The 126129-nt window shown below is 38.1% G+C and overlaps 1 long non-coding RNA gene across 1 annotated transcript; it reads left to right on the top strand.

Annotated features, from left to right (window-relative positions):
* Nucleotides 1-25283: 25283 nt before the first annotated feature.
* On the top strand, nucleotides 25284-72898 carry LOC131827405 (uncharacterized). The gene is made up of 4 exons (XR_009352005.1): nucleotides 25284-25418; nucleotides 25795-25915; nucleotides 36552-36673; nucleotides 68829-72898. It is a non-coding gene; the product is annotated as an uncharacterized LOC131827405 (long non-coding RNA).
* The last annotated feature ends 53231 nt before the right edge of the window (nucleotides 72899-126129 follow it).

The following is a 126129-nucleotide window of genomic DNA, read 5'->3' as shown; positions in this document are numbered from 1 at the left end:
TATTACTTGCTCTTTAATCACATTTGTAGGGCAAATAGGTACTCAGGATGACCATCTTCTATTCAGCTACCCATATTTTTGGAGGTTTGCCAAGTCACACTCCTTTGCAGGGTGATCACCCTTGGAATCACCCCCCTTTCCAGCCAGCTGAATGCAGAAGAGAACATGGCGAAGAGCTCTATGGGAGATGTTCATGAGCCAGACTTAAATAGTGGCACTAGCCCTTCTGTCTCTATTTCATTGGCCAGCATTCACTCACATGGCCATACCTGACCACAAGAGAGTCTGGGAAATGGAGTGCCTGTCAGGGCAGCCATTTCACAGTCACATGAATGCAAAGAAAGAGGGACAAAAACATCTGGCACACTGTGAACTATCTTTGCCACACCTTTTAAGGAGGCAGTATTTCTGGGAAAGGTAGGTTAGTGTAAGTTAGTTTGTCCCTGCCAGAGGAAGGAGATCCTCAGTTTAAAGTCTTTCTCCCCCAAAAATGTTGAGAAAGGTTTGGGGCTATCAAAGTGAGGCTATGGGGGACTAACTGGGGCAGACCTGGGTCCTAGAGTCCTAGTCTGGGGGGTGGGGGAAGTGAGGCCTCAGAAAGGGACAGGAGAAATATAAGATAAAGACCCAAATTCTCTGAAGTCCCAGTTTTGTAGAGGATAAGAAAGAGCTCCCTTATAGAGAGGGAAGCAAAATGGTACCATGGGCACCTTTGCGTAAAGCAATTACAAGCCACTTGTGGACGGCATTCAGGTGCCATGAACTGTGCAGGGAGGTATGCTTCCCTCCTCACTGCTTTTCCTCTTCCAAGGAGAGTCAGGCTTATTACATCTCTAGGTGGATTTTATAGTTCTGGATTTGAGCCTAAAAGTTGCATGTGGTTTTCAAATACTTATTTTATCACACACTCCACGATTACTTCCATTATGTGTGGCTAACATTTGAGTCTTTTCAGATTTAGTAGGGATATAAAAGGTTTAAATAAGCCCAATATCAGATGTGTCTGGGATTCCATTTCTTGCATGCAGACTGTAAATAAATGCTGATGAAAAATATTTTAGTTCCAAATTCTGCCACCCCAAATCCTACAAATATGCACATTAAAGCCCCATAATCCCATAAAAGCCTTTTTACTTGTAAATAACACTATCTTATTTTCCATCTCAAATTTCTTCTCCTGTAATTACACAATATTTGGTTTCCCCTTTTTAGGCAATTCAAATTAAAACTTATTTCATTTCATAATTACAAACATTCATTTTGAGTAAAGACTAATCTGACGGGAATTTGGTTCCAGTGATATTGTAACCTAGACTTGTAATAGCAAAGCAATCCATCTCCTTACTAATGTCTTAGAATCTTTTAAGACTCTACCCCAGCTAAACATTTGCATTTGGAAAGTTTTATCCTTTTTTCCTGAAATAATAATGCTTTATTAAGAGTACTGTGTAATTTCATTTTTTAAAAATAATGATTTAAATCAAAGACTTCAAGATATAAAGAATTTAAAGGGTGAGCCATTTCACCTTCTTAGTTTTGGGTTATTTTATAATTCCCATGAGTTCTGGAGTAGAATGTTGCTTGGAAAATGTTCATTATTAATTTCATTTTCAACCGTTTCCTGGAAAAGGAGAAAGAAAATATTCTTTGTCTGGGTGTCATGATAGGTGGTAATTTTGAAATGTTAGATAAAGTGTATGTTGTTACTATTCTGAATATGGATAGAGGAGAAAAAGAACATGCTGACTGGACATTTTTATGGATGGGTAGTTAATATCTAGGAAAACATAGTGTCTATTAACCAAAAAAAACCCAACCAAAAAAACCAAAAAACAAAAAAATAACATTGAAAAAATGCCAAATGGAGTGCTTGCAAGGTGTTTATTCAATGCAGTGTAAAACAAAACAAAACAGTCCAAAACACAGTGGTCTACAACAATAAAGTATCATGATCTCACAGTTCGTGGGCTTGATGGGTTCAGGTGGACAATTTTCCTTGTTGGGGATCTTCATGTGTTTGTAGTCAGATGGTGGCTGAGCTGGAAGCACCTGGTACGCTGCCCACGCTGCCAGCTCTCAGGCTGGAACACTTGGTGGGGGCCATTGGGGCATCTCTCCCTCCAGCAACCTTAATCCATGGCTAGCCTGGGTGTCTTCACAGCACAGGGGTCTGACTTCTGATGTGGTTGGTTTCCCACCAGAGCAAGTGCCCCAGGAGCCCAGGACAGAGGTTGTAAGGCTTTTTCTAACTTGCCTTTCAAAGTCCTGTGGATCACTTCTCCTTATTCTGTTAGCTGTGAGTTAGTCTGGGGGAGAGTCCAGGTTATCACTTATGATTATGAGTAGAGGGAGACATGGTCCCTTGGGGGACTGTCTTTACAACTGTCTGCCACAATCACCAAACCATTGATGAACTGCCCACTCAGACCATTTTAATGGGTGAAATGACCACACCACATTGGGTGAGGGCTTGTATTCTGACAGGCCTGAGCTAGTAAGAGCTAGGAGGGAAGGGAATAGATGGAGGCTCTTTCTTGACTCCCTCATGCTGTTTGAATGGTGTGCACATGCATACGCGTGTGTGTGTGTGTGCGCTTTGCATAGTCTTGAATTTCCCTGAGTACAGTTTGATATAAGCTGGGATCAGTAGGAGAGAAATAGCAATTGCCCACTGTGTGCCAGGTTCTATGCTACACATTTTATACATTTAATATTATTTTGGGAGACTGTTAATGGCATGGTCATATTCAAATCCGTGGTGGCTTTGTTATTCAGGAACCATGGGACTCTGAACAAGGGTAAGTTATTTAACTTCTCTGGGGGCTCAGTTTTCTCAAGTGTAATGTCTTTGAAGGACTTTTGTTCATAGAGAGAAATACTCAGTTCCCTTTTCCCCCTTTTAATGCCCATTTTATTAATCTTATGAATTTATCTGTGAGTATTTAAAAGATTTTAAAAGCTATAGATTTCTCTATGTACCGTTTATACAACAAATGAAAAAAAATTATGAATTTAACCAATTACATTTTTGAAAACATGTAAATAGTGATTACTGGTTAAATAAAGGATTTCTAAATATTTAATTAAAATTTTAAGTTTAATTTATCCTGTTCTTGTAAATATTTTAAATACTTTAGAAGGCAGATAACACTCATACAATATTAATTCGTTTACAGTACTAATCAGGATCCTTACACCAAAACCTGGCATAAAAATGGCAATATACTTTGTTTCTTCATTATCTTTATCCCTTTCCTGTTTATTTTCCCCTGGGTGGAATGCTTTGGTGTGTTTACTTGCCTGGAGATTCAGAGTAAAATTTCCAATTTACTGAGGTTCTGGGTAACAGATTAAGATCCTCCCCCCAAGTCTGAGTTCCTAATTTCCTGCTTCTGTTTTATTTTTTTGCATATCACTTTTCTTCACTGGAAGTGTATATTGTACTCGTTTGTTGAGTGTCTCTACATCTATGCAGATATATTTTTGTCAGTTCACTGCTGTATTCTCAGTGTCCAGAATAGTACCTAGAACATAGGAGTTAATCACAAAGATTTATTGAATGAGCAGGTGATATATTCTGGACCAGGATAGTGGTCCATGATCCATGAAATGGATCCATGAAACACATGTACTTTTACATGGAGATTTTGAATTGGCTGCCCTGTGGGGCAGACTCTGATCTGTCAGATGTCATTCACTTTATGATGAACTGTTCAAATCCCGGGCTTTGACCGAGTAATAGTTTTTATTTTTTATTTTTTGATCAAATATTTCTCCTGAATCATACTGATTTGTATCCATCTTTACAGATCCAGGGGAGTACATTTTAGGGTTGCTTGCTCTGCACTGGGGCCTAATCCATGTCAATCATATCAAATCAGTTCAGTGTCCTAAAATGGCAAATTTCTTCCTCATTGACCAGTAGGACCTACAATATTAAAACCTGCATTACGGTATGAAAGGATGAAATGGGGTAATCCACATAAGGTGAAGAGAATAGAGCCTGGCACATATTAAACTCTCAGTATTCTTTTCATCAATTAGGCCATTTTCAGTTATCATCCTTGCTAAAGAAGAGAGCCAGTTTTTCTCTCCATAGGAATTATGAGGAATTCCTTTGTCCCAGTTTGGATGACAGGATTTGCTCATTGTATCTTTGCACCTACAGAACCAAGCGCCGTGTCTCTCACAGCAGGTCTGAGCAAATACAAGAAGATGAATTAGTAATGAATCCCAGAACAGTAAAGAGTGGTCTGCTTCCAGCTTTCCCTTCTTGTCTGCACAGCTCCATGACCTATAGATTGTAGGAACAGAGGGGTCTAGTATTTGTTGAGTGTGTAGTAGGTGCCATGAATTTTGCTGGGTGATATACAGCTATTATTTATTTATTCCAACCAGCAGCCAACTGAGATCTGAGCGTTTTTTTTTTTTTTTTAAGATATTAGTTTCTTTTGTTTTTTCTTTTTAAAGATTTTATTTATTTATTTGAGAGAGGGGGAGAGCACAAGCAGGAGCAATAGCAGAGGGAGAAGGAGAAGCAGACTGCTGGGTGAGCAAAGAGCCTGATGCAGGACTCAATCCTAGGACCCTGGGATCATGACCTGAGCTGAAGGCAGCTGCTTAACAGACTGAGCCAACCAGGTGCCCCAAGATATCAGTTTCTTATACGGATCTTACGCATATGGAAACTGAGGCTTAGAAAGTTAAAGTCAGCTAGCAGGCATCAGAACAAGAAGTAAAACTCATGTATGACCGATTCCAAATTAGGTGTTTTTTTTTTTTTTCCCCATTACATTGTTTTAAGGAGAAGACAGCATTCCTGAAGAACATGATAATAACTTCTTTGAATTTTCTTAGGGCTTTGTCAGTTAGAGTATCTTTTCAATCCTAATCAGTAAGAGGTTATTACTGAGACTTTTGAGCAAAGTTTCCAAATGAAAACTTGTGTCCAGTATGGTCAGGGACCTAATGTCAAAAACATGGGTGCAAATGACATTTATGTGTTGGACTGCATGTAAAATTATTTAAATATAAGTGTATTATGCTGACATATAATTATGCTAGTATTTCAAGAAAATATAGTCTTAGAAAGGGAAGTCGTCAGCACACATTTTAAATTTAAATGGATGTTGTCAAGTTACTCTCTAAAATGCAATAATTGACACCTCACAATGTTTTTGCTTACATAAATGTCCTTAGCTTTAAAAGTTTCTACCCATATTTTTGGTAAATACTGCTTTAGTGTGCATTAAAGTGTTAATGAGGTTGTACCTTTTTGTTGTTATTTATTAGCTGGATAATTTTATGTATTCTGTGAACTCATATTCATATTTCTTGGGTTCATTTTTATATGAATTATTTTTCCTAGTCACTTGGATATTTTTTATACTAGAGATGTTAACTCTGACCATTGTATGAGTTATAAATACTTTTCTCATGTCCTGCCATTTGTCTTTCAACTTTGACCACAGAATCTATTTTCTTAGCAAAATTATTCTGTAAATGTCATTATAAGAGAGAATATAAGCTGTTATAAATGTTGGGTTGATAATAACAGCATTAAATAAATATGTTTAATGAGTAAAATAATATTCACAGAACTAAATTATCCTCTGAAAAAAAGTTACCTAATTTAGTATATGGGAAAGCTAACCCTAGAAGATGTAGTAATATAATTTTTCATCAGTCAACAGTATAATACTGTATTATAAATAACAAAATAATTTCTGGAGAAAGTTGTCTCAAAATAGAATGAAGACAGGACTACTTTAGACTGTACTAGCAAAATATGCTCAGGTTCTAGAACTTACATATAAAAGGAAAAATAGAATACAAAGGGAAATCTTCCCTGAGTGGCTCAAAAAAGCTCATTCTAAGAAAAGTCTTTTCCTTGCTGCCAAGCAAACTTACAGGACAATCTCTTTTTACATGAGCATGGATCTTACCCTTGCCTGTCTTTTGTCACCATTGGCCTGGGAGGGATAATTACTAAGCAATCTAATTGAGACTGATGATGACAACAGGATAGTGGGAGTCTTGGTTCTATCACTTATTATTTGTATAGACTTGAACAGTTTATTTAGCACCCCAGCCTCAGTTTCCCCTTCTGTAGAATGGGAGTAAGAATGCATACTCCACAGGAATGTTGGAAAGATTACATGAGATAAAATACATGAAGCTATTTCAGAACTCATACATTGCTATAAATCATAAGTTCTTGGATATGATAGTTCATTCATCATATCATTTTCAAGTAATGATGACTAAATTAATCAATTCACTTACCTTGTAGTAAAGGAATGAGGTTTGGGAAGAAAAGGAGACACAGGTTCTGCTTTATTAAGACTTCACATCGCTAATTACACTTTGTATGTATCTAATGCCTTAGAATTTACCAAGTAGTTTCCCCTGCCCTGTGATTTTGTCCTTTCATTCATTCATTCATTCATTCATTCAGCCATGGAACTGTAATAGTGACAAACCAAGCAGAGTCCTTGACCTCAAAGTTAGAGAAAAAGCAAGTACTGACAGAAGGGTGAGTGAAATATGTGTAAAATATAATACTTGCCATGGAGAAAAGAAGCATGCATGGGTGGGGTGGAGAATGACAGATATTTTAGGAGGGTGGTTGGGAGAATGTCCCCTTGAGGTAGTCACAGTCAAGATATGCTATTCCTGGAACAGGAAAGGGCTGAGCATGTTCAAAGAGCAGAAAGTGCTGGGAGGTGTGTGTGCAAGGCAGAAAGTGCCTTAGGCCTGAGTTGGAGAGACAGCATTGGGCTGGATCCTGGAAGGCTCTCTCAACCATGCTAAGGAGTTTGGATTTTATTCCAGATACAATGCAAGAACACTGGAGGCTTTTAAGCCAGAGAATTTCTAAATGTTGAGAAGATCACTTTACTGCTCTGAGAATGGATTGAATGGGCTAGGGTTGGAGGGGTGGGTTAACCCTAAGGAGGCTGTTGAAGTAGTCAGGGGAGAAAGACTCTTTATTTAATTGACTGGTAGAATTTATTAGGTACTAGGGAAGACAACATGAGCTCTTTATCCATCTAACTACATCTTGTCCCTGGGGTCTGAGGGCTTTGAAAGAGATGTTATTTCACCCAGTTCTAGGATGGTGCTCTCTGTCTTTCACTGGTTTTGAGAGTTGAATGGAAATGATCATGGGAAGCAAGCAAGTGTGCTTGTAGATTTATTTCAGCTGAACTGTCCTAGATTTATCCCTGTCAAACATCTACAGTTTTGGATTCTGTATTAGTTTGCTGGAGCTGCCATAACAAAGTACCACAGATGAGGTGGCTTAAACAACAGAAATTTATTTTCTCACAATGCTAGAAGCTTGAAATCTGAGATCAAAGTGTCAGTAGGGGGGCACCTGCGTGGCTCAGTGGGTTAAGCGGCTGCCTTTGGCTCAGGTCATGATCCCAGAGTCGTGGGATCGAGTCCCACGTCGGGCTCCTTGCTTGGCAGGGAGCCTGATTCTCCCTCTGCCTCTACCTGCCACTCTGTCCACCTGTGCTTGCTCTCGCTTCTCTCTCTATGACAAATAAATAGATAAAATCTTAAAAAAAAAAAAAAAAGTGTCAGTAGGATTGCTTTTATTGGAGGCCTCTCTCCTTGTCTTATAGATGGCTGTCTTCTCCAAATGTCTTCACATGGTCATCCCTCCCTGCATGTCTATGTCCTAATCCCTTCTTCTTATATGACATTATAATATGACACCAGTTGTATTGGACTAGGGCCCACCCTAATGACCTGATTTTAACTTATTTGCCTCTTTAAAGACCATATGTTGAAATACAGTCCATTCTGAGGTACTGGGGGCTAAGACTTCAACATGTATAAACTTTGGAGGGAACACAATTGAGTTCATAACAGTTTCTAAGACAAAATCTGTGTTTGGGGAATAAGGCATGGTAATGAAAGTCAGGATCTAGTTAACTTATTTCTGGCATGTGCTGAAATGGTTGCATTTCTCCTAAGTCTTAAAAAGAAAAAGACATGGTTTCTTTTTATAATTAGTGCCAACTGCGATGACTTAAATACCTCCTCAAAGGATTGTATAGCACATTCACCAAGCCTTTGTTAGACCACCTGCTTTACCTCTTGTTCATATTCATGTGATTTGTGCCCTTTCTCTTTAAGACTAATATTTTAACTTCTCTCTACTAAGATAAATTTGGGGGAAGAAATAGAATGAAACCAAACATAAGCTATTGTTCATACTCTGTATTTTGTAGTTATGTGCTTTCCGCACCTTTTTTTGTGCTATCTCATCGTGAGAGTCAATTTCCAGGCACTTTTTGTAGCTGTGATGGTTGGAGGCATCACTTCTTCAACTGAAGGGATTTCAGTTGAGGGACCAAGGCACAAGTTGTTCAAGAGGGATTAGCACTTTTCTCCCAGGACATAGCTTGAGCCCATAAAAAGAGGAAGTTGTGGGGAAGAAGGGGTCAATGAGAGAAGTGGCCAGGTTGGTGAAGGATAGAAAAACCTCAGTAATCTTCCCATGGGCACTGCCTGGGCCCGTGAAGACATGCTCACTCACAGGTAGCACTTGAACTTCTCTTTCCCTGCCGGGGAGGGAGATTTATCACTATATGGATTTCAACTGACATTTTGATATTAAAGTGTCTCATGTAAATTTGGATGAGCTAGTTACAAAACTTTGAGACCAACATGCACATTTATGAGTTTATGTGTCTCAACCCATGAAAAAGCCTTCTGTCCCTTATGTGAATTATCATGATCAGAACTAGGACTGGCTATTGGCAGCTTCGGGAATAAAATTATGCACCCAGAGAGTTCTTTTTGGTCCTTGGTGTTGCTCCAAGGCCTGTGGTATTGGGGAGATCCATAGATTATGTGGTTTTGTCATTCCATCAGAGAGTTTCATCTATTTACTTATGAAGTCCCTGGGGCCATGCTAGGTTCAGCAGAAAGAAAACTGGCTTTGGACTCAGACATTGGCTGGACCACTATTAATTTTTTGATCTCTCTGAGCCTGAAAATGGTAACAACTCTTAAACGCTTGAGTCATTGAATTACTCTTGTGAGCTGAATGAATATTTCTTTCCCTTGGATCATTCTACTTCTATCCCACTTCCTTATCCTTTCTATCATTTATCCTTTCTTATCCTTTCTATATATTTATTGAAAGCACTTCTTAGAGGTGGTTTTTAGTATGTTAATACAACCTCAAGTAAATTTAGGACACTGATGCCTTTCTTAGGGCTATATTTAAACTTTGTCTCTAGTTCTGTGTCTTCTTTGGAGAGGTTTTACTTATTATTAAGTAGAAATAGGTGGGAAGGCTTTTTTTTGGTACCACTTAAAGTATGCCCCATAGGTGACTGTGTTCTTTCTGAATGTGAGGTTGGTTTTAGCTTCTGTAGTCACTGGTGTCATCATAATCTTCATCATCATAGTCATGCCATCATCATTTCTTCTTCCTCCTCTTTTTTCTTCTTGTGCATGATCATCATGTGCAATCCCAAGTGTCTAAGTAGTTATTATATTAATGGATTACTTGAAACAATGAATGGTTGTAAGGGTAAATGCCTTTATAACCTCAAAACTGTTGAGCTTAATAGGTTGTCATGGACACCTTCCATATCATACCTATCAGTCTTTCTGTTCCTGTTTCAGCACTGTCACTCAACCTTGAGTAACAACCTGGGTTTTATATTCAGACAAAAACTCTGTTCAAATACTGGCTCTGGAGGGGAGAGGGGTGGGGTAAGGGGTAACTGGATGATGAACATTAAAGAGGGCACATGATATAATGAACACTGGTGTTGTATAATACTAATGAATCACTGACCTCTACCTTTGAAACCAGCAATACATTATATGCTAATTAATTGAATTTAAATTAAAAAATGGTGGCTCTGCTCCTTTGACCTATGTGAACTTGGACAAGATCTTTAACTTCTCTGAGCCTCAGTTTCCTTATCTTCAACATAAAAATAATAAACCAATGGCAAGATTAATTGCAGAGATGTTGCATGATTAAATAAAAAAGATGTGTTTGGAGCATTTGGCACAGTTCTGGACACATATAAATGTTCAATTAATGGTATTATTACTAGTGTTATTAATATTCTAATATAAATAAAACCTCCTAAAATAGTATCTAGCATAGAGTAATGCTCAGTAGGTAGCAGTAATAGTTGTTAACTTTTATTGTTATAAGAACCCTTCAAAACTTGACATAAATCTTCCACCTATCCCTGTACCTTTAAAGGAGCCTGACTTAATGAAGCCTGAGTCACCAACACCCAATGAAAATGAGAAGTAAACCTGCAGCTCCAATGTCAACAGTTGCCTTGGACTTGCTCATTTCCACTCTTTATTTAGCTTCTCCATATCTCCTCTGTTTGTTACCATCTAGCTTTTGATTTCTCAGTTTTGCCTTGCACTTTTAGCTCTATGCTCATTACTAAGATCTGGTAGCCAACCAGTCCTTCTGGGGGACTCTCTGCACATGGCTCATTCCATCTCCTTACTCCCTGTGCCACCCCCCACCCCCGCCTTCTGCTTTCCCTCACTTCTGTCAGGCTTTGGGCTTCCTAAGGGAGCCTTGGATGATATCTAGCCATGGTCTGCGTTTGGTCATTACCAAGTCCTTGATCAATCATAAGAGGTTCTTATTTATTATCACAAAATGTCTATTTGGCATGAAATTCCATCCTGGATCCTAAATTCTCCTTAGATAATGTCATTTCTTCTCTACTAGTTTATAGGCTTGTAAGAGGAGTCTAAGATCAACTCACTTTTTTCCCATGGTGAGTATTGGCAATATTATGTCCATTCTGACTCTATCACTCTCTGGCACCTATTTTTATGAAGATTGCTTTATAGGGCCAGGCCTAATGATGGGAAGGATCATTAGTCCAATGGGTAGAGCACACTGAAACACATTTGGCATAACTGCCCTGGGTCTATGCCAAAACGTCTAGAGAGGAGAGACCACAGTTCTTGCCAAAGCCCTGAGCCCCGGTGCGGGCCCATGAATCCTGCTAGTTAAAGGGTTTAGCCAGCCCTAATTTTAATTAAAATTTTGATTGTACACTTGCTTGATGCCTGTACTATTTCTTACCAGTTTGAATTCAGCAGACTTCCATAACCTATTACCGAGGGCTATTTAATAGATCTACTTCAGCAAATCATTATCAAAATAAGCTCAATTACAGAACAGGCAGATTTAGCTTCCTACACTGGTCTTCCTGTTGTATAGAGGTTTCCAGATAATGGTTAGTAAACTGTGGTCATGCTGTTGTGTCTTTTGGGATCTGAATGGATTTTTATTCCATGCAGAGAAGCTGACAGGTAGAAAGCTTAAAAGGAAAACACATACACATATCAGGAAAAACCACGTAATGTTTATTTCAGGGTTGTTTCATCAAGCAAAAAGGCTGCCTTTTAGCTGCTTCGATGCTTTCTGAAACCTTTCAAGCTACACGGAAAGTGATTCTGGTTTGTGTGGGTAAAATGCTGGAGAGGATGATTGGTTTCATTAGCCAGGGAGGAGTGATAATATGCTGCAATACTTCTCTAGTTATTGGGCACTTTATATTAATAACTCATGATGGCTGGAGTGTTTAGGTGTATATTTCAAACTCAGTGTAAAATACCATGCCATTAAGAATTTAAACACATTCTAATTTAATTATGGCCAAGAGCTGGTTCCAAGTGGCCCTGTGTTTTTGTTGGCTAGTTTCAATATTGCAAATTTCGAATATGGAAAGATTTATTTTCTTTTACTCCTTGCTTCTTTTATTCTGTATTGTTAAAGACCTTAATTATTTAAAAGAATACACATTTAGAAAATGAAGTTCAATTGAAATTATGGAAAATTCTAGTTTTTTCAATACTATTTTGTTTTTCCCTTTGAGATGGGCTAATATTTTTCCAACCCATAATGTATTGATTACTCATCAGTTCTTTTTACCTTCTTTTTGTCTTAAATGACATTTTCTTTCCTCAAACAGTTATACTCTTATCACATAATTTTTCTACCATGGCTTAAATGAGGAAAAAAACAAACAAACAAACTACCACTTGAACAAAAAAGAACACTATCATTTAGTTACCATCCAAGTCAACTTGGGAGATGACAGATATAGATGATTGCCTGGGTCCTATCTTCTGAGGGCCATTGACTTAGCCAGGCAAATATGAGGAAGGGGGAAGGAGTTAGCCTGGGACAACTAGTAATGAATAAAATTGAAGCTCATGTATTCAGCCACATAAGAGTATTGCGCCCCCCTCCAACTGCCCTAGCTCCTTCCACACACTCTTCAAGATAACCCCTTTTGGGAGACTTTGATAATCAATTTAAACAGACCTAGCTTATATAGAAGCATTTTTAAAAAATAAGGAGGAGAGCAGGAGGGTCTTCACTGAGGGATTTTCCTTCATTCTTGAACACTTTGAATTGATTGGTCATGACTCTTTAACATTTAGGAATAAGCTCAATTATCAGTGACATCTGGGGAACTGGTAGATGATGGGAATCTAGTGTTTATGCATAACTTCTATACCTGATGGAATTGTAGAGCTAATTCTCATTAATTCCCCCCATCTTCACCTATGGGGACCTTGGAATCTCCAAATGTAGTAGGCAGTATAAATCCAAGTATAAATCTTGGTTTTCTGAATCCTCAATAACTTTCAGTTGGCAGCGAACAATGAGAGGATGGATGCCAGGATGGGGCAATGTGTTTTATATTGAGAAAACAATATAATTAATACAATAATTTTGCATTAATTAGGAAGACATAAACCATTTAATTTGGAAAAATGAACAACCATACCAATGAAGTTTTCTTATATAAATTATACACTAAGAAAAAAAAATTGATTGATTTGGGATGTGACAATGGAAGTACCCAGAAGATTCAGATATGGGTTTAGGGGGAGAGTGGAATTAGCTTTCTGGATTTTGGATTTATAATTTTAAAGATATGCATGTCAAAAGATGCATGGTTTTGAAAAATGTTTCTTGCTTTGGTGGGTCTGAGTGTCAAGGAATCCTTTTCAGGAGGTATATAACCAAAAAGTCCATTCCTTAGGAAACAAGGAATCCCATATCTATAGTGCTTTGCTGTCCTGTCATTTTAGATGTTCCCTGCTGCTTTGACTGCCATAGGGGTTTTAGAGTTGGCTGCTACACATGCTTCAGGCCACCCAAGACTGCTGAAAAGACCTGTGACATTTTGTCAAATTATTTTTTATACTAAATTTATATTAAACATTTTTTTATTGACATGTCTCCCTACCCCATTAAGCCGTGAGAGCCCTTCAAAGACAGGCATGATGAGCTGGTGCTTGGCTCAGAGCAAGCTCGTGATCAATATTGAATAAATGAATTAATAAACACCTTGGTTTTAAAGGAGTGATACATGAACCAGAAAAAACTGCCCACCCATGGAGCTGCAATGCTGGTGGAGAGAGGTCAGTACCTGTGGGTAATGCAGGGTGGAGTCATGAGCGGACAGAGCTTATTCCTACAAGATGCCACTCATTACTCACCTGCACATTAGTTATTTGTATTGTTAGTGTCTAGGATATTTTATCTTCTGTGTTTGTCTAGTTGGCCAAATATTTTTCCACATGGCTTCAAGTCCCTCATGCTTTTTGTTTGTAGCAGATGAGTACAATTCCACTTTACGTCCTGTGGAGTTATTGGTGTGAGATTGTCAACTAAAGGGAAATGGACTCTTTGTTATTAATAGCCTTGTTATGAAAAAAGGGGTATAAAAAACCAACCTAGCACAAATTTACATGACAATCAGCTTAGAGGAGTGAACCAATTTTCAGTTTGGCTCTACCATCAACACCCCCTTCCAGAAGTCACTTTCAGCATCCTACCTCCCACATTGCACACTCCCCTCACCTCAAACACCCACAACCATTTCCTGAAGCTTGCCTCTACAGGACACTGAAACATTTAGGGGGAAAGAAAAATGCTCCAAATGTCTCCCAGATGTCTGGCTGTGTGGCATAATTTGGCATCGAAAAGACTGGCGTTTTCATTTTTCAACTAGATGTTTTGGCAACATGCAAATACAACCTTAATATAGTAAGTAAATCCCCCCCCCCCCCACAAATATACTTTATACTTAATTTCATACAGTATTTAATGAGCACATGCTACGTGTCAGTTACAGTAGTGAGGATTAGAGAATGTAAGGCTTTAGTAATTTACGGAGTCAATATGAAGAATTTTATGATTTTATGAAGGATAGGTATGCAGTGTGCCTGTTGGGGCAAACATCTTATAGCAAATACTGATACTTTAAACTGAGAAGATTGTATTTCTTACACCCCTCTTGAATTTGCAAATTTAGTTTTATAATTAAATTTTGGACAGTGTGTCGCTAGCCTGCCAGAGTTTTTTCACTAGTCAGAGGAAATGAAATGGAGATGCATCCAGGTTAGAAGGAGCATGTCTTAGCTCACGAGAACAGAACAAGGTTGAAATGTGCTACCCCTTTGTGGGAGCTGATCCAACATTCTTCTGGGCTGTGAGAATAGAGACATTCTTGTCCTGCCTGTGTGGACCCATTTTGGAAAGATACAGAGGAAGATCATACCCACCAAGTCTCCTAATCAGGATTGCTTTTAAGAGGCCTAGTTGTTTCAATTACAGAGTCTTCGTGGTGGAGAAAAAATAGTATAAATTAATCCAGGTATTTTTTTCCATGCTACTACGGATGAGGCATGATTCCAGGTGCTAGAGAATACATATCACATACAATGCTTTAGGTAAGTGACTAACTGCTAAGGTCTATAGGGAACAATCTTATTTGAATATAGGACCTCCAAGGCATGCCTTAAGATGAAATATTCTATTATACTTCTTTTCAGGATGAAAAATCAGAACCTCAAAGGAAAAAAGTGATTGCTTAAAGAGGACACAGCTTGTTGATAACAAGGGAAACACAGTTCTTCCAGCTTTTGTTTTCCTAGACTCTTGTTTTCTTTTTTCACAATGTGAAATTCCATGTTCATTTCCTAGTGAAGAAAAAGCAGTGAATGGAGAAGAAGTATCTGATTGTCTGGAGCTCATTATTTTTTGAGCAACTACTGTTTCCCGGATTCTACTCCTGTCGTAGATTGCAAAAATGGCCACAGTTTTTCATCCCTTCCCGTATTTATACTATTTATCGTGAAAATTTGCAGTTCCTTTTACTGAGAGGTGGAATCCATTTCCATGCCCGTTGAAGTGGGGCTGGTCCCATGACTGGCTTGACTAATACAAGTGGCTGAAGTCTCAGTTGCTTGAATGCTTTTGCTCTTTTTTAGGAAACATCTTGAAAAATAGACCTGGGCTAGTTGGGGATGATGGGAAACTACATGGCCCAGTTACTGCGGTCATCCCAGATGACAGATAGATAGCTCTCAGACCTGTGACTGAGGCTGTCCTACGTTAGCCACCCCCAGCCCACCTGCCACCTGACTGCAGACATGTGAGCAAGCCCAGAAGTCAGCTATGTATGTCCTGGGTCAGCTAAACTGCCCATGTGGGCAATGATAAATGTTCATTTTCCAGCCAGTGAATTTTGGAGTGATTTGCTACTCAACGGATGCAACGCCATTATGGTGTCTCATCACATGATCCTGCCTTTGCTGTGACATTTCAAGCTACATGTTTCCCAAGTCCCTGCCACCTGAATGGTAGAAAGTATCTGGCACATTTTCACCTTGACTCAACCAGGTTGGATTTATGCTGAGCCGAGGCAGGCTCTCATGTACAAGGCCTGTGGCATCAACATCAGCATTGCCCTGATGTAGCCCCCTCAGAGAGAGAGGTGTGAAAGAGGACATGGTTAGCAGCAATGAGGTCCATGGGGGACCCCAGGGCTGAGTAGTCTCAGGTGCTCTGATTCACAGAACTTTAGGGCATCCCTCATGGGCACAGAAGGTCGGGTCTCCTTAATTCTAGAGACGAGTCTTGTTATGGACTGAACTGTGTCTTCTCAAAATTCATCTGTTGAAGCCCTAATCCCGAGTGATGGTATTTGGAGTTAGGGCCTTTAGAAGGTAATTAGACCTTTACATGAAGTCATGAGGGTAGGCCCTAATGATGGGATCAGTGTTCTTACAAAGGGACACCAGAGAGTACTCTCCCTTCTTTCCCTCCCTCCCCAACTACCACCCCCCCCCCCCCCCCCACCACCAGCATGTGAAGACACAGTGCGAGGAAGGCCACTTGGAAGTCAGGAAGATAGTTCTTACTAAACCCAACCATCCTGGCACTCAGATATAGAACTTTCAGCCTCCAGAACGAAGAGATAATAGATTTCTGTTGTTTAAGTTACCCAGCCAATGGTATTTTGTTATGGCATCCCAAAACTAATACACAGCTGTTTTTAGTTAGACAGATGTTTGGCGTTGCTTCAGGGGAAAATAATCTGAACGATTAAATGCATTTTTCACTCCAGATGTTTTGGCAATGTGGAGATGTTGCCAAGATGTGCTCGTGGGATGGCCCCATGGCTGTCCTGGGGAGTAGCTTCTGGACAAAAAGGGAAATTCTGGGAGGGGCCAGAGGAAGCCCCCTTCTTTTCCATGTCAGGAATACACATATTCCTTTTTTTAAAGAGGGTACTAGAACTCCATATGCTTTTGGTCCACGGAGATTTATGAAATACAACCACCTTCTTTTAGTTGCAAACAGACTACACTGAACAAGCTCATCTGCTGGTATGCCATTGTCCTCCTCCAATCTGAGGCTGGGAACCACTATTGAATTTGTGGTTGAAAACTCCAGGGAGGAAATTCTGACCAAGGCCAAATGAGTGAAGAACAGAATGTCCAAAGATGAAAGTGGTGACTCGTACATATTTGTATTGAGAAGTACCAACTGTATAATGATGAAAGTCATATTAACACATAAGTATTAGATATGGATAATTAGAGTCTCATTCTCAACTTCTTTACCCTTCCCCCAACCAATAATTCTACTACTAACTGCTCTGAATTTCTCACAGGTGACTTGGAGAGTCAGGTTTGTTGACCACACAGAGGAGAATTCTCTATTGTAGAGTGGGCTGACTTTCTCAATAAACACTAAATAGTACATATTTTCCATTTCACAGGTTATATGTGTTGCTGTGACTCAACTTTATCATTGTCACGTGAAAGCAACCAGACACAACACTTAAACAAAAGAGTGTGGCTGTGTTCCTACAACACTTTATCAGAAGAGGTGGCAGGCAAGATTTGGGTCATGGGCTGTGCTTTGCCAATGTCTACTCTACTAGGTTAAGTGAATACATGTTTTTAAGGTGAGTTAAACAGTGGCTGGAATGTGGTAATAGCTTTGAAACCATTGGCTGTTGGTTTTCTTTGTGTGATGTGGAGCAAGGCAGCAGGACGTTTGCACTAAGAAGAAGTTGTTTAGTATATGGCAAATTTGAATCAAATGAAAAAAAGGACAGGAAGTCAGTTGAGGGCGAGTACACACAGCTCTGGCACTTGGCACAGAATTGCCTTGAAGAGTGTATGTTTCAGTCAGTTCAGTCTGCTATGGCAAAGTACCATATCCTAGGTGGATTATAAACAACAGAATTTTTTTTTTTAAGAGGGAGAGAGCATACATGTGCACACACATGTGAACAGGGGTGGGGCAGGGAAGGGCAGAGGGAGAAGGGAAGAGAATCTTAAGCAGATTCCACACCCAGTGTGGGAGACCACAGAGGGGCTCATCTCATGATGCTTGATCATGACCTGAACCAAAAAGAAGAGTCGGACACTCAACCAACTGAGCCATCTAGTTTCTTTCTTATGGTTCTGGAGGCTGAAAATCCAAGGTCAGAGTGCCTGTGTGTCAGGTTCTGATGAAGGAACCTCTTCCAGGTGGTGGACTGTCGGGGCCTCTCTGGCAGAAAGAGAGATAGAGGGCTGTCTGGGGTCCCTTTTATAAGGATACTAATTTTATTTGTGAGGACTCCACCTTCATGACCTAGTTACCTCTCAAAGTCTCCACCTCTTAATGCCATCACATTGGGTGTTAGGATGTCAACATATGAATTTTGGGAGCATACCTTCAGACCGCTGGAGTGTAAATCTCTTGCGGTGTCAGGAAATTAACATGCTATATTCCATCTTGGAATAGGCCATCCTCACTTTCTCTTCTATGTCAGTTTTATAAACAGTCTATAGGGATTCTGAATGCATAAGCTATCTTTATATCCAAAACTTCACAGTATCCAGCAGAGTAGGAGGCTATCAGTTTGACAAGACAAGGTAAATAAAACTCTAAACCCCGAGGCACAGTGTCATCGTACATGACCCAGACTAAGCATCCACATACATATTCCTGCATGATTTACAAATCTTCTCTCTTAATCCTGGTTGCATTGGCTTTTCCATGCTGTATTAGCTTAGTGCAGGTGTGTAAAAACATTTGAGCATGATGAATTGTTTCTCCAAGAGCCAAAAGGTAAATGATGAAAGAATTGGATAGAAAACATGTTAACAAGATATTTTATATTAGCTCCAAGGAGCTAGATCAATTACTATGATGTGTTACATGTTCAGGAGTCAGGAAATTCTAAATTATGGTTCCCAGTATGAACGTAACTCAGCCCCTTTGCACATGCAATATTTTATACGACTGTATATGGTGTTAACTTTAATGCTTTAACATCTATGCTTAATGTGGCAACTATAAATTTGAATTTCTTGACTTCAGAGGTTATAACATTTAAGCATACAGCTTTACTGGCATACTTACTGCATTCAAATATTTCTTGATGTAATATTTTGAAAAATAAGTGCTCTATATAGATAGTTCTACTTTTTTTTTTTTTTTTTTTTTGGTTATGATGCAGGAATTAAAAAAAAAAAAAAGACTGTGTCCCTGCCACTGTTAGTTCTGTAGCTCTCTCTAAGTCATTTGAACTAAGTGGGGTGTGACTGAACAATTTTCACTTTCTGGTGATTTCTACACCAAATCAGACCTTGAGGAAGAAAGACTTTCTGAACATTGTTGTGTCATTTATTTCAAAGGGTTTGGTCACCCTACAGATGGTGTGGACAATGTAAGACAAATTCAGAGTTTAGTTTCATTCTGCATTATTCCCATGGTAATAACTGTAAATGGAATTCCCTTGAGTTTAAAATCTAACACAGTGGGGTGCCTGAGTGGTTCAGTGGGTTAAAGCTTCTGCCTTCGGCTTAGGTCATGATCGTAGGGTCCTGGGATTGAGCCCTACATCGGGATCTCTGCTCAGCAGAGAGCCTGCTTCCTCCTCTCTTTCTGCCTGCCTTTCTGCTTACTTGTGATCTCTCTTTCTACATCAAATAAATAAATAAAATCACAAAAATTAAAAAGAAATAAAATCTAACACAAGAGTCTAATAGGTGATTTATAAATAAAAAATTCCTGCATGCCTGGGGTATAAATGCTTTTTCCCATTAAGAATCCGGTATCAGGCCATTTGTTCCTTCTAGACAGATTTCTTTGCTGCTGTGTGCACATTGTTTTAGGTAGACAGGTTTCTCTAGTTTCAGAGAAATTCATCACTCCTTCTCCCCATCTCATACCGTTCAGAGTTACAGCTTTTTCTGGTTTTAGCAATAGGTTGTGAGACAGCTGACCTGGCCACTGCTGGCAAGAAGTGCAAGGAGTCAGAAGGAGTCTGTGCTCTTAACCACTTTGCTATTATAATTGGTCCCAAGTTCCTTGTTCTTGGGCCAGGTACTCACCACACACCCACACCTATGTGTAGGTACTGTGAGTATGGATCTTATTTCATTAGCTCAGGTGTGCAGGAAATGTAGCTGTTTAAAATTTTCTTTAAATCAACTTTTAATTCTTGGCACCCATCCTACTGGGCTATATTATATACTGCCCACAAGAGTTATACCTTAAGTAGACGGACACAGAAAGGTTGAAAGTAGAATAATGGCAGAAGATATACTATACCAACACTAACCAAAAGTAAGCTGGTACATCTATAATAATATCAGACAAAATAGATGTAAAAGTAAGAAGTATTACTACAAATAACTGACAACATTTAGTAACATTTAAGGGAATAATTCAACATACTTATAATACTAACCTAATACTGTAACCTCAAAAAATATAAAGCATAATCTAGTTGAAGTAAAAGGAAATGTTGACAGATCTATAGTCTTAATTGGATTTGTTAAAATAAGTAGCCAAAATGATTAGAAGAAGAGTTATGTGAGTACAACTTATTCTAACACAACTGTTAAATATGTAGATAAAAAATATGTGAGAATATAAAAGAGTTGACCAATATTACTTAACAACTTGACCTAATTGAAATTTATAAAACTCTACACTTAACAACGATATAATACAAATTTCTTTCCAAGATATGTGGAACATTTATTCACCAATATTGACCTATATGTTGAGTCATAAAGCAAGTCTCAAAAATTTCAAGAGATTGGAACCATGTGTAGTATATTTTTTAAACTTAGTGAAACTAATTTCAAAATAAATGCAAAAAGATAACTTGGAAACTCTCAAATGTTTGAAAATGAAGCAAAACATTTCTAAACAACCAGTGGGTCAAAGAAGAAATCACAATAAAAATTAAAACATTTTCACTGAGTGATCACGAAAATACAAAATGCTAAAACTTGAGGGATGAAACTAAAGACGTGTTTTGGTGAAAGTATGTTGCTTCAAATGAACATGTCTGAAAAGAAAGGCTGAGAATCAAAAACCTTATCTTTTTATCTTACTGTATTTTTATTTTTAGAAGTTTTTATTTAAATTCCAGTTAAAGCCCTTATCTTACACTTCAGAAAGATTAAAAAAAAAAGCAAATTAAAAGGAAAGTCAGTAGTAGAAAGGAAATAAGTATAAGATCAGAAGTTCATGAAATACAAAACAAACACACAATGGGCAAACAACAAACTGAAAGTTGGTTCTTTGAATACACTAATGAAATTGAGAAACTCTTAAGAAACAAATAAAAACAGAAAACACAAATTACCAATATCAGGAAGAAAGAATGGAGACATTATAATGATCCTACAGCTATTAAACATGTAATAAGAGGGAATTATTAACAATCTAATCCAGCATACTTGAAAATTTAGAAGAAATGGAAAAATTTCTAGAAAAATTTAGCAACATTGAGAGAAAAAAACCATAATCTGGATTTCCTATTTTAATTTAAAATATTGGATATGTAATTAAAATTCTTCACACACATGCAAAACTCTAGTCTCAGATGACTTCAGAGATCTAAGGAACAATTTACTTATTTATTTATTTATACATTTTTTAGCTGTAAAACAAACTGTTTATTACAGCATAAAATGCGTTATATTAAATTTACACAATGATATATAAAAAAATACTGTTTATATCATACAGTTATATCATACATAATTTAACATCATAGAAATATCAAAACATATACTACTCATGCACAAAACATGCATGTATTGGTATAAAAAACAATTTTACACAATACTGTTTACCAAAACTGTTTTTTTTTTTTTTTAAAGCCCTTCCAGACAGAACCAGTGGTCCAATCTGGACTGGATTGCACTAAAATGTTCAGGCCAATGCTTAGGTGGCACAATGCTTAGTGAGCAATTCTGGGCTTAGAGTCACACCCAAGGGTTATTTCATTAGGACTGAATTTCTCAGTACCCCAGGACCAAAATTCCATCCCAAAGACAAGTCCTTCCAGGAAGAAATGGTTGGATTAGCTGCAAATCAGGGAGGAGGAAAAAGGCATCAAAATGTTGGCTAATCGGCCGTTAAAGGGTTACTGTAACTAGGGCCTAGGCACCAAATTTGGCAAAAGTTTTAGTGAATCCTTTTAAGTTTATTACCAGCCTCCCTATCTAGGTCACCAGCTCTGGATCTAGGGGCTGGTCTTCAAGTTCTGAGTCCAGTAAACGAAACAGTTCTGAGAGGAAAATAGAATGGGGACCCACCTAAGAAAGGGAGACTATATTGAAAATTACAGAAAATAATGACTGTCCATCATACCTACTTCACACAACTGTATCTGATGCCTCTCAACAAGGAAGAATTTATACCAACTTCTTATACACTCTTCAAGAGGATAGAAAAAGAGGCAGCATTCCCAGATTGTTTCATGAGATGGCATAATTATTATGCCAAAATTTGATAAATGCGTATATAGGTACACATTAAAATATACATAATAAATCAATATATAAATAAATAACCCCCCAAATTTGAGATCTACCTTCTCTGTGAACATAGATAAAGAAATCCTAATAAAATATTAAATAACCAAATACAGTGAACATCTACCCACCTATCTATCTACTGTTTATCTATGAAGACACACAACCACTGAGTTGAATTTATTCCAAGAATGTAACTTAGATTGGTTAGAATGTCAACCAATGTGATTATCATATTAATAGAAAAAAGGAAAAGAGCTTATCATCATGCCAATTTTATGAAATGCAACACTCATTTATGATTTAAAGTAAAACTCTTAGCAAGCTAGGAACAGAAGGGAATTTTTTTTTTTTTAAGATTTTATTTATTTATTTGAGAGAGAGACAGTGAGAGAGAGAGCATGAGAGGCGAGAAGGTCAGAGGGAGAAGCAGACTCCCCATGGAGCTGGGAGCCTGATGCGGAACTCAATCCTGGGACTCCGGGACCGTGACCTGAGCCGAAGGCAGTTGCCCAACCAGCTGAGCCACCCAGGCGCCCCAGAAGGGAAATTTTTAAATCAAAATGTATCTGTAGAAATCTCCAGCAAACATACTACAAATATTATCTAATACTACTACTAATAAATGCTTTTTCCCAGAGATAGGAAATGAAATAAGTATAATTCTTACTACTTCTGATCTTCACTGTGCTGGAGGGCTGAGACAGTGTAATAAGGAAAGAAATGAATGAAAAGATAAAAGTATAACAATGGAAGAAATAAAAATGTGTTTATTGAAGATGATCTATTTTGCTTTATAGAATATTTGGAAGAACCTATAGGTAAACTATTAGAATCAATAAATTGTGCAGTCATTAAATATAAGGTCAATATAAAAATTATTTCCACACACTAGCAACAAAGATCAGAATGTCACTTTCAAGTGAAACCATTTTAGCATAAAAAGCATCAAACATGTAAATATACTTAATGCAAGATATATGTGACCTTACTGAAGGAAAATACAGATGAGTATGGAAAGAAATTATAGAAGACCTAAATGAATCAAAGGATATAGCTTTTTCATAGATTGGAAGACTTAGAATTATAATAATTTTAGTTGATTTACAGATTCAAAGTAGGGCCTGTAAAAAACAATAGGTTTTTCTTTTGATGGAAATTGACAAGTAATGTCTAAAATTTATATGGAAATTCCAAAGGACAAAAGAAGACTAATCATCTTGAAGAATAACAACACTGAAAGATTTACAGTGCCAATATCAAATTTTATTAGAAAGCAGAATGAATTAAAATGGTGTGATGTTGGTAGAAGGATAGAGAAAGGACAGAATCCAGAGAATAAAAACTCCCAAGATAGACACTCATATATGTGGTCACCCAATTTATGATATGAGTGTCACTGTACTACAATGGGAAAAGGAAGACCTTTTCAGTAAAATGGTTCAATAGATTAACCATTCTGGGGGGGAAATGAATTTTTACCTTCCACGTCAAACTTTACATAAAAAATCAAGTTCAGAGGATTGCTAACCTAAATGTAGAAGATAAAAAAGAAAGAAAATTTCCAGAAGATACCACTTGAGAATATCTTCATGGTCTTGGGGTAGGCAAAATTTCCTAAACAGAACACAGGAAGTCTTAACTGTAGAATACGATCTATAAAGGTCTTCCACGAAAATTAAGAAGTGCTCATCAAAAACACATTAAAGAAGTGAAAAGGCAAGTCACAGAATAGAAAATATTTGCAGTGCAAATAACCAGGAAAGAACTCACCTCTCCCCAAACTAAACAGCTCTTGTCTTAGTCTACTCAGGCTACTGTAAGAAATACCATAGTCTGGGTGGTATAAACTACAGAAATTTATTTTCTCAAAGTTCTGAAAGCTGGAAAGTTCAACATCAAAGGTCCCACTAAGCCCTCTCTTCCTAGCTTATAGAAAGCCACCTTCTCCAGTGGTCCTCACTGGCAGGGAGAGAGATCTCCAGAGTCTCTTTCTCCCCCCTCCCCTTTCATAGCAGCAGTTCTATAGGATCTTCTACCCTTATGACCTCATTTACTTTAATCACCTCCCAAAAGGCTTTGTCTCCAAAACAGTCACATGGGGATTAGGGTTTCAGCATATAAATTTTGTGGGCACACCATTCAGTCCATTGCAACTCTTAAAAATAAATTTTTTAAAATATGGACACAATTCAAACAGTGACAAAAGATTTGAGCAGCTACTTTACAAAAGAAGGCCAATGTGTATATGAAAATGTGTTCAGCATCATTGGTTGGTCAACATCATCAAGCGAATTAAAATTAAAGCCACATTGAGATACCACTACACACCTGCCAGAATGGCTAAAACCTAAAGAAAAACCTGATGATGGCCCATATCAGTGAAGCTACAGAGCAAAGTTAGTCTCCTATATTACTGTTGGGAGTATAAGTTAGTAAAACCGATTGGTAATGCCTATTAAAACACGACCTCATGTACCCCGGTGCATCAAAAGACGTGTGGCAGAATGTGGCTAGCAACATTTTTTTTTTTTTTAGCAGCGTTATTTTTAATAGTCCCTGTCTATTGACGGTAAGGTGGATACATAAGTTGTGATATAGATATCACATATGTGCACATGTTTACATATAGACATGTATATATCCACCCTCACACAACAGGAGATTATGTAGTGATGAATGAATGAACTACAGTGTCACTACATGACAGACAAAATGTTGAGTAGAAAATGCAACCCAGAGGAGGACACTTGGTATGGCTGTGGTTCTATGTATGTCATGTGCAAAATCAGGCAAAATCAGGTAAAATCTACGGTGCCTGAAGCTACTAGAGCAGTCTTTGGGAAGGGATAATGGCTTAGAAGGGGCACAGGGAGGCTGCTGGGCTCTGCAAATGTTCTACATCTTCGCTTATCATCCCATGAATATGTTTACTTTGAAAATACTCATTGAGCTGTACAGGTAAGGCTTGTGTACTTTATTCATGGATGTTAAACTTCATACAGAAGTTTTCGAGTGTGTACAAAAGCAAATAATTTTTCCTATTCCTTAAGCATTGAGAAGGGCAGGAAAGAAGGAAAACTAACACTTTTACCAAGAGTTTGCTCTGTGCGAGGCACTTTACTTCCTGCAGTATAGGGACCTGTTGTGGTCAGAGAGTGAAAGTCCTCTGATTCTCTTTAACTGGACTGCATTTGATTCTGTGGTTGTCCCTCCAATGGCCGTGCAGGAGGAAAGGCACTGTGCAGGTTAGTTTGTGGTTGTGTGCCTGAGGCGAGGGATGGGCCCTACCCAGAGCACAGAAAATGACCTTAGGGAAGGGGGAACTCCCAGAGGACAATCAGGGCCATTTTGAGAAGGAAAAATTGGTGGTAGAGTTTCAAGTTCTCAGTAGTCACTGTAATTGCACAGAAAATTTCATGATCTCTATGGACATTGGGGAGGGTATATGCTATGGTGAGTGTTGTGAAGTGTGTAAACCTGGCGATTCACAGACCTGTACCTCTGGGGCTAATAATACATTATATGTTTATAAAAAAATAAAAAAAATATATTTAAAAAAATCATGATCTCTTGTTTAATAAGTTAATATATACATTTTTTTCCTGGATCTCGATGTACAAGTTATTCTTTATGCTAAGCCACCAAATAAAAGCTCACTCTTTCATGCCTGTGAGGAGGCACCTGGAGAGAGACAGCAACTTCAAGGCCCTGCAAATAGAGCAAGAAGCAATTTTCTTAGGGGGTAAGTAGTCAATTGATGAATATGCTCTACTTAAGTGAACTTTGAATAACTGTATAAACGAAGGCTGGGTTTTTGTTTTGGCAAGTAGTTGTAAGGTCTTGTAGACAAAACTGGCAGAACTCCAACGCTGGCCTGGGACACAAATGACACAAGTCTAAATGACTTGGGTAAAATTAGAACTTACTATTAGAAACTCATTATTATAGTGGTCAGTGATATTTAATTTGGCTTTATCCTAAATTGCATTTAGTTCATTCCAGTATGTAAATGAAATCAATAAAAATCGTCCTTTTTAAAGATGTTTTTGTTTTCCTTCTTAAAATCCCAAGTTAAGGTTTTCTCTGGATACACGGGGTGTCAATATGTAAATTAGCTAGAGAAAGAATCTGATTCTTTGAAAAGGCAAAGTACGCAGTGACTTAACAATCTCTTAAGGGAAACTAAATTCTTGACCAAAGATCTTAACTTGAAGTGGTTTTTTCCGGATGAGCTTTATAATACACATTCACCACTGTTAGTTCACTGGGGTCATATGATTTGTGCAATTAAATAAGAAAACATATGTACTGCAAAGGGCAGATGAGTGACCTCTCTGATGGTGAGTTTTAGGGCATTTGAAATGGAAGAATTCACTGTGGGTTGAGGAACATTTTGAAAGAGAGGGACCTGGATAAGGACGGGTCCTGATGAGGACGCAAAAGAAAGTACCTTGGTCCATTCATGGCAATGTGGGCTCCTACTGGCATGCACCTTAAAACTCTTCCAGCCTCTACTCATTACCCACTTGCAAAGCTACTCCCACATTTCTAGAAAGTCATTATGACAGCCCCTGACTTCTCAATGCCAATTTGTCTTAGTCCATTCAGCCGGTATAACAAAATACCATAGACCAGGTGGCTCATAAACAATAGAAATTTATTTCTCACAGTTATGGAGGCTGGGAAGTCCAAGATCAAAGTCTTAGAAGATTAGCTGTCTGGTGAGGACCCACCTCCTGGTTGGTAAGCCTCCATCTTATTGTGCCCTCACATAGTGGAAGGGAAAAATCCCTTCTCCTCAGTGCGGTATGAGGGCATGAATCTCATTCATGAGGGTTTCACCCTCATGACCTAATCACTTCTTAAAAGGCTGACCTCCAAACACCATCACATTGGGGATTAGATTTTACTATGTGAGTTTTGAGGGACCAAAAATTCAGTCTGTAGCAGAAGTTAAGCCTTAGTAAAGAGGAGATGGGAGTGGGCACGAGGAGGAGAGGTACCATTATGGAGAGATGCAGGGAAGAGTAGTATGGAGGATCCAGACTGGATATGAGACAACTCTTGAGGTGGCTGGCCAACTCACCCAATTATGTCTTCTTGAATTGCCTATTCGTCCCCAACAATGATGTCTCAGATACATGACCCTGACCCTCTGCGTATGGCTGATGAACCTACTTAGGATCTTAAGAACTTAGAATGGGAAACAGAATCACAGAAATGGGAAATTTTTGAGCTCAGTCTCCATAATGGTAGATGTGCTAGAGCAATGTTTCTCAACCTTTTAAAGAGCCTTTTCAGACATTTTTTTCCTAATGGCTCCCACACCCATGAAATTTTAAAATCACAGATGTACTACATACTTATGTATGTACTATTTATTTATATGTACTTTAAACATAAAAGAGTAAAGGTGTTTTTTTTGCCCCCTCCCTCAGGAATCAATTGTTGCCCCCTTGAGGGCAATATCACTTGAGGGATATTTTTTAGAGAGAACATTTCTGAACTCCTATAGTGGGTCCCTAGAGTGTCACTTTTCCAAACTTTTCTTAGTCTTGTTTGTTCAAGTCTTCCTTGAAATTTCTGAGATGTTGCTTCATCTTCTAAAAATGTTCACTTTCTGTTACTTGCCACCTAAATAACCTAAAAGAAAAGCAAAAATATTTTCTAATAAAAGCTTTAAAGAAATTCAATCATGTTTAGAACACCCAAAGGGCTACCTCAGGGACTTTATGCCATGACGCTCCTTATCAGATATGTTTTCATATCAACACCTGCTTTTTTATATGGAAAAAAGGCAGATACTGTTTTTTAATTCAAACTAAAGACACTCTGAATGCCACATTTAAATCTACATGTTATAGAAAAGGCAACAGGAAATTGTTTTGAATAATGGAAAATACATCTGTGTCTGAATAATTTAAAGATACTGAACCTATTTTCATTTGCATTTTACACATGTATACCAGCCATTCCACAAAATGCTGAACAAGTAGGAGAATCGATAGCTGAATTTAATTTTGCACAGAAAGTTCAAAGCCGGTAGAAATAGAGGATTAGAAGAAGGATCTCATCTCATCTCATGCACTATTATACCATCAAATCAAATCTGAAATAAGTGTGTGATTTGTTGTTTCCTTTAAGAAACTTGTTTTAAAAGTTTATTTTTTATCTAGAAAATTTATTTTAAGTTCTCTTTGGTAGGACTCAAGTATGACTTTTAGATTAGATTTTTATTTCCCACATTTGGTACACATGGTTTTGTTTTTATTTTTACTGATGGTGGAAATTAAAGACCCTATTATTTATAGTCTTCATACTTTGTTAATCTGGTTTGTAACAGTTTATCTCTTGTTCTGTTTATGTTGCCATTCTCCTAGATTTGATGAATCTTTATTACAACTTTTCATTCCTAATCCTTTTCCATATATTTATATATGTATATACATATATATACATGTAAGACATATATATATATAAAACATATAATATATATATCTCCTTTTCTTCACTATTTGTAATGATGCTATCTTGAAGTCTTTATTTTCCCATCGCTTTTGCTTTTAAGTACTATTCTCAGTTTCAAGTGCTTCTTTATGTTACAATTGTATTATTTTCTCTAATATGTAATTATTAAAAAATCATAAAATAGTAGAATCAAACAGCCTTCTTGTGCATACTGGTTTTTTACACAGCTTCTACTGGGGCCTCACAAATATTCTGCCTTCCGTGAAAGAGGAGGATACCAGTCCTTTATTAGCATACTTATTTAAAGGAAATATGGCTGATTCTTTCTTTGCGGGGAAAAGCCAATAAAAAAGTAATGTTTAGTAACGTAGTAGGTTAAAGTCAAAGCCTACATTCAAGTCATGTAGGCTCTTTACATATGATCTAGCTTTATCTCAGGACAATGCTAAGATGTAAAGTTATAATTCCACCACCTCACGTGGTTGCTTAAAGAAATTGAACCTTACAGAGGTTGATACTGAAGCATTTTCACAAGGCTGGAGAAGGGTTGAAGAAAAAAAAAACACTCAAATCAAAATAAACTATAGGCCTATATAATCCTAAGGTCTAATCCCTTTCTACTTGGGTAAACATTTTTAGAAAGTTTAAAAATATTAACTTAAACGGTAAAAGGTCCGTGCAGATTTGTCCACGAACTTGGGGGCGTTCAGGGAATACACATGTGCCTGGAGCATACTAGGTCCTCACTTCTTGTTTGCTTTTGAATGGATGTTTGATGAATGAATTAATAAATCAATGATTTAGAAGATAAACGATTTCTTGGAGTCTTTTCTAAGCCAGGTAGTGAGTTTGTGGTTTCTTTTTCCGATGTACTTTGCGTGTTCGTGCAATCGTACTGCAGGGACATTTCAGATGGGTGAGGAAATCTGTGGTTTATGTAGATGACTGTGACTTGAGTAAAGAAATATTTTGTCTCCTCCTTCTGTGTGTCTTGCTTTGGCTCCCACACAACCTGGGAATGGCCAGGACACCTGCAGTCTGTTGGCTCAGCTGTTGCCTTGGGAGCTGACAGCAGCTGTCAGCTGGGGGCCAAGGACATTTCTCTCTACCAGTGATGAGATGGTCTCATCACAAGGAGGGTGTTGGAACTTTGTCCACTTCCTGGGCAGAGGAGGAGCTCTCTTCTGGTTAGGATGGAATCAGGTACCCTCTTCTAATCAAATTGTGCCTGGATCCTTCCAGCTACTTTAAACTGGTACCTAATTGCATCCATCAGCCTGGTTATAGACCCAAGGGGAAAGGGCCTGTATTTCCCATTGAAGGGGGAAGAATTGGCTTCTATGAGGCCTAGAGACAGTTTTCATTTTTATTTTATAGACCAAATTACAAGATTCTGTAGCAATGGGGGAAGACTGACTAGAGAAATTGGGAGGTAGGTATCAGAACAAGTATGATGGGTCACATAGGCAAGTTCTTATTTATAGAGGAGTTGACGGAACCATACATAGGTGTGTCCTGACTTCCCAGCCAAATCCCTGGAGAAATAGAAGCCTGGCTCTCTTCCTATATCATCCTTTCTGTTCTGTGCTCACTTTATTCAGATCAATGTGTTTATCCAACACCTCCAAGGAACCAGCCCCTGTGTTGGATGATGTGGGCAACACAAAAGAAGGAAAATTAAGGAGCTTAGTGGAATGTATAGGCAGAAAAAAATTTATAGATACAGAATTTATTTGGTAATATAAGATGGCATCCGTGGAAATGGTTGGTCATGATACAGCTGGTCAGTGACAGCTGCAAGCTGCTATGGACTGCAAGTTCCATGAGCAGAGCCACTTTGGATCTTCACTGCTGTATCCCCAGCCACTGGAACAGTGTGGGGCTTACTCATTGTCAAATGAATGAGTGAATCAGAGCCTTAAGGAAGGTGAGACAGTATATATTGCCATTAAGTGACTGAGCTCTAGGCTTTCAACCACTGATCTGTCCCTCACTCCACAACATTGGGCTGGTGTCTTAACTTCTCCAAGCCTCATTGTCCTTACCTATAAAGCAGCATTGTGGTAAATACCTGATTCAAAGTGTTGCTATAAAATTGGAGTGAGAGCACATCTAAAAGAAGGTTAGCACTGTGCAATGGTTCTACTAAGAGAAGAACACCTTTTTGGTATGCATGGCGAGGATGTCAATTGGGATTGATTTCATTTGGAGGTGAAATTGGGAATCTATACCCAGCTCTGGATATAGCTCTGAGTAGTAGTAGCTCTGCCACTAGCAAGATGGGTGATTCTTCCCTATGACTTCCTCTTCCTGAGTCTTCACTTTCTCACTTAAAGAGGATTTCAGAGAAGAGGGTCTTTGATATTGTATCCAGGGTTTTCAAAGTACAGTTGAAAAATTAAATGCTTACAGGGACCTGGCAGGTAACAGTAACAAGTCACGTAAGCTCAGGGTAAGAAGAACTTGACCCTCGCATCTGGGGACAGTTGAGAAGGGTAGAAACTTTATAAACCAAGCACTGCTGCTGAATGCTGCCTTGAGGGGTATGTGCTTATCAGTATCTTATATTCTGAATTTTGCAGAGAAGCTGGGGATCTACATTTTCTATGAATTCTCACAATTTTTGCAAGGAAGCACCTAAATCAGTTCATTTATTTATTTGTTTATTGTTAATTTGTTTTGAATATTGTTCGAACTATTACCTTAGGACTCAAAATCCATCTCTGGGTCACTGATTTGCTGCTCTTGATTTGGGTCCAGGAAAATAAGAAGAAATCAGAGTCTGAAAAATGAGAGTCTTCAGGACAGTTTTTAACAGAAACAGAATCATTCTGAGATATAGTGGCTTGCCCTCTGCTTTGCTTATAAAGGTTTCTAGGGCTGGCTGACCTGGTGCCCACCAGCCCAGACAATTGCCTGCAGGTAGTAAGAGGACTAAAGCAGAATCCTATTCCTAATTAGATAAAAAATACCGAAGTCCTCCCTTTCTCTGGTATTTCCAGCCACTTTCAAGCTCTTTTAGTTGCTTAAGAGTATTGAACACGGCTTAGGATCCTCAGAGGGAACCAGAGATAACATACCACATGACACTTTCCATAGCCACTTTAAAGCCAACTCTAAATGGGGGCTTCTCAATCTGGGAGGGGAGATGACCTCTCAGGATCTCAGTAAGGATGTCTCTGCCTCCAGGGGTTTTGGATAATTCTTTTTCAGGGTGGAAACTGGAGACGTGGGATTTCCCCACACAGCTGAGAATCACAGTTTCAGGGTTTGAAGTCTTGGGAAAGACAAAATCTCACTGAGTCCATCAGTCCACACTGCGTCCATCAAGGATTGTGTGAGAGCTGGGCTGCTGTCCATTAAGAATGTCCTTCTGGATGGGTGGCAGTCAATTTCTACGGTTGGAAAATTCATCTTGATTCAATTGACTGACTTTGTGTAGGTATCAGCGGGAGTCAAACTGAGCATGATGTGGTCTTTAGATCATCCAGCAGCTGACCGAATCAATTGATTTTTTTGTAACTGCAGCTTTTCATTTGGCATCATAAAGGCATACCCTAAATAAAGCATTAGCCTCTAGAATGTGTTTAAATTGAATTTCTGGATACTTTGGCATGCATCCAGTTTTAAATAAGCTCTGATCTAACTGTATCTAATCTCTAATCAAAGGATCCTAGTATATGGAACATTCTCGTTAATAATGATACCTTAGACATCCATTAAGTCTGGACATTAATTTTATGGAAATTCTCCAATACATCTCCATTAGATTTTTTTTCTGGGAAAAATTAGTAATAAAAGCTTTTAATAAATGTCATAAATATCTATGTTCAATCAGACTACTACCCTAATTAAAACCAGACCAAAACAGAAAATAGTTACTTCTGCTAATGGTCATGACCTTCAGAAGACATTTCGGAGAAAGAAATTATGCACTCTCTTATTACTCAAAATTTGTTTGTTACAAAGAATAATTAGCTAGTGGGAACAGATTGCTAGTTATTTGACTACTGGGTGGATTCTCTAGTCTCGTACATCTAATGGCTCATGCACTAAACTCTGTGATCTGTCCATATTGTGAAAAGAAGCTTTGCAGTCAGGAATATCAAAGTTTGAGTCCTATACTCTTCTCTAACTAGTTCTGAGATCCCGAGAAAGTTATGAAATTTCTTGAGTCTTGCTTTCAGCATCTTTAAAATGGGTCAATAATATCTAGTAGCCATATGGTGAAGATCACACAAGATTATGTACGGAGAGCTACTAAGTACTGCACTTGGCCCATAGGTGGTGCTAAGTTTGTAGGCACCACTACTGTTACCAGAGGGAGTTAGGTATATAGATTTTCAGAGGGAAGGAAGGGTAATAAGGAGTGAATGCTGGCTAACCAATATATCTAAGCACAATTTAAACCATTTCTTGCCATTCTTTGGCTTTCTACCTCATGCTCTTGGTAGTTAACTAATTTAGAAGTGGCAATGAAATGAAAATCTGTGTGTGCTCCAGTTTTTTTCTTTCCCTGTAAAGCTTTAAGGGTAGACTACAATTGCAACCTAGGATTTGCCCTATTTGAACAGGCAATCCAGCACTTAGAAATGTGGGTGTTAGGAATATATTTGGAAAAGTGGAAAGGCAGAGCGTTGAACCAGATTCACTGGCTTCCTAGCTGCTCAGTGGGTGCTCACTTGCATTTGGTCTGTATTATATGGCCAACACCTTTAGGCATCTGGTCCCTGCATCCTTTGTTTCTTGACTTTGGTCATCACCTGAAGTCCTTGTAGGTGATGGTTATAATTTGGAAATGCATTAGAAGTCATTTAGTCAATGAATTTTCAAATTGTTTCATGAAGACAGTGGAACACTCTCTTTAAACAAAAATCTTAAGAGGAAATGTAAATGAATCAAAGAGATACAAAATGGTAATTGTTCTGGTTTGAGGCCAGAGTAGAGGGGTTGGGGGGCTTTGCATTCATCCCTTGTTTCATCCCCCTGCTGTTTCTAAGAATAATAGTTAGAAAATCATTAATTCTAGTTTGAACTTCTCTGGAAATAAATTCTGAGAGGATAATTGATCTGCTCAAGGTCACATAGTTAATTAATGGAATAGCAAGTCTGGGACACAGGTGTACTTACTTGAGGAGCTGTACAAGGATCATAGTATTTGTAGGGCTTTTGTTGGATTGTAACATCAGAGAAGTTTGTCCTTTATCCACTGTGTTCCCGCTTCCCGTGGCCCTGTTATATATATAGTCTCTGCTCAATGCTTTTGATGTAGCAGAAGGTACGTATGGTTTACAAGTGTAAATACAGGTGTGGAGGATGAATGCAAGTATCGAATATGGCATGACACGGAGTAGGTCATCAAGACTTTTATTCAGAGACTTCTTTATTTCAGATGCCTCTGTTTATCAGCTCAATGTCTATGTGTACCCAACTTGGGATTTAAAACTGTTTTAGCCTTTTGATTCTCCAGGACCTCTTTAGCCTTTCTATGGTTCCTGCTTGCTTTTATGTCTGCCATAAAGGTGGCTCGTGGACTCCTGACACCTGGGAAGGCTCTATCTTTTGCCGGACTCTTCAGATTCGAGGCCCAACAGGCTCATCTGTGGGGAGGCAAGTTCAGGAGTCTGTGCTAACTGAAAGTGCTCATTCCGTGTTGCAGTGTAAAACCGACAAGCTCCAGACAAAAAAAACGAGACTGGATTGGGCCTCTTACAAAGTAGAAAGTTGTAGACAGTCTAGAACATAAAGCTAAGCGAATGGAAAGAACAATTAAAAATTACCCGCAATTTCTCATAAGTCAACATTGTTATCCTTTTGCTGTTTCTTGTCTTTACTTTGTCTCTTCCTTTTGTTTTTCTTTTTAAAAATGAACACAACTTTAATTTATTCAAAAGATTTCCTACTGTAAACAATTTTATTTTCATGATTTTTACCTTTTATAAACGATGCTGGGAGAGCCCCCGTAGCTGAGCCTTTGCCTACTTCCCATGAATATACTGCTGAGTGTTTGCTCTTTGGCTCATTGGGTATGTGTAATTTTAAGGTTTTTGATATCTATTGTCTATTACGTAATTTTGATCTTTTTTTGAAAGATGTGGTTCATTTAATTCTACTAGACACTCTTTTTAACCAATTACTAATGCTCTAAGTAATCCTTCTGTTTTATGACATAAACTGCTGTTCTGATCATAACTTCAAAAAATCAAGTGACATATTGTTTCAGTATGATCATAAATATGTCTTTCAAACACAGGCAATGGGAAAATTGCAACAATTTGAATTATAAAAGCTTCAGGCCCCCCTGCACCCTTCTTGTTGTTTTATTTTTGTTCCAGTGTTGCAATTACTGAACACTTGCTCTATGAGCTAGAAGCTTTGCTGAGTACTCTATAGTCACTTGATTTAATCCTCAAAATAGCCAAAAATTTCTGTTTGACAGATAAGGAAACTGAGATCCATCATTGTTGCACCTTGCCAAATGTCAAACAACTAAGAAGACTGGCAGAATAGTGGTCCCTGAAGGTGTCTGTGTCCTCATCCTAGGAACCTGTGAATATGTGGCACAGGGAGATTTAGCATATATGATTAAATTAAGGGTTTTGAGATGGAGGAGGTTATTCTAACTCATCTGGGTGGGTTTAATGTAATCACAGAGGTCCTAACGAGTATAAGAGGGAAGCAGAAGGGTCAGAGTCCAAGGAGGTGGTGTGATTTTGGAAACAGAGAACAGAGAGATGGAATTATGGAAAGGGCCATGAGCCAAGGCAGACAGGTGGCACCCTGAAGTAGGAAAGGCAAAGAGGCATTCCCCTTTAGAACCTCCAGAAGGAGAAGTGAAGTCACTTTCCTGGGATCCGGGAGCCACTGCAGGTGATTCCAGAGCCTTTCTCCTTTTCTTTTCAACACGCTGCCTTCCCAGGCCATTACAACGCTTTATGGAGAACCAAGGATGGTTGAAGCTGCTGCTTAAAACAGAGTTCTGAACTGTTGGGTAAAACTAGTTTGGATAGAAAGACTTTGCTACCCGCACCTGTTGAAGTTGATCTATTCCTTAGAAATGGTGTTGTCAGCGGCAGTGGGTACACAACCATCAGGCTAGCTTGTTGGAGTGACAAGTGGATAAGATTGGTTGGCATTCTGTGTCTTCCTGGCTGATTTTAATTGTTCTTTTGGCTGGAGTGAATGCAGCTTTTGTTTCAGAATTGATCATGAGAGACTTCTATTGCCCCTCTTATCTCCATGAGAGATATATCTACATTTTTTTTTATTCCATTACATACACATCTGTGGTTACTCACTATCTTATTTTTCTAAATGTAATTATCCAGCTAGGCTAAATTATGGAAAAGAAATTACAAAAATCTTTTCCTGCCAACAATCTGAATATAGCCAGCACATTCTTGGTGGTTTGAATGTCGGGTATAGTTTCACTTTATTCTCCTTCTCCTTTGGCCCGCCCCCACAAACTTTTAAAACTCCAGCATACACTTCTTTTTAGTGGGACTGACATTTCTTAAGGTGGTTCCTTGAGCAGAGCACTATTGCCAAGTGATACATCCATCCATCGTTGGTAGGAGTAGGCATATTTTAACTTGCATATTAATTTTGAGCCATTGTCATCCAGAAAACAAAGATGCCCACAGTAGCTTTTATATATTATGAGTATATGCACAGAATGAAATCATATTTAAAAATCTTAACTGGGATTCAGAATGTGGTATTCACTGGCCTACGTCATACATAATCAATCTATTTTTAGTAAAAATAATTGAAACAGTTCTTAAGAAAGTTGGCTTAACCGACAAAGGGGTTTAAGGAGCAGCATTGCAATTAAAGAAAAAGAGACGCTAAGTTGTGTTTGGTTATTCAGTTTTGTTTAGTTACAGACCCTGCTCATCCTTCATTGGCAGGCATGTTACCTGGTCTTCTTGAAGAGTAACTGACATCGACTGGTATTCTGTGGGATTACTTTGCACCAGAAATGTTTCTCCCCTGATTAGACAGCCCGGAAACTCTTGCAGAAGTCCACAAGGTAAATACAAGGATGTTTGCTGCTTGCTGTTTGTGGTAGCAAGTGTTGGACGTCGTCTGAATTTCTACTGCTCTAGGAATGGCTTTGTGAAATATGTTCTATGCCAATGTTGGAACATAACAGTCAGAAGCACGGTGCTTGCTATGTTCCCATATAGCATCATGGAGGCCTCAAAAATAATTTTGGGTGGAAAAAACCCAACAAATTGGGAAGTGCGTGGTCTAAAGGAAAGCACACTCAATACCAAGGAAAAGACTTCATTATTCACTCACTCTTCAAAAAGAAGCAGCTGCCGGAGCCAGCTGGCCTGGCGTGGGATCGCAGCTCTTCTAGCTCTGTGCTTTCCTTTTAGCTTGGTGACTGATCAGATCATTCAACCTTTCTCTGCTCTGTGTCCTGAACTCTAGACTGAGCTTCATACTACTACTGTCTTCATAGGGCTTCATGAAGCTTCAGTGAGTTAATATAGGCAATGTGCTTAGAACAGTGCCTGGCCCCTAGTAAGTATCATACTATTAAGAGTTATTGTTATTCATCTAGTTAACTAACATTCGTTAGATATTAAATATAAAGTGTTCTGAGCAGTATGCAGTGTTTCTATCATCCAAACTGGAGGGGAGGAATCAGGAAAACTGAAAGGTAGATAGAGAGCTAGTAACTAAGCGCATGTAAGGTTCTCCAGATTTTGGGATCATTACTAACTAGTGAGGTATTAAATCAAATGCTGTTAGAAACTTTCCTTCGATTACATGGATAAATTTAACACTAAGCACAATATACAGCTTCTGAGTTGAACCTTACTAGCTGGGTGGAGTGTATGGCAGAATATTTCTTTGGGTTTCATAGAAAACTGTATTTTCTAGAAAAGCTGTCCATTGCTGTATTTTCTAGAAAAGTTGTCCAATTCTGTATGGTGGCTGTATACACACACCTGGTTCTCTGAAGCCCAAGCTTATTTGTCACTGCAACTTGGTTTCCAGGGGACTTTGTTACTGGAGGAAGTTGTGCACAGAGAGGCAGAAGTGATTGGTTGAGGAACCCTAGGAAAACTGGAGAGGAGTGTCCTAATCTTGGACTCTGTCTCACACCCCAAAGAAGGTTTTATGGACCTTGATTAGTAGTGGTCTAAAGAGGTTGAAATAATTTTTACTCGGATGCAGGGAACTGCAGAGGGACCCTCTCTTGTATTTTCAGTCTGCATAGTCTCTCTTTTAGGCCTGGTGAGAAAGGTTCACTCTGTCCTGCTCCCCCAGAGGGCCAGCTGTGGCATTCTACACAAGCAAATCTTAGCAGTAAAGGGGACCTCTATTCACACTGCAGAGGGTCCTTCTGTCTCCTTCCCAATTTCTGGGAGTGGCTGGCTTTAAAATGTAACTGGGAGTTAGTTTGGCTCCATTCCAACCAAATCACAATAATTAAATGTTTACTGACCTTAGTATTTTTTTTTTTTCCTTTGCTCTAAACCAGTAGTTTTCAGTATGGCAGCATATTAGAATTATCTGGGGAGCTTTAAAAGGTCCTGAGGCCTGGGTCCATGAAAAGAAATTCTAATTTAGATGGTCTTGGGTGGGGCCTCACATCAAGACTTTTAAACCATCTTCTGGTGATTCTAGCAGCAGAGTGTGAGAACCACTGCCTTAAACAGTGACCTGGGAGGCCCTCTCCCTGAAGGAAACTTACATCCTAATTTAAAAGGGAAAAATGCCCTTGGATAAACACCCCTGAGTGTGGGTATGTAGTATAGAGAACCATCCTCCAAGAGCCCCACGTCAACCCTCTGAAAGCTGCTATGAACGTTGGCAATTTTTACAAAGCTCAGTATTTCCATGCCTTGGGACAGAGGCGACAGGGTGAATGACTATTGGGGTTCTTTTTGAGATACAAACAACAGTAACAAAACCTGAATCCTAGGAAAGTCTAGCCAGCTCCAAATTGCATGATTTGTTCTTTCCACTAAAACTCTGTTCAGAAAAGTTCTTTTTTTAAAGATTTTGTTTTTATTTATTTATTTATTTTTAAATTAAATTAAAATTTTTTCCAGGGTTCCAAGATTCATTGTTTATGCACCACACCCAGTGCTCCATGCAATACGTGCTCTTCATAATACCTACCACCATGCTCACCCCCTCAAAAAAACCTTCAGTTTGTTTCTCAGAATCCACAGTCTCTCATGGTTTTTCTCCCCCTCTGATTTCCTCCAACTCCTCTTCTCCATCTCCCAGTGTCTTCCGTGTTATTCCTAATGCTGCACAAGTAAGCGAAGTCATATGATAATTGACTCTCTCTGCCTGACTTATTTCACTCAGCATAATCTCCTCCAGTCTCATCCATGTTGATACAAAAATTGGGTATTCATCCTTTCTGAGGGAGGCATAACACTCCATTGTATATATGGACCATATCTTCTTTATCCCTTGAAGGGCATCTTGGTTCTTTCCACAGTTTGGTGTATTTACTTGATAGAGAGAGAGGGGGAGAGAGAAAGCACAAGCAGGGGGAGCAGCAGAGGGAGAGGGACAAACAGACTCCCCATTGAGCAGGGAGCCTGATGTGGGGCTCAATCCCAGGACCCTGAGATCATGACCTGAGCTGAAGGCAGATGCCCAACCGACTGAGCCACCCAGATGCCCCCCTTCAGAAAAGTTCTTCAAGAAGTTTTCCCTGAGAGGGAAAAATAGTCTTTTGCTTTTTGTGAGCAGATATAAATTACAATGAGTGTAAAATTATACATAGATGTATATACATATGCATAGAGATCTTCCTCAACTTACAATGTGGTTGCATCCCAATAAACCCACTGTCAGTTGAAAATATTTTAAGTCAAAATGATTTAATACACTTAGATTTCCAAACAGCCTAGCCTAGCCCACCTTAAATATGCTTTGAACACTTATGTTAGCCTATAGTTGGGCAAAACCATTCAACATAAAGCCTGCTTTGCAGTAGTGTTGACTATGTCATGTAATTTCTTGAATTCTGTACTGAAAGGGAAAAAAAACATTGCGGTTGTATGGGTACGGGTTGGTTGTCATTGGTATCTTTGTTTACCGCTGTGATAAGGTGATGTGTGGCTGACTGGGGACTGTGGCTGGCTGCCAGCACTGAGAGGATCCTGTGGTGTATCATTAGCCTGGGAAATGATCAAAATTCAATATTCAAAGTACAGTGTTTACTGAATACATATTGCTTTTTCATTATAGTAAAGTTGAAAAATTTTAAGTCAAGGCGTCATTAAGTCAGGGACCACCTGTATATACACACACACACACATACACACACACACACTCTAAGCAGACACCAGGAACAAGGGCCTGAAATGGGTGGGGAGCAAATATGTTCCTATTTACACCTTGCAATACATATTTTCAAGGGAAGGAAGTGGAAAAAGGGGATTGCTGTATCTGTTGAAGGCGAAGGCATGGAGGTGGTTAAAAACCTGCTGGGGGATCCTCATAGGTTCTGATGAACTGTGGCAAGCAGTTCAGTTGATGTAGATTTCATTTAGCAAATTACCTTCCTTTTATTGTTTTTATTTTCTTGATTTGGCATATTCAGATACGGCTCCATCTGCCAAAGGTCACAGATCTATCCAGGCACCAGCAAGACTTTCCCTTGAGGAGCCAAATTATTGATGTGCTCTGTGGGGGGTGCCCTGCCTCTGATGTTGCAAAGTCAATTAGTGGAACTAACACCAGCATCACTGTTTTGTCATTCTGCAGCCCACGATTACTGCTACAACTTCCAAAGGTTATTTGGGGGGCCTCCCCGGATCCTAGTGGCCCTGTGTGGTGTCTAATACCCGTCTTGCCTAAGTGTACACCCCAGGAAATCCAGATATGTAAGAGAGAGAGTCTTTGTGCCCCAGGACATGCTGTTTAAACACTTCCCAGCATTATCCAGACTTGTAACGTAGAGATGCTTACCAGAATGTGTAACCAAGTAAATATTATGGACTGTAATGTGTAACCAAGTAACTATTATGGACTGTGGATGTTAGCATCACTAAACAGATCTGTACTGACAGGATGATCCTTTTTTGTTATTGTTTATTTTGTTTTTGATATAGGGACGTTTGAAAAAAAAATCAGGGTACATGCTCTGGTGTGAGCATATGTACTGTTTGAGACATGAGACTCACTCTCTGAAGCCAGAAAGGTTTCATGTACTCTGAAATGCATGTTCTTTCCATCTGCATAAACTTATTTCCTCCTAAATATTATGACTATACTTTTGATAGCTTTCAAAAAATAAATGATAATTCCCTGATCCATGCATAGATTATCGATTCAGCATATTATCTAATGGATTAATTTCATTTTTAATGAAACAAATTATTAAAACAGACCAACACTTGTTCTTTCAAACACAGATCGGTTTTGTGTTTAAGATAAAATACCATTTGTTAATCAATAAAGTAGGGTTGAGACTATAAAAAAAAAAAGATAAAATACCATTTGGAGAAAGCTTTCATAAAATGGCTTATTTGGGAAATACTTGAAATATTACTATGTCTGGTCTAGTTCATCTTTTTAAAAAGCTGCCCTAGCAATGACTTCTAGGGGCTTGTGCATGAAAGGACCAGTCTATGGAAGCCCTACATTCTGGGACTTAGTTCCACCACTGTCTTGTGTCACCTGCTCATATGTCTCTTTCTTTCTTTCTTTCTTTTTTCTACGTCAATACCTTTTACTTGTTTTCTGACTCATTTTCCTAGAGCTTTAGCTTTATGGATTGATGCTCTACCTTTCAATAGCTTCCAGCCTGGGGCTTCCCTTTCTGGCTTCTGAGCTAATTACTTCTCCCTAGAGTTAATTATTCTTTGCATGGTGAGAAAGGAAAGTGCAGCCCCTGACTGCTGTCAGCTTGGAGCTGTCTGGCTCTAAGAGCTAGGCCATAGCGTTCTGTTGGGCATAAGCAATTTTGCAGAATATCAGTATCAGACGATACCACTCTCTGACCATGGATGGGGCAAGACAAAACAAAAACCAGTGCTGTAAACATGTCGGTGAACCGACAGAGCCAAGAACACAGCCCAAACCAAAATGGCTGAACATTCCCCTTTCTGGGCTAACATGAGCGATACTTGCTTTACCAATTATAGCTTTCATGTCACTCTGACCCTTCTGTCTACCAGGAAACGTTGAAGATACTTAATGATAGAATTTTTCCTGCTTTCTGACAGCACCCAATTCAAAACAAAACGATGCTTCCTTGAGCCTTCCTTAAAATTATCTATAAATTCATATCTTTTTTTTTTTTTTTTTTTTTTTTTTTTTTTTTTTAAAGATTTTATTTATTTGATAGAGAGAAATCACAAGTAGACGGAGAGGCAGACAGAGAGAGAGAGGGGAAGCAGGCTCCCTGCTGAGCAGAGAGCCCGATGCGGGACTCGACCCCAGGACCCTGAGATCATGACCCGAGCCGAAGGCAGCGGCTTAACCCACTGAGCCACCCAGGTGCCCCTATAAATTCATATCTTAATACAAGCTCATCGCAAAACCCTCTCCTTGAGATAGATGTCCAACCGATGGTTCTCCGTAGCGTGGTGTCTCTCTCTTATTGTCTCTCAGTGAGCCAACAAACCTAACTCGGTTGCATATCGGTGTTTTTCTGCTGGTTTCTGGCTGGAAGGCATCAGCAATGGAGACCCCATTCCTTGAACTAGTCATTTAATGACAACACATTTTTGACATGATCTACACAACCCCCACACAATGAATAGGAGGATGGTTGTGTTCTGTGAGCAGACTGAAGCAATCTAATCAAAGTTCTTCAACTTTCAGACTGAAATGGCAACCATGACAACAAAAAGCCATGTTGTGATTTTTGTGATTTTTTTTTTTCCGTGACACATCAGGCAGTTAGTGGCGGAGCCTTGATCAGCACCCAGCCCAATCTCCGCATGCCTGGTTTTGTGCCTTTTCTGCTCTACCATGCTGTTTAAAGAAGTAAAACTTCCAAGTATAATGCACCTTTGAGCACTAAATTCAATTTACTATCCATCTCTACTTAATTGAATTTGGTTTCCATTCTCTCCTTAGAAAACACTTTAACCTTCAAATGCTGGGCGCTGTCCAATGCATGGCTTCCCACAAGTCACTTTTAGCTTTGATTTTAAAAGCTCCTGTGGGTACTTTTGGTGGGGCATGAATTTCTTAGGTGTGAGAATCTTATTTAGTTGCTAACTTGTCAAAGCTGCAGTGTTCTTTTCTGCCCAGATTTGGCAGTGAGCTCTACAGAACAGCTAACCAAAAGGGGGTTTTTAACTTCTTGTTGTTGTTGCTGTTGTTTTAATCTCTCACCTTCTTCAGTTAAAAGAGAGAAACCTTCAGAAAGCAAAACACTGCAAGAAAATTTAAAAGTTCTCTGATCTGCCTTCCCTGTATCATTTTTCTCCTTGTTGAAGAACTTCCTGGTGAGATAGGCTTCCCCAGACACCATTTCCCATTCCAGTCTTTTTACTCTGCTTAATTTTTTTTTTTAAAGTTTTTATTTAAATTCCAGTTAGTTAACACACAGAATAATATCAGTTTCAGGTACAATATAGTGATTCAGCACTTCCCTATAACACCCGGTGCTCGTTCCCTGTATTTTTTAATTTCTAAATTGTCCACATTAAAAGAGACTTCTTTAAATACACTGTAATTTTGCCATCTGGATTTATATCAGAGCCACATTGCCTCTTGAAAGGACTTCCTTAAAAAACACACATTTGAAGAAACAGAATAGTTTGTTTGTTGAGATCACAAAAATAAAATGAGAGTTTTTAAACTAGAAAAAACTGAACCTGGCTCTCGGATAAAACTATTTTTATTATTTTCGTATTGCAAATGAACATTTTCAACCTATTTGTGACAGAAGGTAGGTAGTACTTAATATTCCATTTTTCCACTTAGCATTATATAATAAAAGTAGTCCCCTATTTTCAGATGGTTTGCATTACATGTGATTTCAAGGAGGCAGAATACATTATTATGTTAATGTATCATAAGCTGATTTTGGACATTTAGTTGCTTCCAGTTTTTGAGTTTTTTGTTTACTTTGGTAGTATAGAGAAGGCCGTAGAAGATATCTCTGTGCACAAGGCTCTTTGCTTTTTCTGAATTCTTTTTTTAGGTTAAGTCTCAGAGCTTGGATAATAGTGTTGCTGTTCACAGTCTGGGATAGCTCTATAACTCTGGTTATATAGCCCTGTTTTGTTTACCAAAAGATTGTAGGCCCCCATCAGTGGGTATACTAGCATCCCTGAAAGTTCATCAGAATAAAGAATTACCACAAAAAACTCTTTTGCCCCTTGATTTCAGAACTGTAAAATAACAACTCTGTTTTACTTACTTTTTTGGGGGCGGGGATTTTTTTTTTTTATTTCTTTTCAGTGTTTTAGAATTCATTGTTTATGCACCACACCCAGTGCTCCATGCAATTATTTTACTTAGTTTTGTATATTTTCCATTATAATGGGAAATATTCTCCCATTATAAGGGAAAATCACCTTTTATCATGTGTTGGCTATTTTTTTATAATGGCAATTTCAGGTTTTTTGTGCTGACCTAAGGCAAATAGATTATTTAAATTTTGGTCCATCCCTAGAATTATGCACTATACTAAAGTAGACTTATTCCCTGTTGGGCAAAAGCCAGAGTTCTCTGGGATTTGGGGAAAAAAAAAATTGAGGAGTGAGAAGCAGAGATTGTGCAATCTTTGCCTAATAAAGGAACAAGGATCTCTAATAGAGTTCTTTGTAACCAGAATTGTCATTTGAGATCTGTTTTGCCCTCTTAACTTCTAGGAGCATTTTATTTTTTGATCCTGTAATAATTTTGTCTTTCTGGCCTTCTTTGGCTATAATATTAATATTGGGCACTTGTCTTTTCTTTATAAGTTGGGAATAGCGTATGTGCAGTACACTATAAAGCAGATTTGGGTTTTTTAATTTGAAAAGATGCCAAAAGAAAAAGATTCTCCTCCAAGCCAGTGGAGGTAACCTTTTGTTGAAAGAGAAGTTTCATTTCCTGTGAGACGCCAACATTATATATTCTACCTATTTAGCAATATTTTGTTTTCATTGAGAAGAGTGTGATGATTATTTTCTTATAAGACTTATCATTTTTGAAATAATATTCTCTGGAAAATGCTCTTTGTTTTCTAAATGAAAACCAAGATTATGTGGACAACGGAAGAGACTATTTAACGGTAATACTGGCTGCCTGAGATACTATTGTCACTACGAACTATAAGCTAACTGCATGTGGTCTTTGAACTTGTTATGTAAAATATGCAACTTTATTTTCCATAGTTGGCCTCATCCTCAGTTTTGTTGATTGTGGAACCGGGAGTTTGATCTCATCAGTTCAGGATAAGATCAGGTAGTTATTTGAAAGTTCAAACGCCTACTAGGAGTCATTTTTCTTTCTTTTGAGAGATCTCCTCTCTCCTCCTTCCCAATGGCACATGGTGCAAGAAGATGTTTGCATGGGGGATGGGGAGTGCGGCATGGGGATGGTGCTGCTGCTAGGTCCTTGCTGGACTTCTCTGAGAGGCCCTCTGATCACTGGTATCCTGTTCTAATGCCTGCTGAATGTGGCTGAATTCACATGGTTTTGGGGCACCATGTTGGCCTGTGTTGCTGAGGACCACGGTCCATGCCATGGCTTAGGTATGCTTGCGATAGACCACGTTGGCTCATCAGTCCTCCCAGATAGGGTTTGCTGAGATCTCTGGGTACCCAGATGCCAGTGCCACAGAGAACTGCCTGGATACCCATTTAACTCCATGCCTGTATCTTATCTTCTCAAAGAAGCCAGTGCTTTCTATGTGTGTGCCCTGAAAAACATGGAGAGGCCCCTTCCCTATGAGGCTTACCCCATCCAGTCTGGGAGCTTCCACCAATTGCTCCCCACTCCAAGGTGGGATACAGAGCAAAACACCTCACCTGGCTCTGACCTCTTGCCTCTGCTCTTCTCTCTCTTCTTAGGAGCCTCTCGTCAGTGTTGGGAGAGCTTTGTTTTTTTTTCCTTCTTATCTGACAGGAATTACCCTTACATCACAGCTTTTACTTTCCCTGCGGGTTTATGCTCTTTCTTTTAGCAATGACAATAAGATAATTATAAGAAGGGAGAATCAGATAACTGAAAAGGGACAGATATCAGAGGACTTGTCCAAAATATCATCTTCCTTTTAAATTTTATTATAAGAAGGAGCATAGAATAGCCAGCTGAAGATCAGAATGGATGGGGATATGAAGTAATGAATTATGTGGTATGCATTTTGGAGAAAACAGAAACTGCCCATAACATTTTAAAAGATGCTCAAAGTCTGCTTTTATAGTTGTCTCTAGGTCTATTTTAAATAGTTGGCTTTCACACATGTACACACAAAAACACACATGCACATACATGCACAGACCGTACACATGTGAAATCTGCCATTCAGTAAAACTACGAGGCATGCTCACATTATTTTTATAAGTAGGAACATTAGCCTCATTTTGACTTTAAAAAAAATTAGAATTGTCCAGCTAATGGCACACTTTCTCTGTGTCTTAAGTTCAGTCAGTTAACTGATTTCCCCATTCTCTCCTTGATTGTAGGTGTGTGAAGCAATTGTAGGACGTATTGGGAGAGACTACAGCATACTATAACTTAACATGATGGTTCCTATGTAGCAAGCAGTTCTAAACTCTGCTTTTACTAACTCATCAGTCCTCCCAACACCCTATGGGGTAGTGCTATGGTCTGCCTGTTTGTGTCCCCTCCAAATTCCTATGTTGAAATCTGAATCCCCAAAGATGATGGTATTAGGTGGGGGCTTTGGGGGGGGGTATTTGGGCACGAAGTTGGAGCTGTCATGAATAGGATCAGTGTCCTTATAAAAGAAACACACCAAGATCCCAGTCTCTTCCACTGAATGAAGATGCAGCAAGAAAGCCCCAGCTCTGAACCAGGAAGAGAGTGTTCACCAGAACACAAAACACCACCATGCTGGTGCCCTGAAGTCGAATTTACCAGCCCCGGAATTGTGAGAAGTAAGTTTCTCTTGCTTATAAGCTACCCAGCCTGTGGTTTTTTTGTTTGTTTGTTTGTTTTGTTTTTTAAATAGCAGCGTTAATGGACTAAGGCAGGGAGGTACACTTGCCCCCAGGTGATTCTCAGTGGCAGTGTTTTAGCTCTTCAGAAGCCTGTGAGTCTGGTACAGGCTGAACACCTGGAACCGTTTCCAGAAAAGGGAGCTGTAGACCCTCAAGTTGGATCCAGCAAGGCATTGGCTCTGAGCTCTCCCTTGCCTGTCCCAGAACACATAATGGGCAGTACAAATCAGGGCTGATGTCATCTCAAATTGGATCACATCTCTGCCCCTGCAGAGATTCTTTCTGTTGTAATGAATATTTCTCTTGATGAATAATACAGGAATTGTTTTTTTTTTTTTCAAGTGATGGATATTTAGGATTGCTTATGGGAAATCCTTTAGAGTTTGAAATAGGACCATATGTCGGTTGGGAGGGCTAGTGAAAATGCTTCATATATTGAGATGTTGATGAATCCCTTAGTGGTCCATCACTGTGGCACCAAATTAGAGCCAGCCTGCAAAAGCACGTTATCCTTTCAGTGCTAGGGTCTCAGGAGGACCAAAATGTTTCCTCTTGATTCTCACTCAGGTAGAATTCTTTCCCAACTTTCAGTACAAGCTGTTTCAAATGAGGACTATGATATAGAAACTGGTGATTCCCAGTGATCACCTGGGCAGCACTCAAAATATTTGTTGAATAAGTGAATGGAAAACCAAACCAACCAAACAAACAAACAAAAAAAACCCAAAACAAAAAACCCTTTTTAAAAAATTTTTTTATTTTTTATAAACATATAATATATTTTTATCCCCGGGGGTACAGGTCTGTGAATCGCTAGGTTTACACACTTCACAGCACTCACCAAAGCACATACCCTCCCCAATGTCCATAACCCCACCCCCCTTCTCCCAAAAAACCCTTCTTTCTAATGCTAGAACTCATTGCTGTTAACTTTTATACAGATTGCTTTTGCAAATGTTTCCACCATGTCCCCCCCCCCCTTTTTTAAGATTTTATTTATTTATTTGACAGACAGAGATCACAAGTAGGCAGAGAGGCAGGCAGAGAGAGGGGGAAGCAGGCTTCCTGCTGAGCAGAGAGCCTGATGCAGGGCTCAATCCCAGGACCCCAAGATCACGACCTGAGCTGAAGGTAGAGGCTTAACCCACTGAGCCACCCAAGCGCCCCTCCACCATGCTTTCTAACAATTTGTTTATGTGTCTGTATTTCCTGAATAACCGAGTTTCCTGAGGACAGGGACTCCTGCCTTATCAGTTTCTGTCTTTATTCATTAAATCCAGCGCTTTGTCAGTGCCAAACACAGAGCAGATACACCTAACGTGAGTCTGTTGATATTAGATAAAACAAGGTGTATATACTGATCTGGGACTTTGGCTGGCTTTCAGAGAAATCATCCAGTAGAGGAAGAGAAAAAAAATAAATAAAGGGAGCAAGGGTTAACATTCTCTAAGACTGATAAACTGAAAAGTGAACTATAAGTCTGTGTTACATTTCAAAGCAAATTGGCAAGACATACCAGCCACAGCACATTTCTCAAGGTCTGTGTCATTCCTCGGTGAAATCTGCAGAGGCTGCCCTAGCTCAGAGTGGTCCTTCCTTTCCCTGAGCTCGAGTGATCCTTTCTCTCCCTGAGTTCCTTGTCTCCAATGAACTGCTTTTGCTTGGGGTTGGTTTCCTGTCCCTATCCTGTTGATGGTAGTTTCAAGTGTTTTTGTTTTCTCTTTCTAGCTCCATCAGGAGCTCTTTGTGGGCTTTCTTATTAGCTCTTCCTTTCCGGTGCATCAGGGAGCCAGCCCAGCCCTCTTAGTTAACATCTATCTCCCACCTGGGGGGTGAGGAGGTAGGTGCTTCACAGGCAATGTCAGGCAACGGACTCCTCACCTTCCAGCACCCTCTTCCACACCATTCTGCTTGTGCCTCTGACTCCTCTGCTTTCTTCCTGCTTTTTCTGCTCCTTCAGACTGAAGGGTCTGTAGCCTGCCCACTTTTAGTCTCCAGCTTTGCCCTAGATGAAATCCTTTAGATTCCTTTCTCCTCAAACTCTGCTCACATGCCAGTCCCGCTTCTTCCCCATTTCTCCAACCAGCCCAGTTCTCATGGCTTTGTCCAGATTCACAGCCATGGGCCCCTGGCTTGCCTTGGAGAACTGGCACAAAGTTCTGCGTACATATTTGTTAACGGAAGAAACATTCTCTTCATGGCTCTTTCTCACCTCAAAAGAGCTGTTATTATTATTATTTTTTTGACTAGAGGAATGTCATCACTATTCTTAAAAAGATACACATTTCTTTCAGGTTATTTGATTTAGTCTGAAATATAGGAGAATATAGGTTACTAACATTTATACATGAGTGCAATATTTTTCTGCCTCTTTTTAAAACATGACTTGGAAAAGAGATGCACAAAGCCAGCCAGACCCCCTGGACTGTAATCTTGGACAAATCACTTAACCTTTCCGAGTTTGGTTGTTTTCTGTTAAATGAGAATGGAAACAGGGGTTGTACATATGACACAGAAGTTTTGAGAGGTTCAATTAACTTAACAGTTGTAAAAAAAAATGGGAAGCATTAAAGTATTATGCACATTAGAAGAATTATTGCTGTAACCTACGATTTAAACTGTGGGCAAGTGCTCTAAAAGGAAAATTTTTCCTCTAACCTGAGAAATATCAAAATTGAATATAACATATTTGAAATTTGCTAAGGCAGTAAACCTTTAAAGTTCTCATCACAAGAAAAAGAATTCTGTAGTTATGTATTGACATATGTTAAATAGTCTTGTTGTAGATCATTTTACCATATATACAAATATTGAGTCATTATGTTATACACTTGAAACTAATATAATGTTGTACGTCAATTATACCTCAATAAAAAAGGGGGTACACTCTAAAAAAATTGAAGGCAGTGTTTCATTACAATTAGCTAACACAGTTAAATAACCATGAACCTGAATACCCCCATTATGCCAGTCCTTACTGAATCTAAGTAAAAATATATTTTTTTAACTCAGAACAATAGGACACGTTTGAACAATTCCATACATGATGAAGGTCTGTTGACATACTCCATATCATCCAGAGAGCTAGTTTACCATAACCATTCTATCTTTGATAGAACAGACCAGTTTTGAGTCTTGCCTACTTCCTCCATGTTTATTTGCTGGTTCATGTCCAGGGATTTCCCCTCCTATTGAATTTATTTCACAGGGATTGTTGGTAACACACGTTTGCCATCTTCTGGAGCCCTTCATGCATTCCTCCTACTGAGAATGCCTCAGTGTCCTTTGAGGGGATGACTCATTGGGTGAAGTCACAGAGGAATGACAAATCAAAGGGTTCTTCCATCCTACAGGAGAGGCTGAGAGGTCCTCAGGGGTTTCTCCCACCAGAGCCCTCCTATTATTGCCACAGGACAGCAATGGGGACGGTGTTCTCTAAGCTCATCCACTTGGACTCTCTCTCTACTGGGACTTTGACTCTTGAACAGAATCTTGGAGAAATGGAAAGAAATGTTCAGCAGTTGTTCTTTCATTCCAGCAATGGTGGCTGGTTTAGGGCACTTTAAGCTTTCTGAGTATGCAGTCTTCTTTCCTATGCTCTGGTTCTTCAGATGGTTCACACTGTTCAGTCACTGACGCCTACAGCAAAAGAACCCTAAAAGATAGATTATTTCTCCCACTTAATTACACCTGCCATTTAATGCTGTGAATTGGGATTTGAATATGTCCTGAGTGTTTGTCTTATCCTCTGTCTTCCATTAGATTCTTCTACGGGGACAGGAACCATATCATATTTTTCTTTGCATGCATACTTCTCACTCTTAAGTCCTAGATGGCGTTTACATTCCGTGAGCTTTTGTATATTGGTGGGTTATAGTCAGTTGGGGGTCTTTATGCCAGACTTGCTCATTTAAATCTTGAGAGCGATGTGCTCTCAGGAACCATGGAGAGGAAACTGGATCCACTGTTGCATCTTTGTGTGCCTCTGGGCAAGTTATTAGATCTTTTCCTTTAATTTGATTTGTTTCTTCCAAGAGGAAAATGAGATGAATAAATGGCCTCCATCAAGCACACAGTGGTAGTTTGGTGCAAAATTTAATGTTCTAACTTTGGTTATGCTTCAAGCTTCTTAGAGATATGTTCCTTATAAATGTGACATGGTTGTAACCAGGAACATTTCTTTTTAATTTAACAGGGATTTATTTTTGAAAAAAGAATATGTTCTTCATCTTCCTTATAAACCTTTGTTAAAGTATGTACTTATTAATCTTCCCCAAGGATATGTTTCAATGAGAAGAGTGAAACTGTAGCTTGGAACACCCCCTATTTCTCCTCTGTTCTCTCTCTGTTTCTGTTTCATACACTGCATATGCTTTCACCACCCCAGACACATTCCCTTCTAAAGTCTGTTTATCTGTCCAAGATATCTTTACAGAGCACCCACCCTGTGTGAGGCACTGTACCAGGCTCCAAGAACACTGTGAATAAAAGCAGTGTCTCTGTCACTGGTGGAGATAGATAAAAATGTATTCATTCGGGCGCCTGGGTGGCTCAGTGGGTTAAGCCGCTGCCTTCGGCTCAGGTCGTGATCTCAGGGTCCTGGGATCGAGTCCCGCATCAGGCTCTCTGCTCGGCAGGGAGCCTGCTTCCTCCTCTCTCTCTCTCTCTGCCTGCCTCTCTGCCTACTTGTGATCTCTCTCTCTCTGTCAAATAAATAAATAAAATCTTAAAAAAAAATTTATAAAAAAAAATGTATTCATTCATTCATTCAACAAATACTTACAGAGTTGACTACTTGCCAGCCACTCTTCTAGGTTCTGGGATACCGTGGCAAATCTGAAACATTAACAAGTATTTTAATTCTCTGGGACAGGTGCTATAATATGAGCATGTGCAGGATTCAGCAAGAACAGCTGCAGGGGAGCAAGGCTGGGACCAAGTCTCCAAGGCTGTCTATGATAGGACATAATAGAAATGAAGAACACAGATGAACTTGTGTGGGTGATGGGGACTGGAGTTCCATATAATTCCAGAAGAGCAGACAGATGTGAACAGAAACAGATCATGCATGGGCCAGGAGTCTGCAGGGAGGATGAATAGATTATTTTATCAATATAAAACACATCCTTGATAATGTGGAAAACAACAACAACACACATTTATCTGGTTGAAGCTCCCTACTTGAATATTTGACCCACTGCTGGGTGTAAGAAAATGTTACCTGCTTGGTTTGCAAGAGACATTTGGTATTTATTATCCAGTCTTTCTGTGGGGGCAACCATTGTAGGAATGGAACCTCCTTGCAGTAAGAGCAGCAGCTGAACAGCAGGGTATCCCTACATTTCTCTCCTAGGAAGAAAGCATTTTATTATTTCAAGATGCACGCCAAGTACTATCAGAAGGCAGAGGAGCTTGGGAGTTCCCAAAATTTCAGATGATTCACAAGCAGGCTGTTACAGACAATGACATCTTGATTTAACACTCCCCTGGCCAAGAAACAAATCCGGAAATTTAAAAGCTGTGCCTATGACTATGTTCAGGTCACTTTTGAACCATTGATACACCATTTAGGATTTACTGGATTTTTTTTGAACATTCATATGTAATTCCAGGCTTAAGAATTGCTCTCTATATGATCAAATATTTATATTTTTCAAATGTATTTATTATTTACTGTATAATCTATGAAATATTTACACTGATTTTTAAGAAAAGATATGCATTATTTACATTGCCTTGAACTTCTCTTGATGCAGGTAAAATGACAACACAGCAGGCTCTAGGACCCTCAGGTTTGTCAGTAACTATGCAGAGGGGCTGTCTCCCTCAGGAAAACACCTGGCCATAGAGTAATGTAATTAAAACCTATGCTGGGGACCACCTGGATTTCCTTGGAGCCCCCCCTACTTCCTGTTAGTTCTTGAGTCTCAAATGGCAGGAGGGAAAGTTGGGAAAGTCCTATCAAGGTCTCCCCTCATTCTTCCAGGTTTCCAGATGCATTTTCTGTGGGACAGACAGCACCTTGATTTTCTCTCTGGGACCCAGAAATCCCCAGCTAAAGAGGGAATGATTACTTTCTAGTAAAATGGAGTAGATCCCTATATCCAACTAATCATCAAACTCAACTTGGTGATATTATTAATAATAGGTATTCTTAGACTTTGCCTTATTCAGGGAGATTCTTAATAAGCAGGTCTGAGGTGCTGCTTGTTAATCTGTATTCTTGAAAATGTGCTTATTTATTCTGGGAATCTTGAGAGGAGAATCTTACTTATATGGGATTTTTTTTTTTTTTTCATTTGAAATGGACTTGGATGACCCTCAGTCACCTGGCTGTCCAGCCCCTCTCCTCTTGTTGGCCAATGTCTGAAATTCCCTCGCAGAGTCTTGGTGTATGACTTCTCATCTGCATTCAAGACTGGCTTTTGATAAGTTTGGACATTTCCAGGCCTACTATTGGCACATAATTCAGGAAAACAAAGTGGATTGTTCTCTGGGTTATATGAATTGCTCTGCTTTCTCTGTAATTGTTACGCAATTTTCTCCAGGGGAGCGGTGATTTCTTTGGGCCAAACAAAATTATTGTGTGGGTATTTGAATGCCATCGGAAATATCATTAGAGCAACAAGCAAATAGTCATTACGGATTTCACAAAATGATATTTTAATGGTCTTATCCTAAAGCCACTCCTAAATCTTCTTTCCTGCTGATAAGATCTGAGATCTATTCTTCTCTGAGTCTCATGACCTTCATCAGCCTTATTTACAGTTGCTCCTCTAGCTCTGCCATACCTGGTTTCTGGGATTTGATATCAGCTACTCTTGATCCACATTTAAAGAAATCTGAATATTGGCTTTAGGGCTCTACTCGAGTATATATCTTCTTTGTTCTTTATTTAGTTTAACACATATACACTTTAAGGACTATGTTTGGCACCTATGTTAGACGCCAAGAATATACCTGTGTAATATGTACAAATACACATACTCTGGTGCATACTCCAGTACCTGCCTCTCTGTCTACTATACACTATTGCATGATATATAATCTCAAGTGGTCTATATATTATATATAATCATGGGCTCTCTATGTGTTGAATATAACCATGTACCATAGAATAAAGAGTAATATATAACATATATAAATATTTTATATATACATAAGAGATTTTAAATATATGTAACATATGTATATAAAGTGAAGAGTGCAATCCACATAAAAGAAAGAACAGCAAACAGAAAAACTATGTGGGAAAGAGAGAAGGCGAATTGAGCCATCTTGGTGAGACAGACTGAGTAACAGCATCAACAATATGACTTTGTCATGAAGTGAAGGTCATGAAATGCCAGAAACTTGGCTAACCAATTAAATCACTTGCCTACTTTAATTATTATAACAACTCTCAGGAATGGATACTATTTTTATCCCCATTTGAGAGATGAGGAAATGGAGGTTTAGGGAATGTTAAGTCAATTTTCCAAAGTCTCAGAGCTAAACAGCCGTGGAGCCATGATCTGAACCAGAGAGTAGTATGTTGTTATAGAGGAGGGGGAAAATGTGTGCAAAAGCAAGATGGAAAAGTGAGCACATGGCATATTTGTGGTACCAGGAGGAGACCGCCCAGACTCAAGCCCTGGGGTGGTCTGCCATTAGTAGAGTGTTAAAGCTAAGTTCATTTCCCGGTTCTACGACTAGCACACGCAAATCTCCAAGACCTTTAGGGAAATAAGCATGTTTGTGGTCTTAAAAGGAATAAAATAAGATTGCTGCCCTTGGAAAACAAGTTTTGACTTTTGGAGATTTGACCTTTAGTTTTTAAACATGCTTCAAGGCATTGCTGACCTACAGGATTATGCAGAATTTACTCCCGTCACTGATTTATAGACCTCCCCATCTCCTGCCAAACCTTCATGGCAGTAAGAATGAGTACAAGTGATCGATGTAGAAATTTGGATTTGGTTTCTTTCCTTCAGGAACATCATGAAGCTTATTTGTGAATGGAAACAGATTTGAGTGATGGACACATATGGTAATTTGGAACAGTGAAAACAGCCACGTCCATCAACTTTTGAAATATTTACAGAGGCTGATGTCTACTGATGTAGTTCTAAATTAGAGTCCCTGCTGACTCAACAGGAGCGTGAGTTACCCACCCTGAATTGCTGGGCACCTGAATTACTGGCTATTTGTTCTCACACAGAGAGGAGGCAAATTGAGGGAAGAGTCAGCATAATTCAAAACAAAAAAAAGTAACATAACCCCACAAAACCCTCAAAAGGAGACCCCCCAATAATTCTGAAAATTTAACTCTTAAAAAAATATGGCTATTAGATGGGAAAGGATTGACTTACACTTTAATTATTCAGTTAATAGTAATACCTAGCATTCATTTAATTCTTGCTGAATGTAAGGAATTGGACTAAGCAGCTTTCCAGGCATTTTCTCATTTAATTGTTATACCACCTTTACAAGGTTGGTGATATGTGTGAAGGTGAGGGAATTGGGACTCTTATGGAAAAGTAACTTGCTCAAAGTAACAAAGAAGTGATGAGGTTAATTTTACATGCTTCATTTTTTTTTCTTTTAAAGATCAGCCTTCCAAGATAATTCACTTATTTATTAAGCTCCTACTATGGGCCAGAGACTATGCAGGTTTCAGGATAGGTAGATGCATAAGACATGGTCCCGCTCTTCAGAAACCTCCTAGTGCTTCAGGGAAACACACAAATAAACAAGTAATAATAAGTTGACCTCACTAGAATGAGAGACTTGTGTACAAGGTATCATGGGAGCTGAGAGGAGAGGAAATCTTCCGGGCAGACAAGTATTGCAGGATTAGATGTTAGCCAGGGGAAGGTAGAATTCTAAGCAGAGGGGAAAACCTAAGCAGAGGTCCAGGAGTGCAAACAGTGGGGGTATGTGAGGTTCCCTAGAGAGTTTACTTTCAGTTAAGTGAATGAAGGAGCAAGGAGTGACAAGAAACACAGGGGGTGCCTGGGTGGCTCAATGTGCCTTTGGCTCAGGTCATGATCCCAGGGTCCTGGGATCTAGCCTCGCATCAGGCTCTCTGCTTAGCGGGGAGCCTGCTTCCTCCTCTCTCTCCACCTGCCTCTCTGCCTACTTGTGATCTCTCTCTGGCAAATAAATAAATAAAATCTTAAAAAAAAAAAAAAAAAAGAAACACAGAAGCTGAGCCAGGGTCACACACACCCTCCTGTGCCATGCAAAGTCTCTTGGTACTCATCCTGTGGGTGAGAGAAACTTTGAGGGATTTTAATTAAGTAACATGAAGATGACCTCAGTGTTCAAGGTCAGGGTCCACAGAGTTTGAGGTGATGAGGGACAATATTTCAATTTCCCAATTGCTGACTTCAACAGTCTGTCCTTCCTAATATTTTGTGATGTTTGAATAATATCAGTATCGACACTCCCTCCCTTCCTTACTGAGAAAGCAGGGTGTGTGTCATCTGCCTTCTGTGCTTTCTTGTGAGAACACGCCTGTGGGAAAGCACTGTTTTGGAGTGTAATGCAACATCCTGATCTAAGAGAGTGAGTTGAGCAGCTAGTTATGGGCAGGGCTAGGAAGGAGGAAACTTGGTAATTGTTATGCCATCCTAATCAGTGATCTCCACCTTTTCGTGATAGCAAAATACTCACTATTGGCACATTGAAATTTAACAAAGGATAACAACAGGATTGATGAGAAGGAGCCATTTCTAAAACTAAAATACATTCTATCAAGTCACATATATATGTTATAATGAGAAATAAATGCAGTTAACTTTCTATCAGGATTTAAGGACCATAGATTACAGCATGTCCAAGAAAGAGGCACATCATCAGTATGTTCAATAGCATTATCCAGAGTATCTTTTTCATGAGAGAACATAGTTTTTAATCCCTAAATAAGCTCCCCTCCCCATACATGTATAATAAAAGGTTTAGAGAGTTTGCAAAGAAAAAGGATTGTCCTATACTTTCTTCCACAAGGTCACACAAAACATCTCTGGGAACTAGTTCTGAATGAGCTGAGGATAATCAACTGCAAATTTGCTAGAATGTAGACTAGCCTCACACAATAAAAATCAATTACCACAGCAAAGCTGTCCAGCAAAATACACTTAACAAACCAAGAAGGGATGTTAGACCTGTGGTCATGAGAATTGTGGGCTCTCAGATTTTAACTGAGAAGAAATTCCAGTGACGTTGAGGAAATTTTATTTTGCAAACTCACATGTGTGCAATGGCAAAAAGTCATCATTTAGTTGAGCGCTGGATCCAAGGTCTTGTTACCGCCAAAATCAACTGTTTCCTGCTTTGTGCCCAGAGAGAGCACACGCTCTCTTTCTCCTTTCTCTTCGTACAGAGTCAGTATTCTAATAATCATGCTGCGTGCTATTTACAGAGCAAACGCCTGTCCTATTGTCCTTGCATGCTGGGTTTGTTCAAATTCTCCTGAGTGCAGTGGTCGTGTGAAGGGAAACACAAATGCTGTGGCTGAAAAGCTGGACTGATCTGAATACAAGAGGGAATGCCTGGCTGACCCACAGGTTTGTGTTTTAAGGCCCTGCATCCACTGCTTTGAATTAGGAGTCACAACACTGTTGATAGCAAATCACCACCATGGCCATGTAATTCTTGAGGAGGTCTAAAATTGTGCTGCTATAGCACTGGTGCCATATGTTTCTTCCTGCTCTGCTGCCTTGAAATATAGAGAGAGTTCAAGGGCAATCATTTCATTTAATGGAGCTGCAGAGGTAATGACTTATCAGAGGCAAAATGAAACCAACAAAGATGAGAACATACACACCCATATACATATTTAAGTGAATAATTAAAAAAAAGGATCACAGAAAGTTAAAATTGTTGTAAATTAATTTTGTCCAGACTGCAAGTGCAGCCATTTTATGAGGAGAGAGCTTGTGTCTATGAAGCACAATACTTGACCTGGCATATTTCTATGTTTCTGACCAATTTGGCTCTTTGCAAATGTTGTCTTCTTGCTGCATGGATTTGGATATTGGGGAGGACTTAAATGGTGCCTCAGCCCTTCACCAGATTGTGACTTTGGGTAAGTTGCACTATCTCTTGAAGCCCCTCAGTTTTCCTATTTGCACAATGGGAGAAATAGTAACAGCAATCTCTTGGTGTTGTGAGGACTGAAAGATAACATTTCTATGGTTTAGCATGTAGCATAGATGGGGCATACATGTAGCATAGTATGTAGCGTCATTATGGTTATGGTTATAGCTATTGATATAGTTATAAAATGGATCCAGACTGGTACTCAGTAATAGCTGGCTTGAAAACCAATTGTCAGTCAATTTTGACAAATGAATTATTAGATGGGAATCCATCTAATTCTAGAATCTTCTTCCCCCACTAGTCTGTAAGTTCCACGAGAGCTCTTGGTTCACATCCAACCTCCCAAAGTCTAACATGGTGAGCACAATGAGTTGGTACTCAATAAAAATATACAGATTTATCTATTTTTATTCTCTTGATCCCTACACCCCCTTTTAAAGATAGGATTTAGTTTTCCCTGCATGTTTATAAGGGCCAAACATTTTAACCTCTTTGACTGTCATATTATTACAGATGCTCCCTCATGTTTCTTTTGCCTTTTATTTTTATTTATTTTTATTTTTTATTTATTTTTTATAAACATATAATATATTTTTATCCCCAAGGGTACAGGTCTGTGAATCGCTGGGTTTACCCACCTCACAGCACTCACCATAGCACATACCCTCCCCAATGTCCAAAACCCCAACCCCCTTCTCCCAACGCTCCCTCCCTCCAGCAACCCTCAGTTTTTTGTGAGATTAAGAGTCACTTATGGTTTGTCTCCCTCCCAATCCCATCTTGTTTCATTGATTCTTCTCCTACCGCCTTAACCCCCCATGTTGCATCTCCACTTCCTCATATCAGGAAGATCATATGATAGTTGTCTCTCCGATTGGCTTATTTCTCTAAGTATGATACCTTCTAGTTCTCTTGCCTTTTATAATGTCTAGAAAATCCTTCCCCAAATGAATATCAATTAAATATTACATTATAGTCTTTTCTACTTTGAATTTTTACATTTATCTCTTTCATGTTTCTGGAATTTATTTGGAAACAAGGTAAGCTATCTAATTTAATTTTTTTTCCTTGGCAAAATTTATTGACTCATTTACTGTTCCTTATTTTGACTTGTGATAGATACTTCCTTAATTATACAAACATAAACATTCATGCATCTATTTGTCTCTGTTCAAAGAAATATGTATTTCTATATATTTTTGTATGTGAATGTACATATGTATTTTCTTGAACTGGTTTTATTTTATTTTTGTCAGAGTACTAATAAATGTCAAAAGGAAATACAAAGAAAAGTAAGTCTTCTTGTGTTTTAAGGCCCTACAATATTAGTCTTTCCACCAAGAAAGGAATATTACCAATAACACTTTCTTCTGCAAGACTTTCCTGCCTAAACAAGTGTTTGTGTGTATATGTGAGCGTGTGTGTTTACATTGAATATCTTTTATATATTTTTATATATATCTTTTATATCCTTTTTATCTTTTACACAAGTGAAAAATTCCTGTATGCGCTGGTTGACCCTTACTTTCTTTCTTTCTTTCTTTTACCACATACCCAGGAAGTTGTTTCTGCAAAAGCTTTAGCCCATTCTTGAAAATGTTGTGTATTCCATTATATGGATGTTTGTAGTTATTCAACCAGTTCTTTTTGGATGGTCACTCTTATTTTCTTCCCTTTTGATATCACAGACTGTATTTCTAGTATTTTTATTTTAATGCTTCATTTTTTTTTTTACTTTTCATACTATATAGCCTGTACTGTTTTGATTTCATTTTCCTTTCTGTTTATTTTCTTCTGTGGTATAAAAAAATTTTACAATTTATAATTCTTAATTTATTATCTTTAAATATGATTTATTATCAATAGTAGACGAGAAAACTAATATTTTCAATTCTTCCCATCTTCCATCCTTCCCTTCCACAACCTAACTGTTGTAGGTTAAATTATACTTAGTTTGTCTATATTATTCTTAGTTTCTCTGGAAGTTGTTTTGTACTTTAAAATATTATAATTAGCCTTGTGTTTTGTCTACTTTAAACTGTCCTTTGACCCCAATTCTGAAGAGGAGATTAGCATGTTTATACTACTCTCCTGTCTCCTCTTTTCTTTATTGCTTAAATTTTTTAGGTGTAATATTTGTATGTTGACCTGATTTATACTGTTAACATTCTCTACCACAGTTACTGAGCCTTTATTTTGTATTTAAACTTCTTCAGTGCTCAGGATCAGTTTCACTATGGTTTCTCAATTTGTGGTTTCACTGGTTGGTGTTTACTTTCAAGTAATTATTTTCCACATGCAGCTCCATGGGGACTGTATTACCCAACTTTTGGGATATATGAGGGTTTATATCTTTGACATTTCTAGTTTCGTGATACCTTGGCCAAGTGTAAAACTATTGGACCATATTTCCTTTCTCTCAGAACTTTGTCTATGGTCTACCACTGTTTTCTATTACCGAGTGTGGCTGTAGGAAAACCTGAGGTCAACCTGATCATTTTTGATGTTCATAGTTGACTTGATGTTCTTGACCTGATGCACACAAGAGTCTGGTAACATAATTAGGGCAAGCCTGCATTGATCATTCAGTATCTTCCCTTTTTGGAACATTATGTGGTCTTTGAATCTATAGATTTTGGTCCTGTCACCTGTTTTAGCTCAGAAATACTTTCTTCTCTTAGATCTTTGAGAAAAAGTTATTTCCCCTTCAGATTTTTTATTGGTCTTAAAACACCAATTATGTGTATGTTGGATCTTTGCCTGTTTAGCAAATTTATGATTTTCTATCTAATTCCATTTTAATAATCCCCATTTTCTTCTCTGTTTCACTTTGATTCATTTTTTGCCCCATGTTCTCATGGATTGTCCTCAATGTCCTTACTCTTTTAAGTAGAATTTCTTTGAAGTTCAAAAGAATTTGTTTGAAAAACTCCTTGTGCTCTATATTGTTTTTAGTAGTCACTGCATTTTGGTGTCTATTTTTGAGTATCATATAAACTATGAAAGAAAAAAAAAAGCCTGAAACACTCTGCCATTTCATTTAGTCTTTATAAAAGAATAAACGCTTCCCATGTATATTTGGCATCTTTTAAATTTCAGCAGAAGTTTTAAACATTTATTTTATGAAAACTGATCAAGTTCTGCCAGTGATTCTTTTCTCCGTACCACAGGATATAGAAAATTTCTGCTCAGTTAATATTAGTCAAAAGAGCAGTACTTTCTCTCTATCCTAAGTGATTAAGCATTGATCGAAACTGATCAGTTTAACAGTGAAGGCTCTCATTTACTCTTCCTAGATAACACAACGAGAGGTAAGTCTCCTCATGCCATTGCTCTTATACATTATTTAATAGAATTTATAAAGACTCAATCATTTTGAAAACAGTTATATTTACTATTTCTTCTTCTTGTGTATACTGTCCACTGAAATAAAATCTGCAAATTTTCCTAGAAATGATTTTTTTTTAATCCTTAAAAATGAACATCCTCAAATAATACTTAAGTTCATTTATGTAACAGAATTCATGTGTAACTTTTGGTTTAAGATTTAGTAATTGGATTATTTATTGACCTATTTTTTATTATTAGAGTAATGAAACCAATCAATAAATTCTTACTGAATGACCACTTTGTAGTATATTGTATCATGCAGCATAACTGAAACTGTTGTTTCCCAGAACATAACGTCTCTATCCCTGAAAAGGGTCACCAGCTTATTTTTAAACAATTGATTGGTTGTGTGGTTGACCTGGTTTAGTCAATAAGACAACAGAAAAGTCAAGCAATGACATCTGAATGATTCTGACACAAAATCTCCCCAGACTGTAGCTAGGTTTAGCTTTTTCTTGGATTGCTTACTTTTGGTTTGGATTAATTTTAGAACTAGACATCTGTCCTTACTTGTTCCATCATCCCCTTCCTTTCTTCCTCCTTAGCTTTTATCTGCTTTGCTGTATAATTCTAGATTGTGTTCTGATGTTTTTGCATCAGTAAAATCCATAAATAAATGCTCTTGTTCAACATGACTGGTGAGTTAATTCTGCTAATTGAAAAATATTAATCTAGGTGCTTTTTTTTATTTATTCAGTGGATTTATAATCTTTATCTGGTCCTTTCTCTGCTGAACTTTATGCCTGTCAGGTACATTTCATCAAGTTATTTCCAATGGGGACCTAGCAGTCAGGTGGCCATATAATTCACTGGACTGCTGAATATATTCTGGCTTGAGTTTGGCTGAAATCTCTGTGTGTGGGTTGATAGTGCCAAATTCTGGAGACATCTGTGTCCAATATGCATTCTGGTCGGTTTCAAGGCCTTTCTTGAGACTAGGCTTTGGCTCAATGTTCCCAAGGTTAGAACAGGGACCCTGATGGAGTCAAACCCTCAGGGACACTCTGTGAATGGCTTAGTTGTATTTAGCACCAGAAATGTCTTGGAATATATAAAACAAAGCAAAACAATACAAATCTCCAAGAGTGGCTGCTGCCAACAGGAGAAGGGTGGGGCCTGTCTTAATAAAACCGTATTTTTGGACATGACCAAGTCATGTATATAGGCTGCATATAGCCTCCTCAAATTGAGTTTCCATTTGCATTCCTTCTGAACCATTTTGAGGAAGGTACTTACATAAATTCCAGTAAAATCTGAACCATATATAGAAATAAGAGTGGGACTGAAACCAAGCAATAGCATATGGTAATACAAGCTTGTCTTTTTTTCATCTGTTCTTCCTTTGCTCTATCCTTTATTTATCCTTTTGTTCTCCATTTTATTCCCTTTTAAATAAGTCTATTTTCAATAAGTTGATAAATGAGTATAAGTTATTTACCACATTATGAATGCAAGCTGCTGTATTGTTGCTCTCCTTTTACACTATAAAAGAGATTTGGACATGGGCAAATAACATTTACTCATTTTGTAAGAAATGAGTATACCTTCAGACATCACTTGAGTTTAGCAAGTCTGCCTTTGGTCACCTGTGTGGTGAATGCTGCAGAGAAAGTATCCTTTCTACAATTAGAAGCAAACTACACATTATATCAGAAAACATTTGTTGCATGTTCACTATGTAACAAGTATTAGAACAAGCGTTTTGTGTGGATTATTTCATTTTAGCAACAGCATGAGACACAGGTACTGTTATTATCCAAGTTTACAGATGAAGAAACTGAGACACAGAGCTTGGGTAATTTGACCAAAGTTACACAGCTGGTAAGTATAGAAAAGAGATAGAACTCGGGCAGTCTAATGGGTGAGCCCACACTCTTAACCCTCTCCCACCACAAACCCACCACATCTGAACAATGGCCCTTAACCACTAGGTAGGAAGGAAGATGGAAATGTATGAAGGATGATAGAGTCTGAAGACCAGTGTGGAAATGACCTCGATGATTATCTACGTTATACATGAAGCAAAAGAGGATCAGGGATGCTCATCCATCTGTTCCATTACACCCAGCCTTCATGGGTGACTAGAATCGGTTTCTGCAAGTCTCTTTCTACTACAAGAGTTATGGGATGAAGTCTCATTAAAGATTCATGTTCCATAGATAAATTTCCCTGCAGTCTTTTATTTAATTTGGCCTAGTGCATCCAGGGAATTGACTAATGTCACTGTAAACACAGGAGGCTCGGGACTCCAATTATGGGAAAGAAGGAAATCATTATTGATGAGAAGTTGGAGGAACTGAACCCCGCATTGCATAGTAACACCCCTATGTTTCCCGTGTCTTTATGTTAGCTCAGTTTGTGATATTTTTAAAAAGCAAAGGCAACCTTGATGAAGATGCAGATTTCCTGGGTTGAGTTATAGAAGCGGTTAATTTCCTAGATGGCAGAACACAGACACCAGTGTGAATACAGCAGTTCAGGGGAGCCCCAAGTCTTGTCTTTTATCTGAGATCTCTCATATTTCAGAGATGTGGGTTTCCTTTTTTTTTTTTTTCCTCCCCAAAGGCTCTTATAATGGGCATTTTTAATTAGGACACTACTGATGCACAAATGGTAGCTAATTCTGACAGCTTCCTTCTCAACACATGTTTTCCCTCTCATTCATCCATCTTACTTGTCAGCCTCCTTTCTCCTCTGTGACTATGTTTGAAATGCTGTCCCACACATCCTTCCATTAGAGAAAGGAAATTTGACACCTGGGGAGGCAATATTTCCTCTTACTCTCTAACTGTGCGGAGGGCATGCTGGCTATTTCTCAAAATAGCACAGTCAGCAGTCTTGAGAACATTAGTGCTTTGTAGAGGAAACCAAGAAATTTTTTTTTTCTGATGAGATGCAAATTTTACATTCTATATCTCCCATCAGTGAGAACATCGTTTTTTCTCGAATAGTTACGCCAGCACCTTCAAATCAATTAAGGGGCTGTGGTGACACTGCTGTGACATCCCATTAGCCCTTGCCTTTAGTTATGTGTCTATTAGAAGCAGAAATAAAAAGTGATTTTGAAAGTGATTTCAAATATCCTGGTGTTCTGAGTCAGATACAGAATCATGAATTTAGGATACTCAATTTGCTTCGTGGATCTTTATCTTAACCAGGTAATACTAGATTAAATTTTGAGTTCTGTGAGGTCAGGGGCCAGATCTTTGTCATTGCTGTGACATCGTGGTACCTAGGGCAATGTTTTGCTCACAGTAGAATCACAGATTACAGACTGTGCAATTGTTTATTCATGTGTGCTCAAATATTTAATGAGTGGTTATGACACAAGAACCCTGTGCTTTGTGCCCTTTAACTGAGAAGGACTTTCTAGCATAATTCTTACCATGGAGCTATTTGTTCCAACAAAATTTATGGGGGCACTTACTGTGTGCCCAACATTGTGGTATACGAAGGTTAAAAAGACCCAGTCCTGGTTTCAAGGAGATTCAACTCTAGTGGAAGAAGCTGAGTTGCAGAAATGTTCAGTGTTGTGTCAGAAGTTACACTATCATAGGCACCAGACTTGGGTCTCGTTACTCAAATGCTTAGCACTCATTTGGGGCTTAGTGTTCTAGAAACATGGGACTAGGGGGTCATTCCACTCGTCTGGGATTCAAACTCTGCAAGAACTGCTGTAATACATATTTGTCAAATTGAATATTCATGGTGTATTGGACAAGGGCTAGAGTGGTTCAATTTATGCTTATAAACATTTATCAGATGAATTTCTCTTAATTTTCTGCTTACTAAAGAGAATTGGACCTATTTTAATGTGGCTTAAGAATAGTAAAGATCTTAAATAACGGCAGAATCTGATGGTTTATGTGGTGTAACTTGAGAGCTATGGAAATATCCTTGGAGTATAAAAAAAAAATCTTAGCAGTAAATCAGTGTGCCTAAAATCCTACCACTAATAGCTTGCTTTGGTTGTCAGCTTAAGGATAGGACTGAAAGTAAATCTTAATGTAGGAGAAGTAGGTAAGGAAAGGACAGTAGAGAAAAGGTAGAAACTGTCACATCTAGAACATAGTGGGCGCTGAGTAAATTATCGCCCATGTGGTTGAGTATTTTAAGTGTAAGAGACAAAGTGCTACAGAGGCACAAAAAAGAAAGCAATTCTTACTGGAGAGAGAAGGTCGTGAAAAAGTGACACTTTGAACTTTAATGGATGGGTTGAATTTTAGTAGAAAAAGATGAAGAAAAAAAATTTTAGTTGGAAAAAAATTTAGTAGAAAAAAATTAAGAGAATTCTAAAGAGATGAAATGTCACAAGCAGTGGTTCTCAAAGTGTGGTCCCTCTGGGCCTACCTACAAACTCTTCCGGTGGTGCATGAGATCAAAACCTTTTTCATGATAATACCAAGAGGTTATTTGCCTTTTCCACTCTCATCCTTCCATGAGCACACATATACAGTCGAGTTTCAGGAGGCCACATGATGTGTGGTATATCGAGAGATTGGATGCCGAAGCAGATATGAGATTCTTTCTGCCCTTTTATTAATCCAGATATTAGAGAGATTTATAAATAGGTAAAACAACAGTATTTTTTCACTCAAAATTTTTTTTTGGAAAATACAGTTATTTTTAAGTAATATGTATAATTTATATAACATAATGAACTTAATGTTGTTTAAATAATTAATATTTCAATATTTGAAAACTTTCTTGGTTTAACTTCTAATATGGTAAATACTGACACCATAACCAACTCAGTGTGAGAAAGAGGAGAAGGGGGACTGAGCTTGAGAGGAGCCCTGCCTGGGCAGGGAAGCATAGGAAGGTAAGTGGTGTTTACTGGCTTGTATCATTAAAAATGGGTGAAGGCAAGAGGAAGGTACAGGCTTCTGAATGGGAATGAATAAGTCACAGGAATAGGAGGCACCAGCATTAGGAATACACTCAATGCTATTGTAAGAGTGTATGGTGACAGCTGGTAGCACACTGGGGGTGAGGGAAGCCTAATGTATAGACTTTTGGAATCGCTATGGTACACACCTGAAACCAATGGGTGGGGTTCCATAAACCTAATCTCCAGTTCCCATACTTACATATATATGAAAGAGGGTGGGGTTGGAGAGATTGGCTGGCAGAAATAATAGGCAACTTTTTCAGAAGTTTGCTTTTGTTGATTTAAACTTTTTTTCTGGCAATTTCACCAGGTGCTTTAACTCTCCCAAGACTTGCAGGAGCAGAGGAGGGTGATCATCTGAAGGCTGGGATGTGGTGGGTGGTGGTGGGGGGACTGTGGCAAGTGGTAGGGCATAAAGTTTGTATTAACTGGCGGCTCACTTAAAGTGGCTTTATGTTCTATCTTTAAATTCAAGTGATTTTTTTCACTTTATTCCGCTATGTATATAAGCTTATTTTGGGATATAAAGATGTTTTACATTACTTACCATTAAGGAAAAAAATATGCTTCAGAAAGAGGCCCCATGTTTATTGAGTACCCCCAGCATGCTACCACCCCCCCCTCCCAGTGGTACTCTGATTTGAACAGCACTGATTTAACCCAATTAAACAGCTCCAGTAGGGGGAAAAAAATTCAACTTTGTGTATGCTTTAGTTCTTTGCAGGAGAAACAATGAATCATGAAGATTAATCGTGTCTTTTCTTGTGAGTTTAATAAATAATATCAGTTTACAGGAAGGATGAAAAGTTGATATATGTAATTAATGCTGAGTGAAAAATGCTATAGTCAAAGATTTGTACAAAATGCTGTCTTTTAAAATATATGGAGGGGGTGCTTTTGTTTTAAAATTCATGAAGACTTGAGTTTGAGCTCAGCAACATTTTCTGCAAAGGTAATTGAAGAAACCCTCCCCATGAAGTTACCTCCCTACCCCCACTCCAGAAGAAAAGGGATAAGGAAGTTTTACAAATAAATTAGCTTTTTGAACAGTGTTAAGGGCCAGAAAAAGGAATTTAACTGGGATTGCAACTATAAGTAAGTTTCAAAAGTGTGCTTGAATGAGTTCCTGCTCATACAAAGGAGTCAAGGCACCAATACAGGAGAGAGGCCAGGTGGTCACCATCATGATCATGTGATTAATCTTGGCACCCCGAATAGTGGACATGCTGACATGCATGCCTCTGGATAGGATGCAGTATGAAGTAAGAAACATTGCCTATCAAAGATTCTCAACAAACATGGTAAAGCTGAATCTCATCAAACTTTAGGCCTAACTTATAGTTTCCAGGGTCTACAGAGACTGGAAGAACAAGTCAAATGACACCAAAGGGAACAAGCAGACAAATCCAGAATATGGAACATTCCACAAGATAATTGAATCGGTTCTTTAAGACCTCAGAGCAAAATTTTCTTTTAAAAAGGGGTGTGTGTGTGTGTGTGTGTGTGTGTGTGTATGTGTTTCCAGAATTTTGATTATATATTGGTTAATAAAAATAAAAGAACTTTAAAAATGTCATTTGAGGAATCTTGAATATGGTCTGGAAATGGGAGAAAAGTGGGGGAATTATTGCCGGTTTGTTTAGGCTGGTTAGTGATATTGGGGTTGTACGGGACATACACTTTATTTTTAAGAGATGTGTACTAAAATAGTCAAGGGATAACGTGTCATGACATCAGCCACTTATTTTCAAATGATTCAGTAATAAAACCAGAGAGGAGATGAAATGAGAGAAATCTTTCAGAAATGGCAAAAATATTTATAATTATTAAATTTAGGGCATGCATATATGGTTGTTTATGGTACAATTTTCAATTTTTCTTCCTGAAAAGTTGGCAAAGTTTTGTTGTGGAGAAAACTTATTGATATGTATAATCATTTATTCAAACCTTCACAGACTATAATTTGCACACCTATCACAGGTTAAGTACTGTGTTAAATGTTAGGGAAGTAATGGTGACAACAAATCAGACCTCCTTGCTCTCATGGAATTTCAGTTTGGGCAAGAACACTATTAAACAGTAAGACATGCAAATAAAGGAATGCTCATGTATTGCAATATGCTACAAAGACAGAAGTTAACTGTCATGAGAGTAGTGATAGGGGAGCTTAATTTGGATGAGGGTGGGGTGAATGACTGTGAAGACCTTTCTGGGGAAGGGGTGTCTTCCAAAGAAACTCCATGGGATTCTTTGGCTTTTTGCAACCTCTATGACCCACAGGCTCCTGGGTCTTCATGCTGTTCCTTTAGTACTTCCTTGTACAACTTTGTAGGCTTTTACTCCCCATGCATTTAATTCTGGCATCTCAAAGACCTGGTAAGCTTTTTGAGGACAGGTCTTTTGATTTATTCACCTCCATTTTCCTCAGAACCTCATGTGACATAGGAGTTCAAAGTTTATTTAAAAACTATTATTTGTGTAGCTCTTCATATCTTTGAAAGTCCTTTCCTATGTATGGCCTCATGTGATGTAACCTTGAAAATCGCTCCCTGATGGTTAATTTTATGGGTCAACTTGACTATGTCACAGTGCCCAGTTGTTTGGTCAAACACTAGCCTCGACATTGCTGTGAAGGTATTTGTGGATGTGATTAATTTATAATCAGTTGACTTGAAGTAAAGCAGGTTACTCTCTGCAATCAGGGTGGGCCTCATCTAATCAATTGAAGACCTTCAGAGCAATAGCTGAGGCTCCCCAATGAAGAAGAAATTCTGCCTCAAGACTGCAAAGTAGAAATCCCATCTGAATTTCCAGCCTGCCCCTGTGGAATTTGGAGTCAAGACTGCAACATCAACTCTTCCCTGAATTTCCAGACTGCCGGCATGCCCTACAGATTTTGGACTTGTTAATCCCCATAGATATGTGAGCTAATTCCTTAAATCTGTGTATGTGTCTGGGTGTGTGTATATTAGTTTGATTTTTCTGGAGAACACTGACAAATACAAGCCCTGAGAGACAAGAAGGGCAGTTTCTTTTCCCATTTTACAGATGGCTAAATAGAGGTACAGTAAGCTTAGGCCATTAACCTAAGGCTCCATGCTGAATATTTGAGACTGGAAGGAAGGAAGGTCATTGGCCTTCTAACTCCCAGCTTTTAAAATGGAAGCTACTGCTTGGTATATTGTCCTCCCAGTAGCCAAGAGCTCAACCATCTGGAAGGGACATTTGAACAACATTTCCTCTCTCTGGCATTGTATTGGGTCTGGACGCTAAGCCAGGTGACACCAATGGGCTTTGGAGATCCACATACATATTTAACAACCACTGTTTCAATGGCTTGCTTCAGAGGAGATATAAGCCTTCCTTTGAACAAAACAATCACCTCACTGTAAATGTGTACAGGAACATCAAACCATCAGTAAGCTGAAAGATTTTTATCCTTTGCAGTCAGTAATGAAAGACTGGAAAGGATTTCTCTTGAGATATTCTGGTTTTGATGGATTTTCTTTGTTTACAATGAACCTGGGACTTAAATATTACAACCTATCCTTGCCTGACTGAAATACCTGACCCACAATATCTGGAACAATAACCTGGGTATTATTTGAAGCATACTGGTCCAAACTTTGACTCTGTTTCACACTGGGTATAAAATTAAATGCAGAACAATTACAAGTTAGTGACTCCCTATCCAGTGGGTTTTGGATTCTCACCGCTTTGGAGGGGGAGGAGAAGTGCTCCACATGCTTGGGTGAGAAAGCCCGCTGTCAGTGGTTTAGGTCAAGACATGATCATCTTACCATGAGTGAGTTTCTCTTTGATGCTTGGGCTGAGCTGTCCCCTCCTGCCAAGAGCAGAGTTAAACGCAACAACCTGAGGGTAGGTTTGGGCATAATGGTGTCATTTCTCTGCTCATATATCAAAAAATCATGGGAGTCTGAAATTCACTGTAGAGGCTGCTACCTACAAGGGAGTTAAGATGCCACGAATAGCAAAGCTTATGTGGTCTTGTACAAGCTCCGTTACAGTCTATGCCTCATTTTGCTCATCTGTGAAATGGGAATAATACTTGTTTCACAGGATTGATAAGACGATTAAAAACACTTAAAATTAGTCAGTGGCCTTTTCTGAATATCAAACTTGGGCCAGCACTGCGTCAATCATTGGGGATTCCTTATCTTGGTTAAATGTCACAAGTATTCTATAAAGGGGTGTGGTACAGTTATTGGTGCTGTTTTAAAATGAGGGAATTGTACTTAGCAGGTTAAGTGCCTTTTCCGTTGTCACTTAGTGAGTTAACAGCAGATAGGACCCTGACCTCAATCAACCACTGGGTGCTCAGGGCAGCTCAGTTTTATCCTCCTTGATGCTGGTCTTCACCCCTTTCCTTTTTTGCTCCTCTTAGGGTCAGGGTCTCAAATGGAATTCTAACCAGAAAGATCAGAGGGGATGCAGTGTTTCAGCTTGGGCTAATGGGCTCTCCTTGAGGCTGGACTGAAAGAAACTGAAGATCCTTCCATGTTGAAACAAGGGGAGAATGGGTCTAATGCAAAGAGAAATAAAATCATTTGCTTCTGTGAGTGCCACTGTTATCCTGTGTTGCTAAGAAATTATAAGCTGCTGGAGGTAAGGCAGTTAACTTGCAATAGACTCCTGGTTTTATGTTAAACAAATGATTTTTGATGAGGAAGTTTGTAGTTTCCTCTGACGATAATCTGCCCTGTTCATTGCTTGTCTCATTGTCAAATTCAGCTTGCAGGGCTTTGTGAATTCTCATGAAAAGCTTTCTTTCCAGGCAGTGAGAAAGTTTAAGGTCAGAAGAAGGACACAGTGCTGAGAAAGTAAAAGCTCACGGGATTTGTTGAGTGATGAGACCCTCTCTGGCTCATAGAAAAATAGAAAGCCTTTTCTTGCTGTCAAACTTAAAATTTATCAAGGCAAGTGGAAAACAAACACAGGAAAAATTATTCCAAAAGCACTATGCTTTCAGGCTTCCCATTCCATTGACGATGAAATCGGCACCCAAGGGGGTAGGAGGAAAGGAGCCACAGAGAATATATAGGAGATTGGACCAGAGTGTACACTGAAGGAAAAGGCATTGTTGTCCTCCTGGTTCAATCCATTGTGTTGAAGAGGTCGTGCTGATGATTTCAGCCAATAAATAGTGAATGTCTACATAATGAGTGGTAAGCCCAGCTCTGTATCCAGGCATCCGTATGCTGAGTAACGTTCTCCCAAGGGCATGGCTGGCTAATTGTCTGGAGCCTGGATGAAGAGAGAGAGGATTATATTACATGCTCCGGCATATTACATTAAGCTGAGTCCTGATTCAGGGCCAATATTTTTGTTCAGTGATGCTTGTTGCCTCAGATCTCTCCCTGGTGGAGTTTTATCTCCCTGAGGAAACATGGTGATAACTCTAAAGATCAGTCTATAGACTATCAATCAAAACACTGGAGCACTTTTCTTTATCCAGAGAAAGATTCGTTGTAGAAAGAGGAGCACTGGACTGAGAGTCATTTATGCTCTACTCTAGGCCTAGCATTGCCACTGAGCAGGTGTTCAACTCAGGGCAAATCATTTGTACTCACAAAAATACCACTTTCTAATCTACACACTGAGAGAAAATGAAGGGTTTCTTCGAATTATAACCAGCTGGAAAACCCAATATATACACTAGATAAATTCAGAGAGGTTCTAGGTGAATAATACCTAGGGACCAAGGACCCAGTGTTTACCTCAACCTTTACTTCTTCCCACCATCCCTTCAAGAAGTGGCTTCACCTAATCTTTAGGCATCCATAGTTTCCAGAATAGCTTCCCGTGCTGCTCCTCCCAGAGATCACATAGTGGAAATGTTAGACTTTTACCTCTGTGCTTCTAGACTTTCATGCATTCTCCTAAAATTTCAGCAGGAGAAACCCCCTGAAGGTGATTTTTACAAGGAGGTTAGAAACATACAAGTGGATTTCTGTGTTCTACAATGTCCAGGCTTTTAAAAAATTTCAGTCCCTCTCTTTTGTGTAGAAATCTGTATTGATTTTCGTTCCAATTAAGCCACACTGATGTTATGTTATTGTGTGGGTCATGGTTGTGTGCATTATTGTTGATTACAAAATTCGCCATGTTGGTCAGTTCTAAAAGGGACAGTGTGTCCCTTTGATGGCAAAAGCTTCTCTGGTAGATGTTTTGTCCTGAGAGAAGGGAAGAAGCAGTGGGAAAATAATAAAAGCAGAGGTTTGTGGAAGGGACTGTGTATCTGGTTCTTGAGTTAAGGCTCTCACTAGACCAAACCGTCAGGTGAAAAAACAGGAAACAGAGAGATGGACACATTTGAACTATTGGTTTTTTTCATTTAAGGAATGTGTCCACATTATGAATAGATTTTATAGAATCATAAAGTATTGAAATTTTAAAGCTAGAAGGGATCAAAATGATTTTCTCCTAAGAGTGGCTTTAGTTTTTGAGAGGAGAGCTTTTTCTTTTTCTTTTAATGAATGTTCATACATAAGCAGAGGATTTTGATCTTCTGAATAGCCACTTAGGGAATGTTCTTTTTTGTAATTTTGCAATGTACATGAGATTTTCAAAATGACTGGCAAAGCTTTTCTGGGAAAGAGACTGCTAAAGTACATTGGGGTAAATTGAGAAATTGAAATAATTACCCCTAAATTTATCAAGATAATTTCATTAAGGCTGGTCATTATCAAAAACTGTTCCTGAGGTCACTAAAACAGTCCTCAATTGAACTGGAGTTACTTATGTACTTTACTGATGGTATTTTTATTGCCTTTTTATCTAAAAAACAGAATGCAATCAATTAAGCCCCATGTCTGGGGGAAAAAAGGTCACATTTTTGCAATTATTTTAACATAAAGAAGTGTTACATATAGAGTCACTGTCAATTACTAGAAATAATTACATATTTTCTTGGGTAATTTCTTGGTAATTAAAGTGTCACTGAAGCATAAGATGCTTTGTTAATGAAAAGATTAAAAAAAAACCCTTCACATGAGTTTATCATATTTTGTTGAAATGTGGTTCAATGTTTATTATCATAATTTCTGATTGTTATTGCATAACCTTGAATGGTATTAATGCACAAATCATGAATGTGAGCCAAATGATAGCTTACAAAGTACAAAATACAGCACTTGAGGTGGTGCAATAGCAATCAAAATTATGATAATAAACATTAAACCATGTTTCAACAAAGAAAGAACAAAAACATTCTTAAAATATTTTTTCCCTTGATTTTGAAAGAATCTATGACATTAATTATGAAAGGATTACTGGAGAGAATAAAGACCCCAAATATTGTACTAATTTGTTTCTAAACATTCTTTACTAAAGAGCAAAAACATACAACACAGTAAACAGAGTTTTTATGAATAAGGAGATTTTTAAAATGAGACTTCTTGAGTCAATTTATCACATCTGGTATGATTTGTAAAAGACAACAAACTATTTTCTGTTTTGAACCTAATCATGTTAACCCACACTTAGCTGAACAAGGTTTTTTACTGTTAATTTAGAAGGAGTAGATGGACTTAAATTGACTTACTTTTTCATTTCCCATTGTTCTTGCGACCGGTAAAGATGTGAAAGTAGGGAGTAAATGGGTCATTGTGAGTTTCTTGTTTCCAGACTCACTGATGTTTTCTGGGAGGAGAGGAAGCAACCCAGGAAATCTCACAGGAAGACAGGCAAGTTAACTGGGATGGTCAAGGAGTCAGAAGCCAAGAAGATAGGGTAGAAGATCCATTTCAAAGTTGGAAAAATTAGGAGTTGGTGCAATGCTTTGCTGTGGCTGATTTCTTCCAGCTTGCAAGGGTGGATTTTATGCATTTTCCTCCAACTTTACTTTCTCACAAACCTTGGAACAAGTCCCACATATTGGAAGCTTAAAATTAGCCATGGTAGGAAAATTTACACCATGCACATTGGCAAATACTACCCATCAGGGTACTTTTTTTTAAAGAGTCATTCTTCTAGAAAAAAAGTGATGGAAAAAAAAAAAAAGTGATGGGAAGAGAACTAGATCATAGATTTCAAAGTCACATCAATCAAAACAGGGACCACTAGAGAGGTCAAGAGTAGGTAATGTGAAGAAGAAGCAAGGATTAGGTTTATTCACCTTCTTAAAGATGACCTCTGATATGATCGGTAAGTCTGAATTAATTGGGAAAATCTGGTCCAGTGACTCTGATTTGACTCTTAACCATTCACATAAAGCTCCTAATAATCATAACTTTGTTCCCTCCTTCCCAATCCACTCCCATTGATCTTTTCTTCAAAAACCCAACAGATGTGGATGTTCTAGTAGGCACCCTTGCAGGACAGGACTTGTGCTTATTGTGATGTGACAGTCCTTTGATTTTCCAAAGAGTCATCACCAGTTAGTGAAAGCTCATGCACTGTGTGATATAGAAGGCACCTCACTCTCTGGTCCCCTGGGCTCTCTTTGTATTCTCAACTCAAATTCTCTACCAAACTAGTACATTGCTTTGATCAGCCTCCCCTCTTGCCCTCTTGCACGTATTGCTTTTGTGCATATCTAGGTTCCTTTGCCAAGAGTACCCTATTCCTTCAGAACCTAGGTGCTCTCCAACACTTGGCTAGAGTCATACCTTCTCAAAATAAGCCTTTCTTCACAGTAGCTGATCTCTTCCACAGTTTTCACTAGTCTATGTGTCCCACTACCAATCACAGGAGACCTTTCTTTCATGGTTTTTCACTACTTAGTTTTGAACAGTTTGAAAAGTACAGTTTTGAGTATGCCTACGTCCTACATAGTCAAAGGTTCTGATGAAACTTGGAACAAGTCTGGGAGTTATTGTTTTCATAAGTGGAGAAATGAGGGGAAAATAAGGTAAAAAGAACATCTTTTCAGAGTCAGGTTGTACTTGAAGTTCTTAGAACTCATTAACTTGGGCTTAATTTTTGTGCCTAGATATGTTGACGTTACTGCTTTTTGCTAGAAAGAGGCTGGTCTAAGACCATGAACAAACTTTCTGATTTATAGCCAAGAACTGAGACTCAGAGAGCTAGACTGACTTTCTAATTGTCAAAGGGTACAAGTTGAACTGGACCAGCTGGGAGAAAGCATTTAGAACATTTTGGTATATTTTCAGTCCTACTTTTTTATTTTCAGACCTTCCTGTTTTTCATCTTCTAATGACCATGTTATGATTTATTAATAAACATTTGCATTTTCAAACTGGGGTTATTTAAATAGGACTTTCATCAGGATGTCATTTTTATGAAATTGCCTTTTTTTGGATGAAAATATTTTTTTCTTGAGCAGTTAACTGATTTTTGTTTCTGTTATTGTTAATCCAACTTTTAAATAAAAGGATCTAATTCCAAACAGAGTTTTAAGTTTACTGAAGAGTTTGAAGTTGCTAGGCCCACATCTGAATATCTAATCCCTTTGCTCTCATCTCCTTGTATTGGTCAAACTTCTCTGAAAGCCGATTGGTGTCCCGGGATAAAAGTCTTGTTTTCATTTTGCTGGGGGACAGCATTGTTTTAAACATTTCTGGCTCCTCACTTTGCTTAAATGTGTTTCTCTTGGCAGGGATTCTAACTTGCCTGCATTCACTTTGGTGTGGGTGTGACCTCGGTTTTCCTTCGACCCATAGTTTGCATGGCCATGCCAGTCTGGAGAGCCAAACTCTCTCTCCTGACTGAAGATCATAAAACGGCAAAGACAAGTGCTCAAGGCACTTTCCTGAGATGATGATTTAAATTATCATGCTCTCCTGGGGTCCTTGAGAAATAGGCCACTCTCTGATCATTTTTGAGCACTTGCCAGCATGCCTGAAATATGAGGAGAGGGAGAAGATATGCCTGCTTTTCTAATTAGTTTTTTCCTCCAGTAAGTCATATCCCCTTCCTTTTAAGTGACAGAAAACATTAGAGTTCTTAAGAGATGTCTATTTTCCACTGGGGTTTACATCATCATTTTATCTAATTATTTCCCAATTACGAATAATAATTAAACCAAATGGTGATGCAAACTGGAGCAGGAACAATATATCTTTTTAGGAGAGCTCCCCAAAGGAGTTACAGAACACCAGGGTTGAAAATTCTTTGTTCCATTTCAGTGGTCAGTCTTGAAGGATGCAAAAGTTACAAGTCTTGATTTTGAAACATCTGAGGCCCACTGGCCCTCTCTTGAGAGACAACCCTGACGAGTTCAGTCAACTGTTTTTGACACCTCAATACTGTTTTCTTAGTTGCAATAAATGTAGGTATGCTACAGAAATAGACCTTTGTTAACCGAAGTCATTGTTAATGGGAAATATCCAAGGATGATCCTTAATGCAATGTCAGAAGATTTGAATTTAGAGGGACGACATGTTTGGGTTTGCCAGAAACAGTCCTGGTTCATGCCTCTTGTCTGTCTTTATTATGGACGGTGCCCTTTTTCACTGTCTAAAGGGTTCTCCTTCCAGTTCTTTTACAGCCTGCTTGCGTAGACAGACACAGTGAGATTAGACTCAATACACTCTTTATTGATATCTCAATCAAGATTCTAAGTCTTAAATCAAGTTGTCTGTGGTATTTTGTAACCTCAAACATCTTAGTTAAGATCAAGTAAGAAACTAATGAATAAAAATATACACTTTTCATGATAGCCCAAGATGTGGAAGCTAAATTTGTAAAGCTTCTAGAAGAAAGAAGAAAATATCTTTAAGACCTTATATAGGCAAAGAATTTTTAAGTGAGCTTTCATAAAAATTAAAAAACGTTCTGTTCTTCAAAGACAGTATTAAAAAAGTGAAAAGCCACAATAGGGAGAAAATACTCATAACACATCTATCTAACAAAGGACTGTTATTTAGAATATAAAGAACCCTTAGAAACCAGTGATAAAAATACAAATCACACAATTTTAAAAAAGATTTTATTTATTTATTTGTCAGAGGTGGGGGGGGGAGGGAGAGAGAGCAAGTGAGCAAAGGCACAAGCAGGGGGAGTGGCAGGCAGAGGAAGAAGCAGGCTCCCCACTGAGCAGGAGCCTGATGCTCCTGGACCCTGGGCTGATGACTTGAGCCAAAGGCAGATGCCCAACAACTGCACCACCCAGGCATCCCACAAATACTGCAATTTTTTTTTAAATGGGCAAAAACTTGTACAACACTCCTATAAAAATATATTAGAATGCAAAAATGCATTTAAGTATGTATTTAACACCAAGGAAATGCAAATTAAAGCCATGAGATATTTTGAACACACTGCTGTTGTTAAAACTTAAAATCCTGACACAACCAAATGCCAGTGAACAATTAGAACTCATACTTAGCTGATAGGAATATAAAATGGTGGAACCAACTGGGGAAATTGACAGTTTACCGTAAGGGTAAACATGTAGGTACACTATAACCTAGCAGTTCTATTCCTAAATATTCATCCAAGAGACATAAAAACAGATGACCACAGAGGGACTTAGACACAAATATTGACAGCAGCTTTATTCATAATAGTTCCAAACCACAAACAGCTCCATACAACAGATACACAAATTGGGAAAAATTCATACAATGGAAACCTATGCAGCATTGGGTAAAATTAGCTTTGGTTATGTATAACAATATGGATGAGGGTCCTAGGTGTTGTGTTGAAAGAAAAGAAGGCAGATACAGAACGGCCGATACTATATGATTACATTTTTATGAAGTTCTAAAATAGGTTACAGAAATCAGATGAGGGGTTGTTGGGGACATGCCTGTGCCTGTGGGAGGGGGCTAATGAACAGAGACTAGAATGCAGGAACTCCCTGGGTGAACAAATGTTTACCAGCTTTATCTGGATAGTATATACATGTGTATACACACATATTAAAAAATAAACTCCTTGAATGTACACTTGAGATGTATACATTTCCTTTATGCAAATTACACCCTAAGGCAATGTTGTAAAAATAAGTGACACTGCTTTACAATTTATTAATCACATTCTCACACAACACTCTTTTCCAAATATTCCAAAGCATCACAATCCTTTCTTTAAATGAAATTCCATTTTACATGAAATTCCAGTATGTAGATAGATGAAAGCAGAGTTGCTGAAGTCGAAAAGAGGAACTTCTCAATCCTGAATGGCAGCCATCCACAGCCCACCCTCTACTCTGTATCCCATTCTTTCTGAGGAAGCAGTAATTTTTTAATTATTATTATATCAACTATACTGATGAAGAAACTGAGGGGCAGAGAAGGTGTAAGTTGCTTTAGGTTACATGTTTAATAAATAATAAAACAAAACCCTGCAAGTCATGATTTGCGATCCATCTGTACCTATCCCCACTACCTGTCTGTGAAGTCTAAAGCTGTGTTCCAAACATTGTGAAGGCTATAAAGTCATAGTCTAAAAGATGCTCCCAGTTGCTAGCGAGTTTACAGCTCACTTGGAGAGAAGGGATATATATCTATACCTTGAGTGAACAGAGAGACATGGGGGAGAGGCACTAGCTTTCTTTGCAAACCTCATCTGGCTGGAGGCATCATGTCTGATGGATGGGAAGCAGCTATAGGTGAGGAGCTGTGACTCATCTGCACACAGGCAACCCTTTGCAGTCATTTCAATAACTCCAATAGCCAGTGCTGTCTTTTGCTGTCTAATGGTTGATATTTGTAGATTCTTAGTAGGAGCTGGAATGGGAAGGAGTTGGTCAGGTTTGCCTTAAATGCCTTCTTACTGTCTAGTTTGGGTGAATCATCTACACAAAGCCTTAAGTGTTTATTTACATGTGGTCTTCAGTCTGTACTGCTGAAAACCCCCTTATTTCTCCATTTATATTAGGGCCATGTCAAAAACCCTGAGTTGGATGTTTTCAGAACAGTGAATACTGAGGTTTCCTATCTCATAAAGGTCCTACTCATCCGTCTCTGCATTTCCCTTCCCATAGCAGCTGGTTTTATTCGTTTATTTATTTTAAAGTTCAATTTGTGATGCAGTTGGAAGACTGTCAGCAAGGGAGAGTCAAATGGAAAGTTTATTTTTTTTCCCCAGTGGGTAAAAGCTGGAAGAGTCAGGGACTGCTGGTAGGGGGCTCATTGGGTTTATTTGGTTTATTTTTCTCTAGAAGTCCTTCTCTCTGTGAGAGAACAAAGTTCTTCTTTTCTCTTTAAGTGCAAAGCCCAAAGTGGAAAAATTAAAAATTTGATTTAAGTTTTTTTTTTTTTAATGTGGAGCAGACGAAAGAAAACAGTGATACTGTCTGCGGATTTACTTTAATTTAAATGGGAGAGATTGGAATTCCTATGAGGGAACTGATTATTTGGATTCATATATATATATATTTTTTTTTTCGATAAATCACTAGGGATACCTTGATTTTGATTGAAAAAACACAGAATTCGATGCTCAACAAATACACATGACATTGGGCCATGGAAAGAATGAGAAGCTGAAGCCAGTCACAGCCCCACAAACAGCGGGGATGGCTCATGAGGCCTTAAGAAAATTCCCTGCCTTTACTATTACCCTTACTGGCCCTCTGTTGGGCTTTAAATTTCTTCATTTGATATATAGCATGACTTGTGTATGAATTATGCAAAAACTAAAAGAAACAATAAAACCCAAAACCAGAAAACTAACGAATAACAATTCTAGGGGGCGCCTGGGTGGCTCAGTCGATTAAGCCTCTGCCTTCAGCTCAAGTCATGATCTCAGGGTCCTGGGATGGAGTCCTGCATCAGGCTCTCTGCGCAGCAGGGAGTCTGCTTCCCTCTCCCTCTGCCTGTCTCTCTGCCTACTTGTGATCTCTCTGTCAAATAAACAAAATCTTAAAAAAAAAAATTCTAGGGTTGAAAAATTTGGGGAGAACTGGATGGAATAAACAAAGAAGACTGATGTCTTCATTGCATTTTCTCAGTAATATTGTAATATTCTCAGGTAAATTGTGAATCTCCAAGAAGAGCTATAACACATCGCCACTTGAGGACATCTAAACTTGGCTAAAAGAGAGTTACCCATTTATGCCTTACTAACACTTCAAGAGGCTGATTTTCAATGAAATATAATTGAGGAAATGCTCAAAATGAAGAAGCATTGATTAAGGCATTGAAGAGTGCTGGTTAAAATGCAGATCAGAACAGGGAGGTGATAATATCTGAAGTCATTATTAACCAGCCTAACTTCTCAGTTCAAATTAGTTTATTAAATTAACTGGAAGTGACTTGCAAAACTCCAGGATGGCAGGTGGCCTGAAATAAAACATATTAGGGGCCAGAGAGTTCCACTGAGTTACTTGGGAAGCCTAGAAGAGATGGTGCATTGATGAAAGAGGGCATTTCTGACTTTTCAATATTTATTCTCTCAGCTTCAATCTACGTAGCAAATGTCAGCCTAACACCAAATAAAAGACACGGTCAATTGATTTGCTCAGACACAAGAAGAATCATACAAGACAGATTCTAACCTTTCCATATTAATTTAAAGCATACAATCAAATATATACTCGCCAGCAACAGGTAAGGTGTCTCACGTCTTCTCAGCACCCCGACGGGTTTTTGGGTGTACGGAGAGCCGGCATGAACTCTCCATGTTTAGCTGGGTTTTGGTGACACCAAAACCATTTGCTTTCATTTCTTCGTACAGTGATATGAAGTGATATCTCCCAGGCTGTTCATCCACTAAATGAATCTATATGACTGAATCCTGGCCAGTGCACTGCGGGCAGAAAGGATAAACTCCACCTCCAGTCCTGGGGCATGTCAAAATTCTGCTGGGTCCTCCATTTTCTCTACCCTCCATTGCCAGGTGTCCGCCACCAGGGCAGCAATTTGGTGGACGTGATTGAAGCAGCCTGAGTCACTATGTGGAGAGTCACACTGACATTCATACTGGACTTTGTGTAGGTCAGAAATAAATTTTTATTTTATTAAGCCACTGAGATTTTGTTTCTGGCTTTGTTCTGGAAGTTCCTGTTAATTACCCTGACCAGCACAAATTCAGAGGATCAGAGCGTGTTTAATTGTGGAAGCTAAATTTAGAGTAAGTAACTGGTTTAATCCTTTCCTTACATATCGAGTGTAACAGGATGCACCTTGTCTTACTCCTGCCTTGTCCCATGGAAACTGCTTTAAAATCAGATTATAGAAGATTAGCTCTAAAGTGTTCCAGCTTTCTAATATCTCCCACTGGGATCCTGCTTTTTTTTCCATCTGCTGCTCTGAAAGTGACCACCCTAAACTCAAGGGCTCGAATTCCACTATGGTGTGTTTTGGGTCACATGTAGCATATGTGGCTGTGGGAGTCAGTTTCTCCAGTGATGAAGTGTAGAACCGCCCCTCCGAGGATGCAGCCTGAGCCGAACCCACCAGGATCTGCTGACCCAATGGCCTTCCACATATTTACACACATTGGCCCTTAGCCCAGCCCCGCACAGCTGGCCATAACAGCCCTCAATGCTCTAGGAGCTTCTCCCAAGAGAATGTCATGAAAGTAGGAGCTGGTAGGAAAACAAAGATGAAATTAATGTAAACCTTGCTTAGGAATTAAATGAATTCTCAGAAACAGGAACTTTGCCAGGCACGATATGATCCTGTCTTCTAACAGTCAGAATGAAGAGGTTGGGGTTATTTATGTGCATGTTTACATCTGGTGAAAGTCTCATTTGATAAGAATATATGCATTTATTTGATTCTATGTGTGAATGGCTCCTTCTGGGGAGTAAATGCTCTAGTTCCTACCCAGAGGAACTCATAAATCCACATGTCTCTTTTTATAGCCCATGGCAAGTTTCAATTGATAAGTCAGCTATTTTAATGTATGTAAGATATAACCCTATAAACAGGGATAGATCTAGGTTTTGTGAACCTGGAAGCTTATACAATTTGGGGGACCTTTTTAAAACAATGAATACAAAATTAGATATGAAAATTAAAATTTATTTAGAATGAGAAATGAAATCACAGCGAGTTACATATTTTAAAAGTTAACTGCCATAAAAAAAATCACATCCAGAAACATTGCTGATCTATTAGTAAACTAACAGCCCTCTAGATTACATTTTCCTACAGTTTTGGTTGCATACTCTTTAGCCATCTTGTTATTGTCTGGTGGTAATGATTTTATAACATTTCCTGTATAGAAAATGGAATGATAATCCAGTTTCTCCTTCAGCATGTTTAATGCTAACGATTTAGAAGCTTCTTGGTGTCACACTTTGTTACTGATAATTATATGTAAGTTATTAAGATTATTGTCAAAGTTAAGGAAATTTCTATATACTCCCCTTATATATGAACTGTGTGATTGAAAATTTTTTTTCCACAGACAAGCTTCTGGCTCCCTACTTTCAAGCTTTGTTTCTTGCGCCTACCTACTACCTCCATTTTTCTTGTGTAAGTGCATATCATGGCACCGCCTCTGGCCCTGCACCTTTGTGTAGGGTGAATTGGCACAGGGGTAGTAGGAGTATTTCCTGGAAGCCATTTCTGCATTTGGGTCGCTAGCAATAATTTAATTACACATGGAAACACTGGCAAGTCAATAAGTGTATTTCACTAAACTATCCAAGTAGTTCCTTTAAATCAACATCTGCTTAACTACACATTTAAAATGCCTGTGAGCAATATTTACCCTTAGACTCTAGTGAGCAAAGCCTCTATCGTGGGTGGGCACATGTGCTGAGGGGCCATGTACTTTGGAGTGCCTTCCTCAGATTTTCTCTGGTTCCTGAAAGTGGCTGGGACTGGTAGTATCATCTGCATCCCGGATACCCAAGGGCAGGATCCAGGGGCATCATGACACTGGATCTCAGCCTGCATGGGCCCTGGTCCTCATTTTAACTCTTGGGATACTCTCTGCCCATCTTCTCATATACAGGGTGGGTGTGATTCCCCAAAGGTCTGTGGGATACAGTTTTAGAGTGGCTGGGTGGGTGAGTTGCACTCGCTAGCCAGTAGGGAATTTTTTTTAATAGGATCATGGGATGTGGGCCATCAGAAGAACACTAACAGACTGATTTAAGGTGACTGTCACTCACTTCTGACACAGGATGAGTTTGGAGCTCCGAGCTAGCTGATGGTCCCCTGTTAACTATTTGGCTTGAGCTCTGGGTGTAGGCCTATGTATTGCCCCTCACTAGTCCTTGTTCTCACTGCTCTGATTTTATCTCACATACACCCCCGGATTTTACAATATATTTTAATAAAAGTGTTTATATTGATAGGAGCCCCACAAAAATAATTGCCTGGGGCATTGCATATCCTACGGAGAGCCCTTCCTCCAGCCACTCTAGCACAATCTGACAAAAGAAAAATGTGAAAGAGACAAAGTTTGGTGGAAAAAGTCTAAACTGATTGAGCTAAATTTTCTTTTTTTGGGGCAATTTTACAAAAACATATGGCCATGAATTACTTTATTGTTTCCTCCCAGAGCTTTGGGTGGGGCCTATGCTAGCGAGGGGCCCTGGAGCTTCACTGTAAATCTACCTTTGCTAATTAACTTGATTCTGCAACATAGTGGTATTCTTATAGACTATTAATGATGCTTCATCAAGACAATAGGTTTAGGGTCTACTTGAAACTGAAATCATTTTAAGAACTTTTGTTTTTGCATAATCCTCTCTGCTGCATCCTACTCCATACCCTGCAGAGAATGGCTTTCCCCCCCCACACACAAGTGACCCTAATAGCAAATACGGTAGAATCTGATTAATTCATCTTATATGTCCATAATTAACGTAAAAGGGCCAACAGTCTCTCAACTCTCTTCACAGAAAAGCTCTAATAATGAAGTTCAAGTGCAGTTTAATATGACCTAATTTTAAGAAATATAATAGCTGGAGAATTACTTCGAAAAGTTAGAAGTACTATGCGAATGTAAAGTACCCTCATTATTATTGCTATTATTAGTTGGAGTATCCATAAGCTAACATTCATTGTTTGCTCCATGACCACAAAAAAACAACCAACCAACCAAACAAACAAACCAGAAGTCTCTCTATATTTCTTTGGAACCCTTGAGGGATCATCTTATTCCTGTTAACTATGGTTGTCCTTATCACTCAGCCCTGTGCTTGGTATTTTATAGGAGGATTTATTGACTGAATGAGTGAATAATCTCCAATTGTATGTTTAGGTTATTTCAATTTGTTCAACTTTTATGCTATAAATGAACAGTTCTTTAAATACTGAGTGTTATTCAGATTTAAGTATATTTTAAAGATAAATTTTCAGAGGTTAAATTTCTAGGCTCTAGGCTTTACATATTTTTAAAGCTTTTGATACACATTGCTAAACTGCCTTCTAGAAATGTTCATTCATTAAACAAATATTTACTAAGTGCTGATGAAGCATCAGCCACTGTTCTAAGTCCTGGGGATGTAACAATGAATGCAATATCCAGTCCTCATGGAGCTTATATTTTAATCAGGAAGATAGGAGATAAACAATAACCAAATAATCAAATAAATACTGATGTAATTTCATGTAGTGATGAGTATTATGAATAAAAATAAAGGAGACAATGGAGTTTGGTAAGTTTGTATTATCGTTTCCAAGTATTCACTTAATTCTTCTACTTACCAGAGGGATCATGGGAAAGGGGGCCACAGGGAGAGAAATAGTCAGACAACAAAGTAATAAGATGCTGGCTCTGAATTGATGCTAATTCCTGGGGACACAAAACAATTCAGTGGCCATGAGTCAACTGGAGGTTTGTGGTTTCAAGTAATAAATGAAATTGTGGCCCAAGTTGTGTTTCATAATTGGCCAAGTGAAAAACTGAGCCCTCCTGGGATTATTTCTCCAGTTGCTAAAAGTGTAATTGGAATAGCGATACCCAGCCACATGGCCTCAGTCACTTGTGGAGTGAGGTTCATTCTGGTGGGAAAAGAGATTAGCTCCACTATCAAAGACTTATCATATACTCCAATACCCAGAAACAACTGGCATTATAGAATGGAGAATGAGCAATCGAAGATGGAGTTAATTTTCCAACAAGAGGCAACACATTGGGGTTCTTTCTTAGAGGGCAAAATCAGTGATCAATATATGGCAGGAAGGGTTCTTCTCATTATTATTCTTGATAATCCTTTTGCCGAATTTTAATTTCCCATCCCTAGAATGCTAAGATCTGTAATTTTGATGGTTTTTATTCTCAAGAGAGGAGTACTTCCACATGGAGATATAGTGTAGGTGTCACTGAATTAAGAAGTTGGGACTGGGGACACCTGGGTGGCTCAGTGGGTTAGAGCCTCTGCTTTTGGCTCGGGTCATGATCCCAGGACTCTGGGATGGAGTCCCGCATTGGGCTCTCTGCTCAGCAGGGAGCCTCCTGCCCGCTCTCACTCTGCCTGCCTCTCTGCCTACTTGTGATCTCTGCTTATCAAATCAATAAATTAAAAAATCTTTTAAAAATCTTATTAAAAAAAAAAGTTGGGGCTTGCCATTTTGACAAAGAATGGAATATCCTACTGGCTGGTTTAATTGATCTCAATTACTGAGGGAAATTGGTTAGAGAAAGAACAAAGCTAGTATGATGCAAGACAAATGCAGTGAATAAGGAGGAAAAGAGTCGGAGGTGCATAAGCCTGACATGTAGGCCATGATCCGAAACTGGATTTTATTCTCAATGCAGTCTGGGTAACAATGTTCAGAGCTGCATATTCAATACCATGGATAGTTCTTACTATCAAGGACTTCTTCCTTAAATGAAACTGAAGTTTGCCTCCTGGTTGCATCTTTCTTTTTATACTATATCTCCTTTTTTGTCTTCTATTGAGTTTGTACCTTCTCATGTGACCAGCCTTCACAAGTTTGAGAATGGAGGTGATGTCTTTTTTTTTAAAAAAGATTTTATTTATTTATTTGACAGACAGAGATCACAAGTAGGCAGAGAGGCAGACAGAGAGAGAGGAGGAAGCAGGCTTCCTGCTGAGCAGAAAGCCTAATGCAGGACTCGATCCCAGGACCCTGGGGTCATGACCTGAGCTGAAGGCAGAGGCTTTAACCCACTGAGCCACCCAGGTGCCCCGAGAATGGAAGTGATGTCTTGTCAAGCCTCTGTACAGAAGGAAATAGTTCTATTTAGTTAAATTAGATTGCCTTGTGTTTCACATAGTTTTTTGGGAAAACATTTTAGACTTTAGTTTTATTATTCACATAATAATTAGTTCACTGATTCCTAAGGAGCAAGTAGCTAGAATTCCAGAGGTCCACTTGTCCTTACACGGTGTATCATTTGTGTATATGTCTCATTCACTACATTATTCTGAAGATATAGGTCCAGGGTGGATATGTGACTGATCCATCATGCTTTTCCTATTTAATGATGCAGTGGGAGGGAATTAATTATTGCAAGCCAAAGAAGGCAGTCTTTGAAAGCAGTGGTAAGTGCCTAAACATTAATGTATGTAAGGAGACACTTGGAGGTCTTGTTAGATTCAGGTTCTGAATTGGTATGTCTGGGATAGAACACTGGATGCTGGATTCCAGTGGCTGCTGCTGGTCTGTGAACTACTCTTTTGAGTAGGTTCTAAAGAATTCAGTTCAAGAGAGAATTACTTTGACTGCCAAGGCAGAGAGGTATTCTCATCAACCCATTGGACAGTTAATTTAAGTGAATCTCTTCAGTCATTTCAGGGTGTTCCCGGATGCCAGCAGAACCATATAGGACACCTCAGAAAAATTGCCTTTCAGCCATTTCTAGGTTCAATACATAGAAACCGCAGAAAATGATTGACTCTCAGACTGCTCTTGTTCAATTTCCTGTGTAACTGCATGAGTGTCTCTATGGGACAGTGATGTGATTGATGGTAAGAGGCTGATAGACACAGTTATTGAATACAATGTTTCTTTAATGGCAAAGGATATGGAAACTGAAGACTGTTACAAAAGCGGGAGAGAAGCAGCTGTGCTCCTAGGTGAAGGCTTGGAAGTCCTAGGTCGCTATAGGAACACAACAAAGCTGCGGAGACCACCTGCAAGGAGTTAAAGTTCTTGCATAGGTGAGATGTGCCCCCCTCTCACACTGGGGTGCAGTTGTATTCTCATGTCCTTTGCTGGTGATATGGTGACTTAGTTGGCCTGAGTGCCAGCTCACCGTACAAAACAACCTGGGAAACTTCCTGAGTGTTCTCCATAAGACCAACTGAATCAAAGATCAGTTTCTTTGGTATAACATCTGTTAGCAGGCCACACATCAGTCTCGTCTCAAGTCCATTCCTGTGCTTATCATGTGGACAAAACTGGGCAGATCATAGTATGATGGGGTTCCTAAGAGAGCAAAAGAGAGCAAAGTCAATGACGCATGTTTCTCTTTATTTCATCACATTTTTCCTTCTAAGTCATCAACATGGCAAGTGATACAAGCTTAATTGTGCATAAGAAAGTTTTGGTATATAAAAATATTTCTCTAGGAGTATTTTTCCTTCTGAGAAATGTTAATGAAAATTGAATAATTCATAAGATCATAGAATGCTAGAACTGGAGGTTAACCTAGAAGTGTGCTAATTCATAAAGTTTATGATGAAGTCATTATGAGTTGTTCTGAAAATAGAGTATAAAAATTGGTCTCTCTGTAGGATTCCGCCATATCCATTTCTAAGCAGAATACTATAGTGGACAATCTGGTTGACTCTTGAATGTCATTCTGTCACAAATAACTCACTTGTTGGGTATGTGTCCTAAATTGGCTCAATGAAACTGGAGTGCAGATTTATATTTCAATAATATTGAGACCTACGGTTCCTTCCCATCCCACTTCTCTTCTTCCAAGTGCAAAAAGGACAACCTGTATCCACAAAAGGAAATTACTTTGGAAGGAGCAACAATGCATGTTGTAGAACAGATAGATCAAAAGAACTTAGATATTATTGAAGTAAAAGTATTGATCACTGATTATACCACCCTCTGAATTCCAATGCTTTTATTTATTTTTTGTTTGTTTGTTTAAGTCAATTAGAATCAAGTTTTCAGAAAACAGTTAGGAATTAGAATATGGACTCTGGAGCTAGAGAGCCTGGGGTCCAAATCTTGCTCTGCTACTTGCTGGTCATGAAGTCTTGAGCCAGTTACTTAAAATATGTTTCTTAGTTTTCTTATGTGTAAAATATAGATGAAAATAGTACCCAACCTCTTAGGGTTACTCTGAGATTAAATGAATTAATAGATGTAAAATGCTTCGGAGAGTGCCTGGCTAATGCATGCACTAAAAAGGTGTTGGTTATTATTATGACTGCTACAATTGCTACTAATATTGCTGATCATAATTTGAAATGTTTCAACCATTTGCTCATTCATTAATTAAATATAGGTTGAATGAGCAGAGAATACATGGTTATTTGATTGAGATTTGAATGGATTTTATACCACCATTTAAATACTTAAACTTCCTCCCTCCTTCCTATACTTCTTTCCTTCCTTTCTTCTTCATTTCTCTCTCCCTTCCTTCTTTTTCTCTCTACTTGAGATTAGGATGTCATAATTATATAATTGTCTACTATATATATATGCATATGTACAACTATATATACATACATATTTATGTGTATATACACACATATACATTTATATATATGAAAACTGTGGAAATTCTATGACTGAATTTTGCTGGTCATTAATTTTTCAGAAAAATCATTTTTTTCTGTGCCAAATGGAAGGTTTTCTTTAGTTCAAATCAGTAAAGACTTGGCTGATATGATTCACTCCTAAACTGGCCATAGGAAAATGCATTCTTTACCATCGAGAGCACTTTGGATGTGGAATTATTAGGTAAGATCCTAGAATAAAAAAGCAGACTGTCTGGCTCTAGAGAACCTTAAAAGGAACAGCACAGGGAGTTTTGGTTAATGAAATACCTTTTGTGCTGATGTAATGTGTTATAAATGAAGATAAGTTCACTGTCTTTTTTTCCTGGTCTGTTGGTAGATATTCTTACTCCAAAATAAACTTCCCAGTAGAGAGTCTCACAAAACATGGCAGTTTTGTTGATCTGTGGTATCATCGAAGCGTGTGATCTTTGGTGGCCTGGTGATTGACAGTCTGGAAGAAGCAGGGAAACGCCATGAAGTGGAGTTCCTAGAATCATTAACATGAAACTCTGCCAAGGAATAAAAGCATTCAACATATGTGGTGCTAGGCAGCTTACCTTCAATCCCTATCAGATGACATGCCAAATTTCCCTGGATTTAGAAAAAATAATACGAGTTTTGTAAAGAAACTTCCTTTGGGTTCCCATAGGAAATGTGGAAAACCATTCTTGGACTGAGATCTCTTGACTGTAGGTGTGTTTCCTCTTTAGGGCAGTGGTGAAACCATCTGAGTTTAGCGGACATGGTTTACGTGCCCTCTGCCTTTGTGAATAAGCTGTTTTGACTGGATTTTCTCATGCTTTCGCAGTAAGAGAATGTTATTATGAGGGTGGGAACCTAAGCCCTAAATCTAGCATCAGCATTTTTCAGTATTCCTAGATTCCTGCTCACAGGTACTACCATACATGTGGCAAGGGTGGGTGCTGCAGTGTTGGAAACACTTATTTCTTGTGGTGCTGAAGCTGTAGGAACAGAGAGCTAAATGAATTACCATATGCCACAGTGGCTTGTACTGGGCAGTCTGGCTTCAGTAATAAGAATCAAGAAATCCTCACTTTTTAATTTCCATTTATCATGGAGTTTTCTATCTTGGAATATAAAATTCTCAGATGTCATTATCTTATATTATAACAGAAATGCCAGAAAAATCATTTCTACGGAAATTCCTTTTTGTTTTTTTTCCCATGGGGGAAAATCCTAGAAACCTTTTCCATTTCTTACCTTCCATAAAGATAGTGGAAGTTGACCCCCAGGGTGACATGTAACTGCGTGGCCCTTTCCCCCTTAATAGTTTTTGGAAAGACAGCAAATATTTAATATTGATTGTAATTTTCATTGGTGTTTCTATGCCTGTGAATAACTTGTTGGAATCATGGAATAACTCTGTACTGATACTTCAGTTAATAGGAGCTCAAGTTTAGTATCTTCTATGCATATTCTGGAGATGATAAGCCATAAAATAATGCTCCTGTGACTAATTTGTTAGGGCTTACCATTTATCCCTCACTGTGTTGAATGCTAGGGTATTGTGTTCATGCCCTGAATGATTGTGGGAATTTTACTATTATTAATTATTATTATTACTACTATTAACATTTTAAAGATGAGGAAACTGAGATCTTGTGAGACTGCATGAGTTGCCTGATTCTCACAGCCAATAAATATGCCTAACCAATACGACACACTGCTCCCCAATACAGAAACAATTGGTAATTTCTCTATTCAGTGTAAAACACTAAGAAAATGAACATATATCATGTTTCCATTAGTTGGTTTCTTCTTCATTCTACTTGAGGCTTGTTTTTTTTTTTTCTTCTTCTTCTTTCTCTCCTCCTCCTCCCCCTCCTTTTCCCCCTCCTCCTTCTTCTTCTTCCTCTTCATGTTTGGGTAACTTGAACAGGAAAAAAGAATCATTAACACATGTCTCCACTTAGGGTTGTGATGAACTAATAACTTTTATACTTACTAGTCTATCTGCTTAGAAATTTTCATTGTGCCCAAGGAATGTTTTGGAGATAAGGTTGGTCTTATTCTGTTAAAATTAGCTCTGTGTGAGTCTGGTAGGGTTTCAATCCTACAATCAGCACATTTTTTTCAGCAGACAAAGCAGAGGTAAGCAAGCATTAAGTGGTGGCGAAGAACAAAGGACTTAAATCAGGAGGACTGGGCTCCAATTATGACTACAGCTGACAAGCTGTGTATCTGAGAGTGTTTCTTAGCCTTCTGACATCTTACTGTCTTCATCTATAAAGGCTTAAGAGTAATTACTTGTTAGGATTATGGTGAATGTTAGACAAGATGGCCATATGGGAAGGTGGCCAGTAGTGTGAAATTGGGGCTGATTACATAATATTGGAATTGTACATGGTTACTCTCATAAAATCATGAAGAGATGATTGGTACTTTTTCTCTTAAAAGGCCAGTTCTAGTCATTTCATCAAGTTTGCTTATTTTCATCTTGAGTTATAGATGAGACATGAAAGAAGAGATAAAAGATGGTCTTGGTAGTCAGTTTCATGAAACCCACATTCCAGAAAATAGTTCTTGGTTAGGCACAATGCTTAACAACAACAAAGCCCGAAATGACAAGTGTTGGCAGACTGACAATCTGTTCTCATGATTTGTGACAGCGCAGTTTTCTCAGAATAGCAAACTGCTGTACCAGGTACTGGCAGAATCCTCTCAAAAATCTGTAGTCAAAGGGAACTAATTTTGCATGATTTAAGAAGGTGAGGAGGACAGAGACCTGTGTCTGTGGAATTCTGTTTGCATAACTTTCCATTCCACCAGATGCTCAATGGATGCTTGGCAATGATGGTAAACAAGTTGTCTCTTTGCATATGAGAAATCAGGTGGGGAGAAAGGAGCCCCACCTACCACTTCCAGAGGGCGCCATGTGTTGTGATTGGTCAACGCTTGTCTGTTTCCTTTCCAAAGTGGGGGTGCTACAGGTTTTTGTTTTGGTTTTAACCAGTTTCCTTGAAAATGAAACTGGAAAGTTATACCTCAGGAAATTGAGTTTGATTCATTCCAGAATAAAAAATAAAAAACAAATCTTGCTGAGCTAAAAAATTTCATTAATTCAGCAAACGTTGAATTCCCTTAACTCAGGGCTTCAGTCTGTTTCATCATTGTGAGACCAGTTCATGGTCAGCATGCTCTGGTGACCCTTCATTTACAACCCAGTGGATTACTTTGGACTCCACAAACTGAACCTCAAACTTTCTTAATTAAATGAGATGCATGTGAATGCACTCAGCAGGTTTGTGGGTTAGAGCAGAGCAAATGAAATGTTAGTTGCCTTCCTTATTTTCATTTGTCCTTCCTTTATGTTATTATACAAATGATTTCTAAGAAAATTTTTAAAACAATACTTTGAGCAAACATGAAAACAACAGATAGTTTCTTTCACTCTGTGAACTATTTTTGTAAACCCACAAGACGCATTGGGTCATTTATGGTTTCCTGGTGAGTTCTTCTTAATTGGATCTCAATGAGGTTCCATTTTGTTCAATCAACACCTTAGAGAGAAAATTATTTGTATCAATTTGTGGCCTATTTTTTGCTGTTTGTTTTCATCATCACAAGCTATTTACAATTTGAAAATGTATCATTGATTGATGGAGAACATTCATAAAAAGCTAAAATTTAATTATACTACACAACAAAACATATTTACTTCTATTTCTCTTCTCCTGGAAAGAATATTAAGAACCATTTTTTTCATTCATATTCATATTTGCAGAATATTTTAGAATAATACTATAAAAATAGAGCTTGAAAATTGATCAGTTTATTCAAGTTGGTTTGTTTCTTCCTTCCTCCTCTCCCTTCCCCTCCCCTCATCTCTCTTCCTCTTCCCTCTTCCCCTCCTTTTCTCTTCCCTTTCTTTCTCTCCTTCCTTCTTTGCTTCCCTCCACCTGGCTTACTATGTCTTTAGAACCTGCCATAAAAAAGTAAAAAGTATCCACATTGTTGACCCTCAATATGTAGATAAAGATAAAGCAAGTTCTTGGATAGCAATGACTAAAGAGTGAATGTGTTAAAGGCCACAGTGAAGGGATAGAAGGACTAATTGTTAAAAGACTTAGTGAATATTATGTGCCAGATTCATTTTTCTTGGGCATTAAATACATTAAAAATATGGTTTTATTCTTACAAGAACCCCATGATATAAACATATTTTCTTACATTTTATGGATTAAAAGCGCTCACATATAAATTTATTAAAAATGTGTCTAGTATCATATTAAGTCAGTGGCAGACTGGGAATACAAATTTATTATATTTACCCTAAACCTATACTTTCACCTGTACCCTAAATCTACACTTTTCACCACACGATTGTATTAGCTTCTTGATTGAAACTGTAATAAATTACCACACACTTAATGTCTTAAAACAACACAAATTTACTATCTTTCATTTCTGGAGGTCAGAAGTCCAAAATAGGTCTCATTGGGCTAAAATCAGGGTGTCAGCAAAGGTGTGCTCCTTTCTGGACGCTCAAGAGGGAGAATTTGTTTCCTTACCTTTCCAGCTTCCAGAGACTACCTATAGTGAGTCCTTGGTTAGTGGTTCCCTTTCAGTTTCAAAACCAGCAATGGCCAATTAAGTGTTTCTCATCTTGCATTGCTCTGACACGGACTTTACTTCCTCCTTCTTCTGTACTTAAAGACTCTTGTGATCACACTGGGCCTACTAGCTAATCCAGGGTACTGTCCATATTTTAAAGTCAACTGCTTGGCAAACACAATTTCATCTACAAACTTAATTCCTCTTTGCCATATCATATAACACATTCACAGGTTCTGAGGATTAGAATGAGAATGTCTTTGGAGGGGGAATCATTATTTTGCCTACCAGACCTCTTAAAAAAGTGAGAAAATATGAGAATTTAGAGGAAACAGATTTAGGGGGCTAGGAGCTAGGGTACGGTTCATGCAGAAAATGACACTGAGGTGACTCTTGAAAATATATAGAGGAAAGAGGATCCCAAGGAGATCATACAGGTAAAAGGAGCCATATAAGCAAATCACCATTCGGTGGGTACTGCTCTAGGTGGATGCCTAGAGCTTAGTAGTGGAAAAGTTTTCCCGAAGGAGGAAAGGGACCAGAGCCCTAGGAGGGCAGAATATGGACAGACTCTGAATGATGCTGAATGCTGAACTAAATGGTCTGGGCTTTATTCCATAGCAAGTGTGGACCTCTGGGGAATTTTTAGTGAAGATTAATATGACAGCAAGGTGGAAAAGTCACAGGATTTTGCAGTTTGTTTGATACAAAAGGCAGGAAACTGGAAAGAATACATGACCAGGTATTTTCTAAGCATTCACTGTTGAAGAGTTGTTGATACTAGGAGAGATAAGGAGTCAGAAGGAGTCAAACTCGGTTTTGTGAATCTTGAGTTTGAAATACCAGCCAGGTGGCAGAGAAACAGCTGAGTTTTTCATTATCATCCTCAGATTTAAGTGAAAGTAAGGTAAAAGTTTGAGGAGTGAGAGGGGTGCACACTTCTGGTGGGACTGTGAAATGATCCAGACTTTCTGGGGGGCTGTCTAGCAACACGTATCAAGAGCTTTGAACTTTTGCAAGCTCCACAATCCTCTGATTTCATGTCACCATTACAACAATTGAAAAGTTGTAAAAAACTTAAATGTCCTGTATAGGGAATTGTTAAAGAATAGTAATAAATGCAAATGATGGACTGTTCTGCGGACATTTACAAGTTATATATTAGGATAGTATTTATTAATATAGACAGAGATCACTATAATTTAACCTCTAGAAAGGGAGGTTACATGTATATATATGCACAGCACTGGTTCTTACTTGGAGTACTGTAACAACGACAATAACAACAACAACAATAACAAGAAGTACTAAGTCCTACTGAGCCCCTTCTATGTAGCAGGTGTTGTATCAGGCATATTTTATGAATATTTATTTAATTCTTCCAATGAGCTCATGAGGTGGGCAATCTAATTAGTTATGGTTATGATAATGAAACGGACTTAGAGCTGAACTGTCTTGGTCAAGATCACACCAGTGCAACAGGGTAGATTTGAACTCAGGAAATATAGGCTGGACTCAACTATGATGCCACATGCCTACTCACTGTTTTACGCTGTGGCCCTGCCACATGTTTGAGGACTGTATGCAATTACTATGGGAATTGTGAATAAACCAAAGGCTATTTTTGGTATGCTGTAGCTCCAGTGTCTAAATATGGGTAAGCTCATGGAAATGTCCTACATGTGAAAATGTCTCTCACAGAGGGAAAATATAAGTGCTGAAACCACAGACCAAATGATATAAACATGTGAAGAGTGGATATCTTTGAGCAGTAGGGTTTGGGGCAATTTTTATTTTATTTATTTATTTTTTTGCTAACCTGAGTTTTCTAAATTCTCTGAATAAATTTCTAAACACTTGGTGAATATATATTGCTTTTAAATTAGAAAATAGTTACTAGAAATAAATGGATAGGAAACACTAAGAAGAAAATCTACAGAATAAAGTTGTGTCTATATAATGAGAAATATCCACAAACTCTAAGATGCAATCATTGTAATACTTCAATTTAGGGTCTGCTTTCCCACATATCAATTAGAATTTTAGGACCACAAAGGCAGTGGCTGATATAAACTATAATTCAATAAGGAGATAAATGCCTAAGATTTGAACAAGTTCAAAAAATGTTTACTCTTGTCCAGGTGATGGGCTAATTTCCAATTTGAGAATCTGAAAAGCATTCATAAATTGAGCTCTTCCAGACAGAATCAATTAGAAGGGATATGGGAGGCTGTGAACCATATCCTTCATTTAGCGGGGGCCCTGGCCAAAAGACATATTGCATTTTCAGAGTTTTACAAAGGAGATTCCCATACTATTCATCTAAATCCTATTTTAACTTTGGTTATCCCCAGCATTGTCGTTATTTATACCATTGTGCAATAGTGAGGCCCAATTTAAAGAATTCCCACTCAAGTAAATGGAAAATAGCTGGTTGTCTCCAAAATAATAATAATAAAAAAATCCAGTTACTTTGTTTCTTCAATTAAGGTCTTACTTTTTAGCTCTGTTCTGTGACTCTCCTTCAACAGTCTTCCAAAATCTTCATGCTTCCTCCAAAGCTGAGAAGACATTTCCTGCAGTTTAGCTCCTAGTAAAACATCCCATTATCAAAAATGATCTGTTGGAAAGGTAGGGTAACGGTGCTAAATTTACCTATCTCAGCATCATAGTGGCTGGCACAGAGTAGATACTTGCTTAATATTATTGAATTAATAAGTAAATGGATTCTTTTTAAAATTAAAGCACAGTTGTTAGTATAAGGTCATCATATCCTAAAATCAAATTCTTTATGTGTTTGGTTGCTGTACTTTTTCAAGACCTATATGTCCTTCCTCCTTTGTATTTCTTTTGTTGGTTACTCACATTTCTTCTCTCCAGTGAAATTCTCCTTTACTTATCCTTTTCATGTTCGATTCTTTTTATTTCTGAATGCTCTTCAAATACACAAGGACATTTAATCTTCCAATGCAAAATGCCAGCCACTCTAGATTTGTGTCACCTGCAAAGCTTAATGTTGTAGTAACTATTCCATCATGCAGATCACTGGCAGAAACATGGAATACCAATATTCTCAAGTCAAAGTCAAGAAGAAATCCACTAGTGATGCTCCCCCTCTTCTCCTCAGGTTGACACCAATCTATTGATTATCCTTCTGAGTGCAGCCTCTGTAATAACACAGTGGATTATTCTTGCTATCTATCAAACGCTGTGGTCTCCCAAGGAGCCACAGATGATGCATTAAAATAGTTTATTGGCATAGAACATCTTTAGTATCAGAAGAACAAGACATTTTACACAATAAGTGGGAGATAAATCACATTTTTGAAAATGGAATTATTTTTAAATGCTCTTAGGTACTGTTTAGAGAAGACCTATAATAAAACCTATTGTCAAATGAAAAAAAATCTCTAAGAAAAGTTAATCATTATCTCCTAATGTATTTCTTTCAGATTGGCTGTTTTATAGCAGATTTTCTCGGAGGAGATCACCTGTACTCATTTCCCTCCCACAAGCTTTATAAAATTTGTAAGGCCAAATAGCTCTTGGAGCTCTATGTGACGTCTCCAAGGATTAATGACTCAACTTCAGTGCTCCTTCGCTGGTGTCCTGAGCTCCCCTCTTAAACCTTACAACATCCAATGCCTTGAAGAAAAATGACTTATCTACCCAAACCATCCATTACCAGAGCTGGAGCTTTCCAGTTTGCTTACCTTTCTCGGGTTGAGATTTTGCTTATGCAGCATGGCTTGAGAAAGGTGCTGGTAGCATTAGTTCTAATTCTGTGCGCTGCTACTGGAAAACAGAAACTGACTGACATGTTTCAGTGAAGTCAGATGGAAGCATGATGAATTGGTGGTGTCTCATTTAATACTGAAGGCAGACACCTCTGGACATCATTAAATCCTAGATATATCATAAAAGATGATGGAAATAATATGCAGCATTTTGGGAGTATGTGTGCCCCACCCAACAGTTTCAATCAGATCCTGAAGGGTCCACCAAACCAAATAACTTTAAGCACTACTACAGGGAGCCCCTTACTTCCAGACTATCTGATAAACCTTTTACAGATAAAATATAAACTTTTAAAAGTTTAAACTTCATTAGTAATCAAAAAATGTAAATACATTGTGAGATTGTACATTTTAGTGATCACATTGGTGAAAACTGTAATGAAACCTCTCAGTGTTGACAGAAGTAAAAAACACAGTAATTCTCAAGTTCTGCTGGTGGGAGTTAATACCCTGGGCAGCAATTTGGCAAAATTCTTGAAATATACATGTGATTGGGTCAGCAATTCTGTTTTGAGGAATTTCCTAAGGGAGGGAATTGGACACGTATACAAAGATATTTATCTCGAGATATTTATTTTTGTCTTGTTCATAATAGTGAGAAGTTTATAACTGTTCAATAATCGGGGTGCTCTCATAAAATGGATTTCCACCAAAGAGTATAGGTTGTGCATTTATCAATATGGAAAGACACTTCTATTAGGTTAAGCCAAAAACTATAGTATTGAATAGGAACCTATATTTCTAAATGAATGAACTGTTAAATAAAAACTACATTTTTTAGGCACAAATGGGAAGGGAGCCTGAAAATACACTGAAAAAATAGTACCCCAAATGATATTTGTGTCTGCTTATACTTAATTAGATTTTAGGGGTGTTTGTGTGTGTGTGTGTGTGTGCCTGTTTTTAAAATGTATGACCTGTCAAACAAGATATATAACATAAATTATAAGCATATCTGTAATAGAGTAATAAAAGTTTATAAAATCCTCAGTAGAAAAAGTATGTTTTGGGAATAGATAAGAATGTTTCTACAATGACCTAAAGGATAAAATTTTTTCCTATCATTATAGAAACTAATCATCTACTTGTTTAGCTATTGCTTTGTGCAGAGAAGAACATTTCTTTCTGAAGAGATTAATTCACGTGTGCATTTTGTGTTTGGGTGTAGAAATGTCACCTGTTATGTACTCTGTGTAGGATCATTAAATGCTTCACTAGATGTGAGAAGGATGACATAAATTTTTTATAGTTTATCCCCTTCTCTTCCTCATAATCTCCAGCACAGGGCTCAGAACAGTTCTTAATGAATTAGTGTATGATTGGCCTCTACAAATAATAAGAGTTGAAATTTACTTATTTCTTCATTAAAACTTTTATGTTGTATTCTGTGTTCTGGCATTATTCTAAAGACTTTGCGAGTAGGAATTTTATCCTCTAAGAGAGCCTAGATTGAAGAGTTATTATTATTCCCATTTTATAGGTGAAGGAACAGATGACTTACACATAGTTTGGGTAACTTTTCTGAGATCAAGCACTAGCAAGTGTGAGTGAATATTTTTCTCCAAGTTGGTAATGACGGTGATATGTATCATAAAAGAAACTGAAATGCTCTGAGTGTCTTACAATAGGGAATGGTATACCACAATGACAAATCTTCATACTGGAATATTATGCCACCATCAAAATAATGTTGATATATTTGGGGCACATGGTGGCTCAATTCATTAAGTAAACAACTCTTGACTTTGGCTGAGGTCATGATCTTAGAGTCATGAGATCAAGCCTTGTGTCAAGCTCCATGCTGGGCATGGGGCTGGCTTGAAATTCTCTCTCTCTCTCTCTGCCCCTCCCTGCATGCACCCTCTCTCTCAAAAGGAAAATAATGTTGATACATTAATAATAGGGTGGGAAGTGTTTTCAAGAAAATATATGTCAAAAAAGACAGATGTGGAATTGAAACATGATCATAATTGTGTGCAAAATGGTTAAATATATAAACTAGGGGGAAAATCACAGTAAGTAAATGTAACTAGATGTTAATGACAACTACTTCAAGTAGGAGTGAGAATGTACATTATTTTAGTTTATTTTTAATTGCTTCCTAATTTTCCAAAAATGACTATAGTGAACAATATTACTTTGAAATAAAAGTTGTCATTTTCTTCCTCCAAGTTACTACCTAGCAAGAAATATAACACATATATGAAGAAGTGGTACTAAAATTTAAAATCTGGAAACACGATCCCTGATTTAATGGCAGTACTAATATGTAGGACCCTGAGATATCTTAGGGACACTGACTGCCAGTGAATTTATGGATGGTCAGTGAGTCCCGCCTAATTTCCAGCCTCTAAACAACATCCTGTAAGGCTTCTCACTTAGTAGAGACACAAAAGTTAGGAAGTGCAGAGCAAGAACAAAAATGGCTGAAGTAAACAACAGATAACCAACCTAATAGAGGGCTTTGAGTTTTGCTGGAAAGATCTCTATGAAAAGATAGAGTGTATGATTCTATCACTAAATATTAATTTGTTTGGTTGTTTTTTCTTAACTATCCAAAGTTCTGATGTGTACAACGAAACCACAATAATGTTTTAGTGGGAACCTAGTGGGAACTAGTGGGAACCTCCCTGTGAGGTATTAGACCTACTTTCTCTAGGCAGAGGCACAGACAGCTAGAAAGGGCAAAACTGAGAATAGATCTTTTGTCTGAAAGAAAATCTGTCATTCTGGAATAGGAATGGAAGTTGACCTGGGGACTGAGATGCAGAGGACTTGCTCTGCTCTAGGGCTAGGGTGAAGAGGTTGGGACAGATATTTCAGGCATATAGCCTAGCAGAAAGATCCAGCTGAGAGTGTGGGTGTGTAGGTGTGAGGATATAATTAAAACATACTAACACTGGAATACAGGGCTCAGGGGAAGAAGGGGACTTTGGCATGGATTACAACTGCTGGAAGGGGAGATTGCTTTTCTGTCCCTGGGCGAAGGGAACACTCCCACAGGACCGTGCAGTGCTCCTTGGACTATAAACACATCTCTTTTCTAGAAAGGGATGGACCAGCTTCTGGGTCAACAGGTTTCAGTGGCAATGCATTAACACACCCATAATTCACGAGCCTGTGGAGGCCAGTCGTCCACCTTCAATGGCAACACTCTCAGGTACCTACCTTCCTTGCCTGACACTTGTCTCTTTTCAATCCCATTGATACCAGTTTTTCTTGTCTTCTTTCCTTTACTATAAGGTAAGCTGGATTCATTTTTGCACATGAACCCCTTAAATTTATCCCTTTGGAGTTCAAAGAAATTAGACTTCTTGAATAGGTAAGTAGTTTTGTTGTTGTTGTTGAAAATTATCTTCTTAAAACACCACTACTCACAATGGAGTCCTTGGATCAAATAGGCATTCCTCAAAGATTTGGATTTACCATGGAAAGAAGACTCTATAGAAGAAAGAACAAAGACATTTCTAGTTATGTTGGCATTAGGACTATTGAAAGATGGCTTCCTGTGTTCTTGAAGGTTCTTGAAGAGGTGCCAGCTGCCATGATGGAAGAGTTGTAGGACACTCCTTTACTGCATTCCTCCAGACTGCTTATTTATGCTTGTTGATGCTTTGGGATGATTCTGATGCTGTTTCAAGAATCTCCTTTCTTTTCTCTTTTCTTTGGAGAATTTACCCAAAGTTTTAGCCCCTTCTAGGGTTTCTAATCCTGATATTGGTCTCAAGTTTCAATATTCAATCACAGGGCCCTGATAAAGATTTATTATTAGATATTCTGCTAACTTGGCTCAGTGATGGGTATTAAGAAGGGCATGTACTGGGCGCCTGGGTGGCTCAGTGGGTTAAGCCTCTGCCTTCAGCTCAGGTCATGATCTCATTGTCCTGGGATTGAGTCCCGCATCGGGCTCTCTGCTTGGCAGGGAGCCTGCTTCCTCCTCCTCTCTCTCTCTGCCTGCCTCTCTGCCTACTTGTGATCTCTCTCTGTCAAATAAATAAATAAATAAATAAATAAATAAATAATATTAAAAAAAAGAAAAAAGAAGGGCATGTACTACATGAAGCACTGGGTGTTATATGCAAACAATAAATCATGGACCACTACATCAAAAACTAATGAAGTACTATATGGTGACTAACATAACATAATAAAAAAAGATATTCTGCTAACTTAAAATTAATAACACACATTACATAGTCAGACAATCCCATTGTATCTTTATCAAATGTTCTCAGTCCCATTCCCCTAGTTCATTTTTCCAGACACCCAGACACGAAAACTCTGAATTGCTTTAGTCTCCTTCTCTTATTCCTGTAACTAGCTAGTTCGTAAGTCTCTTATGCTCCTCCTTTGATCTACTTATTTGCTGAATGAATGTAACTTTTTCTAGATAAACCAATATTTAGGGTATTTATATGAGTCCTTGTTTTATTTTTTATATTTTAATTTATTTTTTTAATTTCTTTTCGGTGTTCCAGAGTTCACTGGATTGGAGCACCCTGTGCTCCATGCAATATGTGCCCTCCATAATACCCACCACCAGGCTCACCCAACCTCCCACCCTCCTCCCCTCCAAAACCCTCAGTTTGTTTCTCAGAGTCCACAGTGTCTTCATGGTTCATCTCCCCCTCCAATAATTTTCATTTAGAAATAGCAAAATTTGGATCTTATGTGCCACTTACATATACCATGTAATAACATATCTGATAGCATACTAGCATAGTAACATTAGATACAGCAGAGGGTTTTACATTCGGTGACCCTTGTTTAGTCAACTTAATGGTCCAACCAATATTCTCTATTCCTTCTTGCAAATGTAGTCAGTGATACCTGTGGCTTATGGAACGTTCAAACTTTATCTGTATGTTTACCGAAGGCCAGTTGTGTTCCTTGGAAAAATCTTTATGCCATTGTGTTCTAATTATGTGGTCCAATAAAGTATAAGCCCCCACAAGTAAAATGACTTGGTTTTTGAACAACTGAGTTGAATGGTTTTGAAAGAGTTGAAAACAATGAATTGCTCAAAATTACTTTTTAAACTTAAAATATATGCACAGGATAAATGTAGGTATCTATTCCTTTTTCTAAAAAAGACTTCCTGTTTTAGGTAACTTTTTCAATTAATTGAACAACTACTGTACCTGACCATACAAATCTGAGGGCTTTTAGTATAGGACTTGAGGGAGTATAGCACAGTGACTCCTAGCATGGGCTCTGGCAACTGTCCGAGTTTAAATCCTGTTTCTATTTCTTACTAGTGTGGATGATTTCCCTCATCTGCAAAGTGAGGATAATACTAATTTCTATCTCATGTGAAAATCAAATGAATTAATTCATGTAATGCACTTTAAATAGAGCCTGACACATAGTAAGCTCTTGATAAATATCATTTATAGGTGAAAGTGGGAAATGAGGAAACTTAAGATGGAGAAATGACCTAGAAGGAAATCTAAGCAATGTCCTTGATTCCATGTGATTCACAAAGTAAGGAGGCATTGCAGACACTTTTCTGAGAAAAGATGACGGGAGAAGATAATTCTAGCTGCTGTGATTTACAATACTAACAATATAAATAATAATAATAACATTTTCATGGCACATTAATAACTCTTGAGTGTTTGAGTGACTTTTCCCTTTGACCTCTTGGAATAAATATAAGAATTAGAATCAGGTCCACAGTTCTAATGGTGGTTTAGCCACAAACTATTTAAGTGAACTCTGGCCAGCTGCATTTACTTTCTGGACTAAGGGTTCCTCTTTGGGCACTTGGAGGTAATAGAATCTGCCTGTCTACCTTATGAAGTATAAGGTAGTAAGGGTACAGTAAGGAAGGTAGGAGGTATTAGGGAGAGGCCCAGGGCCTGGACAAGAAAGAGTGAAGTCACCACGTGACAGCTATAAGAGAGACTGTTCCATCTGGGGGCTTTTTGGGTGGCTGAAATTTAAGATGTATTCATTGTTTTTTGTAGGCCATATACCTGTTCATGACTAGCTCTGTGTTCTGTGATTCACATTTATTATATGAAAGGGAACAATTTGAAGCTTAAATGACAGGATATGGAGCAGAAAAAATATAGGGGGTGGTCAGCATGGGATCTGGACTTATTCCCTATGTCTCTTGGAAAAGTCTATGTAGAGAATAGTTCTTTTGCCATCTCGGGCTGGAATTGCTTCAGATTTAAATGTGTTGAGAAGCTTGGCTGCCATTGTTCAAATAAGGTATATGTCAGTGATGTCAACACAACGTGTTGAGGAAATGTCACATCTGTCTGCAATTGGCTACCTCTCGATAGGAGAAACACCGCTGGAAGCCTGGAGACCAGATGTTGCTTTCAATCAAATAGAGGTCAAGCAGCTTTAGAAGAAGAATGTCTGCACCTCCCCATCCCTGGCCCTAAGAGAAACATGCAATGCGATTTTAGTGGAATCATAATTGTTTTAGCTCATGTTCACATTTTTCCTGGTGTATGACATTGTAGTCACTAGGACAGAGGAACAAATGGTAGCCCTTGGTGGCTATGAAGAAGACATCAAAGCAGTGAGATTCCTAGTCACAGGATCACATGACCTTGGTCCCAGCCTTGGTTTTGCCATTGCCGACATTGAGGGAGACTGAAAATATCATTTTTTCTCTTTATACTTCAGTTTTTTAAAATTGATCAATGACGGCATAATCCTAGATGGTTTGTGTTACATTTTGCAGTTTAACACTTTGCAATTATGCAGATATGAGGGAAGCTTAGCCTTGGCTAAGCCTTGGGATAGTCACCTGGAAAATCAGCATAGTGATCTTTCCAAGGTGAAAGCCTCTTCTGGTATTTCCTACTAGTCCATGTGGGGAAAACGGGTTAAAACAGCTGGTCGGAAACATGTCCTGAGCCAGAGTGAGAAATGACTGAGTGTGAACTTAATTTTAAAGAACTCTCTAATTAAACCTCTTAGAGTCAATAAAATACCTCATCCCTTAACTAACCCTGTGAGCCGGAGGCATGGTGGAATTACGGCACATTTCAGATGGTTTGTTTTTTTGCATTAATAAAGGTTTTCTGTTAGAGTAATACTAAAACAGAAAAGAAAAAAAAAAAAAAAGAAAAGAAAACAGGTTTCTTTCCAGTTCAGTTTAATGCCAATAACTACATAACTACATATATGTTGAGCATACATTAAATGAGAAGTTCTTTGCTCGATGCTGCTAGAGATGAATAGTTGTGAAGGGATAAACTGTTTACCTCCATTCACGGCATCTTTCTTCCATGCCCAGGTATATTCCCTAGCTTCTCTTTACCCTGTTACTAGCTCCCCATCAGTGAATGTGGGGAATTTATTGATTAATAAGCTTGGAAAGAATAACTGGTTTTATTCTGCCTTTCTTCCTAGAAGCCTGCTTCCCTCCATAGAGTAATTGCTCTGGGTTACATTGTCCTGCATAGGTCTTCTAACGCTATGTGGAAGGGAGGAGAAGTCTAGTTTTCAGCTAGTAATTTAAAAATCCTTTAATTTTTTTTATTGCATTGGCCAATGACATTAAGAAATAAAAACAAAATAATGAAATTTGGGAGAGCAAATTATACCTGCGGTAAGGCTTCTGATGGGCCAAGATGTTTGACTTTTGGCCATGGACTTAGTATACAGGCAGGATCTTTTGATTTTGGTGATTTGAGATTTGCATTAGCCCAGATGAGTTTTTATTAGCTATGTAATTGGAATTTAATTGTTGTGACCTGGATGAGGTTCTAAAACATATGCATGGTGTTTGCATCTTGGTAAATGATAGTGGTTGGAGGTTTCATCCACAAGCAAGAGATATGATTTTTTGTTTGTTTGTTTGTTTGTTTGTTTTAGAGGGGGAAAGGACCAGAGGGAGAGAGAGCATTTTAAGCAGAATCTATGCCCAGCATAGATCCTGATGCAGGAGGCTTGATGTCATGACCCTGATATCATGACCTAAGCCAAAATCAAGAGTCAGATGCTTAACTGATTGAGCCACACAGGTTCCCTGCAAGAGACTGTTTTTATGGGACCTTGAATGGGTCCTCAAGGAGGCCAGAGAATTCATACATTTGGCCCTTGTATGATCTGGCTAAGGGAGACAAAGCTGAGATAAATATCCAATTACAGAGAAAAGAGACTCTGTACTAGCTTTTTAGGCATCAATAGGTAGAACAGTATTGCATTTAATTCAAATATTGCATTCAAAATACAATGCAACTGAGTTCCATGAATGCTCTGAATGAAGCATTTCTAGTTTCAAATTGTTAATGTCAAATATGAGAAGCAATGTAGACTGGCTATTCCATGTCCTACTCCACAGTCAAGAGCAAGGAAAATGGGGAGACACTAACTCTGAATTCATTCAAGTAGTTCACAGGTTTAAGAGTAGATAATAGTCAAAGAACTCCTGGGAAAGTTTTCGAGTGATTCTGTTTTTGTAGGTGGACATGGATCTTAAAAGATCATGCCAGAATACATATGGGATTCAAGTCAGAGGAAGCAAGTGTTTTGACAAATACATGGAATAAAAGACCAGGACTTTACTAGGAGCCTGAGTTCATGGACATGAAAGTAGCAGTAGAACTTTAGTACTAAACACAAAGATAGACATAATGTGTCAGGGGTAGAGGTGGTGGTGAAAGAAAGAAATGGTAAGAATGATCAGACTCATGTAAAATTCATTAATTAAGACACACTTCATGGAGCAGTTGGTGTCTGAGATGGATGAAATAGAGATTTTTAGGCTTCCTTTTCCAGAGGACCTTGGCTAAATCTAGGACAGAAGGAGGAGACTTGGAGCTCTTAGCACTGTCTCTGGTTTCTAGTTTCCTTTTCAACCTGTGTGAATTCACATAATTGAGGCATTTGTAATAGGTGGGCCATTAAAACAATCTGGTTAAATTTTAGTAACAGCCATAAAAGGTGAGATGATAGGGTTTTTCTTCTACCACTTCTTTCCCTATCCTCCTACTATACTCCCTTAGGAATTTGTTTTAGGTGTAAGGTCCACTAAAACAGAGATAGGATGCCAAGGAATTGAACTAATCTTGGCAAGTTTGAGATTCTTGGCTTATTTTTCATCATTATTTGTTAAAAGCATAGTATGGGTCTGAGGTAAACTGAGAAATTCCCTTTTCAGTGGTCTAACCATCTGGCATGTCACAGCATTTTTATACCCTGATGTTCTGATGCCAGAGTTGGGGACAGGTGTAAATTCCCTAATGTATTTATTTGGAATGCTCTTGTCTGGTTTTTACCCCTCATTTACCCCTTATGCAGACCCTTAGACTTTTGTTATATTTGTTTATAATGAGACTTTGAACATATTGCTTGGTAAAAAACACCTTGGGAATTTTGATATTTCATGGTTACTTTTCACACATGGTACTTAAGATATGCTTCAATAGGAAGCATCTTAGATCTCATGAATAATAAGTTATGAGTAGAAACCTATCAGTAGTGAGGGATAAAAGAGAAGTTTATATTGTTCAATCACATCAAGGGTGTCTTTTTTTTTTTTTTTTTTTTTTTTTAAGAAGAGGAAAAGGGGGCTCCATATGCAAAGAAAAGTATGTTTGGGAAACAGAAGTCATCTTTGACAAAAGAGTTGACTCTGAGTAGGGAGAAGTATAGGCAAAACTGCAAAGGTAGCAGGAAGAAAATTTTCAAGCTGGGGTCCTTTGTGGTCATCTGGTCAGGTCTTAAAGTGGAATCAGGACATCTGCTTTCAAACCAAATCTATGCAATTAGTAACTGTGTAACTATTCAAGCCACATCATTTGCCTTCAGTTTGCTCATTATTAAAGTTTAAATAAAATATATATTGTAATATGGGGAAATGCCTAGTGGAATACAGATACATATTAGGTGTTCAAAGAATAATTCTTAAATATGTTGAAACTCAATCTATTCCCTCTCCAATTTAACACATGAGGTAACTGGGACTCAAAGAAATTAACTTATTTGTTTAAGTTTCCAGAGTTAATAGTGGCAGAGATGAGATTCAAATCTGTCTTTCTCTTTTCTCCTTGTGTAGTGGGCTTTCTACTGCATCATGTTTAAGTGATATGATTTTAATAACAGCCTTAGTGATGACTAGTTAGATTAGAATCACACCAGGGCCCTTGGAAGATAAGGAGAAGAACTGTGCTATCTTTGTCAAATCACTGGTGATTTTGGCGCTGAGGGGCAACTTGAATCTGGTGATCTGCAGGATAGATTAGGGAAGGGAAGCTTTCTGGAAAACATTGGTTCCTGTTCCATTGTAGGCTTTGAGAATATGGTAAGTGAAGCTGTTCCATTTCCCATTATATGATCAACTTTAAGGATGTCTGGTTTATAGATGTACAACAAATATATGTTGAATAAATGAAAAATAGGAAAGAATTAGTGAAACAAATTAAATGAATGAATACATAGATAAAATACATACATGAGTGAATGAAATAGTGTTTTGGTCTTTACTTCCTTTTCCTAGTTGAACAGTAGAATATTAAAATAAGGTCTAAAAATTCATAAGGATATTGTCACTGTCTTTGAGATCATCATAGTTAGAAATACACTAATTTGACCAAGATCCAGTCTTTTTCTGGGAACAGATAATGAGAATCCAGCCTGGTTAAGAGTATTAGATTCAGTGACACAAAACTGAATTTGAATCTTGGCTGGGCTCTATCACTCATTAGCTGTATGATTTTTGAGCAAGGACTCAAGTCGGGGTGGGGGGGAGGCAGAGCAGAAGAGGAAAAAAGAGGAAAGAAAATGGCCGGTGTAAGATGCCTGACTGTAAGACACTTTTTGAAAAAGCATACCTTTGTCAACCCTGGGGGTTCCCAGCAAGTCTTATTGTTAGAATTCCCCTCCCCCCCCCACCAGGCTGAGCTCTACATAGGCTGAGACAAGAACCAGTAAAATACAAACTATTCATAGATGCAGAGTTTTCGTGATATGAATGTGACCATGTATTTATTTGTCACATACACTGGGAAGCAGGAATGTAGTCAGCTTCACACTTTTCAATTGTGGATTATTCATCTGCTTTGCTTCACCTTTACACCTTATATTTGTGAGGAGGAAGCAGAAGTGATGTCCAAATAGCCCTTTTCTATTTATTATTAAGTTCTAGGAGAAAACTGTTCAGCAAAGAGAGAGAGCTTCTCCTTTGTCTGAATTCTCAGAGTCCATTGGTACGCTTGTCACACTGAAACTTCTACCTGGCAGAGCAGTTGTTTGGTTCCAGGTTTTTGGCCCTTTGTAAGCTCAGCCTTCACTCTGTGTCATACCACTTAGATTGTAGTGGGTATTCATATCGGTTCCATCACCGATTTGAAGCAGAGTCTTCAAAAGACTCATTTTCGTTCAGTAAAAATTATTTCTATTTACCTTGTTTTTATTCATAATTATTAACTTTTTAAATAAGATTTTATCTATTTTTTTGACAGACAGAGATCACAGGTAGGCAGAGAGGCAAACAGAGAGAGAGGAGGAAGCAGGCTCCCTGCTGAGCAGAGAGCCTGATGCAGGACTCAATCCCAGGACCCTGGGATCATGACCTGAGCCGAAGGCAGAGGCTTTAACCCACTGAGCCACCCAGGCGCCCTTTTATTCATGATTATAGAGTCCATGGTGCTTGCTTGGTATACCTAAATGTCTCCTTTTCCTGGAGGATTTGAGCATCTAAGTATCTCACTTGGGGCCTTGGTAAATCAAAGCCAAGGTTTATCAGCAAGATGGAGCAGCCCTTTCACTCAGCTGCACCAGGGAGCCTATCATGCATGGGAAAGGTTGAACTATGCTTCTGGGTATTGGGAGGCTTGTCCTCACTTAGGAATGTCTCAAATGACATTAGGGAAGAGAGTTCCCTAGAACCAGGACCACACAATAATCCCTATTCAACAGAACTTCTTTCTGAACAGAATGTAAGGAGTAGAGAACTTTCTCTCCCTCAGAAGTCACTCCTGTTACCATAATCCTTCCTTAATGTCAGAGTTTTGTACTACTTAAACCATGGAAAGCTTTGAGTTAGCTAAGTAATAGCTACTGTAGCTTAAGTCAAACACATTTACCCCAGAGAGGGAGGGCCTCTAATGTTTCAGCCCTCACATCATAAATGCTAATTAATTACCTGAACAAAGAGGAAGCAGGGAAGGACAGAGGAGGTAGCAGAATCCATTTGTTCTCTAAGTCACAAACAGGGAGGAAGAAAGGGAAAATTCAAGTATTCCATGCTGCCCTATAGATTTATTTCAAACTCTAGTTATAGACCGCATCTCATTTTGACTTTTTCCCATAGGACATTTCCTATTGCATCCTAAGCACATCAGACTTACTGATCATTTCCTTAATAATACAGTGCCTGGGATGCCTGGGTGGCTCGGTGGGTTAAGCCTCTGCCTTCAGCTCTGGTCATGATCTCAGGGTCCTGGGATCGAGCCCCACATGCCTCTCTGCCTACTTGTAATCTCTGTCTGTCAAATAAATAAATAAAATCTTAAAAAAAAAAATACAGTGCCCTGTATGAATGTTTCTCCCTATCTGATATCCCTTTGGGGAAGGTTATTTACCTTTCTGAGCCAGTTCCATCATCTTCGTTGAAGACAATAAAACCACCCACCACATTGGGGCTATCATAAGAATTAAATAAAATGACCCATGGAAAGGGCTTAATATAATTTCTAAGCTCAATAATTATAACTTGGCATTTTTTTCTTTATTTTACTTTTTCCCCAACTACCATCTCAAATACATTTTTTGCTTTGAAACCTCCCCTGTATGTTCAGTTCAATCATTGCTTTTTCAGGGCAGCCCGGTGGCTCAGAGGGTTAAAGCTTCTGCCTTGGGCTCAGGTCATGATCCCCGGGTCCTGGGATGGAGCCCTCCGTTGGGCTCTCTGCCCCGCAGGGAACTTGCTTCCTCCCCCCTCTCTCTCTTTGCCTGACTCTCTGCCTACTTGTGATCTTTCTCTCTGTCAAATAATTAAAATCTTAAAAAAAAAAAATCATTGCTTTTTCTTCTATGCTTCCACATGATTCTGTACAAATTTACATTACACTCAGTTGGGATTTATTTTGATGTTTGTCTTCCCTAAAGGACTTCGGCCTTTTGGAGATGGGGTCTCTTTCTTGGTCATTTTTTTTTTTTTTTTAAAGCATCCAACACAGTTCCTCTGAAAATAAAACCTTTATATTAATCAAAATAAATTATTGAGAGAGCAAGTAAGTGTGTGAATGAATAAGTGAAGGTTCTTTTTTTTTTTTTTTTTTAAAGATTTTTCTTTATTTATTTGACAGACAGAGATCACAAGTAGGCAGAGAGGCAGGCAGAGAGAGAGGGGGAAGCAGGCTTCCCGCTGTGCAGAGAACCCAATGCGGGACTCAATGCCAGGACCCTGAGATCATGACCCGAGCCGAAGGCAGAGGCTTAACCCACTGAGCCACCCAGGTACCCGAAATGAAAGGTTCTTAAAAAGATATACCATAATGGAATAAATTGAAGTTCCTGAAAGGGTAATTAAGAGACAATGGGTTTTGGCTAACTAGTTTGTATTTCATTTTATTAAGGAAATTTCAAGGTTACAACAAGCATTTGTTTTATGAGATTGCAGATCAAGTAAGTTAAGACAATTAGCTGGGATAAGCTCAGTTTTCTAGATAAAGAATGAAGATGCATGAGGATATTGTAGGGAAGGGAAGGAGAGCAGGAAACAGATGGAGAAGGGAAGGCAACAGAGGAGGAGCTGCACGAGTTCTGGAAGAGAGGGAATTAAGACAGCTGCTGGGAAAAAAAAAAAAAAAAAAAGATTTGGGAGAAAGTCAAAGATATTTCCAAAGAGAATTTTTAGAAAACTTTCAGTTAGTTTTCTTTCCCATCTAGCTCAAGGAGCCTTCCTTAAACTATTCTGTACCTGGCTCCAAAGATTAACCATCTTCCCATCCCCTCTGGACAACATAAATAGTACTGTTGGTGATGGGGTTCCTTTCTGTCATCTCCTCTAAAATCCCAGATCATACACTAGGAAGTCCAGTCTTCTCTCATTTGCTTCCTCTTTGCTCTGGACTTGGTCTCTGGAATTCCCTTGCAGCCCTCTGTTCAAACTTTGCTAACAACCAGGACCAGGTTTTCATCTGACCAAGCCAGATGCCTCCACACACAACTACTGAGAACATGCTCTTCTCTGTTAACCTTGAGAATTAACCTTCAGAGCGGATCCCTTGTTCACCGGTGTGGGTCTGTGTTGAACTTCAGCATAACCACATGCCTTCTCAATTGGTCTTTCCCAGAGAAGAGGAACCACCTCTTCTGCCCTGCATTTTCTAGACTCCATATGATTGATCTTGTACCTCAGTTCAGTGTTCACTGAGCATGCTGGGTTTTAAGGACATGGCATGTGTCATTTTGTCTCTACCTTCCTCAAAACATCAAACAATAACTTCAGGCAGCCTCCTACATAAGGCAATAAGGTAAATGTCTCTTTACTTCTAGTCTATTTTTGCTTCGTGACATAGGAAGTAAAAAAAAAAAAAGTTATTCCCTCTTTATGTACCATCCTATTATGTTGAAAGTAGGCAAGCTTTGGAGGAAATAACTAAAATGCAATATACTTGGTTAGAAACTGATTCTGTAAATTGATCATATGGCAGTAAGCACAATAAAATGGGTAATTTTCCCATTAGTAGAAGGAGAATCACTACAGAAATATCAAAGGGCAAACAAAGCCACAGGATTAACAGCCATAAACTCTTTTGAATTTATCAGAGCATGAATTTTTGCAGGGAGCTGGGACAGGATCACTGATTTAATAGATTACCTTATAAAAACTACAAAAACAGACTTCTATCATGCTGGGTTGTTTACAAGCTCGTGTTTATGGGCTAAAAGTAGAATAAAGAGGTGAGAATATGAAAATGAATTCATCATATTGTTTCTGTGCTATTGCATATGATTTCCCCAACAGCTGTCTCAACACAAGACATGCATTTTCAATAGCATTGTCTGCTAGGGAAGGAGCATTTGGCATGATGGTGGATTTATCTTGGGCCCAGTTCCTGGTGGCCCAGTAAATAGAGGCTTCCTGTCCTACCTGGTATAATTCCAGGGACAGTAGGATGATCCTACCTCTTCTGACACCCAAGCCTGCAATACCAATGGCTTTTCTCTTTGGAGTTAATCTCTTTATGTGACCAGTTTGAAAACATCCCTTAAAAACCATTAATTCCTTGGTCTCTCTCTTACTTAGTTTATTAAGGGATTTTTGTTTCTAATACTTGGGCTTATAGGCTTTATGTGTGTGGTTGTAAAATGAAAAGGACAGAAAATTGAATAAATAAATTGCAATTTTATCTTAAAATGAAGTTACTTTGGACATTGATTCTTAAAAGTAACATTTGAACTGTCAGCCCTAATCATTTGGGATATGTTTGATGAATTTGATCTCATGAAACTGCTGGATACAATATGAAATTAGAGATGCCTTCCAGCACAAAGAAAATATTGGCCTCACAATAAGACAGGATTGATGAGTGGGATTCTTTGTTGGCTATTTAATACCTTCTTGGCCTTGGGCAAGACACTTCACTCTAAATGAAACTCTGAACTTTACGTGAAATCGAAGTTGAGTAAAAAAAGGAAGGGGGGGTGGATTAGATTTTGAGTCATGTAAAATGACAGCTTATTCCCATGTGACTGGCACCAAGAGGCCTGACTTTGACACTCAGTTGAAACATCTGCAGAAAATATGAGGAAAACACACCCACATACCACTCAAAAGAGGACCTTTCACATGTGGCTGTAGGAGTTGTTAACCAAAGAGTCAAGGCAAGTCATAGGCCAAAAGTTCATCAAAAACATGCAATCACACATCTAACTGAGCCATGGTCTCATAACAATCCATGATTTGTTTCAGTGTTAAGTAATCTCCATAAATAACAAAAAATAATAACTTATTTTTTCTGGCACGTGAGAATTACAAAGCATTCATTCTTCATCTCTTGGGAATAAGGTTAGGGATTACTCTTTCTATTTTGCAGATGGAGAGACTGAGGCATCATGAAGCTTAGTTCTTTTTCAAAGTCATGCAGGAGAAGCCAAGCTTGTATGTAAATGTTCTGGCTAATCATACTAATTTTTGGAATTAAATTAAACACTGTCATAGGATGTTGTCTTTTTGAAAATTATTTCCTAGAGGTAACTTCTAATGATTCTTTTAGAGGAGGTCAAAACTGATTTAACTAATCTAAGTACCATTAAGGTCAGTTTAAAAATAAACCAGACTTGCCCTCTCAATTTGTCAGTTCCACTGTTGGACTGAATGGGGCTGAGGCTTTAATGTCCATCTGGAAGATATCTACTTTACAACATTGCTGTGTATCACTATATGGGTCAGAGAACCAGACTCATCATCTAAATAAATATTGTTGTTAAATTATTTCCCATTGTGAAGGTTTGAGCCTCATTAGATTTAGAGTAGAAAGAACACCATTAGCTCAGTGCTCACAGCTAACTTCTGTTTTCCATTTCAGATTTGGTGTGATAAATTTAGCGAACGACACTGAAAACAGCTCTTACTTGCTTAAAAGTTGTAATTGAATTACACGATAGCATTGAAATATTACAACTAGATACAAACTTTATCTATTATAAGTTCATTTTCATTTTAAAGCTTCTGGTTTGAAGGACCTGATGGGAACAACTTGGGAAATGGAAGGAATGAAATCATTAAGTTTGTCAATGACAGCAATCTTTTTCATTCTGTTTTTGTTTGTGCTTTTTAAGAATGTTGCAGAGGCTTGAAGAGTTTGAGAAAATTCCAAATGAATACATGAAGTCGGCTTTAAAAGGGTAGCCTGTGCCACTTGTAATATTTATGCTATAACCAGGCACTAAATTTAATATGCTGGAGGTCTGCTGATTGCACAAGCAATGGCCACTTGCATTTGCAATTAACCACTCACACCCTTGTTTTTCCTTGCAACCCAAGAGGTTGATTATGTGATTGTAGGTATAATAATTAGCACACATGAAAAGAAAAACCCAGCAGAAGTCTCCTAAGAGTGTTCTTTCTTTGAAAGCTTCAAATATGAACTAATTAGGTTAGCAGGCATAGGAGATGGTTCCTAACATTTACTCCATCAAAACTGTTTACCTGTAGTAGTGTTCTTATTGTATAGCAGAAATTGGTTCTTTAACAGTCCTATGTGAGGATAGCTCCCTATTCCAAAAGAGGGGGAGAAGTGACATATATGGCAGAGTGAGTCTCCCTACTCTCAGATACATTCTTCCCACTATAGCCTGACACTGGAATTTCTAAAGCACCCACACAAAAAAGAATATAGAGAAACCTACCATCTTTCAGAGTGTAATTTTTTCCTTCTGTTTTTCCTTCTTTCCATCCTTCCTTCCTTCCCTGTTTCCTTCCTCCTTCCTCCCTTCCTTCCTCCTTCCTCCCTTCCTTCTTCCTTCCTCCCTTCCTTCCTCCTCCCTTCCTCCCTTCCTCCTTCCTCCCTTCCTTCCTTCCTCCTTCCTTCCTTCCTTCCTCCTTCCTCCCTTCCTTCCTCCTTCCTCCCTTCCTTCCTCCTTCCTTCCTCCCTTCCTTCCTCCTTCCTCCCTCCCTTCCTCCTTCCTTCCTCCCTTCCTTCCTCCTTCCTTCCTCCCTTCCTCCTTCCTCCCTTCCTTCCTCCTTCCTTCCTTCCTTCCTTCCTCCTTCCTTCCTTCCTTCCTCCTTCCTTCCTTCCTTCCTCCTTCCTTCCTCCCTTCTCCCATCTTTCCAATTGCACTCTGCTTCTGGAAGTACGACAGATTCAAATGAAAAAACTTGAAAATTCATTTAGTACAATCACTTAGAAAAGTTGGGTAAAATATTTTAAAATGTTAAAAATATATAGTTGAGCTCACAAGAAAAAAGGGAAATATTTTTGTAGCTGCCAGCAGTAATAGATTTTATGTGCATGAGCCAATTTAGATGCTTGACCTTGGTATATAGGCTGAAAGTCATCAAATTACAAGTAGAATTTGACAAATAATTCAGTACACATGATTTTAATACATTTTCAAAAAATTAAGGACTGACATGTTTAGCTAGTATTTAGGAAAAATAAAGAAATTTTAAACGATGAAATTAATAAGCTTGATATAATGGGCAATACACATGGAACTTGGTATTTTGTGTTTAAGAATGTACATTCTTCAGAAACACATATAAAACTTTTGTGAAAATTGATCACATACCAAATCACAAATATAAAAAAAATCATTTCATAGATGATTTGCTCTGATCACATGAAACAAAAATAGTATTAAAGAGAGAGATAGAAAATCAATCCTCTTTCCTATGTAGTTGAAAATAAAAGAAAAACAGCACACTTCTAAATAATTTGTGAATGAAAAATAAAACTATAATTCAGAAAATGTGAAAATCAAATTGGTAGTCAAAGTTCTAGGCCCAACCGCCTTAGGCCTAGATGGTGTTCAGGTAATTTTTTACCAAAATGTCAAGAGAAGCAGTAACTGCACAAGTCCTTTCAGAAAATAGAGAAAGAGGGAAAACCTCCCGACTTACTTAAGAAGCCATTTTACCTTATTTACAAAATCAGTAAAGAACAATACAAGAAAAAAATGTTAGACCTATCTTATTGAGACTATAGATACAAAAATAATAAATAAAATCTGGGGAATTAAGTTTAGCAATGTATGTAAAAAATGAACCATCACAATAAAGATTTTATTCAATGACTACAAGGAGGTTTTGATTTCAACAAGGTCTATCATTAGAGCACACAATAACAATATAATACATAATACACAGTAACACTTGAAAGAAGAAAAGCTTTGTGATCATTCCAGTATATGAATTTAAAAGAGCATCTGATAAAATTTTACTAGAATTTATTAGAAAATGCTCTTAGTAAATTATGAGTAAGAGTGAAACTTCTTAACTTGGATAAAGACACCTATCAAATATCTATAACAAATACAATTGTTAATGGTCGATTGGTACTAGTACCCTATCAAAGTCAAGAAAAGCATGTTCACTCTCATTATTTCTAATCTACATTGACTGATAGGTTCTAAGCAGTGTGGTAAGTAAAATAGATAAATATTGAAAAGGAAGAAGCAGAGTTATTGTTCTCCACTTTTAATATCATTTGTATAAGATATCAAGAACATTCCACAAGTGAATAGAACTGATGAAAGGGTTCAATGAGGTTGCTGGATACATGATCAATATACAAAAAAATAATGGTATTCTGTGTACCAGCAACAAACACATAGAAAATGTAAGTTAAAAAGAAGGCACCACTAAAACCAGCAACAAAATATGTGCCTATGAATAAATCTAAGACAAAATGGAGAAAATTAGAAATCTGAAGTTTTATATTTGAAAAACATAAAAGAATACTTGAATAAACGGAAAAATATATAACATTTTTTTAGAGATAGTATCAATACTATAAACACAGCAATTCTCTTTCACCTTAATCTATAATAACAATGATACCCCAACCTAATTCATGATAAAACTTCACAAACTTATAAACCTTTCTTTGGAAGAGCAAAGAGCCAAAATAACCATGAGAACCTTAAGAAGAAGGGAAGGAAAGAATTTGACGTAACTGACACAAAGCTTACATTGAAGCTTAGAAATATAAACAATGTGACACTGACACAGAAATAGACAAACAGATTAAGAACAGAAGAAGAGTACCCAGTAACAGATTTACTCGTACATGAGATAAGTTATATGACACAGGTGGCACAAATATCAGTGGAGAAAGGATAGGCTACTCTCAAAACAAAACAAAACAAAAAAAAGGCCATCCATATTGAAAAAATAAAGTTAGGTCCATTTCTAACATAGAGAAGTAAATTCTAGATGGATTAAACTCCAAAATGTGAGAAGAGAAACTATTAAACATTTAGAAGGTATTACAGAAAGTATTTTTATAATATTGTGATATGGAAGGCTTTCTTAACTTCCAAAAAACATAACTCCATTAAAAATCAGATTACATTTTAACTAATAGTTCTAACAAATTACATCATAAACAAGAAAAAGACACTGATTTAATAGTGATGGCAAATACCTAGCTGTTATTTAATTTTCTGTAAATGTTTAAAAAGACTCAATTAAAAATTAAAAAACAATAAAGACTAAAAATATTTCAGAGAATGTAGAATAAAGAACAGGGCATTGAACTGAAGGTTATAAACTTGTTTTTCAACCTATTCCCTCCCCTCCACCCAGCAGCAGTATTATTTACACTACGTATAAGGACTTGCCTCTAGCTTCTTTCTAGTTCAGTTCGGGACAAAATGTACAACAATGCTGAGCATATTTGGGGCTGACTATAGACAGAATTATGACTAAGAAATACCTTTACTCCAAGCCCCTGGAGGGACTTTTTTCCTCCTGGCATACCATAAAGTATTTATTGGGTCTGTAACAAAATACCTCTTATAGGGTAGACATATACCACTTCCATAAGATGGCACTCAGTCACAGCGTGCCAATTGACTTATGTATGTTGAAAGTGCCCATATGGTGGTAATCTAGTTTGTGAATTTATACAAGCAATTCCCAGGGCAGTTTGGTTGCGGCTTTCTTGCTGTGGCCCTCCCACTTAGCCTCACCCTATTTTGCAATTACCCAAAGCTGCCAGTCCACATATTCCTACGGATGGTAAGTGGATGAGGACCTCATTCTATCAATTCATTTTTATTATCTGAGGTCTTTTTTCTAGAATACTGGCTTTCCTTGGTGGGAGGGGGGTTAGATTAGATTAAATTTGCATACTACTTGGTCACTAGATTCCTGATGCCACAGGAAAGCTGAGTTTATTGTAACATGTGAAGAATATTAAAGCAAGCCTGATTTGAGCTGCCCTCTTGCCATGTGAGTACCCACTGAGGCAAGGGAATGGGACTGTAAGTTTACTGTTCTGTCATGGGGAAATGACCCCAAGTACAAAGTCAAGTCTAACACCAAATTTAGTTCAGGATGTAATTGGATAAATACTGACTTGAGAAATAAAATGAAACCATATGCCATTATATGTAAAAAAGAGTAAAAAAGTGTTTTTACTTAAGCTATGTAGCTCACAGTGGGTTTTCAGTCAAAGCTGGACATACTCACTAGCTGTTTGAAGTCTATTTTGATAGTTTAATTTGGGGGGCTTTTTGAAAGTACAAATGTTAAAAGGTCTTTCAACTTAAAATACTGATTCCTGAAATTCTAAATTCACTCATTAGCTCAAGGATTTGATCACAAATAAATGCAATGATTCACCAACCCCACCAGGTACTATGTGGTGGACATTACCAGTGCTCTGCCCTCACCTCCTTTCTATGCTTCCTTCCTCTGGCTGTGGTCTTCATTTCCAGTGACCTGAACCAGAATCTTTGGGAGTCATGTTGTCCCCCCTGGGTGTCCAGAGAGCTAGAAGTGCCTGAACTTTGAGGTCCTACTCCTGTCCTTCTCCTTGGTGGCCCTCTGCCAATCACAGCCAGGGGTGGGACTTTGAAAGGCCAACTCCCAACTTCAAATAGGATGATGGTGATTCTAAAGAGTAACCTCATCTCCAAAATTTGTCCATGCAACCAGACTTCTTCCTTGTACCTGTCCTGCTTTCCCTACAATTTTAGTGGTTTTCCCGGGAGTACTTCCTTAATAGGACAGTTGCTGTGACATCTTTATCTCAGCATCTGCTTCTGGGGAACCCATCAGAATAGGTGGACGATTTATTGAACCTTTCAAAGATGGGAAAGAGAACCAAGGGGCCCTGAGCACTTGAGCTGCTAACACTGAATCCATAAGGGGAGGAGGGAGTGGGGTGGAAAAGAGAGAACTAGATCCTTAGTAGAGGGTCTGGGTGTTCAAAGAAAGGACTGAGCCATGTCACAGGTTTGCCTCTAGACAATCTTTAAGTGGTTGGATGATTTCCTCAGTTTTTTCATTTATTTTTCTTGTGAAGACAGCCATGGTATTCCTTGCTTGAAACTATGTCCTTCCATTCCTCTGCCCTACCTCAGAAAGATCTTCATATGTGAGTTTAAATAAATACACGTTTGCTATTTCCTCCAGAGACAGACTTTACAATCCCTGGCTCAGTAGGCTACTTGGAAACATGTCTCAGAAGTCATCTGGTTTTGGGAAACATCCATGTTTTATATGCATGTAAACTCTCTCCCAGTTAAGAATCTAGTCATCCAAGGAACACATTATGGGCTTTGGCCCACTTGAAGAATTCTGTCTTTGTTTATAGATACATATATAGTAAAAGTTAAAAGCATGACTGGAAATGATAAACACCAAGTCATTTTGGTTACTTCTTGGGAAGGAGGGGGAGAAATGTGACTGGAGAAGGGCTTATAAGGGCTTATAAGGATTCACATATATATGTATCTCGGATGCATATATATATATATATATATATATATTTCTATTTTCTGTGAGGTTAAAAATATGATTTATTCTTCAGTTGTGGTTTCCTAAACATTTGTGCTTTTTGTTGAATTTTTGTTGATATATGTACACTAAAGTACTTACTTAAGGGAATGATGACTATCAAAATGACCAAATTGTACCAAAGAACTTAAAACACTTTCAAAACTATTTTCTGCTATGTATTTTCTAAAATTTCACCTAGAATCCTAAAGATAATATAACTATGTTGATGTTAATGGTATGCGCACTACACAATGTAAAATAGAAAAATACTGCACAAAAACATTTTATTTTCTCTGGGACCTTTTTTAAAATTTCTTTTTCTTTTTTTAAACCATATCGCATTTAGTAATATTGTTTTCCTAAATTTCACATAGTAGTTCTTGTAGAAAGCAGTGCCTTTTGTTCTTTTGGTGTTAATGACCCTCAGAACCCATTCACATTACAATCTCTTATCTTATTCATGTAGTCACCACATATAAATGTTTTTGCTTTGTTTGTCTTAACTAAACTGTCAGTTTTTTTTTTTTTAAAGAATCTTTAGCAGAACATATATATTCAATTTAAGCTGGCTATACCATTTCCTTAAAAAGCGTAGTCAGCATCTGCCCAGGAGGTAAGAGCTCTTCCCCACATTCTGAACACACGGTCTTGAGAGCAACACTGTTCAATAGAAATTTCTGCATTGATGGAAGTGTTCTATATCTTTGCCATCTGGTATGGTAGCCACTAGCCTCAGGTGACTATAAACTTAAATTAATTAAAATTTAAAAAGATTAAGAAGTTCAGCACGCACTTCTATTGTGCTAGCCACATTTCAAGTGTTCAAGAGATGTTTTGGGCAGCACAGCTCTAGAATGGAACCTCAAAGGACATATTTCACAGAACTGCAGATGGGAAAATGGAGGCCCAGGGTATTATTTTTTCTTGTTTTGTTTTGTTGTTGTTGTTATTTTAAGGATGGGGGAATTACACGGTGAAATTCATAGCTTGAGAGGAGATCAACATTTAGTTTTCTGGTTCCCAGGTAACTGGGAATAAAATTGTTTTATTTCACTAAACATTTGTTCACCTAAAAAAAATTGGATTCTCTTTTGGGGTTACTATGGTTAGAAAGATAATTTTATAAAATGTACCCTGGTGATTTTGCCTCGAGAAGATCTCTGCTTGAAGGAACATCTCTATTGGCATCTCAACTCTTAACGTTTAACATATTCCAACTAAATTCCTTATTTATTCTGTGAACCCACTTCCTTTAGAGTCTTTCTATCTGAGTGAATGGAAACTTAATTAAGTCAAATGTCTCACCTCCCTACTTTCTCTTACATCCCACATTCCAATCTTTGGGATATACTCTTGGGTCTACCTTCCAGGTATCTTGTCATTAGTGCACTGTGATCCCTGTGGTCCATGTGACCATCAGCTCTATTCTGCATTATTGGAAAGCCTCGTACATGGTCTCCCTATTTCCATCTAAATTCTCTCTCTCTCTCTTTTTCATTTCCATATAAATTTTTAAGCAGGTGGCATGATTGGCTCTTATCATTTCTTAATTTTGTTTAAGTAGTTTAGAATTGTTGAAATTTAGAGTCCTGAACTTTAACCTTTTTTTAGTGATTATTTCTCTTTGGGGATTATTTTATGGCTACTTCACCTAAGGCTTTGTGACTTTTATATCTTTTGGTAAGGAGAACGTATTCTCTTATTAGATATTATCTTTCTTTATGGAGAACCCATAGAAAATCAGGCACTGAGCTATAAATTTTTAAAATAACATTTAATGATCATGTTAATCTGAGAAGATAGGCATTATATCCCCATTTTACTGAGAAATCTCTAAGGAACAGTTCCCAGCAAAATTCAGAAATTTGCTTAATAATCTTGGGCTTAAGGTTTTTTTTTTTTTTTTTTTTTTTTTTTTTTTTTACCAAATATGGACAGAAAGTTGTATTTCACCAAGAGATTCTAAACCAAAACTTTGGGATTATGTGTACAATGTTTATTCAATGTGCAAAGCTAATTTAGAGAAGAATAAGGCTGACTTTATCCTCAAAAAACTTAAGTTCCAGTGGCAGAGATAAAAATATACACAACTTACTTTAACATACTGCATAAAGATCTAATGTGTGTGTTTAGGTCATGTCAGAAGACTACGCAGCCATTAATGTCCATATTATGGAAAAATAATTAGAGAAATGATTCTAAATCAGAGTTCATTTACAGTCACATTGTGAAAGAGAATCATTTGCCAGTTTAACTAAAATGTTATGATTTGATAACAGGTGTTGAAATAGAAAACTGTTAATAGGATCTGGGTCCCTGCCATAAAATGTAGAGGTTATGGAAATTTAAACACAGTTTACATTTTCTCTATGGCACTAAAACATTTTTGAAGGCAAGAAAATCCTTTCCCTTAAAACAACAAGTCATTTGCCTAAAGAAATGATATGTGAACAGAATTCTTATTCTAAACTGTTCTTTCCTGTGTAGATGAGCGTGGACATTCATATTTTAAGTGGTGACATGTGTATCTCTGACCTACTAGTTTATATCTCCTCTTGTTTCTTTGCTCTTTCTGTTTTAATATAAGCCCCTCCCATTAATCCATGTTTCTTTTTTTTTTTTGTACCCTCTTGCCTGACTTCTTTTTAACATACTACCTAAAGTTAAGTGTAGATATCTATATTCTTAATATTTTTTAACAGAAGCTAATACTTCTAGTTATACTGGTCTATTTCTCACGTTCTTTTCATGGGCACATTTCAGATAGTCACACGCTTTTTCTCATTCCCTCATCTCAACCTGAATTTCTCGTTTTTGCTGAATCCCAGGTCTTTCCTGAGACTAATGTGCAGTAAACTTCCCTTTGGGATTTGTTGATCCATTCCCACCAAGCCCACTGATAAATGCTGGCTTAAAACTTATTTTCTGCTTAAAGAGAATGAATTTAATTAGTTATTTCCAAAGTGGGAGCTGATATCAATACATGTATTGTTTCATGTTATGAAGATGGCTCATAATAAGTTCTGTGCCTTTGGAGGCCATTCACAGAAATTGTCAGTGTTTTCACTAATTTTATGATTTGTCTCTTTTTGTACCAAGAGGCTCACTGGATATGCATATAAAAGGAATTTGAAAAAAGAAATAAACTGCAAATATCCAAGAAAGTTATCCAGTAGAAAAATAATTATTTTTTTGGTGAATGATATACAAATTTAAATTCAGGTTTCTTATAAATTGCAATGATTTCATAGCAAATTAAAAACTGGATTTAATAGATACGCAATATTTGGTAATGTGTAAAGAGATGATATTGACTTCCAACACAATATATCCTGTTGAAAGTGATAATTGATTTGGGCTTTTTAGCCTTCTGATCACAGATGAAAGAAAGCACTAGATAGTGACAATAACGTTCATTAAACTCAATTACTCCCCTCCATTTCCTAGCTTCTGCTGTCATTGGTATGAGATATAGGATCAGTTCTAGCCAATGTCCTGTGAGTGAAAGTGATCCTTGTTACTGCAAATTTGAGGGACTAAGGGTGAGTTCTCTGTGCTCTCTCCCCTGATGTGACAACCTTGAACATCATGTGTTGATATGGTGACATTATAAGATGATGAGTGTCACCAAACCAGGGCCCTTGGTAAATGTGGAACAAAGCGTCCCTATGCTAAGTGGGTAGTATGAGCAATTATCTTAGTTTGGGCTGTTATTACAAATACCAAGACTGGGTGGCTTTAACAACAATGAAAAATTATTCCTCACAGCGCCAAAGCCTGGAAATTCAAGGTCAAGGTAAGGGTAGATCTGGTGTCTGGTGAGTGTTTTCTTCCCAGTTTGTGGATGGCTGTTTTCTTACTGCATCCCCACTTGGCTGTGAGACATCATCTTTCTTGTGTCTCTTCTTATGAGGGCAATAATCCTATTGATAGGAACTCTACCTTCTTGACCTAATTACCTCCTCAGCACCACTTGTCACGCTGGGGGATTAGGGTCTCAACATATAGATTTTGGGGAAACACAGACATTCATATCAGCAATATAGAAACCTTTACAGCAGGGAGTCACTGAGATTTGGGGTGAATTTGTTACCCAGCATTACCTTGCTTAATATAAGTACCTTCTGCAAAGAAATAAAACTTGTTGCCTGACTTTTTTTTCCTTAAGATTTTATTTATTTTTGGAGGGAGAGAGAGCATGAGCACATGAGAGGGGCAGAGGGAGGAGGAGAGGCAAACTCCTCACTGAGCAGGGACCCCGACATGAAGCTGAATCCCAGGACCCCGTGATCATGACCTGAGATGAAGGCAGATGCTTAACTGACTGAGCCCCTCAGGCATCCTGATGCCTGACTTCTTTTAAAATACTACATAAAGTTAAGTGTAGATATCTTTCATTGAATCAGAGTACATGTCCTTTGCATGGAAAAGGAAGAGGACCATGATATCTAAACTTGTAGAAATGTCATTGCCAAAGGATCTGGTCTCATCTTCATAGCTTATAATGGTAATGAAATTAATAAGGAAAAGCCAAAAAAGGGAAAGCTATGAATATAATGTATTTTCCATTTGATTTTCCTTCCTTTCTAAATATACTACACAGATGTAAAGGCACCTGGATGTGCTAGAACTCAAAATTGTGACCATCTAATGTGGAAATTCAACATATTAACATGTAAAAATGCAATGGGATCCATTTCCCTGCAGCTGTTTCTGATACACAGTTTATTGTCTATCTCAATTAGAAACTCATCTTTCGCAATACCATTTCCTTCCCTGTGGTTGATTTGATCAAACATCCTATTGTTTAAGCCAAAAACATAGCTTTACCAAATCAGCCATAGTATTGTTCAAAACTCATCATTCATTACATTATTCTTCATCAATGCTTATGATACTAAGATCTACAAAGAGGAACTGAATCTTAAATGAAGCTTTTCAAATCCACTTGACTAGTATTCTGTAAACAGAGGTTTCTTCCTTTTAATTTTTTTTTAAAGGAAAGCAAAATGATTCCGTCTTGTATGGATCATGACAATACCAAACAGATGCAAATAAATATTAAAGTCATATATTTTAGTGTTGGATCACAGCCCAAATTCTTTACCCTAGAAAATTACATAAATGCTCTAGTGCGCATGTGGTTTATATTTAAGGTGTAATGAGCTGTTCAAATAGAGAAGGGCAGGCAACCATATTAAAAATAAACATCAAATTTTAACAAAGACACATCCACTTAGTTTGCAAATAGCCCTAATGGTTTCAGTTTATTGTAGCTACTCCAACATTCATCTTTGGTTGAAACCCAATTTCCAATTTCAGAGTCTTCCATTGAATCTGGAAAGGTGGCTGTTTATAATTCTTTTACGGAATAATTGTTCAATTGTGATCACATTGTCAGAGTGATGAGACGGTAGAAATAAGAGTAAAAAAAGGTAGCACGTGGTACATGAATAGTTAAAACTGTCTCAGTGGATCAAAAGTCAGTCTCAATCTACTTGTGATATGCATTATCATAGCACCTCCTTACTAACTAATATTATTAACCTTCTATGGTTTTGGATATCAACATGTTACACAATATTATTTATAAACCCTGAGGAGAAACAATAGGTAAACTCAGCTCTGACTACATTAGGTTTAAAATAACTGCAAGACATTTCAAATACTTATAACACACATACACAAATCCCTCTCCTTTTAGCATTTGCCATCTTCTCTGCTTATAATGACAAATCTACCCTGTTTTTGTTTCATTAAGTGTGTCTTTATAACTTGGGAAATGATTCAATTCTCAGCCCAAATAAATGGTAGGGTATTGTCTCTGCAAAAGATTTGAAGTGTGATCTATGGTTCCAATAAATCCCTATGTTCCACTCTGTAGTTTATAAACGTTGACCCTCCTTGGGGTTTTCTAAGTTTCAACCAATAAAATGCCAACCTGTCTTGAAATAAAACAGTTAATCTCAGACTTTACATTGCTGAGGGTCCGTCATAGACAACTTCATCTCTGTTTTTGCTTGCGAGGGAATGGGGGAACAATTGTGTCATTTACTTGGACTGACTGATGAATAAGCAGGCAAAGATGATTTTGAGTGGCAGGTTTCCAAGTTTTCAAGAATACTATGATGAACCTAAGTGAAAAACTAGCTCCAACTAGTTTCAACTAGAAAAACTCTCTCTAGGTCATCTAGCACCAGTCAGTGCATTTAATTAGATACCAAATTAGTTGCCGACCTCTATATTTTTATGTTGGTATGGTCGTTAAGGTAAGCCTGGATTTTCTATAATATCAAAATGATTTCAAATCTCTAATTAGGTTCTTATATTTCTTGTAGATTTTTCTTTCTAAAAACCAGATGCTACTTTTACCTACTTTTTGAGTGAGACTTTCCCCAACTATCTTGAACTTCTTTGGTTTCTAAAACCTACAATAAAAAAAAAAAAAAAAAAAAAAAAAAAAAACCTCATAGAAAAAGATTTAAATTAAAAACATGGAATAAAGATTAGTCATTCACCTAAGATGAATTTAACATCTGGAATTTGCTTGGACCTACTTTCTGTAGGCTAGGTCACGTAAGGGTTTTACAGAAAAATGGATTTGGTCATCCTGGGGTTACTTCATGGCATATCTGACTCTTCAGATGTCC

The sequence above is a fragment of the Mustela lutreola genome, chromosome 3, assembly GCF_030435805.1.
Source record: "Mustela lutreola isolate mMusLut2 chromosome 3, mMusLut2.pri, whole genome shotgun sequence".
NCBI lineage: Eukaryota > Metazoa > Chordata > Mammalia > Carnivora > Mustelidae > Mustela > Mustela lutreola.
Note: the sequence above shows the minus strand (reverse complement) of the source record. Positions and strands in the feature narration are given on the sequence as shown.